The following is a 144179-nucleotide window of genomic DNA, read 5'->3' as shown; positions in this document are numbered from 1 at the left end:
ACCTGGCTGCTTTTGATTGTGTGCTGTCACCTTATTTTTGATCTCTGACATTTTAATCTGTTCATGATTCAGATCAGATTTTTAGTCAGCTTTATTTGATCATTTTCTTTAATAGATGCTAGATTTCATTTGTAGGCAATGATATATATTGCTAAATGAATTTGGCTAAAAATAAGTGGAAAGCAGAAACACTTTAACTGGACACATGGGGGCAGTATTTCAGTAGTTCATTAGAAGATGGATGCAAAATGTTTAAAAAGGCCTGATAATACATAAATCTCAGACTAGGAATTTAAAATAGATCCCTTTATTTAACAGGGTTAAAATAAACCAATGACCTTCCAAAGAGCCTTTGGAAGGGAAGCAGAACCACAGCATAACCGATCCTCCATCCTCCATCACTTCATATCCAGCTGGATATTTAAAAACATGTCATGGGAAATCAATTGATATTTTAGTTTAATCTTTTCAAATTAGATCTGGTAAATATAATTGGGAAAGATACTTGCTTTATTTTTCTAACGTATAACTAGTTATTTGGTGGGAATTATTGGTGATGTCAAGATGACACTTTTTGCTAAAGATGGAATTTATTTACCATCTCCCTAACAGTGTGTATTCATGGGTGCTTTTCATATTTATAGTTACTTTAAGTTATTTCTCTAACTGTAGGAAGAAACACGAAGGGCCAATTTCTTAATCTTTCAGAACAAGGTTAGGCTGAATGGATTGTTTTTTGTCTGTCCCCTTTGAAAGCTGACATGAGCCTCAGTGTCACGCCGTATTCAAACCCAAGAGAAACAGGAAGTCATGAATTTTAAATTTTAACCAAGTGGTAAATAATTTGGATTTATTTAGCCCTTTTCAATCCATTCAAAGATCCAAAAGAACATTTAATTTAGTTAATTAAACATACTTTTAGTATCATCTATTTATTTAAAGTTTTTTTTTTTTATTTCTAACAATAAAATAAACCATGCAAGTAATCATTTATATCCAGAGAGCATTGGAAAAAAAAATCCAAATAAGTAAATTTTTCTTAAATTAAGTGCATTTCTTGAATTGAGGAGGGAAGTGAGATACTTTGCCAATGGAACAAGATCATTTACATTTAAAATAAGAAAAAACAATTGCCTTGTCTTATTTCAAGTGCACATTATCTAATTATCTTATTTTAAGAGTAAAAATGCTTATTACATTGGCAGATAATCTTATTCACCTACTCAAATTAAGGGTAAATACACTTAATTTAAGACATTTTTACTTATTTCTAGATTGTTTTTGCAGTGAGGATGCTATTTTTTTTTACTATTTCTTTAGCTTGTAACCTTGGTCAATCAGTGTGCCAATGTCTGCAGAGAATCCAACGACTCTTGCTCTGCACCAGTGTCATATATATACCTGATTACATCAACAGAAATAATTAAAGGTCAATGAACAGCAGCCAGTAAGAACAAATGACCCCCTTTCAGGTTAAGAATGACCTCCATTCCACTGCAGCCCTGATTTTAGGGTCAAGGTGTCAGCGAAGCTTGAACTAAAGCTGATCTTTAGTTATATCACAGAGGAACATATATCATGAATCCTTTATTTGCGTAATTACCTTAGAGCCGACTGTGATTCCTGAGTGGATGGAGCTTTAATAACAGATTTTTAGAGGAAGATAATATGCATGTAGAGTGGAAGTCCTGTATTTTAGCAACCATGTTGCTTTTCCTAATTTTATGCCTCCTCAGGGCGGAGTTTATTCAAATTCCATAGCGGCGCATGTAAGAATGACAAAGACACTACCATCCTTTGCTTTAATAAACATTAGCAAAACAAAACTGCCATTCTGTGAAAGGTCCAACTGTCAAAAAGAAAGAAACATATGAGGAAAACAAGGTGAGGATCAGAATAAACAGAGTTTTTAACATGATAAAAGCACATAAATTAGGTTAACAGTCGCAAAAATAACAACACATCTATTCAGCTGTCCCCCAACGTAACTTTTTGTCTCATTTTAAATCTTTACATTGAGACCGAAAAGCAGAAGTATGCAGATAAATATGAAATATTAAATCCCGATTTCTACTTATTGTTTACAAATTTATCAGTTATTACAAACATTTACCAGTGCTGGCAACAATGATAAACATATGAAGGATAAAATAAACAAAATGTATTTATTTTTATATATATATATATATATAATAGAGAATAAAAAAAAAAACATAAAAATTGTACCTATTGTATTTGGTTTCCTGAATTTGGGATTGAAAAAAAACACATTAACATCATACAATATATCAATATATATCATATAATAAGGCTAAAATATAAGTAAAGTTGAAAGCTAATAAAAAAGAATAATATACCTATAACCTATTATCAAGTCAAGTTTTCTTGGAAATTTGTGTTTATTTTCAAAACCAAACAGTTATTTCTTAATGCCTTATCCAGCTATAATGTTCTGAAGAACGCACAGAGGCAATTCCTCAAATTTTGGAACCTCTGTGAATGATAAACATCTGCTTGGCTATAATAATTTGTTTAAATCACAGAGTTCTATCAAAACAAATGACACATATATGACTTAAACATGATAGAGAACAAACTGTCATGTGGTTTTATAAAGCAGAATTATGGGAAACAGCAATCTCCCCTACTGTATTTGCAGCACTCTTCATATTTACTGGCAACTCTAGTGACATTGTTCACAAAGCCTTAAACAAATCTAGCTCATGATAGGCTACAATAGCAGCGTCTCACATAAACATTTTTTTAGTTTGATAAAATTTATTCTATGGTAAGAATTACTTACAGGATTAAAGAGGCCATGATATTCATATAATCAGAAAATATATATTTCTATTATTTCTATTTTACTTTCTTTTTTTATTTTGATAGTTTGCATGCATTTTAAATGAGTAATCAGAGATCAATTTTCTTTGCCATTCTTCAAAATAGGAAAAGACAAGAGTATAAGCCATTAAAAAGGCAGGAGATGGCTGAAGAAAGCAGCTACACTCTGAGAAAAACAAAAACAAAAAACTAAAACAATTAGAAAAGTTACACATCTTGCTGGATTAAGGTCCGAGTTAGTCTTTTCACCAAGGATAATGTTTTTGCAAACATATTAATTAGGGATACCAATAACTGTAGAGGCCGTTGTTTTCATGCATTAATGCACATTATGCATATAACCATCCAATGCTTTTGCACTACATAATCCTATTATGTTTAGCACATTACATTGTCTTGCTTCTGAAATGTACTATATAAATAGACTTGCCTTTTGCATCCACTTCCCTATCATTGGGGTGCCCCCACTATTTTCACTGATTACTAATTTCACAGCCTTGCCTTTTGCTCACCTAAATGTGTACTCAAGTTCTGTTTTTTCTCTAATCTTCATAATTAAGCCCTCTGAGATGCTATGGATAAATTACAGACTTGGTCAGTAAGAAATGTAAAGAGCTGCTCCCTGTCTTCTGCTCTTTGGGTCTTTCTTATGTTGGATGTTAATTAGATTTTATTTTTCTATAGATTTTTATAGAACCCATAAATGTTTATCCTTCTGAGTGACATTATGACTTGCTTTGCCTGTGTGGATGTGCAGCCTTGCTCGGGTGTTAGTGGTTGGCTTTTTTCAGATGACAGGTGCAAACTGGGTGACTGGAGCTGGTGCTGGGACTGAAGCTCTGCTGAACCTCCTCCCTTTGCTTCACCGGCTCTTTGAACTTCACTTCCTCTCTCCTTTTTTCCACTTCCTCTGTGTCTCTGACCTTCCTGACCTCTTGTCGAGGCGACGACCTGACGTCCCTCCCCTTCTCTCCCACCAGAGCCTTGGAGGGCACGCGCAGGTGTTTGGGGGAAGCTGGACCCTGAATGTGGACCCTCTTGACGTGGTCCACAGGATACGTTTTCTCCTGGGGCTCACTAGAGTTCTTGCGAGCTCCAGTTTTGCCAGCAGTATGCTTCCTGGGAGGGTTAGAAAGGGGCTTGTAAGCTTCCAGCTTGCGCTTATGGCTCATGGCGTACGCACAGCAAATGATGAAGACCAAAACAATAAGAAGAGAGGTGACAACAATGATGATGAGAAGGTTCTCCTGCAGGAAATCCACCACTCGGCTCAGAACAAAGTCTTTGAGGCGGATCATGGTGGTGGTGATGGTGTTGCTGAAGCTGGGAGACTGAGTGGCTGCAGTGACATGAATGGGCGCTCTGGTGGAGAAGGAGGTTGGGAAAATGAGCTCTGGCTCTGCTTCATCGCCACTGCCGTCCATAGATAAGTTGTAGAACAAAGGACTGCAGAGACACAGACTGGAGCAAAGCCAGAGGACAGTCACACAGGAAACAGGAAAAGCAGAGAGGAACTTCATGATGGACCGCTGGTCCTAAAACAACAGCAAGAGCAGGTATTTAAACAAAAAAACATACAACAGTAGGGAATCCCTGTAAAATCAGTTAATTGACTTAATTGAGGAAGCTCTTTAGACAAAAATATTAGCTGTTAGCATAAATTTGTATAGAGGTGAGTAAACAATACATTTCTACTGAATGGATAAATTCATTATAATTTTGAAACATAAAAAAGTTAAATAAAGAGAACAAAAAAAGCATGAACAATCTAAATGAACCTAACAAAAACTATATTACTCATTATAGATATCTAAAATGAAACATAGGAAAAACGAAATAGAAATAACTATCTAAAAAGAAAGAGGAGAAAACAATGGTTATTAAAATGCTCCTTCATTTTAAACTAATCCCATGCATGCACAGTGATATATGTTCAGCAGCTCTGGCCCTGCTAAAGGATATAGCAAATAGAACTAATAATTAAAGAGAGTATGTTTTTCTAGAGCGCAAGTTTAGATTACCCAAGGGAATAACTATGGAGCTATGCTTGGAGCTGATCCGAGCATTTCACAGAGAAACCAGGAGGTGGGAACCTTCAGGGTGTTTATGCTACTTTGCATAATTAGTTAGAGGTGGGAAAGGGTTTAAAGTTTGGTGTCACCTGAGCCAAACTTTAAAGAAATTTGAATGGATGAAAGAATATTGGGCAAAATCCTTACTTACAGTTTCATTTATTCAAAGTATTTTTTTTTTCTTTCTGTTAGCCACACTTATTGATAAAGCTGCACACTCTTTTATGCATTGGTGCCCCTGGTCCCTTTTTCTGAATCTATTTGCTTCTTTTCACAATAGGATGTACTCTGGATCAAAGTTATTTCTCCAATCTCTCTCCTAAAATAGCCATATAATAGACGATTGTTCTTCATGCTAGGTCTGGTTTTGAGTTCTTTTCTATATAAAAAAAAAGTGATTGTTCCTCTACACTGTCAAACTTGCTTGCTCTGGATGAATGATTGCTACTGAGTCAACCAATCAATGCAGTTAGCTGGGCTTACATACATAGACAATATAAATCCAAATTTTTTGAAAGATCACCTGAATTATACTGTGTTACATTATAGTTTGGAGGGAATTGTAATTAAGGTGTAGTTATCTGACTATACTGGTGACTGTATTGGGCCGTTAAAAGGGAGTTTTCCTTTCCACTGTCGCTACAAGCATGCTTGGTGTGAGGGATTGCTTTCAAGTCAATGAGTCGATGGAATCAGCTGGTTTTCCTTAGATAGAAAACTTGGCACTATATAAATAAACTGAATAGAATTGTATTGAACAAAAATGGATTCTGTGTAACAACTAAGTATATTTTAAGATAGGTTGGGAAATCGATATTTTATAAATAAATCTAATCTAATTTAACTCAACTAAACTGAATAAACAATAACTTATTTGTGCTAGAACATTTGTTTTTACATCAGTTAAACTGTATTAACTGAAGTATTATCCATTAAAATACTCAAAACCAGAAAATGACCCACGTCTTTGTGATTGACTGCTTTATGACAGCAGTTTCTAAACAGAAATGTCCTTTACCTCCCCTAAATTGCACAAGGATTTAGCTTGATAGAAGTAATCTGTACTTTTTCAGAAAAATAGACAAAGGAAATGTGGACAGAAGAAGTATTTTTTTTTAAAAAAGATGGTGTAATCTTTAATAAACAACATGAAATGATTTTGAAGTAAAAAATAAAGAGAGAAAATATAGACAAACAATTGTGTAAGATATTAACTAAAGTAATTATGAAGCATTGGTTCCTGGACTAAACAGCTTTTAGCTGCTGTTTTCCGATCAACACACCTGCAAATAGTTTTTCTTGTTTGAGATGTTTTGATGAGATATTTCTTTGTGTTCGAATGCAGCTGTTTGCAAAGCATCCAAAGTACTGGTTGGGAAAACTCTACCCTCATCTCAGTCCTGGTTTGTCTGTGTTTTCTGCCTCTCCCTGCTTTGCACCAGTTCTATTTCAGCAGACTCTAGAGTAGCCATTACTTATCTGGGGTGGAGACAGGGAGTTTGGCCTTATAATTTGTAAAGTACAGGGAGGCCACCCATCCACCACACCAAAGTCAGGAGGGAGCCATATTCCAGTGGGAGCACAGAGGCGTGGGAGACCTGTGGCTATGGTCTCTATATTTACTCTGGTCACCAGCTGGTGTACACCCACCCAGAGGAGCTCAGACCTGAGGAAGATATTTTTGTTTCCAGGAAAGCCTGCAACTGTGAACATATCAACTGACTGAATAAACTCTTCGGCCAAATGTTTCTTCTCAGTTTTCACTGAAACATCTCTTCCCCGCAAAAAAAGGCTCCAGCTAATGAGTCTGCTATTATATAAGCTCTGATTTACTCTTAATACAGAGTATAACTAGAAGGTGCAAAGCTATAAAACAAGCCTCTAATCAGCATCATGCTGCAGTGAAGCTGCTGCAGCTTTGACTGTTCCTACAGAGTGTGGACCCTCCACTTCTTGTGTGGTCAAACATGCAGTGTATATTCCTGCTGGATCACATTGTGGGCTGTGTATTCATCCTTGAATGCACAGCTATACAGGGCCGCTCTTCCCCTCACATCCAGTAATTACTGCTAAAATTACATTTCTAAAATATCTCTGTGCGGCTGAGATTGCCACTAAGTCACTATGTAAGAGTCGAACATGTGGAAGTCAAATTTGGCACTGTTGCTCTTTAGAGCAATGCTCCAGTTTCTCAGCTTTTGTTTCAATGTGTTTCCATTGTCACATTACAACTTAATATTTTTATTCAACCCCTTTTACCTAAACCTAAATATGACGCAATGCAACAGAGTCCTAATACAGAAACCAGTAGATAGAGTTCATCTTTGTGTAAGTAAACCAGCGGTCAACAACTTGTGTGCTACATCAATATGGCGTTTAAGGATGAGTTGGGAGAAGGCAGCCATTTAGAAAAGATAAAAAGTTTGCTTCAACCTACTTTGGGAACACAGTAGAGAAGGGGCTGTGGATAAAATGAAATCAGTATTTTACTTTTTAGCCTACATGAGAAACTGGAACTGATCACAGACACTAGCAATCAGCTAGAACAGAGCAGTCTACCATGAAACACTGTGGCATCTTCATGTTGAGGTGTTGGAACAGTCCAGTCAGTTATTGTGTGTTAAATGAACAGGACATTTGAAATGCTGTCCAGAGGCTCTCTATGGCTGATGTGACTGAGCATGAGCTATTTGCAAAGAGGAATATGCAAAAGTTCAACGCTCAAAACTGGTTGTGACAAATCCCAAAGATGTTCACTGATAATTGCAGAGAAAGGAGCTTCTATAGTATAGGAACAGAGGGGGCAGACAAATGCATGCCACACTTTTCTATTAGTATTTGATGAAAACAATAAACAAATAAAAACTTTGGGAATTTTTCTTTTTGCTTTGTGTTTGTTAATCACATCAAATTCCAATGCTTGTTGCTGTGAGGTGAAAAATTGTGAAAAACAAGAAGTTGTGAATACTTTGTTGAGAAAACCTAAATACCAGGGTCTTACTAGGATTTGAGAAAGATTTAGGGTCAAATATTTTTTAGAAAGTTAGTTATGCGTTGAAACAGGTAATAAACCATCACAAAATGCAATTCGTTCGGTAACCTTATTACAGATACACATGCGCCTGAAAAACAAAAAAAATACTCCTGAAAGAATCCTGTATAATCACATATAGTAGGTTAGATTTTATTGGAATAAAAACACATTATATTTTATGTAAATTTTGGTATCTGGACCAAACAAATACTCAGAATCACAGTTATGTTGCATAAGGTATTAGATGTGTCTCCTTGAAGGATAAAAAGGATGGCTCGTATAAAAAAATAAGCAAACACGTCAGCATGAACACAGTCTACATGTATGGTCAAATAATACAGTTAACAGGTGTAAAAATAATTAAAATCATGGTGAAAATATTTCCTTAAAATTGATGGTTGTTATAATAACAATCAACTGTGAATAGCTTATAAACTGAGAAGGTTTATGGTGCAACATATTTCATTTTAATGACATATTTTCATGAAATATTCCTTATTCCTGATTCCCCTTCCTGATGCAATCAGAATGCTACACTACCACAGAGGGAAACAGTATAACTTAATTACCCCTGATTAAAAGTATGCATTTAACATTAAAAATTAAATTATCTTAACTTTATTTTGACTTTTAAATCCCTAGTGGTGAGTTGATTTTAGGGTGAAGGGGTGTTAAATACCTCAGTTGTCTTTTTCCTTCATCTGCCCTCTTTCCTTATTTTGCTGTTAACAATGCTCTTCTATCTGCTTTTAGGAACTACAGTCAGCTTTTCACAACTGCTCATGGATAATTATTGAAATTTCCATTAAATGTCAAATGAGCCAAAAATGATTCCATCAATCAATCAGCATCCAGGATGTTGTTATAAATTATGGTGGCAAAAAAAAAAAAAAAAAAATTAGTTTAAAGTCTGCAGATAATTGTCCCAAATTTTAAAGTGAAACTTGTTGAGCTTATAGGCCGCCCTTTCTCAAAGACATGCAAACCTGTTCCTGTAGCTCAGCCCCTTTAAACTCATTACAGTAATATGGTTAAAAAAATCAAAGCTAATGCTGAAGATTTATTCAAAAATACATGTGAGCTATGTGAGCTGCTTTACTAAATGATAACAAACTTAGTTACAGAATAAAATTATAAAAAACAACAAAAATAATATATATTTTTATGACAACATGGGGGACACTATCAATTATGGTTGAAAAGATTGAACAAATATGAAAAACACAAGACAGGAGCTACTTTACAGCCACACATGATCAGAACAATCAGTTTTGCAAGGTCTTTTCTGCAGAGTCCTGTGGTTGACTTTAGTTTTTTTTTCCATGTGTTATATAAGGTTTATTGAAAATTTCAAGGTGGGGACTTAAAATGTTCTGCAATACTGAAATGACCAACGATTCAAAGAGCTGCTTTTATAAAACACATCTTACTGAGTTATTTTTCTAAGATCTCTCTAGGTATTCCTGTTTCAACACCTTTACATTACACTGGGCAAAAAGAAGGGAGACAGATGTTCAGCCAGTTGTGTTATAGAAAACACAAGTTCAGCCGCTATTCAAAATAACATTTTACTAAATGCATCAAAGCTACATGTGTAAACTAATTTTATATCAGGTTGAAAAGAAAAACGAAAAAATTTGTCGTACATCTTGGCTTTTTCTGATATGTTCAATTGTTAATGTAATGGATTTAACAGATGAAAAACAATGTTGTTCCAAGCTCAAATATATTTCCATCAAACAGCTGACAGATCCGTCCTCTATAGTAAAACAGAGTGAAAACATCTGCTTTTTCAGTTTAGATTTTTTACTAGATTAAAATCTGTCCAGGCCCTACAGTATATGCTCTACTCTTCCTAAAGAAATGCTTACTTTGTGATAAGATTATTATCATCCAAATAACATTTAAGCACCCCAAAGAAAACTTATAACGGATAAGATGAAAAACCTTTCCAACAAGAATATGTCCACCTTTTGATTCTTTGTGACAATATAAAATAGATTTCCTTTTCTTTCCTTCTGTTCATATAATACATTGGGAAACAACATTTCTATATTGTTACATGCCAAACTCTGCTGATTTATTTTCTTAAAGTTTTAAACCATTGCTTCTACTAATAGGGAACTTTTGTTATTTTTTCTTTTATTAAATATAAAGACAGGTGCAACGTCTTTTAAGCTCTGTGGAATATTTAGAAAATCCACAGTATAGTTGAAGGACATTGTTTCTATCAGATGGTTTTAACAAGCAGTTCTAAATGTTTTATAATTCATAATTGTTATAAAAATGTTTTTAAAATCAGTAAGTCAAAAAGCAACAGTTACAAAAACGCCTCAATTAAAAAAAACCTAAGGAGTGTTTAAAACATTCTTTAAAAATACTGTCATAACGTCACCAATGCAGAGACTGAGCGTCTCATAAGGACAGATGTTGATCGATTAAATATTTTTAGAAAACAAAATTGTGAACAGAAAATGTGTAAATCATATTAAGAAAAATAGATAAAAAGCTATTTTATTGCTATTTTTCTCTTTCCATAACACCATGCAGATGACAGGCTCTTAACACTAAAATAGTTAATGTTTTATAAAAATTTTCCTGAAATTTCATGAGTTTAGTTTTATTTTGACCCAAAAAAAGCAAGAAAAGGCAAATATCAGATCAAAAAAGAACTGTCTGTTAAAGGAAAAATGAATAAATGTTAAATTCATACTTACAGAAGGTCTGTTCCTTGAGCGGTCTGATGGGCAAGCAGATGCAGAGCAGGACTGAGACTAAAGAGAAAAAAAGAAGAGACAGAGCAACTAGAAGGAGAGAGTGAGGATAATTTACTCCTCCCTGCAAAGTTAAACTTAGATTTTTTGTTCAGCTCTAAAATGTTTCTTTGGATCTAATTGATGCCCAGCCTTCTATCCTCAGGGTCTCCTCCCTCCTTCTCAGCTTTCCATCCTCAGCCTCTATTTAACTTTATTCAGGAGCCATTTTGGATCTTTGACTTTTAAAAAAAAAAAGATGTCTCTATTAAATGTGGTTATTGTTTATATTAGCTGGACAAATAATCATCTTAAATGGAAATATTTTAAATTAGGAGTTTATTTCTGCATATTATAAAGGCTTTTTGCAACCCAAAGTTAATGTAGTAATATAACAAAAGGTGCGCAGATCTCATGTTTTAGCGGGAATAGTTATTTCGGGGTTTGTTGGGGTGAGTCTGACCAAACACTACCTGCCTCCCACCAAGTCCTTTCTAATTAAGACTGTGGCGATTACAGCCCATCTCTGAAAGACGGCACATGGGGGGGGGGGAACACCAGTTTCCTCCCAAAAACACACAACTGAGTAAACATATACATTTTTTTGGTGTCCTTATCTCTGAGGGTGGATTTTTTATTTCTTTTATTTACAATTTTTGGTCACATGGCAAACCATTGATAATTTTAAACAATATATCTTTAACAAAAGGTGTCAAGGTGTTGGAAGTAGCTACTTTAGGTCAATTCTACGTAGGAAACCATCTTTCTTTCTTTTTTTTTTTTTATAGTGTCCTGTCTGGCAATGTGGCAATAAGAATAATTGTCTTGATGCCAAAAAAGAGCCCAACAGATTTTTCTTTCAAAAGTGGAGCAGTAGTGCTATTGCCATAGTGTTCTGTTTGATTTATGCGTGTAAATAGCTTTATTATAAATCATGCAGGGAGTATTACAGATTATTTGGACACTGCAATGTAAGTAGAACAGGAAAGGAATAACAGAAAAAAGGAGAAGATTAAAGAAAGAGGAGCTAAAAGGGAGATAAGAAAAAAAAAATCTTCTGTCTGCTTCATCACCTGCAAAGAGATGTAAAAAGAAAAGAAGAAGAAGAAGGAAGGAATGCTTTCATTGGATGAAAAGAAGCTGGGTGTGATTGGCTGATGGTATGGTTCATTTACATACATTGCTGAAGTTGCGAGCGCAGAGAGTCGAGCGAGCGGAGAAACAGCCGAGCGCACAGCTGGTGTTGAGCGTGGAGAGAGAGCAGTTCTATTTCATCCCTACTGACCGCCAGAGGGCGGTGCTGAAAGCACTGAATGTTCCCTTCGGGCATGCGCAGTTCAAGTAATTATACCAACAGAGTCACACCTGTGACACTGGATGACCACTCAGAAGCTATATAGCCTGGTGTCATCCTTTGCTCTGCTCCTTTTTTCTTCTCGCAAGCGGTTCGCTAACTTCCCCGTTGTCTGAAGCCCCTGTCTCTTGACCGGAGTTGCGGTTATTCTCCGCCCTCCCAGGGCTGCAACGGGTCGATTCTGAGGATTACGGAAGGTAAGTGAGTTGTTTGCTGGTGATGGTAGCGTCCGCGCCCCCTCTCCCGGCTCACGACTTTAGCTTTTTACCTACAGCTTCGTGCTGTTTTGTTTCGAACTGGTGACGGCAGCGTTTTCGCCCCTACTCCCAGTGTGAATAACTTCACTGCCGAAGTTATATACGGCTAACGTAGTTAGCTTCTTTAGTTTGTTGGTGTTATACCTGGTGACGGCAGCGGTTTTCGCCCCCTCTCCCAGTATATTCCCTACTTTTGCATCCTTTTTTTCACCGGTCTGCGCTGCTATAATTACTGACGGCCGCGGTTTTCACCCCCTCTCCCAACCAAGTGTGGTCTACTTCGTTTGCCGAAGTTGGAGACGGCTAACGTTGTTAGCCTTTTTTGGTTTGTTTGCAGCCTTCTTCATCGGTCTGCTTAGTTATAAATGGTGACGGCAGCGTTTTCGCCCCCTCTCCCAATATCAACCTTTTTTGCAGCCTTTTCGTTGGTCTGGTCTCTTAATTGGTGACGGCAGCGTTTATCGCTCCTACTCCCAACTTAAGTTGCCATACAGCTAACGTTGTTAGCTTTTTTTGTTTATTGCTTTTATACCTGGCGACGGTAGCGGTTCTCGCCCCCTCTCACAGTATCGGCCGCTTTGTGTCCGCAGCCTCTCTTGTTTTATCCGCTATAATTGGTGACGGCAGCGTTGTTCGCTCCTACTCCCAACTTAAGTTTCCATACAGCTAACGTTGTTAGCTTTTTTGGTTTATTGGTTTTATACCTGGTGACGGTAGCGGTTCTCGCCCCCTCTCCCAGTATCGGCTGCCTTGTGCTCGCAGCCTCTTTCGTTTCTCTGCTGTAATTGGTGACGGCTGCGTTTGCGCCCCCTCTCCCGATTTTCGATAACTTTCTGTTCTTTAAGCCTTGTCGGCCTTCGACATGGATGGCTCTCACAGCTGCGTGGGTTGTGGGGCTGTCCTGCAGGCAGAGGATGGCCACGACCTGTGCCCTACCTGCCTTGGACATGAGCACCTTTTGGAGGCGCTGTCTGAGAACCCCTGTATGAACTGCAGCTTTATGCCCCATGCAGTGAGGGTGGCCCGGTTGGCCCAGTTGTGCCCCCAGGAGGGCTCGGACCTTCCGCCCTCTGGGCAGGTGGTTCCCCCCAAGCGTTCTAAGCGCCGTGGTGGGACCACAGCATCTGTGCCCCTCCCCCGGAGGAAGCGGGCCAAACCTGACCAGGGCCTGTCCACAAGGGTGGAGCAGTTGTCAGCAGAGCTGGCAGAGATGAAGTCCTTGTTGCAGACACGGCAATCTGATCCCTCGCTCCCAGTGGTTGGGCTCTCTTCCCCACCAATGCCCGAGCTGGTTGTAGAGGATGACGTTATCTCTCTGGCTGCTTCCGCTTCTCATTTTAGAGATGAGGAGGAGGCAGGGTCCTCTCAAGCCTCTGAGGCTGGTTCATTTTCATCTCAGAGTGCGGTTGGAGAGGCCGGTGACGGTTCCATGCGGGAAGTCATGTCTATGGCCCTGAAGCAGCTGCAGCTGGAACTCCCACAAGGAGAGGCATCCAGCTCCGGCAGTGCTTTTTTCAGACGTGGAAGGGCTCCTACTCCTTTTTCTGTACCTCCATCAGAGGAGTACTTGAAGTAGTTACACGCCTGTTGGCGGGAACCGAGAGCACTGTCGCGTCTCTCATCGGATGGTCGTGTATTAGCTGCCATGCATGAGTCGGTGAAGGCCGGCCTGGACCGTATGCCAGCAATTGAACCAGCTGTTGCTTCACTGATTGTGTCACCAGATGAAGCCCTGCGTCCTGAAGTCCGGTGCCTGCGGACTCAATGTCGGGTTACAGATGACCTCCTCTGTAAGGCGTACAATGCAGGAGCGCGTGCTGGCCGCCTTGGCAATTCTCTGGCGCACCTCATGTTTGCCCTGTCTGCATCTGTTCAGGACACTGGTGGTGCAAGTGCGGCAGTTGGTTATAGTGACGCAGCGCTGCAGGCCTTCGCGCTGATGACCAGAGAGCTTGGACGGGTCATGTCTTTCCTTGTCCAAGCTCGTAGACAGGTCTGGCTGGCACAGTCTCCTCTGACTGAAGCATGCCGTAGGACCCTCAGGGGTGTCCCGGTTGTACCAGGGGAGCTGTTTGGATCAGCTGCCTTGGAGGCGCTGGAACGGACTGCTCAAGCACGTCAGACTAGCCAGCAGCTTTCTGGCCTTCGCAGGAGCATACCTGCCTTTCCCCAGCGTTCGGGCCGCCCTGCCACTACCCCCAGCGTTCAGCCACGACCTCAGACTGGTTGCAGACCTGTTGGTTCCTATCCCCATGATGTGCGGCAGAGACCGAGGAGGGCCTTTCGTGAGCCAGTCTGCCGCCCTGTTAGACAGACCCGGGCCTCAAATCCTGGACGCCCTCCCCCCAGAGCCCCCAGGGGCCGTGGGGATAGAAGATGATGCCACCGGGCCAGCCGTCGGACACTTTTCCCATCAGCAGCTGAATTTCTGGGCTGCTCATGCCATAGATCCATGGGTGGTTGCCAGCTTAACCAATGGCTACAGGCTCCAGTTCTGACGGCGGCCCCCCCTCTCACACCGGGTCAAGATGACTGTCATCACAAACCCGGTGAAATCTCAGGCACTAGACCAGGAGCTTTCCCGCCTCCTGGGCAAGGGGGCAATCGAGTCTGTAAATCCTCTGCGGCAACCCAGAGGCTACTACTCCACAGACTTCCTTGTGGCCAAGAAGACCGGCGGTTTTCGCCCCATTTTAGATCTAAGGGGACTGAATCGGTACCTGAAGGTCCTTCCCTTCCACATGCTCACCATAACAGAGGTCCTTCAGACCATTGTGGCGGGAGATTGGTTTACATCAGTAGATCTGACAGACGCCTACTTTCACGTGCCTATTGCGGCAGAACATCGCTGTTTTCTCAGGTTCGCCTATCGGGGGCGCCATTGGCAATTCCGGGTGCTCCCATTCGGGCTCTCCCTTTCCCCGAGGGTGTTTACTCGATGCGTGAAAGCAGCCCTCTCTCCTCTACAGGCCTCCGGAGTCAGGATTCTGCCATACCTGGACGATTGGCTTCTTTGTGCTCCCTCTCAGGTAGCTGCCTCTCGGGATACGTCCCAGCTTCTACTTCATGTGTCACTGTTAGGCCTCAAAGTCAACTTGGCAAAGAGTTGTCTTGTTCCATCTCAGACAACCACCTTTCTTGGGATGCATCTGGACTCTGCTACCATGATGGCCCGTCCATCTGTTCACAGGGTGGACGACATACTCCAGCTTGTCCGTCGATTCAGACTGGGCAGGGAGTTTCCCTACATCATCTTCCTGCGAATGCTGGGCAAACTGACATCAGTCACTCGTGTCGTGCCCTTAGGGCTGCTCCTTCTGCGTCCTTTGCAGCGATGGCTCAACAGCTTTCGCCTAGACGCCAGGTTGCACAGGCATCGCAAGCTAATGGTGACCAGGAGCTGCCTCCATGCCCTAGCTCCTTGGCGAGACGGGACCCTTTTGTCCAGTGGTGTTCCAATGGGGCTAGTAGTGTGTCGAAGGGAGGTGGTCACCACGGATGCCAGCCTCATGGGCTGGGGTGCCGTGTGGCAACACAGAGCTGTTCGGGGTCTCTGGGACCCAAGGGAGCGCACCGAACACATAAATGTGCTGGAGCTGCGGGCTGTGCACATGGCCCTCAGGTGCCTTCTGCCCCACCTAGAGGGAAGGCACGTGCTGATTCGGACAGACAACATCTCTGTTGTTTATCATATAAACCACCAAGGTGGCACCAGGTCAGCACATCTCTTGAAGGTGTCGAGGGATCTCCTGGAATGGGCGTTTCTCCGTCTGTGTACCCTGCGCGCAGCGTATCTGCCAGGACGGCAGAACCAGGTTGCGGACTCTCTATCCCGCCAGGCACCTGCTCCGGGAGAGTGGTCTCTTCACCGCGACGTAGTGCGCATAATCTGGAACCTCTTTGGGCAGGCAGAGGTAGATCTGTTCGCCACAGAGGAGTCGACCCATTGCCCCCTATGGTATTCCCTAACCGGGATGGCGGGCGCACTGGGCCAGGATGCATTGGCTCATCCATGGACGCAGGTTCTCCTGTATGCCTTTCCATCCCTTTCACTGATTTGGCCGACTCTACTGAGGGTTCTCCAGCAGGGCCACAGAGTGTTGCTGGTAGCTCCGTTCTGGCCAGCGCGGCCGTGGTTCCCGCTGCTTTGGAGTCTGTGTCACGGTACTCCATGGCGTCTTCCAGCATGGAGGGATCTGCTGTCTCAGTTGGGGGGACAGATATGGCACCCCAACCCTCAACGTCTCCAGCTGTGGGCATGGCCCCTGGGAGGCTGACTGGGTGTTCAGACACCGTGAGACACACCGTATTGAGTGCTAGGGCTTCCTCCACTCGGCTGCAGTATGCTAACAGATGGCGCCTCTTTTCTCAGTGGTGCTCTGCCCACAATGAGAACCCAGTTTCCTGCTCGGTGCCCACTATTTTGGAGTTCCTCCAGTCTCTCCTTGATAAGGGCCGCTCTCCTTCGACCCTTAAAGTGTATGTTGCAGCAATTTCATGTCGAACTGTTGACAACCGTACAGTGGGGCGCCATGAACTGGTTTCACTTTTTCTGCGTGGTGCTCGTAGGTTGTGCCAGCAGCCAGCCCCACGAGCCCCAGATTGGGATCTGCCGTTGGTTCTCACAGCTCTGTGCCACCCTCCATTCGAGCCTTTGGCACAAGCAGAACTCAAGTGGCTTTCCTGCAAGACTGCTTTCCTGATGGCTATCGTCTCAGCTAAGAGGGTTAGCGAGCTACATGCTCTTTCTGTCAGCCCTAGGTGTATCAGGTGGAATCCAGATGGCTCTGGTGTTACCCTGTGGCCTAATACTGCGTTTGTGCCTAAGGTGTTGTCTCCTTTTCACCGTAACCAGCCATTGCGGCTGGCTCGGTTTCAGCCTCAATCTGGTACAACTGAGAATGAGTCTGAGTTGTTGTGCCCAGTAAGAGCGTTTGAGGCATACATTGCAGCCACCGCCAATCTGAGACGCTCGGACCAGCTTTTCCTATGCTATGGGGGTCCAAGGTTAGGCTGTCCTCTTTCTAAACAGCATCTGTCCCATTGGATTGTGAGTGTCATCTGCCACGCCTACGCTGCAGGTCACTGCTCCCTGCCAGTCGGTGTGAGAGCACATTCCACCAGGAGCGTCACCGCTTCCTGGGCTGCTTTGAGAGGGGTTCCGCTGGAAGCTATATGTGCTGCTGCTTCATGGGCTTCCCCAACCACCTTCACCAGGTTCTACAGTGTCAATGTGGCTGCCCCTCATCCCCTGGGTCAGGTCCTTTTACAAGGTTCTGCTGGGCCTCCTCTGTGAGGTATGTGCTCAGGATTCCTTGTGACATCGTTGGCATTAGTCATTCAGTGCTTTCAGCACCGCCCTCTGGCGGTCAGTAGGGATGAAATAGAACGAAAGTTACGTATGTAACTACGGTTCTATGAATCCCGGATGACCGCCAGAGCTTCTCTGTCACTCAGGATCCTTGCTTTTGCAAGAAGATTCTGTAGGAGCAGAGCAAAGGATGACACCAGGCTATATAGCTTCTGAGTGGTCATCCGGTGTCACAGGTGTGACTCTGTTGGTATAATTACTCGAACTGCGCATGCCCGAAGGGAACATTCAGTGCTTTCAGCACCGCCCTCTGGCGGTCATCCGGGATTCATAGAACCGTAGTTACATACGTAACTTTCGGTCGGGCGAGCGCGAGCAGAGACGGATTCGAGCACGCGCAGAGTTGAAACTGAGCCCGAGAACAGTGTGTTGAGAGGGTTTTTCAGAGTTGAGCGCGCGCCAGACCGGTTTTGCGCGCGCGCGTGTTGTCTCACTGCACGCTCAGATTGGTTCCTGCGCGCTCAAACCGATGGCACAAATATCTCTCCATAAAAGAACAGCAAAACCAACGGATATAGTATAAGAGATACAATAAATTAACACCTTGGTACTATCGCTGAAGTATAAGTAGTACTATTTAATCTGACATGTATACTGTGGTAGCTGAAGATAAGAATATGGGCTTTCTGTATGGAAGTGAATCTCTAAGTACCTGGAACCAAGCACCTGTAGTTGTTTGTGAGAGAGCACTTGTGCATGTTAAGTTTCCAAAGAAAAAATGCTCAATAGTGGTTGTGGAGAGCCGAAGAGGCGCCCCCTCCCAGAGCACCGAGGCCAGCACCGGTGGACTCAAAGCCTCAGACACCCAGACGGACCCCAATCTCGGTCCTCTCAACTTCGGAAATAATTTTTATAATTACGCATTGAATTGGTCGATATGGACCATATAGTTGATTGAAGTATAATATTCTCGCCTCAAATGATCATAAAACCCACTTTTATTAACCCATTTAGGCCGGGAAAGCATTACCGCATTTCTACCATTCAAGCCGGGGGCGCTGTTGCGTAATTCTACCATTGACGCCGGGAGAGCATATAAGTCAAGCAAGAAGAAAGAAGTTTTTTTAAAGCAAACATGGAGGAGTTTGACAGAGAAGAGTTGTCGGAAGGCAGTGATTTTGAGGAGTGTGTCGGCTTTGATGACGGTATAGATGAAAATGATGACTTTGAACGCGCTGAACCAATCGAACTACCACCACAATGCACGGAGTGTTTTCAACCGCACACCTGGAGTGAAAGTTGATCTGCCTGCAGACGCCACACCGCTGCAGGCATTTGAGCATATTTTTAATGAAGAACTTTGGATGCATCTTGTTACCGAGACGAATAGGTACAGTGACCAAACAAACCAAACTCCAACAAGAGCAAAGATGGCAAAGTGGTCACCCGTGACTGTGACGGAGATGAAGACATTTATTGGGCTGTGTATGGGCATGGGACTTCTTGTGTTGCCAGTACGAAGAGATTATTGGCGACAGAGTAAACCTCTCCTCAGGACGCAGTTCCCCCAAAATATGTCCCGGGACAGATTTGTGGCCATCTGGAGGTAAGTTGTATGCAATTTATAACACAGACATATGCATTATTATGCATAATAATACTGTTAGTAAGTAATCATCAGATAGTTATTTATGTAATGTTTGTTTTTTATTTTAAAAACGTTTTATATTGCACATTCTCAATGAAGACATGATCACATATGGAAAAAATAAAAGGTTGAATTTTTTTTTTTTTTGATTACTGCTTTTCACTTTTTTTTTTTTTGGAAGAATTTCAAAGATAAAATATATTTTGAGTTCTATCTGCTACAGAAGCTGAGATATCAATAATTTACTAGGCGTTGACACAGTTGCTGAATTTACAGAAAAACTTCAGGTTTTAGGGGTATTTTTTAAAATCGGCCATAGGTTTTTAAGGTGTTTTTTCCAGGCGTTTTAGGCCTAAATGGGTTAAACAACAGCAACAGAAAAGATAACTTTTAAATTTCAATGGAGCACTCTATTGAAAGCTGCTGCTGCCACAGTGCATGCTACTGTTCAATAGTTGTTGCCATCTTCCTTGTTGTGCTTTCTCCAGCGTCGCACAGCTTTGTCGTCACGCCCTCAAAACCCTGCCCGCTTTGCGTCCAAAAATTCAAAATACATCTCTGCGTTGTGATTGGCCCGCCAGTTCTAGAGCCTGGGGCATTGATCGAGGTTAGACCAATTTGCAGGCAAAAATGATTTAGGCCACTGGCGGGTGGTTTACTAGGCTAGGATGACCCAATAAGTGAACCTCAAATCTGGATGGGGGCAGGGGAGCGGTGTCACCACCACTCTAACCCATCTAGTTCCTGCGTTGGGCCTGGCCCCCGACCCCGACCAGACAACCCCCAGCAAAAGCTGCCCCCCAGGGACAGGGCCCACATGTCCCGCATAGGCCACCCGACCAGAGCCTTTGTAGTTCTCTCCATCCAGCCTGCCCGTCTCTGCTGAAGAAAACTAAAATCATGATTCTGCTCTATTCGTTTCCAAAAGATGATGCGGTGTTCAAAGTGATGATCAATGTTGTTTTGTTTTTTTTAACCACACTCTCATACATATGCCTCAAAAAGATAAATTAAGTTTTCAACCTACCAGAACGACTTACAATACTATTTTTTTGCTTCCATCAAAATTTATAGCAAACTAAATAGTAAGGTTAACCAGAACATCCTGATACCTGAATGCCCCTCCACTGACCATCGACTTGTTATGGCCTCAGGTCAGTCCTTTAAAGTACCTTAGTATAAATAAATCAGAGAGAAGGAGTATCATCAATTGAAAACTCAAGAAAACATGTCAGTAAAGGTGAAATGAAGGAAGGAAAGGAGGAACATTTATAGTATTAAAAATATAGCAGGAGAAATGAGAACTGGAAGGAACAGAAAGGATGAAAAAGAAATACCAGGATTTGGAATTACAGGACCTAATTCTGAACTTTCTATTTACAAAAGAGTATTACAAGGAATTAGATAACTGCTGGGAAGAGGAAACAATAGAATATGTTGAGTGTCTGAAACATGGCAATGACAGAGGATTCATTAGAATACAATTTGAAAGTAAACTGCAAATAAGCCTATGGAGAAAAAAGTTTGCAGATTCATATGTAAAATACCCCCAAAATTAATAGAATTTAATTATTTAATAGCTTATATACAAATATATACTGATGGCAAATCAAACCTCCATTAACAACAAATGGGGGAGGTAATGCAAGCTTTTATGCAAACCCCCAATAACTAGGGGATAAAGAAGAGGAGGCCCATGAGGAGAGGATACAGAAAAGTGCAGTCGTTTTGCTTTAGGATTATCTGCAAATTACATACAAACCTTATCTCCTTTGTGATTAATAACTTGAATATCTAAGTTGTAGAGTAACAATTGCCAATGACTGAAAAACAAATGTATTCTTTGTTGAAATGTTCACTGGTTTTCTGCAAACTGTTTGACTGTTTGCTGAAATGTATTTTCTGCAAACAGTGAAATGTGTCATACATATGTCTCATATACACTACTCAAAAATTAAAGGAACACTTTAATCAGAATATAGCATCAAGTTAATTAAACTTCTGGGATATTGATTTGGTCAGGTGAGTAGCAGAGTGGGTTGTTAATCAGTTTTAGCTGCTTTGGTGTTAATGAAATTAACAGGTGCACTAGGGGGGCAACAACGAGACGACCATCAAAACAGTAATGGTTTTACAAGTGGAGGCCACTGACATTTTGTCCCCTCCTCATCCTTTCTGACTCTTTTTCACCAGTTTTGCATTTGGTTAGGGTCACTGTCACTACTGTTAGCAGGAGGCGCTGCCCGGACCCTACAGAGGTTGCACAGGCAGTCCAACTCGTCCAGGATGGCACATCAATACGTGCCATTGCCAGAAGGTTTGCTGTGACTCCCAGCAAAATCTCAAGAGCATGGAGGAGATTCCAGGAGATAGGCAGTTACTCCAGGAGAGCTGGACAGGGCCGTAGAAATTCTACAACCCATCAGCAGGACCGGTATCTGCTCCTTTGTGCAAGGAGGAGCACTGCCAGAGCCCTACAAAGTGACCTCCAGCAGGTCACTGGTGTGAATGTCTCTGACCAAACAATCAGAAACAGACTTCACAAGGTTGGCCTGAGGGCCCGACGTCCTCTAGTGGGCCCTGCACTCACTGCCCGGCACCGTATAGCTTGACTGGCATTTGCCACAGAACACTGGAATTGGCAGTTCGCCAATTCGTTCGCAACTCGTTCGCAACTGGTGCCCTGTGCTTTTCACAGATGAGAGCAGGGTCACCCTGAGCATATGTGAAGGACGTGAAAGGGGTGCTGGAGAAGCCTCGGAAAACGTTAGGCTGACTGTAACATCATTCAGTATGACTGGTTTGGTGGACGGTCAATGATGGTCTGGGGAGGCATTTCAATGGAGGGACACACCGACCTATACAGGCGAGACAACGGCATCCTATGCTGGTGCAGTGTGTCCTGGGTTCCTCCTGGTGCACAACAATGCCCTCCCTCATGTGGCGAGAGTATGCAGGCAGTTCCTGGAGGATGAAGGAATTGATACCATTGATTGGCCCCCATGCTCGCCTGACCTAAATCCAATAGAATACATCTGGGGCATTATGTTTCGATTCTTCTGACGCCTACAGGTTGCACCTCAGACTGTCCAGGAGCTCAGTGATGCCCTGGTCCAGATCTGGGAGTATATACCCCAGGACCCCATCCGTCATCTCATTAGGAGCATGCCACGACATTGTGAGGCATGCATACACGCACGTTGGGGCAATACAAGTGACTGAATACCATTTTGAGATGCAATGAAGTTTCAGCAAAATGGACTAGCCTGCCGCATAATTTTTTCACTACTTTTTGGGCTGTCTTTAAATTCAGCCCTCTGTAGGTTGACAATTTTCATTTCCATCAAATGATGTGGCATCCTTTTGTTCCTAACACATCACCCAGTCCATATCAGCATAAATAAACATTATTTTTTGCCCCATTGAGATCTGATGTATTTTCAAAGTGTTCCTTTAATTTTTTTGAGCAGTGTATATAACGAAGTTTAAAATGACACATTGTGATTTCTGGATTATTTTTTTTAGATCATGTCAAAGTGGACATGCATCTGCGATGACAATTTCAGGCCCTCCATCAGTTCTAAGTAGGTGAACTTGCAAAATAGTGTTTTCAAATACTTATTTTCAATCAATGTATGTGTATATATCTATAAATGTGTAATTTTGTGTTCTGCATAGTTTGCATGTTCTCTGTATGGAAAATGCAAACTATGCATTTTCAACCAGTTCAGGTTTTATATATAAGAGCTTTAGACTTTCTCTACATTTAATTAAATTTTGTTCTTCATAACTCTCTTCCAGTAGGCTGTTGTCCTACTTTGACATGTATCATCCATGTACATGTCTGTCGCATAATGACGTCCATAAGGCTAAACACTGTCTGGATTCAGCACAACAGTCCTCAGCACCTTTCCTTGACCCTGGATAGTCTTCTTACTGATGACCCTGTAAAACCTTAAAGGATAGAAACTTGGAGCGATAATTTGAATTATACTGAATCAGCCCATGTGTAGATGAATTGTCCCCCTGGTGGATAATAGCTGTAATAAAATGTCCAGCAAGAAATGCAAGCCTTGTCCCACTGAGCTAATTCCACTAAAATATAAACAGCAGTCAAAAATACATGATTCAAAAACAATGACAAGGCTCATTTTAAAAATTCTTTATTAATTTTCTTATAATCAATGTCCAATATTTGAAGCAAGGATTATGAACAAAAAGAAGCTGAGCAGACCTCACCAAGGCTTTAATCCTGGTTGGTTCTTGTCTGATCTAGTTTCTCGATTCTCGTATGCAATGGAGGTTCTGCTTTTTTGATATGGTGGTATGGCAAGGTACAAGGGACACAAACAGGGGGGGGGGAGACGTTTAAAACCCATCACCCATACAAACACCCTCTTCAGCACATCCAGAAAAAAACAAATAAAACCCCAAATGATTCCTGATCATATTTACACTTATTTTCCTAATCCCCAATTACAAACATACACCTATCTTCCAGCGCCACTTCCACCTATAGTGTCCCTTTAAATTGCTGTTAGATACTAAAGTTCTTGTGCCAACCATGTAATTAAATCTACAGGGTGGCAGCCTCATTAGATATCCTGTTAATGCACAACACTCTGCTCAAAGTGCACCTTGATGGCCACTGACTTCTAAGGCCATGTTACAGCCGGTAAATTCTTGGCTTGAAATCAGTTTAAAAAGCGATTTTTATACCCGTACCAAGAATAAAAATGTCAGCATGTCAGTGGCTCAATGCTTGGATTAGACAGAGCGATAATGCTGCCTGGTGTAAGCGTCAGAATGACTGGCAGGACTTCATGTAGTCATCCAGCTTGGTGACAAACAGCACTTTAGGAACAGGGTGTGAGTATAAAGTATAGCACCTAAAAGTGGCTTTAAATCCAGGCACCTTTACAAACCCTCCATTCGCTACACATCCTCCAGCACACTTTCAGGGTTCCTCTATGGCACTTTCAGGTCTGTACAGTGTTGACTAACGAAGGCAAACAACAGACTGAACCATTAATTCATCTCGACTTCCCACAGGGAAACAAATCTAAAACCTCAAGGGGGAAAAAAAAGATAGAGCTTCTGTTGGAGCACAACAACAACTCCAGTGAGACAACCCAATGGTTCTGGAATCTGGAACAACTGCACTGATTTAGAAAGTCTCAGGATCTAAAAGTGGAAGTGCTGAGAGGGATACAAGCACAGCTGGAACAAGAAACGGGATAAAAAAAAAATGGAAGTGGTGTCTGAACGGTTCTGTTTTCCTTAATCTTAGGCAGGTCTTGAACCATCGTTATAGCTTGAACTGATAAAGCAGAAATATTCAAACTGACACTAAGGAGCTCAAAGACACGAGGCATGTGCTTTTTCTCAGGCTTATAACTTCCATCATCAACAGCTTCTTTCATAATATACAGCTTTATCATAAGAGGCTCTAAAATAATCAAATCAGTGTGTTATTTGATGGCATTTCATCTGTACTGAACACACAGATTTGGGTTTACGGATAAACAAAAAAAGAGAGGAAAATACCACCCCCCCTCCACGAAAAAAACCCAAAAATTACTAAAACCAACTACACATGGGTTTAGCAAGACCATTTACAACAAACTCTGACTTTGGAAGCTCAGATTCCTGCGGGGAAAAAACCAATGATGGAAATAAAAATGCTCAGGTTGTTCTTCCCATGTGAGGCACAATGCAAAAACTGAGCGGCCAGCATCAGAGTCCCTACAGCAGACTGATTACAGAGAGAGGAAGCTGGAGGGTTTTTCTTGGTCCTTTCATGAAAAGCCAATAAGATCAGTGGAATGTCATTTTCTGCAATAATTTCAGAGAGCGTGTTCAGGTATCAAAGGGAAAAGGTATGCATCTCCACAAATAGTTTTTTGTGCCGAGTTAAGAAAAAGCACAAGGAAGGAATGGATTCGTTCAGGTTCAACTAATAAAAACCTTTGTGATTTGGAAGATTGTCTAGAGATTGTTCAGTGTTAATGGGAAAACTGGAATGTATTTTCTTTTAACACACCTGACATGTCTGTCATGGTTTTTACTGAGGTTACTTTACCTGTAGTTTTTTATAGAAGTGAAATGATTAAATTCTCCTCTTTATATAAACAGTCTACCTCACCAAGCTTCACTGTTTGTGTTTGAAACAGTCTCACAGAAAAACAAAACAAAAATACTGTTCAGGAGGTGTAAACAATTTAAATTTGGCAATATTTTTGCTTTGTGACGTGCTAAGATGAAACACTGGCACCTACTTAAACATGTATAGACATTAGAGAAAACTGGAACTGTTTTGGTCAGTCAGAAATTGGACGAATTAAGACCTTTTTTTAATATAGCTAGGTGAAATAAAAGACTGACAGAATAAAAGGAATGTTCTTTGATGCCAAAAAACAAAAGTACTTTCTGCTAAATTAACCAATTCCTTCTTATTCCACCTGTGTTTAACTGAGGGTTGGGATTTTGTAAAGAAAACGTTCATCTGGAATGTTGCTGGGGATTGTTGGTTGCCAGGACTCAGACCAAACGCTGTCAGAAACAGACGATTGTTGTTCCCGCTTACCCCTCAGCTAAAGGAATGTCCTGGATTGTAATGGTATTGGGGAGTGGGCTGGGGGGGGGGGGGGATAAAGGGTCCTTAAATGGCAACTTTGGACATCTGTTCTTCAAGTTTGATGATTCGCTTCTCCTGACAGCTGATCAGGTCCTTGAGGGATTTGATTTCTTTCAAGATCTCCTCCATCTTTGCTTCAGATTTCTGTGAAGGATGAGAGACAGGTGAGACACTTAGCATCTGTTTAATTGAAAACAGTGACATAATAGACCTACTGACAGTTTATCATTTTTTTTTGGCTGAAAACAATTCCAACTTCCCTAGGAGTCTTTTATGAAAATTTGATTTTATTTTCTAAGGATTAGATCATGTAAATGACATAAGTTCTATGATAGATGTAGTAGTTTTGTATGTAATCTGTGTTAGACGTTCATTTAATTTGTAGTAGGTGGCCCCAGACCTGTAGATGCTCTTAAGTGCATTTATAGAAGAGAAAGAGCTGGAGAGGAAAATGTCTAGTTCCAATACTGCATTTGTAATGGTCAGAGTTATACCATACACAATAATACATTAAAGTACAGTAATGGTATATTAGAGCAGTTTAAACTGGCTTGGGTTTCAATAACGTGGAACCCACTGCCAGGGTATCACTTCACTTTTAACCCTAGTCCAGATTGTCTTTTATTCAGCTGAATTTCTGTAGACAATCATAGTGTAGGGCGGACAATTCAACTTCAAGAATCCGATTTGCATCTCATTCTTAAAAAAGATGCCCTAATATAATGAAATTAATTCATCAAGTGTATGTGGACATGCTACAATCAGCGGATCTTTAATGTGAACAATACCAGAGCATTGAACATGATGGCAAAATGCAGCAATTAGATAAACCTTAGTAAAAGATCCGCATTGTTTAAAGCTACAGTGTGTAATAATGTCAGGGATTTACTGACAAACTTTAAATATCACAGATAAATATGTTATTTATTATCATATATGAACTGAAAGTCTGAGTGCTGCTCTCTGTGCTCTCTCATACTCTATGCGCTGCTTAAGAAATAGCCTTTTATAATTACAAAGGAGCGTGTTGTGTTTGTATGGAAACATATCTTTACATGGCAGCACAAAGCTGACAAACTAGTGACTGTATATACATTACACACGAATGGGACTATGGCAAGTTAGGCCTTTATAGAATATTTATCCTACACAGAGTAATAAAACACCATTTATAAAATCCTCTATCTAAACCACTTTTCCTGTGCTTGGTACATGGTTGTTTTGGTCAGAGTGTCCAAAACAGGGGGACGAATCCCCTGGACAGCAGAGGTAAGGTGAGCAATGTGAGCTCAGACAGCAGCAGTGGAAAATGATTGCGAGAACAAACAGCTTGATTTCCCGCGCAAAAACATTCCTAATGCTGATAACCCTAACCGGGATGAAGCGGGCAGTTGAGCCAGATTTATTGTGAGGCTGATAAAAGTTGTTATACAATACTTACAATTGATGGAGTTGAAGAAGCAGACTTGTTGGCAGGGCTGGAGTTCTCCGCGTTCTTGTTGATCTTGCTGTCCAGAATGTTCTTCTTGACCACTTTGAACTCTCGGTTCTTGCCAGGGACATAGCCGTTCTTTAGGGATATGAGGATTGGGTCTCCATTCTTCCCCTCGAACCATTCCTCTGCCTCCAGGGCAGGGTCTGGTCCTGCTGTGTCTGGGTACAAGTCGTCCTGGAACAGGTCCGACTAACAAGGAACGAAAAATATATAAAAAAAAAAAACACTTTCTTTAACAAGACCAGCAAAAAAAGAAATCGGGGGGTCGGTGGTTGACTGCATTGGGTAATAAGACTGTTTTCTCAGTCATCACCTAGGTTGTGACTCACCTTTCTTGGTACAGTCATTACAATAGGCTCACACTTTCTTTCATGCAGTTTATAGAACCTAAAAACACACAAAGATCATTTGGTTTACTCATAGTGTGGTGCATTACATTAAAAAACAGAACGTTAAATTATGTCCATTAATATGACTTTACTGCCTCCTAGTGGTCAAATGCTTACCTTGCAATTTCACACTTATTGACATCAAGGCCTCTCTTGGGCATGTAGCCCATACCCCTCTGAGGCTCCTTGGTGACAAAGGTGTTGAGGAAGTGAACGTATGGAGCCTCATCTGTGATCTCAAAGTAACGAATGCTGCTGTCCCCCTGCAGAGAAAAAAGCCGAGTGTTTAATTCTGCAAAAAAGTTTCAAACGATGTCCGGCTTTTTTGGCAGAAAAGAAAAATCACCTTCCCACAGAGGTAAACAACATTGGTGTCTGGATCATAGAAGGGCAGCAGTACTCCATTGCTCGTGTCCATCTCATTGACAGTCATTGGCTCCTCCATGTTTTGCTGCAGGAATGGAAGAGAGAAAAAAAAAATCAAATCAGGGCTTCACAGAAAATGTTATAGGTTTTTTTGAGTGCAGAGTCACATCTAAGACCAATAGATGTGACAATGTATGTAACAAAGAGAGTAAAAGTAATAGTAAATGACCTAGTGGGGAGAAGTCAGCACATCTGAATCGACTCACCGTGTTCCAGAGAGCCAGCTGTCTCTCACTCATGCGGCTGAAGCCGGTGGTGAGGATATTGCCATCAGACAGGAAAATGGCTCTCATGGGTCGAGCACCCTCATGCGCCTTCTCCTTCTCCTGTGAAGCATGAATCAGAGGCTCATGATCTTCAGCACCTCTCATGAGTTTGCTTTGATATCTGCCACATGTTCAGAGCGAGCTCCAGAGAAAAGTTTTTTACACACATTTATATTTTTTTAATCCCTTCTTTCCAGACTTAAATGTCAGGGACGCTTGCTTGCTCTCTTGACTATAACTCGATAAAAAAAATGTATTTTCTTACCATTGTTTTAGCATCAACTCAAAGACGCAGAAATGCAAAAGTTGTAATACAGAAGATTAAGCAGTAGAGCAAATGAAGCAACACGATATGAATTTTTCGAAAGCCAGATGATAATAGAATGGAAACATTTTCTCTTTGTTATTTGTTTAAGCTTGGTCAGAATTATAAATCGCTGCATTTAAAATTAAACCAGTCAAAGACTGTACTCAAGGAAACTTATGACTTATTTTTGAACAATAGATTTAAAGATTTAACAGCTAAATAGTGACATTTAAAATGGAACAAACTGTACAATGAAGACAAGCAGTGTGAGAATGTGCTGCATGTGCAGTAAATTTGAGTTTCCATGTCCTTTTACGACTTGTTTGTCATGTGTTTTTACTTCCCAAAATGTATTTATTTGTTCTTGCTCAACATCCTCTTGTTTGCTAGGATCAGACATCTTGTTTAAACATAATTGTGCAGGAAAAAAATGATCTATTCTTCATCATAGTCTTTAAAAACCACCCAATTGTATTGCAGCCAAACTAAGACTAATTTCAAACTAATTCAGTGTACAAAAACAAAAATCTGTTGGGAAAAACATATTTGAAAAGGCCTTACGGCAACAATGGTCTCCTTGCGGGGATCAATGACACGGATTGCCTTATCCTTGCAGGAGGTACAGATAAGGCTACCATTGCGGTTCCAGCTAACATTATAAATGACATCAGGATGCATGTCCTCCAAGGAGATCATAGCTTCTCCTGTGCCCACATTCCAGATGATTATCTGGTTGTCACAACCTGGAGAGAGACGAAATCCATTAGACAACATATACTGTTGATTTATTGTGTCAGCATTGTTATTCAATTTGAACTCAACATTGATTGAACCTTTAAAGATCTACGGGAAAGCCAGGGCTCTTACCGGCACTAAGAAGGACGTTACGTGCTGTTGGATGCCACGTGATGATTCCCACACGCTTTGAGTGGCCTTCCAGAACCACCACTGGTTCAGACATCGATGACACAAGGCCATTCTCAGGAATCTGCCATACCTACACAGGACAAGCATATGTATGACTAAGTAGAGAAACACACCTACCAGGAATCATACCATTTAAATATGTCTTTAACTATAAGCTTCATCAAAAAGGAAAGTTTTAAGCCTACCCTTAAAAGTAGACAGGGTGTCTGCCTCACAGACATAAACCTAACATGTTAGAGTGGCACAGGTTATCCTGAGCTATCTCTATAGTTATGTTGCTTTATGCTTAGATTTCTGGAGGACATAGGGGCCCTAATTCATCATTCTGTCTCCATTCTTCCACTCTGCAGAATCTGTTAGTTTAATCTCTAACATTATGCTCTCTCTGCCTTTTCTCATAGTAGTTTCACCTCATCTGTTCCTGTTTGGCTTTGGCAACACCCTGGAGAGACATATCATCTGCCATCAACAACTTTTTTTATAGATGTTGGAGATCAGCCTGTTTTTTCCAGTGTAGCCCTGTTTCTCTGACTGTGACTAGCTGGATATGCTCTGTTCATCCTCTGACATTGGAGTTGGCACAGAGCTCGTCTGCCTGGCTGTGTGTTTCCTGGATGAGACCGCCTTTTATAGTTGCTGTTTGTATCCCTGCTTCTGTCTCCTTGAACCCCAGTCGGCCTCGGCAGATGGCCACTCACACCGAGCCTGGTTCTGCTGGAGGTTTCTTTCTGTTGAAAAGGGAGTTTTTCTTCTCCACTGTGGCTACAAGCATGCCTAGTGTGAGGAATGGTATCCGAGTCAATGCAATCAACTGGTTATCCTTAGAAAACTTTGAATCAATTTGACTGTATGATCTGGAGAACGGTAAAGTGCCTTGAGATGACATGTGGTGTCAATTGGCACTAGGGGTGGAACGGTTCACAAAATCCACGGTTCGGTTCGATTCACGGTTTCGTGGTCACGGTTTCCGGTTCGATTCAGTATATGTTGATTGTTACACCGAAATCTCATAAAAATTGATGAAATTAATGAAAAAATCCCCACAAAAATAATAGATTGTAATTATTTTAAATGATCCGCGGAAACCCTGGATCATATCCGTATGTTTTGCTGCTTTGAATTTAATCATCTCGCGCATGCTCTCTACCATCTCCAAGGGACTCAGAGCGGAGCGGACGGAAGCCACAGTGGGGGCTGTAGGCTTTGCTTTGAGCAGCCGGTCTGGAGTGCAGCGGGGCGGAGCGGGTGTTACTGACGGAGTATGAGGGATTTCGGGGTTAGCATGACATGTTGGTCATGTTGCTGTTAGAATAAAACGTGTTGCACAATGCTTGCACACTGTTGCTCTTTTATCCACAACTTTCTTTCCGCCGTCATCATAGGTCACTCTAAATGCAAAGCGGTCCCATACAGCAGACCTATAAAGTTCTGCTGGCGCGTCTTCCAACTCCTGTTCTTTCCCACTCGCCAATCCGACACAATTCTCCACAAAAACTGATTTTTTTCCCTGCTACATCCGGCTAAGCTGCTTCGCTTGTTCTTCTTCTTGGTGGTTGGCTTTGGTCGCAGTACCGCCACCTTCTGCTCTGGAGTGTAATCGCTTCCCCTATGAGAAAAAGGAGCAGCGCATGAACCGAACGAAACACACACGAACCGAACCAAGACAGTTGAACCGAACGGTTCGGACGGTTTTCATAAATCGTCCCATCCCTAATTGGCCTCATATAAATAAACAAAATTGAATTTAATGTCCAATATTTATGTATTACAAAACTAACGAGACATCTGCCTTTAAACATATATGAACTGTAACAAGATCCTATCAGTAACAGATGTCCCTTTCACTTAACATTTGCAGCCATTGCAGCATAGAGTCTTCTGTGAAGGCTTTGCTCATCACTTAGGGACGCATTTTCAAGTTAAAAGACCAATGTGGGACCACAAGCCCTGGCTCAGTCTCTGCTCCGGGTCGTCAAACAGGGGTTTAATGGGTTCCTTGACATCAAACCTACTGATTATTATGACCCCATCTTTGTGCAGTAATGTACAGTCATGTTGAAATAGGAATTTGCCCTTCAAAAACAGCTGTAGCATTAAGGGTTCCTTTAACCGATTCTAACTTCTGGAAAAAATAAAACACCCTTCCTCATTATAACTTTACACTCTGCTAGACGCAGTCAAGCAATTACTGTTGAGTTTAAATCGATGTTGGTTAACAAAGTAGTATTACAATGAATTCAACTTAATAACCAGGCTCCTCCAGAGAGACGTCTTTCTGGCTCATTAGTAAAGTTTACTCTCTTGCATCCAACACTAAAACTCTCACTTGAGGTGAAGTTTGGTGCAACTGCTGCGCCACTGAAAAGCATACCAAAGAACTGCTTTAAACTGATGAACAGATGTAGTCTTGCTGGTGACTCTGAACACTGTCTGCCTCTGTATCTGTATCTGCATCTGCATCCTTTGCTTTGTTGACCCCTAACTCCTTGGCCTAGTCACTGTAGCACCCACTACATACTGCTTTGTTAAGAGCAAGAAAATGTCACGAACTTTGCTCTTGAGAACCTGTTCTTTAAAAGACGTTTGTAGGCATAGTCTGCAGGGTATCTGTGTTTAATTTCATAGACTTGGGACCAAAGTTCAGATGAGAGGCTCAATAATTCCAGCTTACTATGTGGTTAGTGGCTGTAAATGATTATCAGGAACCTGAAGGGGGCAGCAATGACCAAGTTATTCCATTTAGGATATTAACTCAGTCAGATTATAGAGAAGTGCAGCAACATAGCAACAAATACTAAATACTTAGTCATGGACCAAACAAGAAAAGCAAAAAAACAAGTTTGAAACCACCTGTGCAGTGACAGCAACAGATTAAAGTGGAGAATCCTGAATTGGTATTAAAGTAAAACCCTCTTGGATTATTCAGATAAAGCAAGAACAAAATTCAAATTTCTTTAACTTTACAGCCAAATCATTCCAACTTTACATATTCTTTGGTAAGCAGGAATAAGTTAAAGGGTTATGACACAGAGTCAAGCAAGAACACCAATAACTGGTTCTTATTTATTCTACTCCACAAAAAACAAAAATAAATAAATAAAATATATAAAATTAGGAGTCAAAAATCAATCCCTAGTGTAATAACAAGAACCATGTTTTTATTTTGATTTTTTTTTTTTAACTCCGCAGCGTTAGAAGCTAATTTCTGCCATTGGGGAAAACTAATCCCTGTATTTCATATCCCAAATAAGGCCATGCTGAGAAAAAAAGGAACGACAAAAAAAACAAAAACAAAAAACAAAGTCAGTGACCTCAGCTGCAAAGGCAGCTAAATCATTCCCCTGCTCTGATTCCTATAACACATATTTGAGTCTAATCTAATCCAGAGGGTGAGGCCTGCACCCATTTTCAAAGTTAGAACACCCAGGGCTCTTTCAATAAAACCCATATAGTCTTTTTTTTTTTATTATAAACCAGGCTTGGAGCCATAAAATGCTCTCAAAATTAAACCGAGTGGTTTCAGGTACAAAAGGGAAGCTGGACCTTACCATCACTGTGCAGTCCTCGGAGCCGCTTGCAATTACTTGGTCATTGTGGGGGCACCATTCGATGTCTAACACAGGGCCTGTGTGACCACATACTGTTGGGTAGGATTTGTCAATGCGTCCCGACTGTAAAGATAAAGATAAACAGAATAATAAGATTAGTCTTAGTCAGGTCAGTGTTTTGAAACAGAACAGTTGTGGCCTAATCCTAAATCCCACCTACAAAGAGTAGCACTATAAACAAAGCTGGATTCTTCCCACACAAATGCATCGGATGAGAGGTGTGAGCAAGGAAGCATGAAATAAGGAAAAAAGGAATAAAAAAAAAAAGAAAAAAAAAATTCTTTGTTGGTCATGCTAAAAAAAAAAAAAACTAAAAAAAAAAAACCCGAGTTTCTGGAGCCAAAATGAACAAATTAAATTCAGTGCTAACATCTAAACCATTGTAATTAATGAAAGTTAGCCATGACGTCAGGCTGGCTACAATCAGGATGGACACCCTAAATCAAGTAGTGAACAACCCCCTTTACATAATCTACTTATGCAACTTGGAAGAGGCTATGTGCTTCAGAGATGTGCAAATGCAAACAAAACCTTTTACCCAAATCTTTAAGAGAAACAAAGGGCTCCAAAATGAGCACTCCAACTGCTAAGCTAGCTTAGCTCATCTCTGCATTGATGTCCAAGACATCCTGGTCTGACTTCCTGGACCACCACAGGACCAGATGATGTTACTGAGCAGCAGGCCTATTTAAAGCCTAACAGCCTAATACAAGTGCTGGTCATAAAATTAGAATATCATGAAAAAGTAGATTGATTTCAGTAATTCCATTTAAAAAGTGAAACTTGTATATTATATTCATACATTACATACAAACTCATATATTTCAGATGTTTATTTTGTTTAATTTTGATGATTACAAATGACAACAAATGAAAATCTCAAATTCATCATATCAGAAAATTAGAATATTACTGAAGACCAATAAAAACAAAGGATTTATAGAAATGTTGGCCAACTGAAAAGTATGAACATGAAAAGTATGAGCATGTACAGCACTCAGTATTTAGTTGGGCCTCCTTTGGCCTGTATTACTGCAGCAATGCGGCGTGGCATGGAGTCGATCAGTCTGTGGCACTGCTCAGGTGTTATGATAGCCCAGGTTGCTCTAATAGTGGCTTTTAGCTCTTCTGAATTGTTGGGTCTGGTGTATTGCATCTTCTTCTTCACAATACCCCATAGATTTTCTATGGGGTTAAGGTCAGGAGAGTTTGCTGGCCAATTAAGAACAGGGATACCATGGTCCTTCAACCAGGTACTGGTAGCTTTGGCACTGTGTGCAGGTGCCAAGTCCTGTTGGAAAATGAAATCTGCATCTCCAAAAAGTTGGTCAGCTGCAGGAAGCATGAAGTGCTCTAAAACTTCCTGGTATGTGGCTGCGTTGACCCTGGACCTCAGAAAACACAATGGACCAACACCAGCAGATGACATGGCACCCCAAACCATCACTGACTGTGGAAACTTTACACTGGACTTCAAGCAACGTGGATGAAGTGCCTCTCTTCTTTTCCTCCAGACTCTGGGACCTTGATTTCCAAAGGAAATGCAAAATTTACTTTCATCAGAGAACATGACTTTGGACCACTCACCAGCAGTCCAGTCCTGTTTCTCTTTAGCCCAGGCAAGACGCTTCTGACGCTGTCTGTGGTTCAAGAGTGGCTTGACACAAGGAATGCGACAGCAGAAACCCATGTCTTTCATACGTCTGTGTGTGGTGGTTCTTGAAGCACTCACTCCAGCTGCAGTCCACTCTTTGTGAATCTCCCCCACATTTTTGAATGGGTTTTGTTTCACAATCCTCTCCAGGGTGCGGTTATCTCTCTTGCTTGTACACTTTTTTCGACCACATCTTTTCCTTCCCTTCGCCTCTCTATTAATGTGCTTGGACACTGAGCTCTGTGAACAGCCAGCCTCTTTAGCGATGACCTTTTGTGTCTTGCCCTCCTTGTGCAAGGTGTCGATGGTCGTCTTTTGGACAACTGTCAAGTCAGCAGTCTTCCCCATGATTGTGTAGCCTATAGAACTAGACTGAAAGACCATTTAAAGGCTTTTGCAGGTGGTTTGAGTTAATTAGCTGATTAGAGTGTGGCACCAGGGGCCATCAATTTTGAACCTTTTCACAATATTCTAATTTTCTGATATGATGAATTTGAGATTTTCATTTGTTGTCATTTGTAATCATCAAAATTAAACAAAATAAACATCTGAAATATATGAGTTTGTATGTAATGTATGAATATAATATACAAGTTTCACTTTTTAAATGGAATTACTGAAATCAATCTACTTTTTCATGATATTCTAATTTTATGACCAGCACCTGTAGAAGAAACAGTCTCACTCAGCCTGCAGCTACTTCATCATCATACCGAGAATAAATGCAGGAATAACTAAAGAACAGCTATAAAACAGCACAATTTCAACAACAAAAAAGTAGGAACACTTTTTATACCAAAAAAGTTTGAATGCTGCATGATTGAACAGCAACTTAGCAGGCATACTGTGGTCCCAAAGGCAGTGCACTGGGTGGACACTATCAACAAAAGTCAAGACAACAATTTAATTTATAGTCTCAAAGTTCAGATCCTTTACTGGACGAAAATCCTCATACCATTAGCCAAACAGAAAAATAAATACTCAGTAGTAGTTTTCTTCTTCTCACTCATGGTACTGCAAGTAATATTTTGCGAACAAGTGCCAACTGTGTTTATACAAGTGCTTTACAAATTTTAGGGAAAAGGTATGCTCACCCTTTTATTTACCACTACTGTACCTGTCAGGTTGTGTCATTTTATTTTAAAACAATATAGTCACCAAAGCTGATTTAAGAAGTATTTTACCATTGTTTTTTTTTTTTATAAAAAGAAAAGACTGAAACTATAACCTAAATAGTATATTCAAACTTTTGTAGTTGTTATGTCTGATCCAACAGTCCTTATAAAAGCTAAAGGTATGCAATTTATTACACAAAGAAGCAATTACTTGCATGTCAAATTTTCTACAGAATCAATCTTGGCATATCTAAAAATCAAAACACTGTAGAAAGCTACATGAGTAAGAACTGAAAATGGCTTCATACCTACTCTGCATACAATTAAAAACTCAATAAAAAGAAAAGAAAGAGAAACAAATTAATGCCCTCACCTTTTTTTTGCCATAAAACAGACTGTCTAAAGGTTATGTTTTCTTGTAATACTGAGACTTAAAGTTTGGTCTGGTAAGCAGGCTTGTTAATTGCTTCCAGCTTCTGTAAAGAAGTCGTCAAGTCAGTGTATTAAATTCAATTTATAACAATTTGAATAATTCTAGGAATAAAAGCTTGCATTTCTTTATACATATTTTTTACAATCTGAAAATTACCTAAGTCTATAAATGGTAATGCTTTTTATTTTAAGAATAATACATTTGTTTGACCTGTGTAACTGGAATTACAAATTACTCTCATGGCTCATTTCTGAAGTATGAATAGTGGTTGTATCGTACATTTAAAAGCATTACCCCTAACCTCTACATATTAATACATGTATGACAGAATCAGTGAACAGTAGAACAAATGGAGTGATTTATATTTTTCCTAAGAAAGAAATACTCCTTGAAAATTTGGTATATTAATATAGAATTTAAAATGTATTATATACTGTAGTTATAGTTAATTATTCAGGACAAGCTTGGTGGTTTGCATTACTTTTCTTCATGAATCCAGGTCATTTTGCTTTATAATCCCAGGCAGGCACTGATTAGATTGTTTTTTTTTTTGTTTTTTTTACCCAACAGTAAATGACAAACATGTCAGAGCTATAAACATATAGTCCTCTGGCAGACATGCATTTCCTCTCTTGGATAGTTTGTGGAAATATATTAGTCACTGGGGAAAAGAAAAACAAAACAAAAAAAACTATAGGATCATGAACATAACGACTCACACCCTGAAAGATATGACGGCACTGTTGATAGGAATTTATGATCCACCATTCAGAATCCGATAGCAAGAATGTCCAATTCATGAAAACAAATGTGTCCTTACACGTAGCAGTCCATTGGAAATTCCTTCTTTAACAAATAAAAACAAAGACATGTCAAACTCTGTGTATATTAGACACATTAGACGCCAACATCCTGAACAGCTTCCAATGCATGCCTGTAGTTCGTTTCCTGAAGGCAACTGGAGCAGGATGCAAAGCAGGAAGGAAACCGACTTAATACCAGGTGTAGCAACAGAGCCACGTAAACAAGTCTGAGTAAAGAGATTAGAGAGTGAATCAAACAGATCACCAGTTAAAAATGATTAAAGTCATGAAACTGCAAAACACTAATAAAATGATTTGAAAGTGGATCAGGTTGATTCTAGTTAAACTTCCCTTTCAGAGGTAACAGTCCAACCAGTTCTAACATGTAAAAATATTTCAATGATAACATGTACTGTACACACGTTTACTCACCCTTTATGTAGCCAAATATTTTTGGAACAGAACGTGCAGTTTAAATAAAGCCATCCAGGCACAATAAATTAAACCTCTACAACATAAAAGCACTAAAGATTACAGATTAGTCAAAAAAAAAGAAAAAAAAAGAAAAAAAATTTATTTTATCCATATTATGCTCAGGACCACCATTATCCAGTCCATTCTTTTAGAAACAAAAATTTATGAAAACAGTATAAATATATCTTTTAGTCAGATGTTTACAATTTTCATCGTAGTGGGACAAAACAGCAACATCTTCCTTACCTTTCGTGCCTTGCCCTAAAGCAGTTGACATGTGTATGACATGACAACAACATGTCAATAAGGGCACCCTTTTGGAGGAATCTTTGCTGCGATCAGGCTTTCTACCAAAACAAATTTGCTGTCAACTCAGAAACCTCACCAGCAGATTCATATTTTAGGCAATTCAAATCGCAACAGAAAACACGGCTGAACAATTTTTCACAAATATTAAATGTACATTATTTTCCCCAACATATACTGCAAATGTATATTCATTCTAAAATATTCTTTGTATTAGATGTTTCATTTTAGGGTTTCATTGTTTTCTTGACCTTGAAAGCTTGTTTGTCCACAGTCCTTCCTCTCTGGACTTAAATGTTAAAGCTGTGGGGGAAAAGTGTTTACTTCTACTCCAATTCATAAGCCTGCATGCATGCATTACCTTTTGTCAAATTGCAATTATATTGAAAATGCAATCAACTGCAAACCCCTAACAGAAACTAAATCATGTTTACGGTTATAAATTTAAAATAAAATATGGTCAAGGTTATTTTGGTCGTGGCAGGGACTTTGAATCTGACAAAGGCCAGTACAATTTTCCCATTTATGGATTAAAGCTTAGGTTTTGTAGTTTTTTAATAATCTACAAAAAAAAGGCACAGTTATTAAGTTATTGCTAAATTATGATTTTAATAAAACAAGATTAATAAAAACACCAGCAACCAGTGTTCACACTGCAGGTATTAATGCTCATTTTCAAATCGTTGTCAGATCCAACTTTTTTGTGAGTTCACATGACTGTCTCAAATTGTCCCTAAAGAGTCCTGCATGCGCAGAAAAATAAAAACAAGTCACATCAAACGACGCTCAGAGCAACAGTGACCGGCGTTCACAGAAGAAAAACAACATGACATGTCAGAAGTCAGTGTGTGTTGGTGGATTTCAAAGTTCTTATGCAGTGGAAGTAGCTGGATGACAGTAGATTATGAAAAAAAAAGGAGACTGAGGATAAAGAAAGCTTAACGTTTAATTAAGGCTTTTGGAGGAGTAGTGGCAGCAACATCTCCAAAGAGAACTGTGCAGGTGCAGCATCATAGGCAGCTGACAGGTTAGGGTATGCTCCCTCAAGTTTTTTTTTTGCATCGTTGTATCCTCCCAAATACTTACTAATTACAAATTTTTTCCCCTTCATTGTATACTTTTCATACTGTTCTCCGTGTTTGTTGTAATCGTTTTTGCACTGTCAGTACAGAGGGATGTCATCCTCATACTAATTCCGATATGGGTCACTTGGCTGTTGAGACCGCAGTCAGATTCCAAAAGATCTGACCTGTAATCGCTACCAGGTGTGATATGGCTGAAAGATTTATCATGGTATAAAGCCTTTTATATCACTCGATATCAAGACTTACTGTTTAGTATTTTGTTTACTTATTTAAAATAAGGAAATATCCATAATTTATAGACTTTAACCTTTGAAGGAAAAAAAAAAAAAAAGAGACCAAGAAGAGACCAAAGAGACTTGCTTGGATTGCCCTAGAGAGGCTGAGAGGCTAAATCCCATACACTGCTAAAATCCCCCAGAATACCATGTGGTTCTTAATGGGAGTTCATTGGAAATATTGAACAGTTTAATACGACATATTTTTCATAGATACAGATCGGGTGTCTATTGCACTGTATAATGATTTATTGCTGAGCCCATTATGCGAAGTAAACTGCTTAAATTGTAACCATAACCATATCAAAGTTCTCTATTTTGGGTATCTGGGGACCGTTTTAAAAATCACCTTTTAGGAGCCACAAAATAGGTAAGAAGGTATAAAGAACACTGTGCTGGGTAATACATTCTGTGCACAATTTGTTCCATGTGGGATGTCTAAAATGACGATCTAGTGGCAATCAGAGCATGAATTCCCATGGGAACTAATTCGATCTTATTTGCTGAGAACTCAACATCTATTTAATGCTTCTGAATGCATCACTTCTTCCCCTTTCTCTTCCCTGTCCATATGGAAAATCCAGGAGCATACAGACTGTTTACTTGGGTGGTAGAGGAAGCATGGTAAAACATTAAGTTTTGTGAAGCTTTCAGTGTCAGATTTCGAATTAAAAGACATACCATGTGTTTGATAGGAGCAAAGCTTTAGATAGAGCCGATAAAGAAGTTAAATAAACTTAATTTTTAGGAAAGGGGATTATTGGTCACTTCCATCATAACTGCTCAGTCTTACAGTATAGTCTGGTAGCTAATCTGACAAATGGATTATACATTTTATTTCTACCATTTCTTCAAAGGGTTTCTGATCCACCATTCAATGGTTAGAATATGGATAAAAATAATTACCCATATTGAGAAACGTTACAAGGATAGATGACCTAAGGTTTGGTAGGGCTGGAGGAAAGTGGATACACCCCCTAGCTCTAATTTCAAGCCCTAAATGTTGCTGTTAGTAGGACAGGAGTTCATCATGGACGCCCATAAGAGAACTGTAGCCTGCCAGGCTGACAGCACCAGATCTTGGGAGAGAAGACATCATCTGGCCTCTGTCTGTGCCGGAGGTAGGATAAAACAGCTGTAGGGCTAAATTAGAATAGCTTTTTAAAAAAGCCACCTAAAAACCTTTTAAAATCATTCCAATGTCATCTTTAAACTACTTTGTCAACATTTTCTTCAGTAAAAAAAAATGCATGGCACTTTGGTATTCTATTCTATGGTCTTATAATTTGCATATTTATTACACTAGAAATTGTCAGCAACACAGGATTTTGAGATTTCAGGTTCAATGGTTGATTGTATTTTTGAAATAAGGTTTGTATTGTCTCTTAGGGGTGGCACGCATCTTATGTATATGCATACGTAAATATTCAGTTGTTTACATACCAGAACATCAACTCACAGCAAAGGGTGTCACAATACCTAGGGAAGGTTATGAATCCCAGTCGTGGCTTCAATTCCAGGGTGTGTGGGTAGTAGTTAGTTGCTAGTAGTAGCGAGTAAGGGCTAGTGGTGGATGTAGGGTATGCTTTGGGATTGGGCCAATGTCTTTGACAGTTATCTGTCGTAGGATTAAATCTGTTAATGGAATAGTCTGTATTTAGACTTCTTACAATGGTCCATGTGTTAAACACTAAAATGGTGTTTATCATATTCTACCGAAAGCATAAGTGGCAGTGCACTGCTCGCTGAGGGATTGGGCCAAGTGTTTATAAAAACTTATGTCATTTACAATTTGGTGTTCTTTTTCCATTCTATAAATGCATTATTGTTGACGAGGAGCCCTGGGGTTCTCTATAACCATTACTCTGCCTTATTTGGATTAAAGTGTTACAGTCCAGGGATCTACAACCTGTGGCTCTGGACACTCTTCCTTTTTGCAAAAAGATGAAGAGCCAGCTGATTTATATGCAAATGCAGGTTAGTCGGCTTGTTAGGATTCTCTGCATTGACAAGTTGTGTTGAATTTTCAAATAAATTGACTCTAAAGATAATGAATATATTGTTTGATCTATAGGAGGGATGTATATTTTCTTAAACACAATTTAACAGGTGGCTAGGGTATCTGTGTTAGATGCCTCCTGCTCACCTCGGGAGGTGTTCCAGGTGTGTCCTATTGGGAGGAGGTCTCGTAGAAGGCCGAGGACAAGCTGGAGGGACTACGTCTCTGAGCTGGCCTGGTGTCGGCTTGTGGCCGCCCAGAGCAGCTGTAGGAGGTGTGTGTGGATCGGGAAGTCTGGGCATCTCTGCTTAGGCTGCTGCCTCTGCGACCCAGCCCCGGAGAAAGTGGAGGGAGGGAGGGATGGATGTGCAAATTAATACCCTGGCTAATCCCAACCCCCCAAAAAAGAAGCTCTTTACAACAATGCTAAAACTGGCCCCACTTGGATAAAGACAGGTGAGCTAACAGGTGATATTTTTTTTTTAGTGCCAATGTGATTTCTTAAAACTACAAGCAAAGAAACAAACGCACATATACCACCTTCACCACCACCAAGACACACAAATACAACCACCTACCTCATACACACAAGTCAAGCAGCTGAAAACCTAAAATGTTCATGACTAAACTACACTTCCTTTGAGAGGAATGTCTGAGGCCTCAAAACAACCAGTTGCATAGCAACATGTATGGCTGCAGAAAATCACTGAATCACAAGGCAGTGGATACAAAGCACAGTGCTGAAAAACACAGAGGGGAAAACATGTACAATATTCCCTCAAGGCAAGAAAGGACATTCTTTTCATTCAAATAAGAGGGCTGCACACTTCCTTTCCTTGCAGTTGAACATGTGATTCATGCACACAAAACACAGATGGTCTTCATGCATATTGTCCAGCACTGCTTACAGCTTAATGGAAATTTCCAACTTTACAAGCTTTTGTGTGCATGGTTAATGAAAACAGCTGACACAGTGACAACAGTAATGTCATTAAACTAGGGGGCTTGTTTCTTTTTTATAATTTATGATCTGGTCTACTGTGAAATAAATACATATAATACAGATTTCAATGAACTAGGTCTACACACAGAAAACAAACACATATCCCTGAGCACAATAAAACCCTGTTAAGCTGGTCACATTTGCCCAGATATAACAGGCTCTCTTATTTGTTATTTTATGAACCAAGAGTGATAGTCTAACCAATAAGGGAGCTGGTTACATCTGAAGAGCAACTGTGATTGATTTAACTGGTTTTCAGTGCTCAGGGACCAGAAGTTTCACTGAAAAGGTAAACTGAGCAGGTAAAGCAAAAAGAAAATGTAATTTCAAGGATTTGAAAATGAAAATGGAATCATGAATTCTTAAATGTGTGATTAGGAAACTTATTTAAAATCAGAACTATAAATTCCGTTTTTAAAATCTTCATTTAGAGATTAAATACATTTAAAAATTTCAGGATTTAATAATGAATAAATGCAATTTACATTTCAATTTACATTTTGTGTAATTAGAAAATCCTTTAAATTGGATGTTAAATTGCATGATTTAAACGTTACATTTAAAATGACTGTTTTTTCTTTTTCAGTCACTCTCTAGGGGTTGCTCTTACTTTAATACTGTGCCCCAGCAGGGACAGAGCTGCACCAAACGTGCTCCTGTTGGACTGAAACAAATTTGAAGTGCTATCAATTTGAAAAGAAAATGGTGAAGATGAAGGAGCTAGTTGTAATTTGAGTATATAGTGCCTATGTTCTATAAATCATATGTCAAGGCAAGTCAGAATCAGCTCTACCCATATCAACTCAAAGTTTTAGACTTTCAGGAATTCCAGAAAAGGCTAAAGACTTCAAATGTTTAAGAGTTAAAGCTACCAAGTATTCTATAAATATTTTATTTTTGCATTCACTGTTGCCCTTTTGTGAAAATATTCAGATTCTTCTGGCCACGTGATTTCTCTGCATCTCAACAGTTACCTATATGGATAACTGCAACCTGAAAACCAAAACAACTTTCATTACGAAAGATGAAATTCATTCAAGCAAAATGTAAACCACTCATAGATTTAGATTAAAAGTAAGAGCTTAATATTACCAATATCTTTCTTCTGATTGGAACCAACAACATTTCACAGTCAGAAACTTGACTCAATCTGAATCTGTGGAGGCCTACAATCTGAGAGACTCTGAGCTCATTGAGGAGAGTTTAAGCATGACAATACACGTCTACACGTGAAAAGCTGGTCAGCAAATCTATGAAGGATTTAATCCTTGGAAGGTCTTAAACAGATAAACAAACAATGCAAGTCATATTCAACACTTTCTACGTCGCCGATAAGGTTTGATTTCCTATGGGGAGAAGTCCATCACATTCTTATAAAGAATGAGCTTTTTAGTTGAATATAATTACCCTCAGTATTTAATCTACCAGAGATATGAATCATTTTTGGCTGAACTGTAACAATTCCCATGCCCTGTAAGTACTGAGGTCAGCAGCCAGTTCACACATGTTAAATCTTTAATGAGGCTCAGAAGGGGTCATTAGGTTTCTGCAGTACTATTGATCAAAAATCTCAGAACAGATTTTGTACATCCAAAGAAAAGGTATCTTTACAAATGTCAAATCAATTGACCTTTGCCCCCATACGTGAACAACCCTTTTTATTTTTGCTTTAGAAAAAGAAATGTTTGTTGTAAAAAAAAAAAAAAAAAAAAAGATGTGCAAAATTAGTCCACAATACTATAAATACTGGGGTGCATATAAAGTGCAGTTTACCTGTGAAAGTGGGAAGCCAAATGAGGAGAGTAATATGCAATCCAGATTCCCTTTAAATCAGTGTTTTTTTCCTAATTAATCAGATTTACAAATCATACTGCATCAATCTTTAGGGAAATAATACAGCTTAAATTACAAAGTACATAAAACTTTACAAATTAACAAGACAGATCACATTTACATTACTATTTGAATATGGGTTGTGAATACACTAAATTACTTTCTGACAGAAAGCACATCTAACTTCAACCCAATTCTATCATCTTGATGAGTCTCCCATTATGGCCCATCCCGCAAATCAGAAGAGTACCGACGCTGCATGAAGCAGCCAATGGCAGAGCATAAGGAAATGGTCTTGGAAGCCTGTCAGCCTGGGAGCAGTGAATGACCATATATGGTAAAATCTGCAGTCAGCAGGAATGGGCGGCAAAGGCGGCAGCAAGGGAGCAATACAGAGGTCTTTAAACACAAACTGACCATAGTGTTGTGAAAGACCTGGGAAATAATGTAAATCCAAAAGTTTTATGCACAGAAAGAATGAAGCTTTGTTAGGACTTAAGGTGGTGTGAAAGAGCATAAATATTGTGTCACCGTGCAAACAACCTGGGATTACGAAATGCTAAGACTGAGGAGAGGATGAATGGATCCTTGAGGGACTGAATCCAAATCAAATATACTGTACATTTGATCAAGCTCTTGGATATCAGTGGGCACACAGCTTTTTTCAGCAAAAAGAAACAGTTCAAAAGTTTCCAATTAACGTATAAATCACTGTCAATTTTTTTTTTTTCCACAGACTTCAGAGAATTAACAATAATCTCCCTATAGTCCTGCATTACAGAGAGAAAGAGAGAGAAGGAGAGATCACCAGATACTTGCTAGTTGCCATCACTCCCACAATTCCCTTCATATGGAAATCAGGGAATAAATTAGCTGGTGTTAAGCTAGGAATGAGAAACACAGATTCAAAGTATGAGGGACAGGAAAGAAATCTGTTTAGGTAGACATCTGATCCCATACTCTATATATCCTTGGGTTCTGACAGGATGAAATTGCAATAATCATGACTGTGCTGAGGCAGGGGAGTCTGCTGCTTTAACCCACATTCTAGGGAATCAGACAAAGAGCTCCCCCCCATCACAAAATGAAGCCTAGACTTCAAGTTGGCTTGAAAACCTGCAAGAGCCTCTAAATTATTGATGACGATCTCAAATTTTTAATAAAAAGATTTATGAGAACACAGGGAACTAGAGAGACATTTCTGCAAACTCCTATTGTTAGATCACTATAACAATGACTAGCATAATTGTGAGGGGGGAAAGGGCATGACCATACTTCTCCTTGCAAATTAAACCCCCAGCCCCTCCTCCCAATACTAAAATGCAGTAATGACAAAGGGCTTCAGTGGGAGTAAGTGAAGGACAAAGGCCCAAAGCAGCTGGCTGCCCACAGAGACGTACAGCTACACGGCACAAGCAGATGGGCAAAGAGAACAGATGTATCCCTGGATCAGAGATGGGACCAGGGTTAGAGGATTGCAGCAGTGTAAGGACTAAAATAAAATGAAACCCAAATTACTCAAACTTCCTTTAGCAAAGGTTAATCCCATGCATCCAACAGTTGCAATCAATATCTCCAAAATAAATCCAAAGCCTTTGGCCGTAAAAAGTTACTTACATCAAAAATATAATTTTGTTAAAATAAGATTAGATTCCTTGGTCTACAGACGTACGTCTACAGACGTACACCATATGTTATATCATAACTGATAGATGTATTTAACAATAATACTAACAATAACTTTTGAAATTTACTGATCCCACATTGGAGACTGTGGTGATCAAACCGGGTACTTGCAACCTTCTTAGAGCACAAGTGCACTGCTCTAACCCACTAGGCCACTACTCCCCCATTTGCAGTTGTACACAAGACAGAATAATAATGTCCACAAAATAAAGAAGAGAAATGCCGGCCTGACTATAGTTAAGCAGGTTTCCACAAGCAGACTAAATCCGGGTTGATCAGTAAGTTTTCAAAAAGCAATGTTCCAGAATTGTGCCGCTGTGTTTACTTGGACAAGGCAGTCAACTGGAGAAGCAATTGAGAGTCTGTCTACAAGAAGAGGCAGAACAGACTGTGCTCCTTAATGAAGTTTAGGAACCTCAGTGTTTGGGGTAAATGACTTATGCTGCGTGCCAACCAGGCGCATTCTGGGCATCAAAGCGTCTGGTTTACATGCAAAGTCTATGGGGCGCAGCGTCAAGGAGTCCAGCGGCACTTGAGAGCAGCGCATTTCGGGTGTTCTGGCGTCGGACTGTCCGAGCATCCGAATGAAGTGAATTGAACGAGTGAATTGAACTTTCTGGATGCAGGAGCGTCAACCAATCAGAAAAACTGATCCATGAGTTTTTTTGCGGGAGATAGACACTAAAAAAAATTTTTATGAACTATGGCGGAAAAAAAGTTTATACATACCAAAATTAAGAAAAAAATTTTAAACCTGCAGACAAAAAAAATATATGTATGTTCTGGTACTTAGTTTTTACTACGAACCTTACAAACTATTTATATTCACTTCCAGTCGCTACTAACGGCAGCGGGAAATGACCAACAAGCTGCCTCTCAGCGGTGTGCTGGAGGTCTGGTGCACAGAAAAAGAACTGCATATTTTAGAAGTAACTGAATGCACAGGTGAAGTTTGGAGGTGGACTTCATAGCTTGAAAATGTGTTAAAACAATTTTTCTAATAAATAAAGCCAAGCTGTTCTCTAGCTTCTAGCTAAAGAACAGAACAGATAAATAACTAGAGTGCCCAGCATCCAGAGCATCGAAGCGTCAAAGCAGCTTGAGCACAGTTTGAACTGGCATATGACCCAGCGCCCATATTTCTGCATTTGCGCTTATTTGTTGCCCATTACGCCTTTGGTGTGAACACTGCACTAAAGCTCAACAAGCTGACTGAGAAGGCTTCTCTTTTGCAGAAACTTTTCTAGAACCTCTGGAGATGATTAAGTAAAGAAGAATCCTTCACAAAATGAACATTTTGAACGTGAGCATCTTCAAAAAATTGTTAAACGATAGACTGTCTCCAGATTCGTCAGATTGGGTGAAAGAGGGGCTGCTGCAAAAGATAGGCTTGACTACAGCTATTAAACGAAAACGGCTCATTAAAATAAATAACATTTTTAAAAAGACCAAGTTCCAAGTATTTATTTTCCTCAGGATCAATCAAGTTATTTTGAATTTTAATTAATTTTAATAATAAAAATTGAAAGTTTATGAGGGGAAAAAATAAAGTATGACAAAAAATAAATAAATAAAATTGCATAGCCAACCAGAAAAAGAGCAGCATTTAGACATTTGTGAAGCAAAGCATCATGAAGGAAACAAAAGACATGGACCCTGAATGGAATCACAGCTGAAATAGCAACTACACAGAGATATATCCAGAAGAAGGCAAGTACCATAAGTTGAAACCACTCTAGGACCAGAGATAAAACCAGAGGAGACTTTACTGGGGTTAAAGAGCAAAGACTGAGTCATGCTTGGCAATCTGCTTTGAAAGTGAGCTGCTCACGACTGCAGCATCTATACTCATTGCGGCCTTTCTCCCCCATTCTCGCTGGCCTGGGGTGGCGTGTAGACCACAAAAGGCAACCTGACAAGAGCACAGGAGGAACTAGACAACTCAGCCGTTTGGTTTTTACAAAACCTCTCCATGCCCTCCAAGCGCGACAGTCACTTCTTTGCACAAGCTTTTCAACAATCTGTAGATAGTGAGCTTATTTATGGGCCAAGTCATAGGATGTCTCTGGATTTTTGCATCTGTGAACCCTCGCCTGTAGGAGGTGTTACACTCTCACCCTGTTTCCACCTGGATCTGTCTTTGTAATGACAAAGTATCCTAGGTGCTTAGTGTGGAAATTCTGTCCGCACAGATGCTGTGCGGCGGGGTGTGGAAATTACGCTTAATGTGTATGCAGACCTAATGTACGTATTCAGCATAAACCAAGCCTAAAGGGGTCATAGAATGCAAAAAAAAGTTTACATTGGCATAGATGAATAACGATAGTTCAGTGGGTGAAATGGACGTACAGAGAAGTTCAAACCCCATGGACACCTCCTTTCTCTGCAAATCTCACAATTCTGAAGTTCCATTATAAAACAGGCGAATCCAAACGAAGAACCAAATTGACATCAATTCTGGGATGTTGCCTTATTTGGTTTTCGCCTGTACTTTTGTCACACCCCAATAGTGACATAAAGACCAGCGCACTGTTTCATGGCCCAAGAACATGAATAAAGACGCGACACACCAGTTTTGCTTTTTAGCTTACAGTTGGGTTTACTTCTACAAGAATTAAAAACCACTGAGTTTCTTTATTGAAAATGAGCCTGAACCACGGGCAGAAATGCAGTTTTCCAGGCTGCATGGAGAAAGGGGAAACTTTTCAGTCTTCTCAAGGATATGAGACTCGACATTGTGTATCAGAAGATCCCTGCAAAGCTTAATGCTCAGCTGTTCATTTGCTCTGATGGGCCGGTGACTGGACCGGACCGGACAACGCATCCGAACCGAGCCATCAGCTCCGTGGCTGCTCCAGAGCGAACAAACCTGACCTAATAACTGTATGCTTCCCCCGCCTCCCTTACCGTGCTTCCTTCCACCTGCCCAGTAAGGCAGGAAGCAGGGGCCACGGCTACAGTCACCGGGTCAGGTTCAATCACTCCCTCCCTAGCCCGCCGGAGTTCCCGGACCAGCCCGGCTGATGGCTCGGTTCTACTGCACTGTAGTCGACCAAAATCCCGCATGATTTTGAAAATCCTACCGGACTTTTTTTTTTTTTTTTTACGGTATAAAACTAGGACATGTCTTGGAGAGAAAAAAAAGAGGATGTCTGGTCACCCTACCATATCAACAATTTGATGTTTCAGTGAGTGAGTGCTTGTTGCTATGATGACTCTTTGCTCAGCAGCTTCGCTCTTTGTAAACCAACCAATCAGAGCACAGCTCATCTAAATATTCATGAGCATACCATAAAAAGGAAGGAAACCTGTCGTTTCATTCTAGGGCTTTAAACCAGTCTTGCATTAGGGCTCATAGAACAACAAATATGCCATTTTCAGCCAAACCAGTGTTACACACCCTATTCAGAGACCTTAAGGACCAGCACCAAATACCATATATAATCATTTTATGACCAATTTAAAAGAACTGGCATGTTACCTGATGGTCCAAAGTTCTCTTTACATGTAGGGCAGTCCACACTGCCAAAAGTATCAAAATCAGTTTTAATGACCATCACTGTTCTTGTCTGGTCAGCAATAATAAACGTCAGACTCTATGGGGTACGAGAGACACTAGACCAACTATTAAAGCAATCTGGATTTCCTTAAAATGTCAGCAGATAGAAGTTGATCTCTTGCCATGCTGCATTGATGTTGTAATTCATGTAAATGAGCTCCACCCAAGCACAGCAAATACTGTACAGTGTATGAATATGCTCCAGAGGGAGCAAAAGACAGTACCCTCACAGAAAATCTTTATCATAAAGACAACATCTGACAAAACCACAGTAGTCATTGTAATACTTGTCAGTCAGGGGAGCAGTTACAGGTGTGAAGAAATAGGAAGAGCAGCAGGGAGAAATCATGGAGCCTAGGAGTGAGAAAAGAGGCTTTTTGGGTAACAATGACCACACAAAGTCTGAAGAAACAAAACATGTTGGTGTAAAAAACAAATAGAAGCTTCTGAAACATAGCCTGAGACACACAAACCTTGCAGCTGCTCGCCTACAGTAGCAGCCATTCAAAATAGCCCTTCCCAGTCAAACGCCAGCCGAATGGCAGCCCACTTCCCTGCAACTCCCAGCAAAATCCCCTCCAACTTCCAGCCACTTAGGTGACTTCCTCCTTCTTCTGGATGTTTATATATCTTTTTAATCTGACTCCACCATTTCACTACATTGCAGGGTCTGACCAGGAGATTGGTCGCTTCTCTTTAGATGTTAATGTCCACAAATCATGACAAAATGTTTTAGTACAAAGATTGTTATTTAAAAAGGAATCTTAGGGGACCAGCCAAGCGCCAATCAAGGAAAGTAGGGGAATTGAAAATGCAGTCCACCAATTATATGCCACCTTCTTAAGCTGACCAGGCAGAAACAAAAAGCATCTTTGGAGGTACTTTTCAAATGAGACAGAGTGTATGATGCCTTTATGCCAGCTGCACTAATGCTACAAGCTAAAGCTACCAGGCTGGTCTGCAGCATAGCCCACGTGCACAAAAGTGCAGATGGGACTACCTTTCAATCAATGATACCTGTATAATCAAGTAGCCATGTGCTCACTGGCCGACACATTTCAAAAACCTACTTCGAGTCAAACAATGCCTTCAAATAAGCAGCAGGTATGCCTCATCCCAATATGCAGATGCTGCCAGGTGAGATTTCACATAGAAAACTAAACACAAAATTAACAATTGTAATACCTGAAACTGAGTGGTTTCGATCTTTAATTAGCAAATGTAGGACTAAAACAAAATTATTTCTCTCAACATTTAATGGTTTTTGCAGTTTTTCCCTCATTTTGTGCTCTGCCGACTTGCTCGTACTTTTTTCATGGCGTCTCTCATACAAAGATCCTATAGTCGTCGCTCACCAGTGAAATAGCAAACTCACAGGCAAATGAAAGCATAGAGTCGCACACTTAGGATAGGCAAGCATAACAAAATAAAATAATTGCTGGAGGGAATCATAGGTAGAGACTTCTATTTAAGACATTATTTTTATTAGTGTTATCTTATGTCTACCATTTTGCCAAGAAGGAAAATTACATATGTATATTACATATGACTTATTTTCCCCTGAGGGTTGATTCTTCATTATTAATTAATATTAAGTTTTAATATTATCATATTGTACATAATTTTGTTTGCGCCCAAAATTGAAAAGAAAAAAAAAATCTTTGCCTTAACAAAAAAATCTATAGAATAAAATCTATATGGAGTTGCTTTTGCTAGACAATTTACTTAAATTTGGATGTTTTACTTAAATTTATTTTATTCAATTTGTGCTTTAGCAGAATGCATTCCACAGAGTTCGGCTTTATAGTACTAATCTACTGGACTGCAGTCTAGTCATGTCGTTTGAAGGAACAGTCTTGTTCCACTTTTGAGAGCTGCATTTTCTGCTGACGCTAAACAGATATTACCAGATGGACTTACCTTTGCCCAAAAATCCCTTTCAGAAATACACAATAAAGACTGAAAATGGTGCAAAAAAAGAAATAAAATACACAAATTAGTTCCTAAACCCTCTTCTGTAATCAAATTTTAAAACCGGTTTAGTTGCTGTACGCTGCAAACTGTAAGGTCATAAAACACTGACACACTTCTAAAAAGATGGTCTTCCCTTTTAGCTCCAGTTTCTCAATGAGCAGGGTGTTGAAATTAGTTGAATACGACATCTGAAGGACTAGTCTTTCCAGTCCATCAACCTAAATGCACGGCAATCTAAAAATTTTATAAAAATGTCAGCGCTTGATTTTAACCTATAGGCTGGGGGGTTTACTCTGAGGTAGACATTAGCAAAAGCAAAGTTTGTCATCTGCCTGCACCTATGCTTTATTTTTCCTTGGCATGCTGAGGGCAACTAACACAAAGACAGATCAAGAAAGAAGGGAAGGGAAACGTGAAAGCACTGAGCCCACATCTAGCAGTAGCATGGATTGAATGAGGTGCTGAGAGGTGTAAGCTGTGTGATGACAGCCCTGAGGATCTAGTCCCCATGCCAAAACCTTCTCGTATGACATGGCAGTGTAGCACTGTATACTAATTACAGACTTGGGATAGATCTGTCCACAAGTTGCAGTGCTCATGTCACTCACTGTGTTTGGACATGCCACACTGAGTGACTGCCACTGGTGAAAAGAAACTAAAGAAAGAAAGAGGCTAAACAGTTAGCCACAATCAACTATAATGACATCCAAGAGCTTTATTAAATAGAAAAAAGGCCTGTTCAGATTTAATTTAATCTCTGCTGCACATTAATGAATCCTAACATGACAGCACATTTAAGGACAAAGGGCAAGTGCAGACTCAGTTACTTTGTTTACATCAAGACCTTCTTTAAAGGCAGTCTTGCCCAACAAAAGTCTAAATCGTAGGAGTGGTTCCTTATATGGAGAAAAGAATCAGGACGGTGTTAACTCCAGAGCTTTGAAATAGCTTCAGGTTTACACATAAGGGTGTGTCGGGCAGCCTAGAGGTAAACATTAATCCCAGACTACACCGACAGGATACATGAGCAGCACTGCTTGTAAGAGGTGGTGCTTTTCACAAATGACTGTTTTCTAAAACATTAAATTCGCCCCAAAACAACGGTGTGTCCAACCTAATCTGAAAATGATAAATAATAGTAATCCACCATTACAGCAGTCATTGGACAGGCCAATAAAATTTTAAACATGGATACTAAACATGAGTAAGACACTGGCCAAAATAATAAATGATTAGTTCATAGAGACCCAAATGGCTTTAACCTAGCCTGATAAACCAGATTAAATGTGTATTTTAGTCTGACCCGGATGAATGAGACATCAAAGATTGTTGATGAGAAAGACCCGTTGTCTTTCAAACCATGTCTGTGCCTATTGGCCAACGCTCTGACCAATGAGTGCAACTGACTGACATAGTAAGCGCAACAGAAAGCTGGTGGGGGAGTGTAAACAAACAGCATGTGATGTGAGCATTGGATAACTTGTTGAGATCATGGAGTTGGACTATTGTTGTCGTTGGTGCAAAAAAAAAAAAAGACATGCCAGTAGCCGGTGTACTACACCACTGTACACGACTTTTCTGAAGTTCAAATCAACCGTTGTCAGTTGCAGAAAGATTACAGAAAGTTGGAGTGACCGTTTTGATTACACCGAAATCCAATCAAGTCTGTCGAGCTTGTACAATGGTGTTAAGTAGACGTGAAAGAGATCCGCCAATTTATTGGAGGTGGATTGAAAACAAGGTTGAAGCAGGTGCCCCCACAGAATGAACAGCTGCTGAAAAGAGAGCTCGGGAGCCTACTCCCTAGTAAACAGAGAGACTTGAAGAAGCCCCGCCACAACACAAAAAAGCCAAGGATATCTCTCGCTCTTCCACAGATTATAGCCGAGATACGTTGTTGCCATCTTCCTTGTTGTGCTTTCTCCAGCGTCAAGCAGCTTTGTCGTCACGCCTTCAAAACCCTGTCCACTTTGCATCCAAAAAAAAAAAAAAAATCAAAACTTATGTGTGCGTTGTGATTGGCCCGCCAGTTCTAGGGCCTGGGGCACTGTTTGAGGACAGACCCATTCGCAGGCAAAAAATTATTTTGGCTAAATTTAACCCTCACCACCAAAGCCATTTTAATGTTAGAAGAGTGTTAGATAATACTTCTGTCTTTGTGTTCGTATTTCTCAGAAATTATATTTGCCAGAAACGATATTTCCTTGCACAATATGCTGATATTCTTCTTGTACCAGAACTGGCTGTCTGTATCCACAATCTAATTCAACAGATTGAGGTATTCAGACAGCTTTCAGGTTATAAGCTGCTAAGAGGAGGGCTCTGCAGAGGTTGGTTAAAGCTGTACATACCACCAGAGGAGGAGCCTTCCCTCCACCTCGGACCTCAACACATCAAGATGCAGGGTCAGGCCACTCCGCATCAAAAAGGACTCCACCCATCCTGCATGCAGGCTGTTCAAGCCACTCTCCTCAGACAGACAGATGAGGAGCATCCAGAGCAAGACCAACAGGCTAATAAGCAGTTTTCACTTACAGCTGTTAAAACTGCTAACCACTTAATTTGGCTTCATTCACTAATCGCTCTGTTCTTAAATATTAAGCTTATTGAGCAGGGACCCCAATCCAAGGTTTGTACCACAAACATGAATATGAGATGATATGACAACAGAAAAACATCTGTGACTTTCCAAATCAGATGTGGCATTACTGGCCCGCCCACCTGCTTGGGTAGGCATTGAAAGAGCTTCAGTAGAAATGGAAATGTGCCAATTCATTTGTTAGGCAGAAGTCAAACTACAAATCCATAGAAAAATTGTCCATTCCTTAAACATACAACTGCCTGAAAACTCTTTAATATACACAATCACTGTCATATTGGACTCTAATAATTGGTAATAAATAATTTACAGCAGGAAAATCTGATGGAATTTCCAAATATTTGTGAGCAAAGGACTTCAGAAAAGGGGAAGATCTATATTCCGATAACTTTTTAATGACATTTGAAGAACTCTAAAGTCTGGCATTTCTAAAAGGTGCTTTAATTATATGAGGCTAAGACAATTTAATTCAATAAAAAAAAAAAATAAAATAAATCATTTATGTGTGTTCTCTGTCTGTTATACCATGAAAATCTAGTGATAAAAAAAATTGGGAAAATAAGAATCTGTGTTTTAAAATGCAATGAAAATCCAGATCTTTCCTTTGAAAAAGTTAATTTCTTCCAATGCTGCATTTACAATTAACACAAACACATTTGGTATACATAGAAAAAAAAAAAAAAAAACTACCTTATGAAGAGGGAGAACAAGAAAAGCTCCGCCACCGCTGGCCTCGATAATTATGGCAACAAACTTGGGGTTGACTGCACAGAAGGAGCTGTCCCATGTGACCCTTGAGACCCGAATGTCATCGTAACATTGGTCATTCTTCACCGCCTGGCCAAAGACATGACGGAATTTGCTCTGTCGTACAACTCGTCTCATATCTGCAAAGAGGGAGGACAATTTCATAAGCACAACCTGAAAAACTAATATTCGCTTTCCTGACAAGTAAAAATGAAGTAATAAATTCTGAAAAGTAGCAGCTGTGTTGTGTTTTAGGCAGGATTGGGGTATTTGCAAGATTAGTGAGATGAGACGTTTCACCCTCAAACCTCAGTAAAGATTTTTAGCACAGGCTGAGAATATCAATATCAAAACTTTATATTCTGTTGTGAAAGTTTTTAACTACTCCTGCTTGCTTTTCCCGCAACAAGTCATTACTTTTGATGGCTTAAAGCAAACTAATATTGTGTAAATATTACCAAAAGCACAAGACACAAATTTATAGATTAAAAAAACTCCCATTTCAGTATTTCACAGCTTTGATATGGTTTTTAAAAATGTATTTTACTGCTCATGTATTTCATGGGGTCAAGTACCAAGTATCTAAACTCTTAGAGCATTTATCAGTGGAACAGGACAGAGAGGGCCACTTCCAGGGAGTGATATGACATACCTAACCCAAACAAAAAAAAGACTTTGTGGCTGGTTCAGGAAAATCCTTAGCCTTAAACAACAATCTGCTGGAAGACAAGAGAGCTGTGGAAAACATGGTCATTCAAAAGGCTCAAGTCCCACAGCTCTCGCTACAATAACAGAGCACATCCAAAGATAATGGAAAGTTGGCAGACATCAGATTATAAAGGGAAAAAACAAAAAAAAAAAAAAACAAAAAAAAACACAGGTCCAACATCACCACCACGTTTTTTTTCTTCTTCATTATTATATGTTGATACTCTCTATACACACAATTCCAGTCTAAGTCATGACGAGCAAAACAATCCACAGGATGTGGGACATGCTTTGCAAGTATCCCCCCCCACCATGTGTGGACAAGAAGAAAAAGTGTAAAGAGAAGGAAAAAAATATTAAGAATGTGACTGAAGCTTTTGTGGCTCATTTTTCTGACAGAAAACATGGATTGCAACACAAGAAGCAAGTTGAGTCTGCTGGAAGGTGGGAGTGGCCAAACCGCTAACTCTCCCATAAAACAGAGTAAAGTCGTGTGGGATGGTAATTAAGTAAAAGCATGGGGTGAGGCTTATTTTCTTACGCTAATATTTACTTATACAATGATATATCCATTGTAGTAGGGTTTTTTTTAAACACAAACTGCAAGATTAGCAACAAAACCAGCCAGGAATATATCAAAACAGGTCAAAATCAATCGTTTTAAATTCCTTTTATTGTCAATACACCTTTTCTCTGATGTTTATAAACTTTATTGACACCTGTGTTGAAAGTGCAGTCTGACCGTCATCCATGTTCTGTATATGTACATAACGCAGTTCCTAGGAGGGCACGCCATTCTGCTCCATGAAGGTCAGACAGTTTCAGGAAATAACCTTGACCCAGGGACATTTATGCCTGGAGAAAACATGTTGGTGCCTGCATTACACCAAGTAGATGTGATGGTACAACTGCCTTCAGATCAGATTAAGGTGTGAATTCCTGTGTGAACAGGATAAACAGCTAGGCTTAAGAAAGGCCCAAAAAATGAACATCTATGGAGAAGAAAGGTTCCATAAAGTAATTCATTCGATTGATATTTCTCTCTGGACGCGATGTATATACGTCCAAATTTCGGAGGTTTTTAAAAAGCTCCAGATAAACTTACCTGCTTACTACTCAACTAAACCAGAGCCAGTGAGACTGGAAAAACTTGTCCTCAGTTTCCATAGTGGGTTGCTATATAGAGTTCTACAGCTTGCAAGCAAAACACTTAATACATACAACTTCAGCAGATGTGCAATCCAAAGGAACAAAATACTCCAGTAAAGTAAACCACCAGACCGACCAGAGGTCAAAATAGGTTAGAATATTGTTTTAGCCGGAAGAACAGGGTATAACTATCTGGCTTCCTACTTTTACCAAGACACGACTTTTTTGGCAGATTTTTTTTTTTTTTAAGAATTACCGAGACAGACAAATTTTATCTTCCATGCTTATGTATAGAGCTTATATAGAACATCAACAAGGCTGTTTTATATTAGCAGACTGAACACCATCACAAGTAGAACAAAATATCTATTGCCCTTTTTGATTATTTTGTTGTACTCCTGGCCTTTATTCACCTTTCAGGTTGGAAAGGGGCATTAAAAGGCATTAAAGGTCCTTAAACATTTCTCAAAGCACAAGCTATCTAGTGTTTTAAGTTGGCCTAATAGTACATGTAAAATGATGTGCTTTTACTTCAGTCTCTACTTTACTACCGTATTTTCACGACTATAAGGCGCACTTAAACGTCTTTTTTTTCCCTCAAAATGTGCGGTGCGCCCTATGGTGCGGTGCGCCCTATGGTGCGGTGCGCCTTATGTGTGTTGTAACTGCGACTTTTGAGACCACCTCATTGAGGAGATGATGAAAGAGTGGCTGAATGTAAGGAGACCAGGTGTTTTTTTTTTTCACTCATCACCATCGCTGTTAATATGTAACTCCATGCGTGCCCATCTCACAGCTGATGTGAAAAACATGGGGAAACAGATTAAGGCTGTGCTCGCTGTTCAACCGCGCGACATCGGTGTGAACCGGACCCAGCAGGTGCAGCAGAAGCAGCGAGTTTACATGCAAAGTCAATGGTTGACGCGCGTAAAGGCGCAGCAAAAGGTCCTGCAGCGCGTTTTGAGCTGCAGGTGCAGCGCGTCGGGAGCGTTTAAGCATCTGACGCACCGCCAACGCGCTGCTGCTGCTCGAGATGGAAAAATTGAAGTTTTGCTGCTGGACGCGCTGCATCAACCAATCAGAGACGCTGATCTGGGAGCTGACAGCGAGACAGACACAGCGCTCTGATGACATGATATTAACGCAAATGAAAAAGGCTGGATGGATGAGGAGATGATGAAAGGCAGGTGTATGTGAGGAGACCAGGTGCTTTTTTCCACGCATCACCATCGCTGCGTGCCCATCTCACAGCCGATGTGAAAAAAAAAGGTGAATCAAATGAACACTGTGCTCGCCGTTATCCCGGGGGGTCTGACAAAGGAACTTCAACCGCTCGACATCGGTGTGAAGCGGCCTTTCAAAGTAAGGCTGCGAGCGGCGTGGGAGCGGTGGATGACAGACGGAGACCACAGTTTCAGGATAAGTGGAAGGCAGCGCCGGGCAAGTTACGCCACCGTTTGCGGATGGATTGTAGATGCTTGGACTAAAGTGTCTGCTGGCTCTGTTGTTCAAGCTTTCGCAAAAGCCTGCATTATTTCTGAGGAGCCGCGCTGCACGGAAAGTGACTGACAGGGAAGAATGGGAAACTGGCATGTCTGATTTAGCGCAGCTGTTTAATTCAGAAACAGAGGATGAGGACTTTGATGGGTTTGATTAATACTTTGTAATAAATACATGAATAAAGCACAATCATACTCAGTTTTGCTCCCGCTCTATTTTTCTACCTGAAAACTTAATTCAACAGCAGCCTCTGGGCGGGTCTCCTCCTCTTCACCGCAGCGGCTGGCAGGTGTTTTTTCATCTAAATAATCTAAATCTTGCAGCTATATTTGCTGTGATCAGTGGGAATAAAGTAGTTTTAATATGTTTTTAAGTGAGAAAGGCCACCTGAAAACTTAATTGCAGTCAGTTCATCCAGATTATCTATTTCTGTCGGAGGCGCTCAGACCCCCACATACCAGCGGTGCACCGACAGCAGAAATCCCTTCAACAGCAGCCTCACCGCGGCGGCTGGCAGGTGTTTTTCATCTAAATAATTTACAGTGCAGGCACCATGATACCGGCAATAAAAGCGAACATATTCCGTCGGCAGGTTTCAGGATTTTAAGTTAATTTAGGAGTAATCACAGCGCTGTGTCATCTGCGATGTGTCTGTCTCATGGCCAGCTCGCAGGTTTGATTAATACTTTGTAATAAATACATGAATAAAGCACAGTCATACTCAGTTTTGGGCCCGCTGTATTTTTAAAATACGCAGTAGAGCTATTTAAACGTAGTAGAGGACATGTACCTGTATATAAAAAATGCGCCCTATAGTCCGGTGCGCTTATGTGTGTGTTAAATACAGAAATGGGACACATAAATGAGACTGCGCCTTTTAGTACGGTGCGCCTTATGGTCGTGAAAATACGGTAGTTTGGGTCTACATAGTCCATTCTATTGTGGTACTGTACATACCTACTATAAATCCTTTCCCTGCTTTAATATGATTTAATTAGACTTGACTGTCAACTGTTTTGTTATTGACAGTGTACTCATGGAAATAGGACACAGAAATATTAGTGATGAGGTGAAATTAAATCCCTGTGAATCAGCCATACAAATCCCGATTACTAAAAAACTAGTAAGGGTTATTCAGAAATATTATATAGTAATAGATGGAGCTGGACAATACAGTCACCACTTTTATCTAAGCCTGGAAGTTAACTGCATTTGCAATAAAATAATTTACCAAAATGCAATTTTCAAATAGCAGAGAAACTCAATTTTGGCCACATTTTATTAAACAACCGTAATTCAATTAAAAAACACATCACTGTCTTACTCTAGGCCTTTAGGTGGCCAGAATACAGTTAAAGTGGGTTTACCACAGGGCTTGACTAATACAGGTTTTTAAAGACTGATGCCGTTCATTTTGACATCAGTATTTTCTGGACCAATTTTGAAGCTTATATTTTCCCTCATTTACATGATAAAAAATGTTCCACAAGTCTTTATGATAATCTTGATTGAATAAAATCATATTGCCAGCCTTAGGTGATTCGTGTGGAAAAGTATTTGTGCTGAACTTCACCATATTATAAATCAAGAAGTTGGTTGGCAGGGCACAATCTTTCCACACTCTTCCACGTTCTCGTTTTAAAATTTAAAAAATAACATTAGGAAAAACAACCACAGAAAAGTTTATATTTTTGAAGGTTATTAGCCATTTGCTTCCCCTTGCACCAGCACCAGCAAATACGTGCGTGCATTCACTGATTTATTAGTGCATTCATGCTTTGAAATCACATGAAGTCCATGCATTGCCACTCCTTCAATACCTTTGTTAATCCTTCCTTTAACTTGTTAAAGCTAGGGTTGGTAATCTTGTAGAGCTAAAAAGATATGAAAGTGACATCCTCTCATTTAAAGATTTCCCCACAAACCTGAAAGCAAATCTCACAGCAGAACTCGGCAAAGCAGAGGGGGGCCGACTCAGCCTTTTCTGTCAATACATTATGATCTTCAACCTAATCACTTCATGACTCATTCCCCTGTAAATAAACTATTATTATTGTAGCTTTCAAGGTAGCATGCTAGGTTAGCAATACCAACCATGTGAGTTTTAGCATGTAATTTTCAGCAATACTAACCTCACAAGTTTTGCAAAAAGGTGTTGTGAAAGTTTTCGGCAATGGTCAAACCTGATGAGCGTGCACGCGGAGGAGGGGGGACAGAGATGAAGGCATGCGATTGTTTTTTTCCATTCAGATTGAAGAGCAGGGATTAGTCAGTTTTTAGAGGCTTGCAGCTCTCGTCTGATTTTTTTCATTCCTTTCACGGAATACATGATGTATTGAATACTGTCAGGATGGAAGGACCATTTCATTCAATAAAAAGTGTTTCTGAACAGTGTTACCAACCCCAACTTTTATGAATGTTTCTTTTGTGTTTAAACTGAGACTTGTATATGTCATCATTGTGTCATTTTTATCAAGTAAAATGAAAAAAGAAAAAAAAAACAATCTACTAATCACTCTTAGGTATATTATTACATATTAGCCGTATGTAATAACAAAACAAAAAAAAATAGCCAAACTAAATCAGATCTCTTCAAAGTTGTACTCTGGTATAATGCTATGTTATATGGTTCCCATTAAAGCCTGTTTTTATATGCAAGTAAATGGAGAATGTTAATTGCGCTGGTGCCCCTTTTTAGATAAATTTAAATGGAAAAGAAGGAGGTATAATTTCTATGGTAGAACAAGACAGATTTAAACCAAAGTTGTTGGTTTTGTTTTAGAAAGGGTGGCAGAATATCATCCCAGTAACATTTCCAACCATGTAGCCAAGAATCATTTTACTAAAAAGAAATAAATGAAACACCAACCCACCTCAACACTGAAAAGCCTCAAATAGGGCTGGGCGATATAGAAAAATAGCTTATCGATAAAAAAAAATGCATATTGATCGATATCGATAATTATTGAAAAGATTTGAAACCATATTTTATGTGCAGCTCTGCCTGGACTTTTTATGATATTGCTAAATGATTTAATTTTAATAAAGAACACAAACACAGACTTCGAATTAAATATTTATTTAACCAACTTTTTTAACCATAACAGAATTGTTTACAAAAAAAATAACTTAAGAGACCTGAGTTATGTTATTAAATACTGACAAAGAATAAACTAAAGTGACCAGAAAAGTGACCAAAATAAATATAACAAATAGCAAATACCAAACAGAATTTGCTCTTCTAATGAAAACGTCTGATCGTAATATGCATGTCTGTTTAATCTAAATTAAAGTTCAAAAGGACAACTACAGCGACAGAAGGCATTTTCAGTTTTCTTTTCATATGCACTTATCACATGTACTTTTAGGTCAGCAACTAGCACTTCAGTTTTCCACTGAAAGGTCCCATCATCCAAACTTTTAGCTGGCATGGCTTGCTTTCACAGAGATTTTTAGACAGGGCCAGACAGTGTCATCCAGATGCACCTGATAGTTTTAGGGGTAGCGTTGCTTTAGGACTGCTCTGATTGAGAAAAAAAAGGAAGAAGAAAGTACATCTCATTGAGTTACTACATGGGTGTTCTAATCTAGCTGTGCACCTACACTCATTTATTACGGTACTACAGGTAGACTCATGATGGATAAACTAATTCATGTTATCTTTGTTTTTCCCCCTTCTGTTCCTTTAACTCAAACGTGATGCTCTTACCTTAGATACTCTCTTCTTGCTTCTGGTATTCTTTTAGTTTCACAACCTTTTTTGACTTGTGTCAAAGCTGAAAGTGCACACAAGCATAACAAAAAAGTACTTTTTGTTTAATAAAAGCTTGTTTATTTTTTTCAAACGGGTCCTCACAAAACAAAACTGATCCCAGGGTAAAATATTTTAATGTACCCCTTGCACCGCACTCACAGAAAACTAGGGGTACGAGTACCCCCGTTTGGGAATCACTTCTCTAGGACAGGAAGGGGTTTAGATAGTCAGAGAGTCCTCCGTGGTCTGATTAAACCAGACCAAAAAGGGTAAGGTTACTGGATTGGTTCACACTGGCGGGATATGCTACATAAACCAGATTCAAGCATGGTTAAGTGTTCAGAGGGTTTCTATGAAAGCAGCCCGTAGCTATTCCTGTTCAAAATTACAGCTGGAAAGCAATGAATGGTATGTCTGTTAAGCAATGAGCAGCAGGCTAGCAACCCATGCAGATAATCTGACTACTTAGCCAAAACCAACTTGTTATGCTTGTGTTACTCTATAAAAAGTAGAACTGGTAAGAATATTCTACATCATGTACATTTTGAGTTTTATATCATTGCTATGATACCAACACTACAAAGTGCTTACGTAACTGCTTAGCTAGATAGTTCCGAATTTTTAGAAAAGAAAAACTTTTGTCATTAAGTCTATTTTTTTATTTTTCATTTAAAATGATGGCTGCACAGCAGGGCTTCTGGACAACAAACACCCTACCCAAATATTCACTTCTAAAAATCATAGCTATAATAATTTTAAGTCTGCTTTAGTCAGACATCAACTTAAGGCTTTACTGCTGACAATTCTAAGTGCTTTAATATCGTCATTGACAAACAGGTTAGAAATGCATTCGTAGACAACCTTTGGCACATTGAAATGTAGAAAGTTCCTAAATGCCACCGGTTTAAGAAAGGTTACTAAAAATATGGGCAGACCTTAACTTGCCGAGTGAGGCTCAATAAAAATGAGGATGTACAGGTGCTGGTCATAAAATTAGAATATCATGAAAAAGTTGATTGATTTCAGTAATTCCATTTAAAAAGTGAAACTTGTATATTATATTCATACATTACATACAAACTCATATATTTCAGATGTTTATTTTGTTTAATTTTGATGATTACAAATGACAACAAATGAAAATCTCAAATTCATCATATCAGAAAATTAGAATATTGTGAAAAGGTTCAAAATTGATGGCCCCTGGTGCCACACTCTAATCAGCTAATTAACTCAAACCACCTGCAAAAGCCTTTAAATGGTCTTTCAGTCTAGTTCTATAGGCTACACAATCATGGGGAAGACTGCTGACTTGACAGTTGTCCAAAAGACGACCATCGACACCTTGCACAAGGAGGGCAAGACACAAAAGGTCATCGCTAAAGAGGCTGGCTGTTCACAGAGCTCAGTGTCCAAGCACATTAATAGAGAGGCGAAGGGAAGGAAAAGATGTGGTCGAAAAAAGTGTACAAGCAAGAGAGATAACCGCACCCTGGAGAGGATTGTGAAACAAAACCCATTCAAAAATGTGGGGGAGATTCACAAAGAGTGGACTGCAGCTGGAGTGAGTGCTTCAAGAACCACCACACACAGACGTATGAAAGACATGGGTTTCTGCTGTCGCATTCCTTGTGTCAAGCCACTCTTGAACCACAGACAGCGTCAGAAGCGTCTTGCCTGGGCTAAAGAGAAACAGGACTGGACTGCTGGTGAGTGGTCCAAAGTCATGTTCTCTGATGAAAGTAAATTTTGCATTTCCTTTGGAAATCAAGGTCCCAGAGTCTGGAGGAAAAGAAGAGAGGCACTTCATCCACGTTGCTTGAAGTCCAGTGTAAAGTTTCCACAGTCAGTGATGGTTTGGGGTGCCATGTCATCTGCTGGTGTTGGCCCATTGTGTTTTCTGAGGTCCAGGGTCAACGCAGCTACATACCAGGAAGTTTTAGAGCACTTCATGCTTCCTGCAGCTGACCAACTTTTTGGAGATGCAGATTTCATTTTCCAACAGGACTTGGCACCTGCACACAGTGCCAAAGCTACCAGTACCTGGTTGAAGGACCATGGTATCCCTGTTCTTAATTGGCCAGCAAACTCTCCTGACCTTAACCCCATAGAAAATCTATGGGGTATTGTGAAGAAGAAGATGCAATACACCAGACCCAACAATTCAGAAGAGCTAAAAGCCACTATTAGAGCAACCTGGGCTATCATAACACCTGAGCAGTGCCACAGACTGATCGACTCCATGCCACGCCGCATTGCTGCAGTAATACAGGCCAAAGGAGGCCCAACTAAATACTGAGTGCTGTACATGCTCATACTTTTCATGTTCATACTTTTCAGTTGGCCAACATTTCTATAAATCCTTTGTTTTTATTGGTCTTCAGTAATATTCTAATTTTCTGATATGATGAATTTGAGATTTTCATTTGTTGTCATTTGTAATCATCAAAATTAAACAAAATAAACATCTGAAATATATGAGTTTGTATGTAATGTATGAATATAATATACAAGTTTCACTTTTTAAATGGAATTACTGAAATCAATCTACTTTTTCATGATATTCTAATTTTATGACCAGCACCTGTACATAGTTTGAACTGACCTAATAACCTGAAGGAGATTTGTGGGTCACTGTTGCCCAAGCCTGTGAGTTACATCCTGCCGATGTCATTGCACTACGGCACAAATCTGGAATTTGGGTCCCTTCTGTGTTAGTTTTTCACTGTCATCCTATATTATATTCTTTCATCAAAAAAGCCTACAGGGGGATGGGAATGGCTCTAGCCCCATCTGTTGCTGGGTTACAGGCAGGTTAAACATCGGACAGGTTGCCAGTTCCTCATACTTCAACTAATATTTACAAACACAAAATTTTAGCCCTTGGTATTTTTAACTTCTTGTTCCTGCACAGGAAAAACAGAGCCCTCATGTTCAGACATAAAAACATACACCAGATGAGGTCTGGGGGTTAAGTGTGAAACTGGCCACGCTTCAAGCTGCCCTCCCGCTTAACCACCCTCCCCTTCCTAAATTCAACTTTCTGCACTGTGAGACTTAAAACTAAATCTTAAACTTCTTATCCTGCTTAAGTCCCTAATTAGCAGGGATCACTTTATAGTAATACAAAACTAATCAAAACGAGCTAAGTTCTTGTTTCTTTGCCCTCTATAGCTTGTGCAGATGTGTCAAGTTGCAACTATATAAAAAGCCACGTCAGAACATCTGCCTGCTTACAGCTCAGATCCTAAAAACAAGCATCGAGTACAAAACAGTTGCCTGCTCTTCCTGATCAGCCACCCCTCCAACCCCCCCTTCCCTCGCCCAATAAATCATCCACAAAGCAGCGCCCAGTATCAACACATGTCAGTGGTTTTGGTTGGAAAGAACAATGCAAAAATGACTCTGCACCTGCCTGAACAGATATACTATAAAAGGTTTGGGGATAACAGATGATTCACCCTTTCACAAAGCAGAACTATAATGTGACAGATACTGACAAAACATGTACATACCTACAGTATACTTTTCCCTCTATTCTATTTACCAGGAAATGCATCTTATTTACAACGATGCCCTGGAAAATAACACAACAGTGAGGACAGCATTGAATGCAAACCAAACCGAGTATTATAAAGCAAAGGTTGCTAAATACTAAATAAAACTAAAGCTGGTCTAATGACATATTCAACAGTGCAATAAAAGAAAAAAAATAAATGGTAGCGTGTTGAACCGTTTTGTATTTGAATTTGAAGACCACCGATGTATGTCTAGCTTCTCTTTACACGCCTAGTGTCAAATAAAGGCCAATAGTGCCATAAATCTAAAAAAACAACAACAAAATTTGTTTCTTTGTATGTAGCCACTTTTAACAGGGCTGAAAATTATTTGAAAAAAAAAACAAACAAAAAAACAGGACAGGAAAATTAGGATTGAATGCAACAAAGATATCAACCACAATCCCTTTCGCCTAATATGAAATCTTCAAACCTCTATAAGATGTTTGCCACTAAGATTTAGATCTGAGGTATTAACATCAAGCACAGCAATATAAATATTACCATATTCCAAATATTGAATTTAAGCAGTCCTTTGCTATATACTTATTGGAGACGATACTGTGAATGGATATAGCTTGTAGCTCTTCTTTTTAGTTAAGCAACTAATTTAACACAAACTTTTAATTAACTGTGTAACAACAACAAAAATAAAACAACATAAAATCTTGATGTCTGACAAGGAAAAAACATTCCTTGTTTTAACAGAAAACAATGTGTGCACCAAGCATTGTGTTACTTTCCTTCCAACTTACTTTCCATCATTTCTATTTTAAAAAAAATAACATTTCATCTTGACTGGTTTTCCTCCGTTAAAGGTCCTTTACAAACATGTAACAGAGATAAAATCTTGAACATGACTGGATGCCTACTAAGGTATGCCATACACCTCTTAAGAATGTTATCTGTGCCAAAGAGACAAAGCAGTTTTCCCCCCAGAGAACATGTTCTAGCAGAAGGATGTTTTGTTGTTTTAAACATAAAAACATTTATCACATATATGATGCATCAGTATCATATTAACAATTTTTACATGTGATATAAAGTCCTCTACAGGCCTTACAACAGTCCATGGGACTGAATCATCCATTACACCTTCAGCTTGGTTTTCCTTCACTTCCTGACCCACTTCCTCAGTCCACCAAGCCATAGGAAGACAGGCTGCACACTTCTAAAGGCCTTGTGCTGCAATACACAGCTGTACTACTTTTGACCCCCGGCTGCTCTCCCAATCAGCCTTTGCCTCATTGGAAACTCACAGCCACTTTAAAAGAAAGGGGTTAGACTAAAACTGGTGGGATCTAGTAGCATTTTCCTATGGTAATGACACCAATCAAACTATCCTACAGTCAGGATAAAAGAAACATGTGAAACACTATAGCTGGAGGAGTTAAGGAGAACACCATGATAGCCTACGCTTTTCTTTCATTATCAATTTCTAAAAACTTCAAAGACAGAGAGGATTCCAAACCATACCCTTATGCAAAACAAAAGTCAGACTGGTTTCTCTTTAAACCCAGAGAGTATTAGGTCATTACAGGTGCTGAATTTAAGGATACATTTTGAGATTATGTGAAACTGAACTAGAGACTAAAATAGATCAATAATCTAAAAACAGCAGACTCCCATTAGCTCCAAGTAGAAAGAACAGTTCCAGTTACTCATTTTTAACAGTTTGATCCATTGAAATATGAACTGAAATAGTTTTAGATTCTACCACCTATTACATTTTCCTGACTTTAGAAGTTCATCACCAGTCTTTGAATGACTACGTCAGATTTTAAGTGCCACGGTATGCAAAACTAACTTAAATGCAAATGTTACACCATAAACTTAGCTTGTTTTGGCCATCTGGTATCGTCGAAATCAACTTGTTGTTTTTTCTGCTCTTTGGTTGCAACGATTGGGCTTTTCCCATATATAACTATGGTTAGCTGAACTCCCTTCCGCCTGAATAATCAGGAATTCACTGAGACGCAAACAAGACATTTCCCTTGTCTGTCCTGAGTGAGCAGGATTAAGACAGGCCGACCCCAAAGTGATTTCACACGTTTTATTTCTCCACGTGTTATAACTAAAAGAAGCGAAGAGGACAGGATGGTTATCTGCAGCTGGTGACAGCCGTGAAGTCAGAGACCAATTCAGATATTTTATTAAATTAAAAAGCTGCGTTAACGGGTCTCGTTTGAGACATTTTACTGAGGATATCTGATTTCATCCTAACGGTCTGTAGCTAACAAGAGGGTTAACCACTGCATATTTTGTATGTAGGAGCTATTGTTCAGTTTAGGAGAGAAAGCCAGGGGCCAGGGCGCGGTTGGACTGACTGCACCTCGGTCTGTGTGTGGATGTATCGTTCCGGAGATAAGTTTTCCTGCCGCACCACGGTTAGCCTACCCCACCCCGCTCAATAACGTACAACACCACATATAACCTTCATTTCTTATCAAAGTAACCGTGAAATTGCTATTAAACCCATAATGTATTTGCGCACTGGTGAGAAATTTGTTAGAGATATTGGTTTATAGCCGTTTTATAATCCGCCGCTAGCTAAAAATCATTTCTATCCCGATTCATTTTAGCTAGCGCGTGCACTTTCCTGTTTGGAGTGCTGTGGTTAGATGGAGGAAAGGAAAGCACTAATTCTCATATAAAACACAAGTATTCACACAAAAAGACCAACACAACGTGTGTTACTAACCTTCTTAAGGGGAAATAAAAGTATTCCTGAAAGGGAAATAAGAAAACACGGCCAAACACGATTCCCAGTTTATTCCTCCCTCTAGCCGGAGCCGCCGCTGACACAACAAGCAGTTTTCTGCTCTTTCGCCTCTCTGTCGCAGACCACGCCCATACATGTCCTTATAAGGACTCAGCCTTAAAATTGTTCATTTTGACTGACAGTCCCATCAACCAATCAGTGAGGCCATTAATGAAAGGATCAACGTTCATGCTTCCCTTTTTCTCCTCTGTCGTTATGGGAATTCCGACTCTTTTCAGGGATCCAAATTATTTTTGCTTAGCTTGTCAAGAAGAACTGATTTCTTTTTGGCACCTCGACGTCTCCTCCCTATTTTTCAACACAAGCTTCTATGACTAACCTAGATATTAATTTATGTTCTAGTTATGTCTTCACTCATATTAGCATGGGTGCATATATACTTATGTAAAATAACTATGCATTGCAAATGTTTTTGTGCCAACATTTTTGTATGCAGTACAATATTTCTGTATTCAGTGCTTTATAAATAGTATTGACTTGATCAAATAGGATTCGTCGTCATATAAAAAAACCTAGATGCGAATATACAAATCAACAAACGTATTAAGAAATGAACTGGTAGTAAATTTGAGTTGGCACATTCTGCTGACTCGGTTCGACCGATACATCGCTGGTTACTTCAGGATGAGCTTGTCTTCCAGTTCAAGGCAAAGCTGTTTAGCAAAACCAATGAAACTCACTTTTAATACATTTAGTATCTTATAGAACAGCATGTCATGGTCATTTTTTTGTCTTATTAACCTACTGTTTTGTTGTAAATGTATCTTGATAAAAATCTTATCCTCTAAGAAAAACTTTCCGCGAACTTTCTTTGGTGACATCACAAACTCTATAAGGGAGTGCTCTTTTAGTTTTCTTTGTTAAGTGTTTTTAAAGTTGTTTTTTCTAGAGTAATTGAAGAATGCTTATATTTCATTAACCTGGTAAAAAACCTAGTTAAATTATTGAGTTTATTTTCGTCTCTAAATATGACATATGTAAAATTATAACCAAAACTAAAAATGTATAGACAGATTTACCGTTTTAATCATTAAACAAAATTTAAAAACTGCTTTTTAAACTTCTTTAGAAAGCCATTTCCATTCAGTTCAAGTGTTCCCCAGAAGATGGCGCTATTCTGCAAATTCAGAGTAAAGTTGTCTCCCTATAGCAGTTCCAACATCTGTTTTCTATACCTTTTTCTTAGGTGGGAAAGGTGATGTATATATTTTATTCAATGTTCTGGATGTTCTAACTCCAGGTAAGAAATAGTTTTTTCAAAGCACAAGAGCAAACTAATCTCTGAATGACAAAATTATTCAATATGTATATTTTGGAGTGATCTAATAGAGTCTGAATTAAAATTCAGCTGAGACACTTGAAAAGTTTGTATGTGTTTTTTAAAACCTCTGCATCATCACTGTTTTATTTTCTCTTGAAAAGCCTGATTTATACACACAGACACGTAATAAACAGAAAATGCTTAGGTATCACAGATTAAACAACTAAATTGTCGAATTGAAATTATTATTTTTTCGCTGCTCAGAAGACTAGTTTCAAAAGATAAGATTTTTCTGACAAATATTTAATGTTTTAGGCTTAACAGGGTTAATTGGGAAATCATAACTAGACGAGAGAGATGTAATCAGGTAAATACTTTTTCACAGCTGCATAAGGTTTTTACCACATTGTTTATGGTTATGCATTGGTCCAAAGCAACTTAAAAAGTAGACACAATTTTACAGTTATCATCAATATGACAGTATGTTGTCTGGAGGAAAAATCCCTATTCAGAGTCAGTGGGGACAGCAAAGAGAGAGGGGGAAGTGCAGAAAGAGTAGTAGAGGGGTACAGAGGTATGGGTAAGAGTTAGGAAGAGATGCTCTTTGAAGAGGTTGGTCTTTAAGAGTGTCCTAAAGAAAGACAGGGATGCTGCTGTTCTTGCATGGAAGCCCTTACCTCTCCTCACTGATGGTTTCCTCTCGACTGCCTTGTCTGGGGATCTCTGAGCCGAATCAAAAGCTGCCTTCATCTGGGCCACCTTCACAGATTGCGCCTGTTCCTCAGCAGGCTTAATCTCTGCTGGTTTGGGTCGGTCATGGTGCTGCAGCTTTTCATGCAACTGAATTGTCTCCTTGATAAGGTCAGAAACAGGCCTGGGTTTCGGAGAGCTCTGAGACTTGTCTCTCATGGAGACAATGTCTTTCTCACTATAAGGTTCCACATTAGGTCCCTCCGCATGAGCATTTTCAGAATTAGGACTCTGAGGATCCGGCTGTGTGCAGGATGAGACCCTGCTGCTTTCTTGTATGAAAACCAACCCAACTGCTCCTAAAGGTGCATCAGGGTGAACAGGTGGTGAGACAGTTTCTTTGGGGTCCTCTTTTTCCTCCGCCCTACCAACTGATGGAGAATCTGCTCCACCAGAGCCAGATGTTTTGTTATTGATTTCACTCTTTACCGATGAAGGATGTCCAACAATATTAGAGTCGGTCTCCTCATTAAGACTCTGCGAGGAGTTGGTAATTTGCCCACTACTATCTTTTGGTGTGGACTCAGTCAAGGAAGGTTTAGATTCCTCCACTATCGCATCAGGCAGCTCACATGATGCTGTCTTGTGTGAAACAGCTGATTGTTGTGAGCCAAATGCAGACATTTCCTCTGAGGGGCCTATGTTTGACCCTATCTCTCCATCTGCTTTCACTGATTCCTCTGTTGAATTATTTTTCTTAACCCTTAAGTAATGTGATTCAGTTTGTGAGCTCTCACACGTAGAATTACCGCTGGCTTCAGGCTGCAAACAAACCAAATATGAGGTATTTTGGACAATCTCGTTTCTCATCTCAATGTGGGAGTCCTTTGATGCAGAATTTGTTTCAGGTTGTTTGCTTAAAGAGCTTTTTGTGTCTAGCACAGGCTGGTAGTTCTGGTCGCTCAGTGCTGCTGCTGATGTGTTATTAAGAACCTTATCAGCATCCCGACCTTCTGTTGTGTTGGTATAAACCTCTTTTATTTTAGCAAGGGATGGGGTTGCCTCTGTTTTGTTTCTCTTCAGCAGCTTCTCTAGAATAGAGCTTGGCTCAGTATCCAACACCCCGTTTGGTCCTGATTCTGATGCTTTGTTTGTTTCTGCCATATCAGGGTGTGAAGGCTGCGTCTCCTGCTCACATACATCAGTCCACTTTGGCCCTGGTGAGGTGTACTCTAAAGCATATTTAAGTGATACTTCCTTTTCATTGATCTCTGTTTTCTCTTTTGGGGTCACCTCTTCAATGGTATCACACATGTGTAATAAAGACTCTTTCTGGAGACTGTTTTCCAAAGGATGTAGGGGCTGAGCTGGAGGCGGTTCCTTCCTCTCAGTTAAGAAGCTGCCTGTTCCCATGCAGAGCTTAGTATCCTCATTTCCAGTTTCATCCACTATAATTTCATTCAGGTCCTGAACAAACAGCGACTCACATCCTGTATGAGTTCCATGGGTGCAGGTCTTCAGCATCACAGAGTCTTGCTTAGAGTTTTCCAAAGTGCATGCCTCCTCTGAGTTTACATCTTTGGGTGGGGAAATTTCCTCTGCCTGATGCTCCATCCTGGTTTTTGTAGATGCTTGAAGCTGTTCCACAGTTTTCCTTTTGTTTTTGTTAACCTTGGATGTTCTTTGGGTTGTTTTAAGCCGGTCTGTTCCTAAGGTACTCTCTGGGTTCTTCTCAGTTTCATGTGGAGACAGAGGAACAGTCCAGCCTCCTCCTCCATGCTCACCTCCGCCCTCCTTTTCTGCAGCCCCTCCCTGTCTCACCTCCCTTGCAGGGTACTGGCTCTCACACAGCCGATTATCCCTCTCAATGGAAGTTATTGTTGGTTCATAGCTTGGGCTCTCATTTAGATGATAACATTGTGGGTCATCCGACTGTTTCTCATCTTCTTCTTCTTCATCGCATAAACGTTCTCCCTCTTTGATCTCACCTGAATGAGTATCTAAACCTAAAGAGTTATGGCATAATTTAGTTTCTTCCAGCTGCTCATGAGGAACCTGCTCTCCACTTTCAGTTTTGTCCTGGTTCTGTCCCATGTCAGTCTGCAGAGAAGGACATTAAAGTTACCACCACAAAACAGAGACACTAAGTCATATTCTGGAACGCTGAGTGTTGGGAAGCAATGTGAATCAAAGCCCTTCTCTATATTCTAAGACTATTCTCATTAGTAATAGCTGCTCAATATTTACAAGCAGAAAACCACAAGGTAAACCACACTCTGACACCTGCAGAGCCTTTCGTTTAACCAAACTGTTGGCTTCCAGTTCTTAGGACAGATTTTTGATGGTTTGAATTCAGAGCTTGATCTGATATTGGCAGATGGCAGAAATGGCAGACGTTTTCTCCCTTTGTTATGATCTTTGGGATTTTGGCTTTAAGTGGATTTTCTGCTTTGATTTAGACTTTTTTAGGTCAATTATTAAATTCTTATTGATTATCTTTGCTTATCTTATTCTCCGTTACATGTTTGGGATCTCTCTTACCTTTATTTGCTGGGTTTCATTTATTACAGGGTTTCCTTTTTACATCTTCCAGTGTGTTTCTTGTCAAATCTGGTCATTATTTTGAATAAAATGTCTCAATGCTATTTATATGCAGATCCTAAACAGGAATACAAGACTATGTCTTTTTATTTGAAAAATTAAAACTATATATATGTATATAATATCTGTTCTGCTTTCCTCATAGTCTGTCCGTGCATTGCACAAGGTGTACCTTACCATTTGTCCATTGATAGCTATAGATTGTCACCAGTCATCCCTAGGAGTCTGCAAACATTACGTGGGTACAAAACAAAGATTAATTATTTGTTTAACTCTATTTGTTGTTAAGTAATTCAAGGTTGGATACATAAAATGGATTATTCTTTTCACCTAAATCTTGGCAGCTTCAGTCCACATTTGACCCAGTGGTAGGTTTGCAAGATTTGTCAGATATTTCCCTAAATTAGTTTTTCATCGATTATTTGCATGTCTGATCAATAGAATGTTGGCAGAAGATGTTGCCTTATTCTACTGCTAACTTTACTCTGGAAATGCGGTTGGATTTTAAGTTTTTCATTCTGCCCACAATAAGTTGCTTCCTCAGTATTTTCTTTAATGAAATCCAAACTGACTTTTATAATTAACATAATATGGGGTGTTTGAAGAAACAGGGACTCATTCAGGGTGGCAAGAACCACAACTGTTCACGTCTTCAAATCATGAATCTTTAGTATTTGTCAACATGTGACTTGTAGAACTGACTCGATGCCCCTCATTGCTTTTTCCTAGCATAATATTCATCATAATGACATATAAAATATCTCTTTGGGTGCAGCCAAAACATTCCACTCACAAATCTGGGTATATTTATTTTATTCATGGTCATAAAACTGTGATAATTGTTACCGTGCTCAGTAGGATCTTCTTGCAGACAAAAAACTTTTCCATGAGATTGTCTAATTGCTAAATGGATTTGCACTAACAAATCTGCAGCAGTAAGCAGAGCAAATGGTGCAGCACAATGAACAATGATTAGTCTGGAGCATGAGTCTGTTTCCTGGCCGTGTCCTTATGCCCTGTCCGTGTGAAAACATATGACTGATTGTTGTCTTCTCATCTCACAGACCGACTTAGCAGGCTACATAGCACAAACACCCTAAAGACAGAATAAAGGGGGGCTTCGGTAGAACAAGGAAGGTATCATTGTATTGTTTTCCTTAAAATCATGTTGACGTTGATGTCAGTATGTAGAGGAATTTACTTTTAAAGATAATTTTCCAGCCTCTGCATCTTGGTGGGAACTCCTTCCCTTTAGCAAATTCTTTCCCTCCAACAACTGGTTCATTATTTTATCTTAAACTCCCTGAACTGGTCATTTGATCACCATGTGCTCTGCTGCTCTAACTTATTCAGAGATCATCACAAGAGAACTGCAAATTTCTCACAGACTGAAGTTTTTTCGTTTGTAGACAACATAGCTTTTTTTGCTCGACCTGCCATGAAAAGACCACACCAACAAAAATGTGGTTTAAGCAAAGTTAATGAAAACTCAGTGCTCCTGTAATAAGGTGAATATAACATTGATCACTGCAGCTGATACTTACCAGTAAGGATTCCTTGGCCAAGTCTCTCCCACCTCGCTCAGGACTGACACAGTGCTCTTTGTTGGTCGTTTGGTGATGATCAGTCCTCCCTCAAATGGCACAAGCAATGGGAGCCTTATATTACATCCATGTGATGTCACTGCACATTTGACTAACACAATCAGGAAATCTTGGACTCGCAGTTTAACTTGCAACCATCTGAAGAAACCTTTTAGAAAATTATTTAACTTAATCTTCATCTCCATGAAGACTAGGATACAGATTATACAAAGACGTACTCAGTGAAGTGAACTTGTGATTTGTATTCCTATATGTATCTTTGCGCTTTTACATATGCATCAGTTTAATCGATAAAAAAAAAAAAAAATTGAACTGATAAAAAATAAAAGAAGACGATAAACAAATGAGCCAAAATGATATTGAATTGATTCCTACTGAGCTTCCCCTGGTAAAGATGAACCTCACCATAGTACCGCACCAATATGGTATACAGGATGATTCAGATAATCATTTAAAGAGCGACCCATTAGATGCTTTTAAAGCTGGTTTAATACTCTGACTTACTGAACTTCCCTGTAACTATATACCTGACCTATTTCCTTGGTGTTCAATGTGCTGTTTATTATCTCATAAACCTCTAAGGCCTCAACAGATAGCCATATTTTACTGTATTTTACTCATAAATGTAAATACTCAATGTCTAAATATGAATTGAATGTGCTGTATTTTATTGCTAGGATTCAGGTAAAGGGGGAAGATGTGGATGTCACATGTTTTAAATTTCTGTTGCAAGAAAAATGTTTAAAACCATGTATGGACTTCCTTTCATTTCAGTTAGGTGATAATTCATTTTGGAGGAAAAGAAAAACACGTTTAAAGTTCCTGGTGTTTGAACAAGGGCTGTTTGTTGCCATAGTTGAACACCAGGTTACAAAAGGTGCCAAAGTTTAAAGAAAGCATGATAAAACCCTCAGAAAGCCCAGGGATATACGGAGTGTAATGTAGTGCGATGTAAAACCTGAAAAAAACCTACAGCACAAAAATGTATTGTGTTGTATTATGTTTGGATTTGGGTATTATACCTGCCAAAGGTTCTTTTACTATTTTAAGTATACTTTTTCTTTAATCTCATAGGATTTACAAATCTTTTGAAATTAGTTTTAGGTTAGTTTTGTTTCCTTTTCTCAATGTTTCTTTCTACTTTACGTACTGGAGTTTAGAACATGTGCTTCTCATCTTACATTTTTTTGGTATGTTTCACAGTTTTCCCCCTTACTAGGTATGTTTGCTTGTCAGATGTGGTATAGTATAAAAGCGTTATCTCCTTTAGGGCCTTAGCCGTCATTACTGTTGTAACCAGCCTGGGTATGTCCAGTAGGTTGGAACATCATCTGAAAAACAGCTCAGAGCCTTTCAATTGTTTCTTGCTGTCTCTATAGTAATGACCAAAACAGGATACACTGTCGGATAATAAAACAAAAGAGCAACAGCAGCAGCCAAGAATCCACCGACAGAAGAAGAGGGACTAGACCACACCCATCGGCTGCACTGTTTTTTCCTAGACAGAGTGCTTGGTATTTTCACTGGTCAGTGTTTCTGTGCTTGTTTAAGTGGTCACTTTTAACCCCACTTATAACCAAACTAACCAAATAAACAATGTTAGTGTTAAGATGATTGTTCATTCAAAGCAGACTTCTTGGCACACTTGAACAACTGACACCTTTCCGCTATAATCCACACACCTTGTCTGTTTTCCACATTGCAACACCAGTCAAATATTAACACATCTATCAAGTACTGTCTTAGGAAAAATGTATATGGGTGTTCACAAAAAAAAAAAAACAGCAGTAAACATCATCTCTACCTTTTTAACATTACACAGAGAACTGCTCATTTCCAGTCATATAGACCCAGGATGCTCAGTAGCATTTAACTTAAGTAATCCCTGATGTCATGAAGAAAGTAATGGAAAGTCAAATGTTATGTAACCTGGCTGTTAGAAAATGGTTCCCCTGCCAAAACACACACAAGGGCACCATGATGTAATTCATACCACAATATGGACTCCATACTTTTTTTTTAAATCATGATGAAATACTTTAGAGGGTTTTGTTGGGTTTTTAATTCTCACCAACAAAAAAAAAAAAAAACTTAAAGTGAAAGGAGACATGGTTTTCTTTTAAATAAAAACCTGAAAACTCTAATGTGCATTTGTAGACAGATAAAATACAATTAATTGCAAGCAAATGATTTAGAAGACAAATTTGTAAACAAAGTCTGCCTGTGTGTAACTCGATATAAAATCCTCAGTTATATAGAGAGCTGCATGGAATTTTATAACAACTTAAAGTTACAGAACAATATGGCAAACAAATTTACCTTAATTGGTCCCCAACCTTGGTCCTCTGGGATCCCCGTCCTGTTTGTTTTAGGCTTCTCCTTGTTGTATCACAGCAGAAATGAATGGAGTATTTTTCTTTATGAAGATTTTGTCATGTTGGTTTGTATTTTTTTTTTTTCAACCCACATGCAGCATCAAATGGAAAACCAGTGAGTTTTAAGTGTTTATTTACAAAAAGCAACATGAATCTCAAAGCGGAGAAATGCAGGAGATCAGTTGAGCTTTCTGGTTGTTCTGAGGGGAGAAAGCAGACTAATCAGGAAGGAGTTGGTTGATGACAAATGATGACTGCTTTGCTTGTTTGAGAGATGAAGGAGAGGTAGCATGGATCTGTAGGGGTTTGATTCAGTGGGCTTTGCAGACTGTATCCCAGAGGTCCATGAGTGAGATCGAAGAACGTTGGTACTTGCAACAGAGGAGAGAAATTACCCCTCGCCTTCTTATACATGCGCTAGTCATCTTGATTGAGAAATGTTCTCAGGTGTGCAGCAACACAGGTCGGCTCAGCCACCAGCAAAGTTCTTCTCTCTGACAGGAAGCTCACTCCAGAAAAAAACCCCAAAGACCCTAATAGATTTAATTTTTGGAAAATCAAGATTTTTTTTCCACAATTTGACCCACTGGGCTTCCATAGCTCAGGGTGACACCAGTTTATCACTACTTGTTCTTAGATGTGTACTGATAAACTGTCTCAATGTGATACCACCTTCTGCAAACATTTAGTGTTGTATTTTCTTTTTTGTTGTTGTGAAGTGTTATTCTTTTTTTCCCAGTAATAAAATGTGTTACCTTTAATTTAAGATACCTGGCAGAGGGGATGATTGAAATAAAAGCTAGTTTTCGAAAGCAGTGTTTACCATTTGAACTTTCATTATGAAATTTAAGTAAGAAGATAAACAAATGGTTAATTGGATTTAAGGGAAAACCCCTTGGAGAGATTCAATTTTTAAGCCCTATTGGCCATATAAAACAGTGTTTCCCTAGACTATTGTATTTCTAAAAGAAATAAAAGTATAAACAATGCAGGACTACATTAAATGTCACCTTTTTTACTAAGCACGCCAAAAAAGTTTTCTATACATTAGAAGTTTAGATGAACAGATGATTTATTTGCAGAATTTAAAGAAGGGAACTCAGAGTACTCCAAGTAAATTATGTAAAAGAGGATTTTATTTCCATAACACATACAGAACATCATTTTCTCACCAACATAAAAAGTGCATTATGCATTCAAACTACAGCAATGTACAGTACAAAAATTACTGCATAATTAAAATATAAAAAGAAAAAGGTTACAAAACTGTGAAGTAACCTGTTGTGAACTTTGTCACAAAAGCTTTAAAACTCACTGATGATATGAGCATAAAAGCTTAACAGCTAAGAGCCCTGTGACTCCTCAGATTCTCATGAACTACTCTGAAAGGTGCAAAGAGACAGCATTTCAGTATGTACGCAATTAACATTATGGTTCACATATTTCTTACAGTCTCAAATTTATGAGGAGGCCAAAGAAAACTTAAGTCTCCCATATTTTAAAAAGCAACAAATGAGCTTGAAAATATTGGCAGCACTTGAACTGAATTCGCGCCAAAGAACGCTTACAGGTAGTGTTTACACTGTATTTTCTTTTTTATAAGTCAGAAATGTTTACACAGATGTAAGACTTGACTTACACACTTCGCCATTTTTATTTTGATCTCAAGCCATGCTGCATTGTTCCCTGTCACTACCCTCCCCCAAAATATTTTACCATGTAGGAAATGTTGAGGCTAATGACATTACTGTAATGTTATTTTGGAAGATAGTTTGCCAGACTCGACTCCATGAAAAAAAGCAGTGCAAAAGGAACAACAAACTCAGAAAAATATTATGTTCTGATTGTTGAAAACAGCAAGTATCCCTCTGGTTTACCCATCTCATTCATTCACTTAGAGTTGTCTGTAACCACACTTTACTAAAGGAAACTCAATTAAAGGTAATATTCAGAATTATATTGATATGTTACCTGTAGCGGATAACTCTCTTGGTGTCTTAATTTAGCACAAATCTTGAGTAGTTGTTTCTGAAGGCTGGAGCTAAAGATTAGCCAATTCAATTTCAGGAAAATTAAAACAGTTTATCCAAAAACTATCACATATACCTTTTAATCAATTTCTCAAATGCATTGGGTGGTAAACACCACAGCAGCCAAATTTATTTGGTAGGAAGTGGAGATAGGAAGCAGCACGACACCAATGATCATCCTGTATGGAAAAAAAAAACACTGAGAACGGGACTTGAAAGTTTCCGCTCAGGATAACTGCCTGATTACCTCAAAATTATTGAATTGCTTGGTTTTAATACCACTTCTGTTGTCACTGAATAAAACTGTTTTGCATGTTGTTTTCAGTACCTATTTGACAGGGGAGATTTATGGTGGTGCAACGCCACATTTCTCAAGTTCCTTAAAATAATCAATGGCTCTCTGAACGTCTGTCCTAACCCCTACATAAAGCAATATATAGGGGTTACTCCATTTATGAGTGTCTGAATAGTGGATGAAAAAATAGTGGAATCAAAATTTCCCACAATGCACCTTGAAAAGTACAGTGCATCCATGGTCACTAGATGAGCAGATAAATCCCAGAATGCTTTGGAATAGCTCTCCTCAAAAAGCACCCTGGGATTGATTTTGGGGACGAGATAGAAAGAAGATGGCGGAGGCACCGTACGGGGAGCAGGAGCGAAAAGTAGTGATCGTCCGTCCCGACGGTCAGTTAACTGATTTCACCATAAAGTCTGCTATATATTCATTATAGTGACTGGGGTATTAGAGCGGGCGTTCGGACACAGCCAAGGTGTCATTGGTATTGTAAGACAACAAGAAAGGAACAAAGCTTCTGTAAGCTTTCATGGGTTTAAATTTAAGACCTTATGAGAGTAATATTGTTATTTTAAAATGAGCTATTATAATAAAGTACTGAAAACTTGGGAAAAATAAAGTGTACACTCACACCAAGTCCTTTGATCTACTTGTTTGTTCGCTTTTAAGTTGTACTTTTTGTAAATGAAATATAATCTATCAACAAAGCCACTCTTGTGATGATTGCTGCTCCTAATGGACAGAAATGACTAGGGCACGACATTGCATAGAACTGGAAATGCCTTCCTGCAGCATCTGTTTTGCATATCCGTGCTGTTATCACAGCTGCAAAATCACTGTGAATGTAGAGAGCAGCTCATTCATTTATATTTTTAGACATTTTATTTTGGAGCCACATTGGAAAAGGCTGCCTGCAAACCAAAGGAGAGCAGCAGAATGCTGGTAATAGTGTTGCTGATCAACAAATGCCAGATCAGGTGTGGTTTTGATACTAGTTATATCTAAAGAGAAGTATGCTTTCTTTAGTCGGGATGGAACGAGGTCGATTTGAATTTAGACTAGAAGACAAGTTGAAAAGGTGCATCTCTGTCCAGTTGTTTGGACCAAAGGGAAAATTAACTCTGGTTCACCTAAAGCAGATTGGCAGGTGGGAATACAAAAAAAAGTATGATTAAGCCTAAGACAACATGACTGTTTAAGCCTGTGGAGAACTCCTGTTCAAAGAATGACCAAATAATAAATATTTGCATAAACTTCTACATAATTATGGTGATTGGGGTGGTTTCTGGACAGCAGAAAGTCAAACTGTATGAGAACGTGGATATAGTGTAGATTCTGTCATCTAGACAATAGTACATTCCAAACAGGTTAAGAAAACTAAAGAATTGAACTTAATTCTTGTGCTTGAAGTTGTTTTTTGTTTCATCTGAAGCTCTTTTTTAACTCAAAACTATCAGGTGAGTGAAGGAAGCCATCAGGGTCAAAAGGGAAATAGTCTTAGGAGGGCGTCTCTGATTTCATCTTTCAAAAACATGCAGTTCAGCATAAAAATTAAAACCAATCGGTTTCACATGAATCCACTTCTTGCATGTCATCAAAACATCTTTTAGTTAGCCAGACCGACAACGGCACCAACTGCAGCCTATTGTTATGGGAGTTTAACGGAGTGTTGAGTTTGTTCATGTAAGCCTGAACTTTAGAGTAATACATTTCTACTGTAAAGCTCCCAAAAATTGGAAGTCGGAAAATCAGGGCGACTGGAATATATATATATATATATATATATATATATATATATATATATATATATATATATATATATATATATATATATACATACCACAGCAGTTAAACTTTCCTACTCTATATGTTTGTAGTAGTTCTTTATTATGTATGTCGCATTAATTCAATTGTTCTCTTACTACTTATTGATGTTCATTAAACAATAAGCGTTAGTGATGTTTATATGTGCAGAATGATGTGCAGAACAATTTTTTCATTGCTATGGTTTTAACAGTAACCCTAAAGTCTATAAACGAGGGTCCACAAGAGGGAAGCTGGGACGTATTTTCCCCGGAAGGAATATGTCACATTGACTCCCAATTTCCTGTTCAGAGATTAATGAAACAAACCATGAATGGTACTTCTAAAAAGGTAAAAAGCTTCAAACGTCCATTAGCTTAGAACCTGGAAAGCTCAGAGAAAACAAAATGTCTTTATAAATAACTGAAGTCCTTTTGTTTTTTAACCTTTTTTTTACCTGTGAAGGGAGCAAAATCATTAGGTTTATGGTAGAGAGGCTTTCCTTTAAATAACTCCAATGTCAATACCAAATTTCAAATACCTCTGCAGGTATTATGAAAACATGCTAAAAGCTACTATTTCAGGGATTTGTTTGCTGTAAAGCCACATTTGGTTCTTAGCTCTTCCCTCTTTCATTTACTATCAGAATCAAACTTTCCAGTAGAGAGAAAGGAAAATGGCTGTAACTGTGCTAAATCAAGACTCCAAGAGCTTCATCGTACCTATTAGGAGTAAAACATTAACTGTTTATAACCCTATTACAGAGCCTTACTTTAAAACTCCTGAGTCAAATCTTGGCCTGTTTTTTATTTTTTTTCAGGATGAATGCTTACTGAAAGCAAAATGAGGTAATTCATAAAAAAAAATCTTGGATAAACAACTTTGCTTTCACCTAACCAAACCCTACGTTTCTGTGAAGCTCTTTGATAAATTCAAGTTCTTCGATGAGGATGCAGGCTACAACTTCGTAGCTGCCAGGTAAAGGTAAAGTATGAGCCGCTGGAAACCAGGTTAAAGGTTACAGAGCTCTGTACCGCCCCAGCATGCAGTATGTCTCACAGATCTGAGCCTCAGGTCTTTTGGCTAAGGCACTTATTTGTCTGTGTTTCAGAGTTAGAGGTGATCTGATGGCTTAACAGGTTTGTCAGATACAGCAGTATGAGTTTGATCACCGGGAAAAGCAGAGGAAGAAACATTGTGGCCTCCTTGTGTAAGAGTTGGCATTGTTTTCTTGTGTTTTCATTTGCTCAGTTTCGACTTGTCTCCAGAATGGGTGCAACCCTCTCCAGCCCCACAGTGTGACAGAAGGGAAGGTGAGTTGATCATACATGTACAGTATGTGAGTTCATCGTGATTTGTCAGCTCTTAGGCTCGTCTGGGAGTGCTTTCCCAGGAGTATGCAGGTCCTTGCAGGGTCTGGACAATGATGAGGTGGTCGGGGAGTCCCACTCCTGGCCTTGGTCCGGCTCAGGGGACAGAGAGAAGAGCAGCAGTGTCCCTGCATCTGAAGAACAGGTGGAACAAAGGTCATCGCAGGAGAGATTGAGGCTGCCCAACTTGGCTAGCGAGTTGGACCGCTTCAGCCTCGAGGGCACGGTTAGACCCGCCAGCCGCATTCGGGTTTCAATCTCCTGTGCCCTTTGACGCACCAGGCCAGGTTTTCCACAGACGCTGCGCAGACTGTCACTACTGGAGCTACGTGTCAGAGTGGAGCCATGTGGTGAGGAGGTGGGCGTGAGCATCCCTGAGCCCACTACCCCCAACAAGGCTTCATTGGTCAGTGGCACTACCAGTGGCTCTAACCGCACTTGGCATGGGGTTGAAGTTTTAGCAAAATCCCCTCTAAAGCTGGAGGAATCCTCCCTTTCCTGACTTTGAGAGGAGCAACTCTTAGACTTCTGGCATTCCTGGAAGGACATTCCTGTAAGTCTCTCAAGCCTCTCCGCTCGGCGCCGGACCAGCCCCGAACGATGCAGCTGCATAAGGCTCTCCTGCTGTTGGCCAAGATGACAAGCCACTGCAGGTGTCTCATCCTCAAAATCTGCTTTCATCAACTCGGGGAGAACATCTGAGGCAGACTGGATGTCTGGAAGCTTGGTCTTTATATGGATCCTATCCTCAGTCTCCTCTTTCTGCAGTGAGCTGATGCATGGCTGTTCATCTATGGAGAGCAGGGCCTTGGCAGAGGCTGCACAGTTGGCACAGTCACATGTGGGAACACAGGGGCTAAGCAGTCCTGGTGAGGATGAGAGGCCTTCACAGGATGTTTGAGAACGAAGCAATGAAGCACTTTGGACTTCGGACGGAGGGCGGGGATTAAGGCAAAGCTCAGATGAAGAAAAGGAATGCTCTTTCTTGTAAGACTCAGACAGTATTGAAGCATCTCTGTGAAGAAGGAAGGAGGAAGCTTCGTCCTACATAAAGACACATTAAAAAATGTTAGATAACTCGTCACATAAAGGAATCCTCTTAATGAATTATAAAATCACCCTAAGTTTAATATATTACAGATCTATTACATATAAAGTGATATATTTCAAATGTTTATTTTTGGCAGTAGTGATGTTTACAGCCTCTGAAACCAAAGGTTACATTTCTTATGAAATTAGAGCAACACTGTCAAAGAATTTCTATAAAATCCTTAATTTTAAGATGAAATTATTTTTTCCAAACTCAAGCCTAGCAAGCTTTTTGAGATCTTGCCTCATTTTTAACAGTTCGAGAGCAAAAAATAGATTTTCCAAATTAAGAATTGTGAAAAACATTGAGTATCCCCTAAAAAGTTTCTAATTGACAAACCTTTATACCATTATATAGTTTGAAGAAATTCCTCCTTTCCCAATAATGACGGATTATTGCATCATAGTTATTAAGATAATCTAAGGCAGGGGTGTCAAACTAATTTTCACGTTGGGTCACTTTATAATTTTTAAGCATTTTTAAAGGGCTGGTTGCATCTGTTGAAAATTAAACCTTTAATCTAGGGAAGCATGACATACTGGCATTAACGGTATCTGTGGAGGTTTTTTAATTTTTTACTATTTTGATATTGTTCTGTTGCCCATTTCTGTTACAGCGTCCAAAGGTTAGGAAACTACATAATGCAACATTAATATCAGATATAGTTAAGGACCCAGATTTACATATTCCTACTTTAATTTAATCATTTTATTTTGAAAAACAACACACTTCTCTAGTTTTACTCCATTTATTTAGCAGTTGTAGCCACTTTGTGCTTTTTAAAATATATGCCTCTATTTAATGACAGACATGCCTTTTTTGGCTCTTGAGGGCCAAATAAATGGCCCTGGTGGTCCAGATTCAGCCCGCGGGTCTTAAGTTTTACACGTTTTAAGATGAGAAAAAAAAATCTGTGAAATCAAAGTTATTATTTATCTATAGTTTGTTTTATGTAGCCTAAAAAGTAGTTTTCCAGACTCCTGAAAACGGTGTAGGAAACCATGATGTCACGATGTGTTCAATACTTTAGTTTTGGGTTTGATTCTTTGTAGCCTAGCTCCCCCCAAACTTCAAAATGTGCTTCGCATGAAGATCCTTTTGAGGATGAAATGATCCCATGTCACCTTCTTACCTTTTTCTACCACAGTTTTTTCTTCCACTTAACTTCCTGTTAATATGTTTGAATGTCTCACTCTAACCTTTTGTATATATATATCTTTTGTGAATTATTGACTGTGTTAAGGACATCTGTCAATTCAGCAATCTTCCTCACGAATATAAAAAACATAAAATGATGTTATTGTTTGATAAAACATTCTAATTCTTATTTTCAGACAAACATAATTTTAGTTTTTTATAAACTGTAAGAAATAGTCATCAAAATGAATGGAAACAAATGGCTGAAAAAGGCCTTCTGTGCAATATAGAAGGGAATATGGAATATGTCTTTATGTTTAAATGGAATTAATGGAACTAGAACCTTTTTTAATAAAATATATTAATATTGTAATTCACAGAGACAGACCTGAACAATAGCTGACATTTATATGTTTTCACAATGTGACTTAAAAAAAAAATCTCTCAAACTTACATTGTCGTTTTGTCGAAGGCTGAAATGGTTGTTGTTGTTTGAATTTTCATTGAGCGAGGCCAGATCCATCCCAATCCCTTCTGCATCCCCCTCAACCTCTTCATCATGTGTCTCAGCGCCGCCTCCTTTGTCATCCGGCTGCATTAACACCTCCATCTCTGCCTCCTCCTTTTGCACATCCTCCTCATCCTCCTCCTTCACAGTGTTGAACTCCAACCTAAGCCGCAGCTCCTCCAGGGGTTCGGGCCCCCGGCTGCAGGTCTGTGCGGAGGTGCCCTCAGCCACGGGTCCAAAGTGAGCGAGCGGGAGGCCATCCCGTCCATCAAAAGCCTCGTCGTCCAGTAGAGCATCTCTTTCTACGTCTTCTATCTCTATGAAGACTTTTTCCATACCAAGAAGAGGAGGCCCGCGCACAGGAGTTGATGGTTCGCTGTCCAGAGCTGAGTCCGAGAGCCGGCGGAAGTAGTAGTTGTTGTAGGCAGGGTCGATGTCCAGGGCAACTGTCCTGCATGGCGAGTGTCCCACTGCGCCTTTGACAGATGACACCTCCTCACAGCAGGGAGACATCCCTGGTTCTGCAGTAGGATCCCCTCCATCCTCCCCTCCACAGCACTGCGCCATTCCCTGCTGACCCTCTGCCATCTCACAGTCTGCATCCGGGTGCCACAGTTTGTTGTGCCGCTGTTTGCTGGAAGCAGAGAAGAACATTAGGAACACAAAGAGGACAAGTTAAAAAAAAGTCTATAAGTATTGAATGGTGACAATTCTTCACAGACAGGGGGAAATAAAAGTACCTGGCGTCTAAAATACCCTCATACTCTGCCAACTGCCTCATGAAACCGGCATTAGGTCGTGTGATGTTCCTCTTCTGCTTCACAAAGTCATACGCCCTCTCCAGAGACCAGCCGTATTCCTTCATGGCATAAGCAATGACGGTGGAGGCAGAGCGACTGACGCCCATCTTGCAGTGGACGAGACACTTTGAGTCGTTCTTTCTATTGGGTAAAAATGACACATGTATCTGTGTGATAAAACTAGCCTTTTCACTTACACGTACAAATGGAGGATTTTCACAAATTTCTGAAAAGACCCGCCCTCTCCACGCGTTTAATAGGAATGCCTATTAAATGTGTGTGAGAGCATGCAGAAGCCTATTACTCCTCATGCACACTCTGTTTAAAAGTATACATACAAGCTTAGTTTAAAAAAGAAGATTAGCAATTTTTCCACCATGTTAGACTCATCAACGGTAAGTGAAAATGGGGATGAGCATGTAGGATGGCTTTACTTTAACATATCACCAGAATGAATAACAATTAGGGGGACCACTTATTTTGATGATCCACCCGGAAAAAGAACATCCTCCACTATACCTTTAATTGTTCAAAATTACTATATAAAAATTAGGAAGAAATGAAAAGAGTGGATAAAATAAAACAAGACTCAGAGCTACTAACAAAAAAGAAAAACAACTACTGCACTGCTTTTTATTTTCTGAGTTTTTAAAACTTAAATATTAAGTATTACACACTTTTTTCAAACATGAAGAAAAAACATTAGGCAAAACATCTTCATGTAGATATGTAGACCTGTATGCAACAAAATGTGACACATGGAGTATTCTGACACTCAACAGGAATCAAACCTATTTTCTAGGTAGCAGAGCTTGTTCTCTGAATAGACAGCATGGGTTTAGCCTTTGGTCTAGAACAGAGGCAGGTCCTCCAGTGTCACTGTCCTGCAGTTTTTGCATGCATCCTTTCTTCAACACACCTCAAGCAAATAAATGGTAATAGCCAGGCCTCTGCTAAACTTACCAACATGCCAAGGAGGTAATTTGGCCTTTTTTTCTGGTGTGTTGGAGCAGGGGTGAATGCAAAAGCTGCAGGACTGTGGCACACAAAGACCGACATTGCCTACCCCTGATATATTCAGTTCTCTTTATCTATAAAGTGCCAATTCACATCATGTCATCTCAAGGCACTCTAAAGAGACAATGCTGTGAAATTGAGTAAGAAAACCAGTTGATTGCTTCTAATCACTGGCGTGCAGCGACAACCTCTGCCTGAATTTGTCGTTGACTATTCAGTAATCCCTCACACCATGCAAGCACGTAATGACAGTAGAGAGGAAAACTCCCTTTTAACGGGAAGAAACCTCCAGAAGAACCAGGCTGAGTGTGAGCGGCCATCTGCCGAGGCTGACTGGCCTCTACAAAAACCTTTGCACAAATCAACATCAGGGCTGGGTATTTTAGCCAAAGTCCTGAATCAGTTAATAAATTAATTAATTTCAATTCGATCTGTTTTTACAATAATGAAAGTGGTTCAATTGTGTTTAAATAAGATACTCATGTATTTAATTTTTTCCTGTCACGTTAAACACAAAGTGCAAACTTGTAAATCAGACAGTTGGAACTAGAGATGTAAACAAAACTGTCTCAAAAGTGCAAACTTGTTTGTGAAAAGTGAGAAAGTGAAGCCTGACTCGAGCGAGCAGACGTGACACAGCGGGGACACAGCAGACATGCATGAGCTGCATTATCTTCACTGCAAAAACAATATGTGCAGCGTTGTCGGTAACAACTACAGGGTGTTTGCTGGTCAGCCCCCATTTGTTATTGTCTTACATCACCCTATTGGCTAAATTTGCAGCTGTCTGGCTTGAAGTAATCTTGAGTGCATCTTTCCTGCTCATTTGAATGTGAACGTTACACGCGTCACTATAAATTTAATCGATCTCATTCCCTAGACATCGATTTTAAAAAACTGCAAAGGAATCGATTCAAAATCGATTAAATCGATTTTTTACCCAGCCCTAATCAACATTTGGAAGAACATGGCGACAGATCTAAAGAGTGTCTGGTAAAAGAATTGACTGGGTATTTTGTTTGATATTTATCAGGTATAGCCAGTGTCTGGAAAAAATACACAAAACTGAAATGAAAACACAAATATACATTTTAAAACATAAATGTACATTTTCATCATTGAATTCGGACATCCGCAAACATAGGAAGTGGATCATTTAAGAAACACAAGAAAAGTTCTACTAAAACAAACAAAATGCTGTGAACCATAGAGAACTCACTTTGCTTTCATGATGAAGTTATACGTGTCGTTCCAGTGAGCCAGCAGATCCGTGGCCTCTTCGTCGTAGACCCGGATATTGTGATAACAGAAAGTCCCTGGGAAGAAGTTGTCTATCTCCCTGGTAACGTTAAGGATATAGCCCACCCTGGAGAGAAACACAACGGGAACTTATCGCCAACATTCTTTCTCCCTCAAATCATAATGAAAATATGTGTTGTGTGAGGTTATCTTAGTTCTACTAGAATCTTAAATAAATCACCCTGTCTCCTGCAGCTCCTCAAAATTAGACGCATTCCATTCAGATCCCTAAAAGCAAATGAGAGAAAGCACTGTTTAGTCTCAGTGTGTTTAGCTTGGTTTAGGGATGTTCTGATCCTTAAAATCATTATTTCATTAAGAACATAAATTAAGTAGAAAAATGTCTTCGGAATGTTAAGGAAATTGATCAAGGCTGGCTGACATTTTTGTACGACTGTAGAAGAGTTTAAAGCTTCCCACCAGGTAGACATGGTCAAAAATGAGAGTGGCTTTGTCCATCTGGCCGAGGATCAGCAGCATCTCATTGTCAATGAACTCCTTGTACTCTTTTAAGTTGCAGTTCATGTGCTGCTCCAACTCTGTTCGGATCTGAAAATAAAAATTAAAAAAAAAAATATGCCTTTATTACTCCACCAATGGATTTGTAATATATATTCCTATTCAGCCTAGGGTGCAGAAAAGGGCTCTGACACCATTTCAAAATTTAATTTCAACTGTAGAAAGATGTGGATGTGTCTCAGAGAACTAGACTTTCACATGAATCTGCTTTCAAACAAAACAGGCAGAAAAAATTTCATTAGGCAGAAGATTTATCCATTGCTTTAATATCATCCCTGAATTACAATATGGAAGGGAGACTTAAACTGAGCAGCATAAAACAAAATTTTAAAAGCCACAACTATGGCATGGTAAAATCCTATCACTTATTCCCAGAATCACAGAATATTTTTGCTTAGATTTTTGTTTTTTATCTGTTGAGTTGAAAATATATGGCTGTAGGATGTTTAGTCACCTGTAATCAAAAAAACAAAACTCTGCAAAAACAACAAAGATACCACAGCTAAGTCAGTTAACAAAAAACTAAAATAATGTGCCCTTTTTTGTACAAAATTAAAATAAAATTATACTGGAATGTCATTTGTGACACATTTCAAACCGTTTAGATAGAAGCTTTGAAAGAAAGATGAAATAAAAAACAAGTTTACAAGGCTAAAATGCCTGAAATGTCTGGCAGTGAAAGAGGAACAGAGAAATACACCATCTTTTTAATAGCCTATTCAAAAGTCAGAATGATGTTACTTTTGCTCCTTAAGACCGAAAATGGTCTGATTTAAGAAATGGAGTTAAAAACATCTTCTGGGTGCCAGCCGCTGAACCCACCTAGAGGCAACTGACTCTTGACCTCAGTATTTTTTGAGTGCTGCGTACGGCCCTGGTTATGTGTCTCAGATCTCGACATGCTGCTGTTTCAAAATTGACTTAAGTCTTACCCAAAAGTAATAGCAAAAGTTCCTGTTTTTAATTTACAGAAATGGAGTTATACTCCTAAAGAGAATATAGGTGGATCTTAATCAATCAATTTTAGTAGCGTAGCCGGGTGTAGCAGAAAAAAATCAGTTGTTGTGGAGAATTGTGTGGGTATGGCGAGTGGGAAAGAACAGGAGTTGGAAGACGCGCCAGCAGCACTTTATAGGTCTGCTGTATGGGACCACTTTGCATTTAGAGTGACCTACGATGACGGCGGAAAGAAAGTTGTGGATAAAAACAGTGTGCAAGCATTGTGCAACACGTTTGGTTTATGCTTACAGCAACATGACCAACATGTCAGGCTAACAATCAACATATTCCGAAACGAAAACCGTGACCACGAAACCGTGAACCGAACCGAGGATTTTGTGAACCGTTCCACCCCTAATATATATATAATAAAATGTAAATTGATTCAATTTAAAATACCTTATTGATCCCAAAGAGAAATTAAAAGTGCTCATAACTCGTTTTTTTATTTCTAAAAGAGCTATTGTAGACTTTAGATAGAGACGATCTCCTGTAGCTGTCTGTAACCTCCTAAATATGAACATTTAAGAGGTCACAGATTCACAAACTGTGTTTTTGAGAATCTGTAAATAGTTTAAAAGAAACAGTTTGACCCATTTTATCAGTACTTTGAGCCACAAAGGGAAACATTCAGTAGAACAGTATTTTCTTCCAGTGCTCAAAAAATTATATCAGGAGCCTCTTGGAGTGCGATCTCATTGCACTCCCATGATTTATGTTTTTACCTGTTTGCAGGTGACGTTCTCTAGGTCCTGGGATGTCATTATGCTTCTAAGTTTGGATTTGATAAGGCACTCTGTCCTTTCCCTCTCCGAAGGTCTAGAAATAACACAGCATCATAAAAACCTTAACCAATACACAAAGAAATTAAGTTGTTTAAATGAGACTATTTTGTCATGATTTTGTTCTAATAATAATTGTTTCACTAAGAGGTGAAAAGATTTAACTTACTTGTCAACAAACATGATGGGTGAGTCTGGGCGCGTGGTTTCTAAGTCCTTCATGGCGTTCCACTCATTGATGCAGCTCTGCTCGGAAGCAATGCAGCTCTCATAGTATCCCATCCAGGTGAGGGCCATGCACCCAGGGAAGTAGTTAAACCTTCGTGATACCTCACACGCTTTGTGCAGCACCTGCAATGCTGACCTAAATTTTTTTTGATCCCACAGTTAAAGATAGGTAAAATAGAGCCATTTTAAGATATTTGTGACAAACATTTAAATAATCTGGGTTCTCAAATCTGCTTTGTAACAAACTGATGCAGATACGTTTTCCTGCCAGCAGATGGCCCAGTCATTAACTATTCATCACTACAGTGACTGGTAGTCAGGGGAATTGCTGTGCTATTCCGTCACAAGTTAACAGCAGTAGAGAGCCACAGTGACTCAACAAGTTTATTAGTACTCACCACATAGCCTGCACTGACACGGGCTTGAAGACATGAGTCCGACCTGCTGTGTTTACAGTGAAGCCCCTGAGGAGTAGACAAAACAGATGGGGAACCGAATGAGTGGGGGGAAAAGATGCCGTTTCGGTGAGAATCAAACTCGTCTGAAGTGTCAGGGAATGGATGCGGGGATTGTCAAAGAGCTGAAAAAAAAAAACAGTGCTACAGCTGTGCTCCCTGCACTTTCTGACAGACTGGGGGACTGAGGGCTGAAATAGCTCACCCATCTCCATCCAGATGGATCTTGGTATCGCTCCAAAGAGGTAGCACCATGCCGATTGAACAGCTTTTACTGGCACAGAAAAAAGTGAAAGGATTTTAGGAACATAGACAAAGGAGTCAAAGAATTAAACAAATTATTTCTGTGAAGGAAAAAAAAATTCTACAATCAAATTCTTCTACCTGTGATTGTTGAAAATACACTTAAATTGGCCTTTTCCATGCAGTTCAGTATGTATTACGGTAGTTACTACAAACTTTCCATTAAACATAGTTATTTTGTTTGTTCTTTTTAAGTGAAATAAAAAAAATGCCTTTTGTGACTAAAACTTCTGTCTTTTTTTGGATACTTGATTGTGAAAAAATAACCGTGCATTTCTTTATCTGAATGTTTCACAATAAAACAATCCCATGTTGCTAACATAATCACATAATCCTATAGGAACACTAAAAGTTTTCAAATGTATTTAATCTGAGTAACTTCACATTATTGAGAAGTCTCAAAGCAATATAATGGATTTAATTATCATAAGTGGGTAAGTAAAATTTAAAACAAAATAAAACATGCAATTTGTTGGAAGAATAACCCACCCAGAGCAGAAATTAAGCCCAAATTTTGATTCTTTAAGATGAAAAACTTTCTTTGTCTCTAAACACCCTCTATCTATAACCTGTTTTAGTGCTGTAGTTTTAGCTTCACCATTTATGTAAAATGTCTCCATAAAGCATGCTTTGCTGTCCAAATATTAAATTTTGTTTATCAAAACAGTATTCAAGGTAATTAGTTATCAAAATTATACACATATAATTTTATGATCATATCTATATGCCTACATGTTAAAACCTTATTTAATTGCAACGTGATAGGCATTGAGTTGAGAGTTTTTCGCTTTTTTTCCATTCACAATTGATTTATAATGTTTTTTTCTTTATTTAAAAGGTTTTTTTATTGAGAGATGTTAATTTACTAGAAGTGTCTCTCTTTGTATTTATTAAAATGGAAAAAACAATCAATACATTTACCATTACTAAAATATAGATGCAAGAGGTTCCACTTGAAAACCACAGGTTGAACTTAATCCCCTAATCTAAGAAAGTCCAGCTAAGCTGTAAAATAGTCCAGTTTTTATTGCTAAATAATGATTTAATGTACATTTCTCTTTGAGTGTTTATAGCACAAAATTATCAGAAGTAGGCAGTTTTTGTTTTACTAACAGACTGGTAAAGATGTCTGCGATGTGTTAATAGAAAATGGTCTTTATCCTCACCATGATTGAAATATGTTGATCACTTTTTTTCAGTCAGTAATTACAGATTTCTTTTTCCTACGAGTTGTGATAAACAGTATAAATAAGATCTGATTTTTATTCAATTCCAAAAAGTGTAAATAATGTGGGCTAACGTGTTATTAACATGGATAAACGTGTGATTTATAGTTTTGATGCATCAAGGAAATATTTGTCAGTTTTAATTTATGAGCCAGAGAAAAAACTCTGAAAGTCTAAAATTCCCCAAACATTCTTCAACAGTTTGACTCTAAATTACATTTTATGTACATATATATATATAAAAGTGATCAAAATGGAATTCCAAACTTTTCCTGATCTTGTATGACTACCGTAAATTCTCTAATATTGGCCTGTATTCCATTAGCGGCCGGGACTCTAACATTGGCCGGTCTCGCTGTCAGAGGAGGTAAATAATGGCCGGTCTCTAATACAGGCCGGGGCTATAAACGTTTTTTCTGGGCATACCTCAACATTATACTTGTGGTAGTAACATACAAGTACCACAGCCCTGCGCAGCTGTACGACAGGCCCTGACTGCTGCCCGTCTGCGCGAGGAAGAGAACAGACACGCAGCAGAACATGAGGAGGGGCGCGAGTGATGAGGAGATTAAAGGGAGAGATGAAGAGGAGGAGGAAACTGAGGAGGAGGATTAAACAGAATTGGAGGATTTTTTTTTCTTTTTTACTTCAAACCAAGCGAGACATGGTAACTGTACTTTTTCAATAAATGAACCTAGTGTTTTAAAGGTTCAAATAGACACAAAATCTCATTTTTATTCATTCCACTGGTAGTCTGTTTTTCTCAAATAGCAATAGAGGCCTGTCTCTAATTCTGGCCTCTTTCCAATAAAGGCCTGGACCGCGATGCACTTGAGTGAAATAAAGGCCCGGGCCTATATTAGAGGATTTACGGTATATAAAAACTATGTTAACATTAAACTGGCTATCATAGTACCAGTCTTTGTTGTTGAAGTCGATTCCCAAAAGAATGTTCTCTTCTGTGTCCTGCCGGCCGCTAGTATACACCACCACCATGTACCGAACACGATCCGACCACGCACTCTCCAGACGCACTGCCTGCAAAGGGAATGACCATGTCACATTAAAATGCTTCCTGTTTTATAGAAAAGTTATATACGTATATTTTCATGTCTGTTATGTGAAAAGAGATAGAAGATTGAAAACAACAATGACAATTTTGGCCAACTATTGTGATAAAGGGTTGAAAAAAGTGGAACTTTAAATTGCAGTATGTTTGAAAAAGCATTGCTGATTGATATATAAATATAGAATAAATTCTATCAATAATATTAGAATTAAGTTGACACATCTTGCAAGGCATCAAACAGGAATTACTATGAGCAATAAAGCCTCCAAGTGCACTTTGATTAGCTAGTGTCACCAGCTTCATTTAGCAGGGATTTGGATTTATGCTTCTGATGTCTCTTACCAGTTTGATTCTGTCCTCTGAGCGGAGAAGGTTTATCATCACCTGCAGGTGTTGCGGTAGGTCACCTGTTTAAGAAGGGAGAGGGTTGTTGGAGTCAATCATCATAAATCAGCATCATCCAAGTGTTCATCTCCTGCCTCATTAAGTATCAACTGAAAGTGACAGCTGTTCAAAAACAGTTCAGTCAATTTCATCACACCATTTCAAATGGGACAATATTTAGCAAACAATGGTGCCACGTCTTTGAAGAACCATTCTTCCTTTATTTTTCATTTATTCCTCCTCCCTTGGCAGCTGGATAACAAAATAGGAGGAATCTACAGCAACACAAGTAGCGGATGGCTGTGATCCAAAAAAGATAAACTTATTTCCCAGCAGGTAAAAAGGTCTTGTGATTCTCTAGACGCACAACAATTATATATATTTTTTTATTTTAACTTAAGGACTGAATTCAAACAGCCTGATGCAGTCAGCTCCCCAGGAGACCTTTCTATTATCTTACTGCAGACTGTACAACTAAGACCAAAACAAATAACAACAAAAACAAAAAACAAGGATATGCATTGAATATTTTTATTAATGGAATCTGTAGTTTTGGCAATCTAAGCCTGATTATAAACAAGCAATATCTGGCGATTCAATTATTTACCTTTTTTTAAATTATGGGAGCTCTATTCAGTTTAAGTTTTCCTATTGATGCTAAAGTGGAAACGTTTGACAAAGATAGGAATGACTTTCACATACTTTGTTTACCAGATATGATAAATACAACCCAAGAAACGACAGTGGTAGTGTTGCACTATTTAAAGGTACACTATGCAACCGGTGTTGATTTTCCAGCGAGACTCCCCCCAGAGGGCGAAAGTAAAAGTGCACTGTCGTAAATATGCTCAGCTGTTCTCCTGGTTTCTCCGTCAAGCCAGGGGCGGTTGTTTTGAGCTTAGCAGACAGGCGAACGCAACGAATGACTAATGCTGCGTTCACACCGCAGCTGGCGCGACAGAAGCAGCGAGTTTACATGCAAAGTCAATGGTTGACGCGCGTCAAGGCGCAGCAAAAGGTCCTGCGGCGCGTTTTGAGCAGCAGGCCCAGCGCGTCTGAGCAGCTGAAGCAGGGAGACAGACACAGCGCTGATGATCAGAGGCTATGATCTCTCCTCTTAAACAGTTTATTGACGCCTAAATTAACTTAAAATGCAGAAATCTGCCGGCAGAATATGCAGTTTGGATTATTTAGATCAAAAACACCTACCAGCTGCCGCGGTGAACCGCGAGGACGTGACCTGGCCAGAGGCTGCTGATGAAGGGGTTCCTTCTGTCGGCGCACCGCTGGTATGTGGGGGTCTGAGCGGCTCCGACAGAAAAAATATTGAAGGCAGGATAATAATCTGAATGAACTGACGGCACTGATTACGTTTTCAGGTGTATTTTCTCATTTAAACATATAATAAAACTACTTTATTCCAAATGATCACAGCAAATATAGCTGCAAGGCAGAGAAAGGATAGTGAAGCTCCGCCCAACGCGCGTCAGACACACTTTTGCACCACACAGCCAGAGCAGCAAAGCTGCTTCAGCTGCGCGTCAGAACTAACTGGTTCAAGCAGCAAAAATGAAGCAGCAGACACGATTTTGCTGCTTTTGCTGCGTGAACGTAGCATAACTGCACAAGGATCGCCACTGTGCTAGCAACGAGAATGCTTTTAACTGGGGGGTGTAGCAGTTCTCGGCCGTAAAGCAAGACTGACTCTCACGAGACTTCTGAGCCTGTGGGTGCGGGTCAGTGCTCCTGCAATTGCAAGTGCAGTATTTCCCCCACAGACCACCAGGGCGGCCGAGAATACCTTTGTTCAACCTGAAATTAATCATTTAATCATCCATAACGTTATGGAACACATTAATTAACTGAAAAATGTTGCATAGTGTGCCTTTAAGAACAGGAAAATCTATAGGTAAACCTATAGTTCTACCTAAATACAACAACACCTGAGAACTGACACAGCTAATTCCCATGGCCAAAGTCCCACAGTAGGTCTGACAGATATGTGAGCTAGTTTACAAAGTAAAGACAGATAAAGCTGCCAGGCTCAGCCACAGGTTGCCAAATGACTTGGCAGCAGATGTGTTGTTGGCTCATGGTGAATTCCCACCATGTATGTGTGCTGGCAGGCCCACTTTGTACTTTTAAAGGAGCGGCCGTGGCTGCACAAAGAAAACTTTAACGATACCGGACAATCAATCTGACTTCAGTTAACACAATAAAAAAGCATACATGTCACTTCACATAAGGTTTATAACCTTAAAAATGTGTCCTACCTCTGCAAAGTTAAAGGAAAACTAAAACCCTTGCTTTACACTTTGTGTGAATTGTTTGGTATATCTATTAAACATGGTAACAGTTGTGTACCCAGTGGAGTCTGTATGAACAGAAAAGCACACGTGAGTTTCCACAAATGGTCAGGCCCTCCTTAAATCGTCCACAGAGGTTCTGCTAACAGGGCTACCATACGCTGGATTTAAGCTCTAATCTGCCTAAGCTATGGGTCTGGAACACGCTTATCAACGACGCACCCTGCAACCTTCTCGCCCCAGCTCTGAACATCTGCTGCAGCGTCGGGGAATGCAGCAGCTGAACCTCTTCTACACCCAGACTACAGAGCATAAAGATGAATGATCAACCTAGAACCGTGTTTAACTCTCACCTGCATGTTTGTGAGGAGGATGTGCTTTCTGGCTCTGCTGACTGCTTCCTTGCTGCAAGAAGAGAGCGGCACCCTTCACCATGAAGAAGCTCTCACTCAGACTGCAAACAAACAGGAGGAAGGAATCTTATAACCATCATTTTGAATCAGGTTTGCGTGCTTAAATCTAATGTGCACAATGAGCACGTAAATGAAATAATGAGGACAGTACAGATCAAAAGTAAAACTCTTAGTTTTAACAGGATTGTTTTGTTCAGTTCGATGGAGCCAAAGAGACAATCGTAAATCACGGCTGTCTGCTCCTTGCCAATTCACTCAACAGCTCAGAGGAGTAGCCAAGCTGCCACGTTACAGAGGCAGACCTCAGGATTGACGCTTTGGACTGAGAGCTTATCTATCTTCTGGTGGCTACATGGGCTTTACACAATTCCCCTATTCAACTTGTTGGTCTTTTTTTGGCTGAGGCTAATGCTAAGATCTAAATATTGACCTCAAGTACAGTTCTTTCAAAATAAACAAAAACAAGTTTTCTAACTTAAAAATTTTTTTTTTTTTTAAACCCTCAGAAAAAAACAAACAAAAAAAGCATCCAATTCATTCAAGAAGCTCCAATAAAATGATGAGATGTTTCCTTCAGGCTGAGTTCAATCGTTCCAATTAAGCGAAACAGGATCCGTAAATCTACCTGACAGTGGGGTGGAACACATGCACCATGTATTCAACGTGTGCCAGGACATCATTAGAAGAGTACAGAACTGATGATAGACAAAATCAAAACAGATCCTTACATGTGCTAAAGGCAAGCCTGTCTGTAAATACTACTGCCATGACATCACTGTTTTCAGATTGAGGAAACGGACAGTTAAAAATCTGCCACAACCCAAAGATGAACACTGTGAAAGTCTATTTATTTCGTTGACTGAATTAAATTAATTCCACGTTGAATTTATTGTATATACAGGTGCTGGAAATAAAATTAGAATATCATGAAAAAGTAGATTGATTTCAGTAATTCCATTTAAAAAGTGAAACTTGTATATTATATTCATACATTAAATACAAACTCATATATTTCAGATGTTTATTTTGTTTAATTTTGATGATTACAAATGACAACAAATGAAAATCTCAAATTCATCATATCAGAAAATTAGAATATTACTGAAGACCAATAAAAACAAAGGATTTATAGAAATGTTGGCCAACTGAAAAGTATGAACATGAAAAGTATGAGCATGTACAGCACTCAGTATTTAGTTGGGCCTCCTTTGGCCTGTATTACTGCAGCAATGCGGCGTGGCATGGAGTCGATCAGTCTGTGGCACTGCTCAGGTGTTATGATAGCCCAGGTTGCTCTAATAGTGGCTTTTAGCTCTTCTGAATTGTTGGGTCTTGTGTATTGCATCTTCTTCTTCACAATACCCCATAGATTTTCTATGGGGTTAAGGTCAGGAGAGTTTGCTGGCCAATTAAGAACAGGGATACCATGGTCCTTCAACCAGGTACTGGTAGCTTTGGCACTGTGTGCAGGTGCCAAGTCCTGTTGGAAAATGAAATCTGCATCTCCAAAAAGTTGGTCAGCTGCAGGAAGCATGAAGTGCTCTAAAACTTCCTGGTATGTGGCTGCGTTGACCCTGGACCTCAGAAAACACAATGGACCAACACCAGCAGATGACATGGCACCCCAAACCATCACTGACTGTGGAAACTTTACACTGGACTTCAAGCAACGTGGATGAAGTGCCTCTCTTCTTTTCCTCCAGACTCTGGGACCTTGATTTCCAAAGGAAATGCAAAATTTATTTTCATCAGAGAACATGACTTTGGACCACTCACCAGCAGTCCAGTCCTGTTTCTCTTTAGCCCAGGCAAGACGCTTCTGACGCTGTCTGTGGTTCAAGAGTGGCTTGACACAAGGAATGCGACAGCAGAAACCCATGTCTTTCTCCCCCACATTTTTGAAGGGGTTTTGTTTCACAATCCTCTCCAGGGTGCGGTTATCTCTCTTGCTTGTACACTTTTTTCGACCACATCTTTTCCTTCCCTTCGCCTCTCTATTAATGTGCTTGGACACTGAGCTCTGTGAACAGCCAGCCTCTTTAGCGATGACCTTTTGTGTCTTGCCCTCCTTGTGCAAGGTGTCGATGGTCGTCTTTTGGACAACTGTCAAGTCAGCAGTCTTCCCCATGATTGTGTAGCCTATAGAACTAGACTGAAAGACCATTTAAAGGCTTTTGCAGGTGGTTTGAGTTAATTAGCTGATTAGAGTGTGGCACCAGGGGCCATCAATTTTGAACCTTTTCACAATATTCTAATTTTCTGATATGATGAATTTGAGATTTTCATTTGTTGTCATTTGTAATCATCAAAATTAAACAAAATAAACATCTGAAATATATGAGTTTGTATGTAATGTATGAATATAATATACAAGTTTCACTTTTTAAATGGAATTACTGAAATCAATCTACTTTTTCATGATATTCTAATTTTATGACCAGCACCTGTATATTGAAGGTAGACTTAAGAATCTCAATATTACAAATGATACTGGAATGACAATTCCCACTGGTTTCCTTAGCTCTTCTTTCTTTTCCATCATCATGATGTCTTCAGCACTCTCCATGCATTTTAACATCTACAGATGTTAAAACAGAGTTATGGTAAAGCACTTGAAACATAAGACCAAATATTATTATTTTTTTTTTTTACAAATTTGACAGTGGATGAATGAGTAATTAGAGATTTGTTTTATTGAGGTTCATAATAATAATCTCTATTTATAGAGCACCAATTCACAACAAATATTAATAAAAGCCACTTCATAAAACAAAATGGGAATCCAATTCTGAGGGTAGCCAAACACTATTTGTTTTATCTGAATTGATCTTATAGATAAAATTATTTTTATGTTATCTAAAAGACCAATTCAGATCAGTTCATCCCAACTCAGTTTAAGTACAGAGATCAAGTAATCCAACTTGGTAGAAAGTTTTTTTTTTTCTTCTTTAAATTGAGCAAACCCAGCAGATTGCATCAAGATTGAATGGGACTGAAAATATTATGACTTACTGAAAACGTCTCCAAGAAAAATCTGACTAAACTTCCTGTCTTTTTGGTCAGACAATCACACCCCACATGCAGCTAAAATGCCTGAACCAAACAGAATATTATGTGGGAACAATGGCTTTCATTATGTGACCCTCACAGTAAATTCTGACCACCTCCAGTGCTGCAGAAAATAAAACGACTGTGCACGGGGGTGGACAATTTTCAACAAGAGCTTTTGTGTCATTTTTAGAACATTTATGGTCTTACTTTGGTCTGTGTTTAAGATTTATAATAGAAGGGCTAATTGAAAAAAGCGGAACAAAACCGGAGTAGCTGCCTTGTCAAGAACAGAGATCTAATAGAAATTAATGATGACAGATATTTATATTTTTAAGAGTGCAAAATTGTAAAACCTGTTTTTTTGTTGTAAAAATAGAGCTGTCTAACTACAGATATCAAAACTAAACAGCGTAGTTCCTCTTGTTCCCTTCGACATCCTGCTATCAGCTTCTTCTAAAATGCTAGGGCTAAAAACTATCATCCAAATTCGGCAAAACTCTAACAGCTATAAAAAAAAAATATTCAAGCCACAATAATCAAACTGTGCCCCTGCAACAGTTCAAGTTCGGTTTGTTAAGGTGAGGTCCACAAGGAGACCTGCATTTAAATAAACAACATTTTTAAACACTCACATGCGGTTTATCTCATTTTGGGTCAACACGGCATTCTCCACAAAATAAGGTAGCATCTTCATCACAGCCTCCTGAAAGGGCTCTACGACCAGATGCATCCTGTCCACCGAAGTATCACCACGATCTGCCTGGTACCAAGCTAACTCCTCTTCATCCGCATCCAGAAACAGTTGGAGGAAAGAAAGGGGTGATTAAAGCTTCGGGTCGGTCCCAGTGGTTTTGAGTGACAGACTGACAGACAGTCTGAACTCATTTGGGCTGCTCAGTGGAGCAGTGCCGTCTGTTTAGAGGCCCCTCCCTCTGATTGCCTCTTCCTCCTCCCCTCATCTCAGCGTCTCCGTTTGTGAGTCAGGCTCCTTGCCTGTAGGGACACACTGCAGCCTCCACCCGCTGCCTCAGGCACACATGGCCCGTCTCCTTAGGTCCCTCAGTGAGCCTTGTCTCTCTCACTATCTTTTTGTAGTGTAAAGAAGTCTGTAAGCAAGAATCTAGAAGTAAAGCATAACTCAGAGGGTGGGTCTCTCTTTTCATTAGTGTAATCTTAACTCTGTTCTTTCCTTAAACTTCAGGTCAGCCTTTTTAAGGTAAAGAAAAGTTTCCTGTTCAGGAAGTGCAAAAATATCAAATTTTCCAGAAAAAAAAAGCAGAACTTCCTATTTATGCCTTACGTTACAGTGCATAAAAAGAAAAATCTATTGGTTTTTCCAGAAAACATCCAATAAATCAGATGTCTGGTAATTGATCATGAAAGCCAGGGCAGCGCTTGAGCAAAAGTCAAGCAAAAAGTGGAACAACAGCTGAGAAGAGCTGGAATTCTCCCAAAAGCCCTAAATCTCATTATGGACGAGCTTATATAGAAAAGGATTATCTCTTTTCTTTAAGTGGCTGGTGCTAGCTGTCACTCACTCACATGTACTGCCGTCAAACACGCTATCTGAGATTATTAGAGATTATGGCAGGTTAAGGGTCCTATGTCCTATACATCACCTAGATGTAAGAGAGATCTCCTAAAGGTGAAAAGGTTTTAAAAACTAGATTTATTTGTGTAAATAGAGGACTGGGTATCACAAGATAAAGCTTCAACAAACACTTAGATAGTATAAACTGTCAGTTTAGTCTATTTGAGGCATCCTAAAGTTTTATGCATCTTGTCTATGTGCATGGAGAAAACCTCCCCTTAAACTAATCTCCAGTTTCAGAAGAATACAGTATGGATGACAAATAATTTCTGTAATATCATAAGGACTGCTGCTCTGTAGGCATCCAGATGGTTCTAGATAAGGAAAAAAAAAACAGGACCAGATATCCTCTAAGCCACTACCTTGAGTTGCTGGGTGAACATGTGAGACAGCTGCTCTGAATTACTCTTTAAAGCAGCCATTCAGAAGCTGTTTTCAGGCTGGTTTGGTCATGTTTCACAGAGCAGCAACACAAGGAGGGAGGAAAAAAAAAACTCTCTGGAGGCTCTCCATTGCATAACCCCGGCATTTTTTCACCAACACTTCTCTCAGAAAACAAAAGGAGAGGTGCAAGGGAGAAAAACTGTGTCAGGTTTCGATGGGCCTGAGCAAGAAACAAATGACTTCATGATTTTACCGGGGGAAAATACAAGACAAAAAAAAAAAGACAAATACGTGATCCCTCTGCAGCAGTTTGTTAACCTGTCTTTAACCTGTGCTGGTTCACTGAACCATAAATCTAGGAAGGAGAATGGATGATATTAGAAGTACAGCCACCAGGTTTTACAGTCAATACCTAATTCTGGTTTTATCAAGTGAGGTTATAACCTGTCGAATCAAATATTGTTCAATTCTGTTACCTTAATACACTGACCAGAGGTTGGACCTAGCTCACATATTGGATGAGTTTGAAATCAACTAGATGAAATCATAAAAACACTTTGGACTTAATTCAGACTTAATCATTATGATTTGAAAACACTGGCCATTTTGCCAGAAACAACAACTCTGATTTATTTCTTAAATAAATACCTAGAATGACTCATTTTCTGACAATTTAAAAGACAATAAAAGTTTCAAATTAATTCGATACCCTTAACATCTATTGAAATTGTAAAAAGGTAGCAGAAGAAAAAACATTGAGCAGTGTTGGGCTAAATACCTGTAATTGTTTGACTTGTTTACATAACTTTACAGGCAGGAGAAAAGCAAAAATAAGTATCAATCAGCCAATTCACTAAAAAAGGTCTCACAGTATAAATATAAAAAACAACTGCTAATGTTGATGTTAACAAAGGAATTGTAGAATAATTGTCTTTGGAAAGATCGGTTCAAAAGTGAGTTATGTGAAAATAAGAACAGAGGCTATGTTTTCAATCAAATAGAGCAAAGACCCTCGTGCCCACATAGCATTGAGATGGAAGCATAAAGGTGGAGTTTTACCATGCTCCTGAGGGTACTTGAGGAAAATATTAGACAACCTTGTAAAAGACTTAAAGCTGAAGAAGAAACAGCTGCAACGTGATGAGATTATAATTAACCAAGGATAGTAACTAATGCTTAGGTAACATCTGTTAATCAGCTAATGATTAACCAATGATACTGCCACCTGTAGCTCTGCTCGTTCTCGTAGCTCATGCTCGTACTTAAAGGTTTAAGGGAGGATTTTTGCAAATTTTTGAAAAGACCCTTCCTCTCCCCTTTAAAAAAAATGGGAAATGCACAACCCTGTGCCTCATCTCGAGAGGGAATGCCTATTAAACGTGAGAGCCAATTTCTCGTGCACGCTCTATTTAAAAGTTTATTTGTCTGTTTGCATCGCTCATGCAAGCCTACTTTCCAAAAGAAGATTTGCAATTTTTTCCACTATGTCAGACTCACCACCGGTGTTTTGCAGAGAAATACCTGCCTGCAGAGAATTACCTCCCCTCTTACACACTGATGAGGAAACGGATCGAAATACTAACGAAAAGGGAACTTTCAAACATATTCTTTATGTTTTCATATATAATTATGCATGGATGTCCTAAAATTGGGAGTTTTGGTGGACAGATAAATGCCAAGAAACTCCTGCCTGCCAAGAATTTCCTCCCCTGTCAAGGTAGCATGCATAGCCCTAAACTGTCGCACATTGATGAGAAAACAGATTGAAATATGAACAAAAAGGTAACTTTTAAACATATTCTTAATATTTTGTCAGAAATTATACAAAATTGTGTTGATAGCAAAAGCGGAAAATGCCATCCACTGAGCAGAGAATATATTCAATTGGACACTGACTGTAGCACACTGATTAAAACGCGCCTCCATACATACAATGCATAAGAAATAGGAAAACATAACGAATATGTTAAAAAGTTCCCTTATCATTTATATTGCAATCCGTTTTCTATTCGGTGTGCGAGAGGAGAGGTATTTCTCGGCATAACACCTGTAAATGAAAATAGGGATGAGCGTGTAGGACGGCCTTACATAAACATATCACAAGAACGATTGACTATTAGGAGGACCACTTATTTTGATGATCCACCTGGAACAAAAACCTCCACTGTACCTTTTGTGCTTTTTTTTCACCTTACCTGTTGCCATTGGTTTTTGAGTTGAGCTGGATGCCAGTCCCTTTTGAGTATCCACAAAATCCATCTTGAATATAATGCTTCAATTGTTTGCTAGGTCGAACCAATTTAACCAGTGTATTCTCATTAGGAGTTCATATGAAATCGTACGAAAAGTTATGCACCGTAATTTCGTACGTTTTGGACGTTTTATTCGTCGTATGCGCATGCGCATCTGACGCACCATTCACCAATATAGAATATAAATTACAATTAGCCCTAACCCTGACCCTAACCCTAAGATATAGAACAGCAATCAACGTAGTTAGAGACAAGAATATGTGATGATTGCACTGTTTTTCCCAGTTTTACGTCCGTCCGCGGATCTGCTTTTTTTTTTCTGTCTGCCAGCGCATGCGCACTGATGTGGTTTTTTGAGGAAAAACATCCAAAACGTACGAAATAGTGTGCATAACTTTTCATACGATTTCATACGAACTGATAATGAGAATATGTTGATTTAACATGGGCATGCATGAAGTCACATCCGCCGAACTTCCAACCCAAGGCAAATTCAGGAAAATAAGCTACAGACTTATAGATGCATTGGTGCTTAACTACTGAGGAGTCACTCTGCTCATCAAATTATATTTTAGTCATAAATGATCAAATAAAAATACTATTTCAGAGATATTTTTCAGTTAAAACCTACATAATTTTTCCTTACTTTTTTTTTGTTTTTAAACAACAAAACAAAAAACATAAAATAAAAAACAGAAACCCAGGAATGAAAAGCCCTATTTAAATATGACCAAAAGATTTTTCTTTCTCTGTTTTTATTAAAAACATTTCTTAGGATAACTAGGTTAAACGAGCTACGTAAGGTAGAGGAAAAAGGATTTAAACTCAAATAGTTTTTACTGTATTGTACTGTAATTTAGCTTGAAATATAAGCTCGCTTAAAATGTAACATTTATGCACTGGGTCTCCAGACTTGTAGGTTTAGACTTGGTTGAAAGACTTTGTTATGACATATAAAAATAAAGACTTGGTCCCACCACCATTAAAGACAATAACACACAAAATCATACTGGTCTATTACTTAATTAATAAGCAAATAATTTCACTTAAGTTTATTGGCCTGAAAATCATCAATCAGAACTGATAAACTTAACCTGGATAATTTTTCTGCCTTATATATGAATCTTTGGTAAAGTAACTCAATGTTAAAAGTAAGATGCTGCCCTTACCCTGAAACTAAAGTACCGCCACAATTTCTTCAGTTTACAAGCCAGTTAAATGAAATCATTGTTTGGTTCCTTTCCAAAGACACCTGCATGATGTTTATGTTGGCTCCCATCACCTTTCTTGGCTCTTCATCATCATTAAGTTCAGCCAGCAAGCACAAACATTCCCAATTGGCAGAACTTCAGCTGTCCGTCAACAGATGCTACCTCTCAACGTGTACATCAGATAAGCACACCCTGATAAATGTGTCTATAAAGTTAACAACAACTCCATACTTCTATGCTATAACCATGCATTTAGCAGGTTTATTACTCACTGTGGTTTACTAAGCCCTCAAAAAATGGAAGAAATCTAGAGGCAGGCCAGGACTCGCATTATGTATAGATCATGCATTACCAGAGGACATTCCATGGGCTGTTGCATAACCAAAAACAAACAGAGCAGCTTGTATGATGTAGCCTCCCTCAGTTCACAATTCTTCTGAGGTAAAGTTGGCAGGATTAAAAGTTTGTAGAAATGTAGTGCTCACAAAAGGACAACCCATGTTCACAAGAGGAAAAAGGAAAATGAGTGACATTTAAACTCCCACCTAGTTATCTTCTTGTCAAGTAGGATTTTGGGCTGACGTGTGGTGTTAAATAAGCTTTTGTTCTGATTAGATCTGAACTGAAATTAAATCCCAGTGTTTGCTCCATAGAAGTTGTGTTACAGCGCTGTCCAATGAAGCTTGATGGAACTTGCTTTGCATATTTATATCAAGTATTTACAACATAATAAGCTGATTATTTTGTTTTGAAGCCTATATCTGTTAGGACTTCTCCATGTTGGAAAATATAAGAATCAGAATTTATTGTAGTCTACAAACATATTAAAACCTTCTGCTTTATATTTTACCCCCAAACTGGGATAATGGGATTAAGACTAGCTGGGTAGTTTTATTAAAAGATTGAATCAAAATAGTATATCTGTTTGCTGAGTTTGAGAAAAGAAAATAACTTTACTACCAGATCACAGATAAATAACAATATTACAATAGGTGGGCTGTGTTAATGACCACTTACTAAAATATGAGCTTGGTCTTTTTAAATAATACTAGCCTTTTGCAATTTTCTGTCTAAGACTTCTATGGGATGTGTCTATCAGATCTTCTATTATGTAAACAAACTATTGTTTGAATGCTGTTAGAATTTTATACTTAGTTTTTACATTTGATGAGAAAAACTAAGTTTTTACATTTGCAGCAAAATCCAACTCAGTCGTTGACTGAAAAAGTAAAAAATTATACGCTTTTTCTCTCATCTCAGCCAACAATAGATAACACACGTGGTCTAATCAAAGAAGAAAAAAGAAAATTTGAACAAAGGCAAACAAACAGACACATCAGTTAATATATTCCTTCAGGTTAAGTAACGTGAACGTTATAGCTGGCTATTAAAAAGGAAACTTCTTTGCCAACCAGACAGACAAACAGGTGTTGTAACGCATTTGCTCTAATTTTCTCGATGCCAGCGAGTCTGCCGCCACTCAAGATTTTATGGCATGAGTCAAATACAGATGCAGATAGTCTGTAAATAACACCTGCCTTATACATTTGAGAGGCTTTGTTTGGCAACATGCAGCAGAGGGTATAGCTGCAGTTTAAAGTCAACTTACCTCTGATTCACTCGCCGCTCATCTTCACTCCCAAAGTCCTGCAGATAAGAGAAGAAGAAATTATATTTCAATGGAAATACTTAGATCACAAAACACGCACTAAACATTTAGAGGACCTGTTTTTCTCCTGTTTTATGTTCTGGCTTTTTGAACACACCAGAGTAAAGGGCCACCAGCAAGCATCAGTGGATTTTTCCCACTGGCCGAAAAAAACAGTTTAAACCCGGGAACAATCGGCTCAAACGCCTCGTCAAGCAACCCGCGTTAAAATCGCCTCGGCTCTGATCAGCATGCTGTGGGAACACCAGAGTTGGGCTGACCCGCTAAATTACACCATTGAACACAACGAACGGGCGCCAACACACCGCGCCAGTCGCTTCTGCTCTAACAAACCGAAACAACTCTTAACATTTGTTAAACATGGTGCAGCACTGGAAAGAGGGATTCGTAAAGCTAATAGAGTGAAACAATAACGCACACTTACTAATCCTTGGCTTACTTACATGTTGCTCTCCATTGTTTACTTTAGTGATTTATGTCGCACTGGTAACATTACCAATGCTAACCCAGCATGATGGTGCAGGCATATGGACCCATGTTTGAAAAAACATGTGTAAACCCGCCATTTTCAGTGGGAAAGAGGCTGAGAAGAGAAAAAAATCCCTTTCAAAGTTCCTTCACATTCTACATTTAAAAGCTCGAGACTTCGCAGGACCCAGATTACTTAAAATCATTTTCATTGTATTTTTTTCATTTGAATTCTGAAAACATTTATGTTAAACAAAAAGTTGCACTTTTGACTCAATCTTCGTCTTAACTTAATTCTTCTACCCTTGTCTAATCTGTTAATACCAGTGGCGATATTGAAACAATCTTATTATATGATTTCACAATTGCGAACTTATAAGGATGTTTGCTTTTACAAGTGGTAACAGTAAAACTTGTCCTATTTGAACATATTTAATGACAATGTTCTTAGTTTCTTTCATCATACTAGAATGGGAAGAACAATTGCATCAGGAGAAATGCAGTTTTATGAACAAGGATGAACTTGAGTTATGTCCTGACTGCTTTTAAACTTGAACCTGCAGGCGAATTCCAGTGCAGACAGGCAAAAAGCACTGTTTTTTTTCTTAACTTTAGCACCGATAACTAAAAGACTTTCTGACTTTTATTGAAACCTATTCTATATTACTAAAGGGGTTTTCATATAAAAAAAATTAAGATTATTTGAATAAAACAATAACATTCTTCTTATTTATAAGAGGCACATAACATTTAGTTTAAACAAATCCAGCAAATCACACAAAAATACAGTAAAATGTTTTATTTGGGTTCATATGTGATATGGTAAAACTGCCTCTACTTCCTCACCCCATCATGCAAGCATCCACTAGGTGATTGTTTACACAAGCGATTTTTCCTTTCACTCCAGCACAGCCCTGTTACTCCAAACCCCCCCACCCCCCAACAGATGACATCATGGCTGCGGCAGATTTCACTCAGCATTTTTTGTCAGATCTGAGCAGAAAATTTAAAGCAGTAACAAGGTGCACAGAAAACACAAAACTAATCCAATGAAGCAATGCGTCTATTGTTAAAAAGCAATTAAGATGACACAGGTGAGTGCTGCGAAAGCTTGATTATGCATCAGAAATCTCCTAAATGTTTGATTTTTGGGGGGCAAGACCATAATTTCGCATCAAAATAAAAGAACAAATGCAAAAATGTGGTCATAATTAAAGCTTAAAAAATGCAGAATGATGCCTTACCTTGAATGTGTTAAATGTAAAACAAGGTGAGCTCATATGTTTACAAATAGTAAGCAGCGCCCCCACCTGGCTATTATCATCTGTACTGGGACATAGTAAAGGAACAATATTGGGATAAATAACTGTTTGGAATAAACTTTAACTTATCCCCAATTATTAGTGACCATAACAACAAACTCAAAAAAATATATATATATATATATTAAAAAAATACAGATATTTCTGTAGCGTTATGTAGATTACTAAAAAATATTTTTATTCTTGAAAGAATGTGTGTGGATCACATGTTTCTCTTATTTTAAATGACCAATAGGTCATCAAGCTATCAACAGACACATTTCCAGGGCATTCATGTTTTTTTTATTTGAAATTAATATATATGTGTGAAAATTTAACGTCAAAACATAATTTAAAAGTTTGAATTGGGATATTTTTGACAGTTTTGTCTTAAAAAAAGATCATAAAGCAAATACTTAAAACAAAAAACAAAAAATGGCCTGTTATTTTATTAGAAAAATATACAACCTATAAGAAAAAACAGATTAAATGACTCAACATGTCATAAACAGCTAACATTGAGGTTAGCTACATCTTCATTCATATCGTATTATAGTACAATTAAGCATATTTTAAATCGCAGCTGCATTTCAATACTTGAATTAATATTTACCAGTCAGCCTATTGACATTGAGATATTTTACATGTTATTGTTATTTTTCTAATAGAAGCAGGGAGTTCATACCATCGCTAACATCCTAGCATAACGTGATGGAGCCTAGCATAACACGATAACCAACGGTGCTAATTTAGCTTCAATCAGCGGCCCTTCCTCTGTCAACATCCCCCTCATCCTCACTGCTTCCCAGCTTAACTATCACACCGGCGCATCGCTTTGGTTGCCCCCCTCCGAGGGCCGAGACTGACCTCCCCTGCGGTCGTCGTTGCTGTGCTTGCGGTGGACGCGGCGCTCGGGGTCGGAGACCGCTGCAGTGTTACCAACGCCATGGCTGGAGACCGTGGATGCTGCACTTCATATGCTGCACCGACACCGGGGGGCGGCCGCTGTGGCCTGGGGAGCTGCAGCTAGCTGCCGGGGCTAACGGTGAGTGGAGCGGGGAGGGAGACAGAGGGATCCTGCAGGATGGGGCTCAATGGTGTGTGCGTGTGCGCGTGCGTGTGTGTGAGGGTGGGTGTTACAGAGCAGGAAGAGAATTTTACTGTAGCAAAAAGTTCTATATCACACATTTAGTCCAACATACCCAAATTACAGAGTAAAAGATACATTCTGTATATTTTTACAGAAGGTACAATTGCAATGAACTGTATCCTTTGACTCAAGGCATTTTTATCTTTCCTGCTGCTGTAACAACTGCATTTACATATTTCATACTTTTTATTGCATTTTTATGGTAACATTCATGATATGTAAAATAAATGCAATTTAGTTTTCCTTTTAACTGTCATTGTGTTTTCTCCCACATCACTGAAAGCAATATAATAATTCAACTTTTACTGTCAAGGTCTTGGTTCTGTTGCATTTTCAGTTTTACTTTGCTCCATGTTTTCTAGTTTTATTGATTTAATTCCTATTTTGTTGTGTTTTCTGGATATATTTGAGTTCTTAGGTTTTTATTTGTTGCCCTCTGTTACCCTCATGTGTTGGTCCCCTTTTCCCGAGCTCCTTTCTAGACTCCTCTCCTCACACCTGCTCCCAATCGACTCGTTAGTCCTCTCTTTTTTTCCGTCTATCATAGATACTCTCCTTGTGCACTTCCTCAGTGCTGGTACCTTGTCTTACCTCGTCTGTTCTCGCCTTTCCCTGACTCCACCTGCTCTTTCCCCCTGATGTCTCCATGCTTCTGGTTAAGTTTTACATTTTAATTTGGATTTTGGATTCCTGCCTCTGTTACCTGTGTTGGTTTATTAAAAAGTGCAAAAACTCACTTCTGTCTCTCAGCCTCTGCATTTGGGTCCTCAAACCTCAACTAAACCCTGACATATACATTTTGTTCTTGTTTTTGATTTACCATTACCACCTTGTACTATGCATCCCCTCCACAATTAATGTTATTTTACCATCTTCACTATTTTAACTGTTTTTGCTGAATGCATGAATTTTTTCTTTTGCCATTTATTGCCAATCAAAAGGAGTGGAAATGGGAATGTATTTAAAAAAAAAAAACTGTAATACATACAGGCTTAAGCTTGTGTTATTTGCATCAAAGTTGTTCAAATGTAAAAACAATGTTCTAATGTAATGAAGACTTGTGGCGAATGCTTGATTTGCATTTGTATGGCTCACATCAACTTTCTTTAAATGTGAAAGCCTACCCTAGACCTGAGGAGAGGTCATTTTTGGTAGTATAAGGTGCCAACATAAAACTGTGTGCAGCTGCAACATTGAAGTTATGCTGCATTTTAACATGCCAAATACTGCTGATAATTGTGCTTTTCCTAATGTGAGTATTGATTATATTGTAGTCATATCACTCCCTTCTAAACAGTAGTTTTGCTTATAGCATTGATTGATGCTATAAGGTTGATGCTGCCGCTTGCACTCTTGGTGCTTATCAGAGCCAATGGAGCATTTACAGGCCCGTTGCAAAAAGGCAGGAAAACTTTCAAGACTCTTTCAGCTCCATATAAAAATACCACAAAAAACAAGGATTCCTAATTTGATTATTATTTTTTTATTCAAAAACACACCAAAAAGAAAACAAAGTCTTGATTCTACTAACCCTCTTACTATGGGATAGAGGTTTAAGGTGGAATCTAAAACCAGAAAGAAACTACAACTCTGCTTTGACAATCATAATTATGAACAACATGGCAACAACTCACATCTTAATGAAATGTGTAAACTACAAATAATATCTGCTCTGTGTTCTTCAAAATTGTGGAATGTCACTCCAATCTGTAAAGCAGTGGTGTCCAAATTCAGTCCCCAGGAGCTGGTATCTTGCATGTTTTAGTTATTTTCCCTGGGGGTAGTTACACATTTTTCAGCGTATCAAAGTTCTACACATGCCTTTGACCCAGGTGTTATTAGAAAGAGAGATAACTGAAACATCCAGGATGCCTGTTCCTAAAGATGAACTTTGAACCTTGTGAGAAACATAGTGTGGACAATTGTATTTCCAGAAAGAAAAACAGTAAAAGCAGATTTCAAAGCTAAACTGAGCCACTAGGAACAAGTAACAACTAGCCTCTTGTGGAGTAGAAAGTACAATATGACTTTGAAACATAGTGGAGAGAAAGGTATAAATGTAAAAATCATTTTCTTTCTCTGAACTTGTTTTCCAGTAGGTAAATCTAAGCTAATGCTACAATATTATTTTTTTTTGTTTGTTTCCATTTAAACTACTTTCAGTATCGTTTTGTTTTGTTTTGAATGTGCAAACTTTCTTAGCTCAAAGATAATAATTTAACTGTTCTATAAAGTATATTAATTGTTGTTAGTTCCTTTCTACATATTGTATCTTTGTGTATCATACGCCATCTCTGGTCTAACGACGGGACCTGAACGCAGCACTTCACACTTGAACGGCTCCCAGCTCCGCCCACCACAATGTGACAGATGGAGCCTTGAACGCAGCACACCACACTTGAAAAGCTCCAAGCTCCGCCCACCTCAATGTGACAGATGGAGGCGTAGAAATGGTGTTCAGTCAATGATTAGAAGTTAACACTGAGCAGTAGTAACTCGAGCTTAAGGTAAGATATATAAATATATATATACTGGGGTTTTTTTTCAATGTTTTTGGTATTCTTAAATAGATTGATCGTGATTTTTTTTCGCATCCTGCGGCTATTTTTAATTCCTTTTAATAAATATACAGCGCGTCCAACCCCCGTTATATAAAACTAAGCATGTGGGCTGCTCAAAGTTCGCAAAGCTGCAGAACATGACCTGATTATTTGTGCTTGCTTTTCCCATGCAATTCAGTTTTTGTGTCAGAAAACCCGTCACTCTGTTTTTCTTCTGTGCATTTGATTTCGTTCATGCATTGAACCTAAAGACAGTTTCAAGTCGGTCTAAACATGTCTTTTTTTTATTTATTTATTCCACACATGTTTTGTGGGCTATTATTAACCTGCTTTATGGTGTTTTTCTGCACAAAGAAGTAGGCCATTAAAAGTTCGTCTGCCCTGTTTTAGAGCAAAGATGCGGGTGGCAGTGGTTGGAGCTGGAGTCATTGGTCTGTCAACAGCTCAGAGCATCTATGAGCAGTACCACTCCACTGTTAGCCCACTGATCATTGAAGTCTATGCAGACTGCTTTACCCCTCTGACCACCAGTGATGGAGCTGCTGGCTTCTGGCAGCCTTACCTCTATGATAAGGGCAACATTCAGGAGACGTGAGTGCAACCTTTCTTTTATTGTCAATTCATATTTTTTCCTTATCTCTAAAAGTGACAATCAATACAATGTCCTGTCTGTTTCTCTCATTAGAAAATGGAATAAGGAAACGTTTGACTATCTGCTAAATTGGCTCAGCTCACCTGAGGCTGTAAAAATGGGTATATTCCTCCAATCAGGCTACAACCTCTGCACTGAACCTCTTCCAGTGAGTACTGCTTTGATCTTGCAAAATGCACTGTAAGCATAACCTTAGAGATAAGAGCTGGACTCGGTAACCTATTTTAAGTATAAAGATCAAAGTTAACCTCCTAAAGATTAATTATAGAATTATCCCAGACAGGTTCATTATAAGTCATAGATAAAGTCCAATGTTTTTGTTTTTTTCGGCTGCACTGAAGAAGAGCTTTGTTCGGATGAACAATGGATGGTTGCCAACAGTAGTTGGGAAACACCAATAGAGAGGCCTCAAGAAGGGTTGGGGTTACATACGGTTGAGTTAGTTTTCTATGCACTGGTGTAAGGTGATTTTTGTTATTCATTCTCTAAGTAAGTCTGTTTTGGATTGCAGGAACCCTCGTTTAAGGACATCGTCCTGGGCTTTAGACAGCTCACAGAGCGAGAGCTGCGAATGTTTCCTGGATACAAGTGAGTTCCTGCAGAAATGACCCAAAATATATATATATATTACAGTCAAGCAGCCTTCAGTATCTTTGATAATGTTTCCAGTACAGCAGTAAATATTAAAACCCAATCCACATTCTCCAATGACACACATAAAGTATCAGGGAAGTGAATTATTTTTCTCAAAAGGTGATACTAGATATAATTTCCTCTCAGCACATCATCTGTGTTTCAAGTTTTGGATATCTTTCTAACTAGTGGATGACCATTAAAATACTTTATTTCTTCAGGTATGGCTGGTTCAACACAGCTCTCATGGTGGAAGGTAAAACATACTTACCATGGCTGACCAACTGGTAAGTAAAAACCTTTACATACTTTTTCTCATTCTGGCTTTAATATTCTAAATAATTGCTTCATACTATGTTTTATTGTGTAACAACAAAACAACAGAAATTATATAGAGTGATACGTTATTTAAAATTAGAATACAACCTGGTATCCTAATGACTTTTTTTGTTTCAAATATACTTGTATATTTATCTTTTTTGAAAAGATTTTTACGCTACATATTTTAACAGTTTGTTTGCAATGTATTGAACTCACTTAGAGATACAATGCATGATAACATTATTCATAATCCTTTATTATTTTATTTAATTCATAATAACCATATATATCCGGTATATAGATTTGTTTGGCTGTAATAGAGCAACTCAAAATAGTGAATAATTGGTGTGGACAGAAAAAGGTGCAGGGTTTTTATTTATCTTCCAAATGGAAAATCTGGAAATTACTGTTAGCAATTGTATTTAGCTGCCTAAAGTCAATAGTCTCTGTGACAGTACCCAAATGTAGACTGAAGCTGAAGTGGTTTCTTGAATATTTAATTAACCAAAAAGTTCAACAGAGGCAAAAATCTAAAACATAAATCCACAAAAATAAAAATATACTGAAGACCAGGAATACTCACAACAAGGGGGCAAAGAAATTATGACAAACCAGCAAAGAGTGACTGAACAGGAGGAGAATAAATGGGAGTGCCCTGTATTTAGATCTATCCATCTTCTCATCTCTTTTTTTCCTGTTAAAAAAATCTACTCCCTCGACATGATACAGCAACTAGTGCCATGACTCTGCTCGTATGTCATCATAGTGGCAGTGTCACCGATGACTTCCTTCTTTTCACTCTTTATAGAGACACATTCTCCCTGAGGGTGGGAACTCCTCATTACCATAAACTTTGTCCTCGTCTACATATTAGGTGTTCTTTGGATGCTAACCACAGATCTCTATTTATTCACTGGATTGCTGATAGGCGGTTGGTAGTACAGTACACAGGGCTGTGAAGTCACCAGCCACCATATTGGTACTCCCTAGTTAGACCAGTCAGAATATAAAAAATATGTGCGCTACAGGATCAAACAACCATTATGTTCTCATTTTCAGGGGGTCTTAAGACTTTAAAAGTTAAAATAAAGTCATAACTTTGACACACACTTGGTGTTACATAGCATGAGTAGATTGCTGTATGTTATGGTAAAAAAATAGGCACATCACTTTGCATAATGCATGAAGTCTATAAATCATGTAATATAACTTACTATACAAATCCATCACAAGAATACTGTAGTCAGATATTAAGAATATTGCACACATGCACACACACACACCCCATCTGATGATGTGCCAAAGGTGCTAAATGGATGTTGTACATGTAATAAACATGTATTGTTATGGTTTTTACATTACATTAGAGGCATTTTTATGGTGTGACTCCATGAGAGTGGGGAGTACCAAGCTGGAAGTGGATTACCTCATTTTTTTTCAGCCAGTCAGCAATCCAGTGATTGAATAGAGATCAGTGATGTTAACAAATTCCTTTGTATAGCATGTCTCAAGGCTTGGTACCATGGTGGTGCGGCTTCTATTTAAAGATATTTGAAATGTTTTTGCAGGTTAAAAGAAAGGGGTGTTCAATTCTATCACAGAAAAATAAAGTCCTTTGAAGAGGTTAGTGGAAGGTTTTTTTTCTTTTTTAAGTTTTATTTTTCTAAAGCCATCTCAAAATGATGCATTTTCCTCTTCTGTTCTACAAATATGTTACCGTCTGACAAATCTTTACCATTTATTGCCCATGACTTTTATTTTCAGCTTTCTGATCTTGGGGCGGATGTTATAGTAAACTGCACAGGGGTGAGATCTGGGGAGCTGCAGCCAGACCCAGACCTTAGACCAGGACGTGGCCAGATAGTTAAGGTGAGCTTAGGAGGCCTTAAAGAGCATGTAGAGACATTACAAAATAAACTATTTTTAACATGTTCATCTGGTTCCAGGTGGATGCCCCATGGCTGAAGCACTGGATCATCACCCACAGTACTAAAACTGGAGTGTACAATTCACCATATATCATCCCAGGGTATTTTCAGTAACACAGCAGATAAGCACAGAACTGTCTAATCACACTGACCTTACGCTTGCACCAATGTTTGTACTGATTAACTTTTAAACTGATATCATGCCTCAGATGTTTTTCAGTGGGCAGTTTTACCTCATGCTTTTCTGGAAGTGTCAATGTGTAGCTGCAGACCTTGTTTGGGCTAGTTTGGGATGGTTGTGCCATGAGGTCAGATAGTCAGACCTGTTTTTATTCACTAACAGACCCTATGTGTCTGCAGGAGCCGTCTTGTGACTGTAGGAGGAGTTTTCCAGCTGGGAAACTGGAGTGAGCAGAACAACTCCACCGACCATAAGAACATCTGGGAAAATGCATGTCAGCTTGAGCCGAGTCTCAAGGTGAGATGACGTCAAAAGGCAGAGAAAAGCCACTTTTCCTCTGCTGAAGTTAATAATTCATAATGAGCCTTCTGGGGTGCAGAAGAGATTTTGTGTCTTGCCCTAAAACACTTTAAATATGCAGAAGATAAAACAAAAACTGACATTATTACATCAAAATGGCAAAATACATTAAAAAATGACTGAAATACTGCATTGCCAAAGTATTACCATTCCTGAAACTTACTCATATTACAACACTGTCAGCATATCTTTTTCTGACTGAACAAAGCTCATAATTTTACATTAAAAAACATTAAAATTATTCTTCTGTTTGGAATTTCATATACCATTCTAACGCCATTAGAAACTCAAAAACAGCTGTCAAACTCTACAATCGTCTTCACAACTTAAGGTATATCTCTGGCCTAGCACACCTGAATTAAAGAATTAGGTTGAAAGCAGGACTCTGTTGGTCTTAATAACATATTGAGGAAATAATCTCGCCATTTTACTCAAGCTTGTTGGACCGGTATCCCCACACCATGATCCTGCCACCACCATGTTTCACACAGTGTTCAGGGTGATGTACAGTGTTAGCTTGGCCACTGTAGAAGATGAGACAAAAGCATGCTTTTTTAATTTAAGCAATGGGTTTCATTTAGTCGTTGTCAACTAAGGTGACGGGTTTTGTCTTTGGCTTATTTCTGTGTGGTTCTCCTCAGCATGCCAGGATTGTAGAGGACTGGGCCGGCCTCAGACCTGTTCGCAGCAAAGTTCGACTGGAGCGTGAGACTATTCAGTCTGGTGCTTCCCCAATCGAGGTAAACCCAAGCAGAAAATAGTGAACATTTTGCTCCTCAGTTGCCAAAACAAACAGTAGTGAACTCTTCCAGGTGATACACAACTACGGCCATGGTGGTTTTGGGCTTACCATTCACAGAGGCTGTGCTGAAGAGGCAGCAAGGCTGTTTGGCCAGATCGTGGAACAGAAGGGCAAACGTCCAAAAGCTCGGCTGTAGTGTTGAGGTCAGCAGCAGCAGCAATCACAGTTTTTTACACCAGTACTCCTGGTGCTTTCAACAAACCTAACATGTCTTTTTTCTTTGTCTGAGCACTACTGACACCAATGTAACCCAAGATGCCTTAGATTAATATTAAGTTTGAATGATTTACCTGAGCAATGAAAATATGTCAATGATTTATGTCTATGTAAATTTAGTTTGTAGTAAATGCATTGATTCTAACTGATGATGTAGCTTTATTCATTTTTATAAATAATAAAAAAACATGACTCCATAAGTTGTTGTTGTTTTTTTTAAGTTTATTTACTGTAGTATCATACACATTTACATCCATCATATTAACACTTAATGCTGCACAATATCTCAAACACTGGTGAGTTAGAGTCTTCTTGGTGGACCTGTGCGTGGTAGTATCATGTCTGTTTGGAATGACCTAGTCTCTATCTAATTTTTCATTACAAACAAAATCAAAGATCACAAACAAACTAGGCTTTTATTTAATTCTTTAACATAAGTTACACAGAAAACTTAACATCCAGTAGAGTCACAGCTGGGGTCTATTGAAATATAGTGTTAACATCTGAGTCATTTGAGGATTCATCAGTACATGAGTGCAAACATCATTTTTTGAGAAAAAAAAATAAAGCTGGTCTATTTTTGATGATCAAGTGAATACAGAGGTTAAATGTTTATTTGTCTTTAAGAACAAACTAAAATATGTTACTAATTCACGTCATTTCTAAAAAACCTTCTAAACAGCTAAAACTTTCTCCACGCGAGAAGATGCAATTACATTTAACGGGATTCATGACTTCTGTTTGGCCTAAAAAAATAACTCAATATGTGAGTGAAACTTTAACAGAATCATCTGGACTTTATCTTCACTTGTTATTAACAAACCTTTTCCCTGTTAGAGCACATTTCAGGGTTAGAAATACTAAACATGTTTGAGATAATGTTTGAGATAGTTGAAATAGCAGCATTATGGAGTGGCAGTGTTCTACTATACCTTGCAATAGTATTCACACCTCTTGAATGTTTTCACATAATAACACAAACTTTAAAGTGTTTTATTTTAGAATCTATGTCATTGACCATAACAAAGGTATCACATAATTTTAGAGATCAAGATAATGAATGAGAGGTTTCACCGGCCAGATGCTCCACATCTTTTAGTAATGATAATAAATTAAACTGTGTGGTGCATTTGTTTTTAACGCCTTTTACCAACAAATGCTTAGATAAAATCCAGTGGAATAAACTGCTTCTACAAGTCCTCTAGTGAATAGTAATTACTGAAATTAATTCTAAATGTAAAACCAACTGTTTTTGGAAAGCTATGGAGGTTACTAAAAAAACAACATCAGGAAACCAAAGAACTATACGGGACAGGTCAGAATAAAGTATAGAGAGGTGTAAAGCAGGGTTGAGTTAAAAATAAAATAAGATCCTAAACTTTGAACACCTAACAAAGGGCTGATCAGTTCCAATAATTTCTAATGGAAAGAGTGTGACACAGCAGCAAGAACACTGAGGCATAGCCTCAGTGTTCTTGCAGCGAGCCCAACAACAGCGAGCCCAACAACAGCCATGTCTCCTTCCGCGGCGGAGGGCTCGCTGTCTGAATGACGGCGCGCACTGATACGAACAGAGAGAAAATAGGACCAATTGATAACGACGTGTGACTTTTTCCACTACAATGTTTTTGGGATGCGAAAATATCACTCTTTTGGACACATAATGTTTTGGGAAGAGAAAAGTTTTATTTCGCTGTTCCTAAAAACCTGCAGGACTACTTTCGGCTTGACCAAAACTGGACGATAACTCTGCTCACAGGACGCTGCCAGGGGTAAGTCAGTGTGATTGCATGCCGCTGGTGATCGGGATGCCATACAGATTCATGTCAAAAATACCGAACTATCCCTTTAATGATTATGAGAAGAAAAAAAAAATTTCGTGCCCAAAATTATTTATACAATTCTCAGTAATCTTCAATGGTGATTTAACTTATGGGATGATTTCCTTTGGCTTTAGATAGCCTCTTTGTCATAACCCTAACAGATTTGTGTCAAACGTTGATCAGCCTGGACTCTGTCCGAAGTAAACTAAAATTTTCTCACAGAAGAAATAGCTTGGTTCTTCAATAAGTAAAACTGAACTAAAGTCTGAAAAATAATGGCACTTTTGGAAAACTCTGCAGACTCTCACTCTATGTGCTGTAATGTAGAAATATTACCACAGTATCATGCTGAAGAACCCTCAACTCCCAGTGACAGCTTCAGGAAATCTTTGTTAGAAATAAAACAAACACCATTATGTTTAGACCTTCTAAATTCATGATTTTAGCCTTTTATGTGTGGTATTTGCATTACCAACAAGAAAAGGCTGAATAAGAGCCACAAATTACAGTAAGGAGTTCTCATGTTTGAGAGAAACTCTCTATTTCTGTGCTCCAAAATTATCTATATATTTATCATAATAATGGGACTGTTCAATAAAATAAATTAGTTTTACCTAAACGGTTTTTTTTTTTTCATACATTAAAGTGCATATCAGCAGGCAGCCTATACGTACATGAGATGATCAGATTTCCTTACTAAAAATACTGAGAAGATGTTATGTTAAATATGCTTTGTCTACTACAGAAGCAGCGTTTTAAAAAGGTTCAAAAGTTGAATATGTTCATTTAAGGCTCTTATAAGAAGGTGGATGCATGAAGATACATTTGAAAACTTTCTTATTTTCATCATCCTCTCCTGAAATCTTGTACATTAGGTCTCTCTCACTCACTCCGTGTGTACGTAGTTTTACAATGGAAACCCTGTGACACCAGTGATGTTTAAAGACCTTTCATGACATGATGAGAAAATAAATGGTACTGCCTGGCTCTTAGGGGTAACATACAAGAAGGGCAGAAAGATGGTGTTGTTTTCTCCTTTCTTCTCATCTTGTCTTGTTGCTGCACTTGCCTTCTGTTTGTACCTTAGCAAACACGTTCTCAACCCTGGGAGCTTGAGTTGGAGTGTGGGATTTCTTCAGCTTTGTGGCCTACCATCTCCTGTCCCCACTCACGATGGCTGGACTCCTGCAGCCCCCGGCCTGTGGTTTCAATGGGCAGAGCACAGGAGGCAACAGCAGCAAACAGGCAGCAGCAGCAGTACACAGAGAGAGCCAGGTACACTGAGGACTCTAGCATCACCTGTAGGATGAAGGCCCAGATCAAACACAATGAATACACTTATACAAACAAGGTCCTTTAAATTCTTAGCACTATTTAATCTAGGTGTTACCTGTGCAACAAAAGGAGTGATGAGAGCGCCAACTCTAGCCATTCCACTGCTTGTTCCCAGACCCAAAGCTCTGGTTGCTGTTGGATAAACCTGCAGAAAAAAACAGAAAGAAATTCATCATCTCCTGGTTTAATCTCTCCACTTTCTCTGCTCTTAACAAATTAAAAATCATACTCTATATATATTACCTCCGGAGTGTAAACATAAGCTGCCTGGAAGCCTCCAGCAATAAACGCCCTGGCTACGAATATTAGCACTGTCATGGACACTCTGTAAAGGACAAACAAGTTTCAGAAGACGTAGATAAACAAGAATCTGCAAATCATTAAATATAGAGGCGATAATTTACCTCCCAACACATCCATACAGGGGAATGATGCACAGGGAGAAGACGAGGAAACACAATGCCATGGTCATTCTCCGTCCCAGTCGATCAATAGCCCACAGTGTAACCAGCAGTCCTAAGCAAAAGGAAAAAATAAAATAAACTCGGCTTGTTGTCTTCTCCTAAAATGACTATCTTTATGCATTTGCTTGTTTTCTTTAAATTAGAAAAAAAAAAAAAACACAATAAAATGAGAATAGGTTTCTTTATGCACAAAGTGAAACTTTCTAAGAATTTACAAATAAAAACAACAAATACTGTTTCTGAAGGAGTTAGAATATCACATAAGACCACCAGAAAATGATTTTAATCACAGCAATGTTATGTCATTACCATGACCTGACAGCTGCTCCATTATTGATAGGAAGACTCATTAGACAATTGCTAAGTAAGCTGATGGTTCACAGAGTGCTGTATTTAAGCACAGTAATGGAAAGTCTAGTGGAAAGAAATAGTGCAGCAGAAAAAGTAGCACAGGCAACAGAGATAATCACAGACTTGAGAGGATTGAACAGTAAAGCCCTTTTGAGATTTTGATAGAAATGCTAAAGGGGGGATATGAGGCAGGTCTCAACTCTGAAGAGCCATCACAGACAGACACTGCAGGACTTGGGCAGCAACAGGGTGTATGGAGAAACGCTGAATTTAAGCAACTTGATGTCCAATTGAATTATTTCTGAAAAGGAAGCCTCAATCATATGCATTTAATATTTTAGATGGGTTTTCTTTTTTGATACTAATGTTAGAAGTATCAAAATCACATTTTATTCATCTAATTCGAAATTCTACTATTCTAAAAAAATGTATTTATTGTTAATTTTATCTCTAGCACACAGATAATATACTTTATGAAAATGACACAACAAATATATCACTCTGTATCTAATAAATCAATATTTAAATTTCACATTTGAAATTAATTACTAGTAAACCATTATCTTGTGGCAAAAAAATAATAATAATAAATATTTGATAATGGAATTACTTTAAAAAAAATCATCCATTTGAAACTAAAATAAAAATGCTGTCTGTATTTCATAATACAATCGTAAATTAAAATCGTAAATGAAGCATCAGATGAGAATGAGGGCCAGTTGCTCTGTCTACTTTTGATATTAGTTATCTTAACATCTTACAAGTAAAATCATATAGTATTGCGCTGCACACCTACATATTATTAACAAGAAAAAAACAAACATATTTAATGTATTTACCTGGGAATTCAGATAATGTTGTCCACAGTAGATCTTTGTAGTCATCAGAATTTAAATATTTACACTCCAAGCTGCATCGCAGCTCCTTTTTACCACCTTTGGCCACTAGAGGAAGACATTAAACAGTTCTTTTGTTAGATATTCTCAATCAAATGTCTATCATGCTTTTTGCATAAATCATGTTGTTTCTGGTTGTAGAAGAAGCTTCCTTTGACTCACTTCCACATGCGCCTCCCTCTTGAAACAACTCTGTGGTGAGGAGCACCAGTCCGTAGTAAGAGAAGGCGTTTGCAAACCTGCACTGACAAAGAAGCAACTTGAAATCAGGCTAAGACATTGCCTTGCAATTTTTTCATATGCTTTGATCTTTTCCACATCTATTATATCACAGCAGTGTTGTCCAAACATTTAGGGCCAAAATGGTAGCTGAGAGGCTCCACCAGCCACAAAAAAAATATCAATATACAATGCGAAAAACACATTTTAACATAGAATTTTGTATTTTCACATAATCACAATAAACCAGAGATAGAGTATTTTGATGAAAGTAAAAGTTGGGCTATTGTCTCAACAAGATTAACTTATGGTTAAAGTCTTGCATCAAATATATGTGCTAAAACTTGCCAACTGCCTCAGCTGGTTGGTAAGATTTGTGCCGTTATTAATTTGGAGTCAAGGACCTTTCTAAAGTCATTCAGAAGGTCACATATAGCCTCCCCAGCCACACTTTGGACACTACTGTCCTTAAAACCAATAATTTTTGGTGTGCAATATAATTTTCTCCTGCCAGCTTAATTTTTATACTTCCTAATCAAATCATCTGTGACCTGTTCATGCCGACACTCATTTAATTCTTAAACAATCCATCTGTGTGTTATTGTATCTCAGTATTAATCTTTATACTGGAAGGAACTCTTTTGAATGAAAAATTGTTTCAGAAAAAAAATACTGAGGTGTATGCTGCCCTCCCAGCAGAACAGTTACCTGAGCCTGAGTTACTTTGCATGGCAGACTGGGCAAAGAAATATTTTCAACTTGTGTAAAACCACTGGAAACAAAATATATACAGCTGCTACTGCAGTTAAAAGTTGTTTGACAAATACTTCTACTTGGGGGGCTAAATACAAATGCACACCGCAATGTTTAGATTTACATGTATAAAAAGTAAAGCCATGTATTTTACACTTCACAATTCTTAACTACTTTGGGTCGGTCCATGACATACAATTGTAATGAATTACACTGAAATGCATGTGACAAAACAAGCTTGTGGTACTATTATTCTTTAGAAAATACAGATTAAAGATGGCCACTAAAATTGCAGAGGATTGAAAAAATCCCGAGACAGACGTTTGGGTGCTTTATTATTTGTCTTGTTTACCAAATAAACCAGAGTAGAATTGTAGTCCAGCGAAGTTGTGATGAGAATAAGTCTCTAATCTTTCCCCGGTCTTCCTAATTTGAAAGAACAGATACGTAAGAATAGATAAATGATTGCATGATACATGTAGTATATTGCAGGTGAGACAATAGTTATTAATAGTCCTATAACAGAGTACATGCAGACTGCGCTCTACCTGTCTTGCAGCAATAAGTTTTCCCAGAGGCATGGGGACACCGTTTTCTGTTGCTATTCGTTTCAGAGTAGCAAGAGCCTTTTCCTGGTTCCCCGTCAGCACATCATAACGAGCACTCTCTGGAAGCCACTGTAAACACATGCACATCAGCATTAAAGGTGTAAATGCATACACTACCATACTCTACAGCCTAAAACTGTTGCACTCACATAGCACAGAAAGGCAAAGATGAAGAGAGGGATGGTGGAAAGGCCCAGCAGCCAGCGCCAGCCCAGAGTGGGCATCACCAGGATTGCTAACAGAACTTCAAAAACTGTGCCAATTGCCCAAAAGATCTGGAAAAAAAACAGGATGGAAAAGTACTACAGGGGAAAAATACACTTGTTAATGTGTTAGTGTGGAGCAACTCATACCTCAATCAGCAGGATACATGTAGCTCTGGATCTCATGGGAAGAAACTCGGCATACAGGGTCACCCTTGGAGGAATAAGGAACTTTGGTGTTAAAACCAACTCAGTTCATTAGGTTCATTGTTGTCTTTAGAGCTGTGATGGAGGGATACTTACGACTGTGGTGCTCCTCCTATACCAAAGCCCACTAATGCACGCAGGAACAGGATCCACCCGTAAATGGGTGCAAATGCACTCATGAGGCCGTAGAACATGGTCCAAAGTACGCTCAGTGTTAAGCCCTGTTGGTGGGTATGATCAGCACTTACATTTCACATACACTTATCTTATTCACAGCTAGTATTTTTACACATTTAGAGCCCTGCAAAATATTCATACCCTGAGAGTTTTTCTATTAAAAAAAACTTCAGCTTATCTTACTGAGATTATTTTATTAGACCATGAAAATGGGTCCATAATTCTTACATGGAGGAAAAATCAAACCTGTATGGTTTGTTAAACCTTTACAAAAACAAAATGTCGAAAGCATTGCAAGGCATTGATATACAGCCTACGTTGAGTAAGTGCTTTTTAGATACATCTAACTCAGCAATTACAGCTGAAGGTCTTTTGGAGCAAGTCTCTGCTGGTCTACCCAATCCAGAGACATCTTGATTTCCTTTTTTTTTTCAAGCTAGATAATTCAAAAATACTGCTTTAGGTTGTATGATTAAATAAAGTCCCAGTAAAATACATTAAAGATTGTGGTTGTGACAAAGGAAACTTCAGAGATTGAAATTTTGCATGGCCCTCATAAACCAAATGGTTAAGAAGACTTCCTGTGGAACTCACCATCTTTCTGCCGTATCTATCAGATATGTTTCCCCAAAGAGAAGAGCTAATCATCATTCCAATGAACACTGCCTGCATCAGTTGTGGAAAAAAGAATAGAATTAGAATTAAGTATAAGCAGGTATATGATTATGTTTATGCATTCAGCACACACTATCCACAGGGACATACAAAGTAGAAACAATTTTACAGGTATATGAAGTGGTTCAATTTAGTGGTCCTGAGGAACTAAAGTTCCTTTATCTAAGGGATGGAATAATTATAATCAAGACATTGAATATTATCATGATCCAAGTTTTTAATGTGGGTTTGAGTTAAAGCTTTCTTTATAATTCAGGTTTCTCTTTTCATTGGCCTGTCTCAGTTTCTGCTGTTTACCATTAAATTTTTTTCAGATTTCCACAAAAGTCCTTTTTTTAGCTTCCCATTTCACTACTTGCCTCAGGTTACCTATCAGCTTACCTATTGCTGTTTTTCCTTCATATATATGCTGATTGGGTTTAATAGCTGTTAGTCCGATTTTCTGTCCATTTTTGTTTTGTTACCTTAACCTGCTTTATCTGTGTTCAGTTGAAGCCTAGAAGCTCCCTGAGTTCCTACATTTGGGTCTTTCCCCCCCAATACAACCATTCATATGACAGCATTGCCATTTATTGTGACTCCTGGTTTGATTTAAAATCAATCCAAATAAAACTTATAGCTTTACACAATTCATTTTCCAGCATATTCACAAAACACTCCATAAAGGATCACTTTATAAACTGTAGGAAGCTCTTACCGATGTCAGTAGTGCCACCTCAAGGCTTGGTAGCCTCCATTCACAGTGGAGCTGTGGAGCTAAGATGCTGAGAATCATCATCTCCATGGCATCAGCCATCTGCACAAACAAAAAGCCCAGATACACTCTTTAAATTAGTGTTGGAATAGACAACATTAAATGTCTGTTGAGCCTACATTGAATTTGTGCCATTCTCACCCAGGACAGTCCAGTGAGAATAGAGAGCTTCCACTGAAATGTGCCAAAGCCAATCGCCTCCACTGCATCTTCTACCATGAACGTGTCTGTAAAATGGTGAACTTAAGTAATTTGTGTAAAGTATTATCTAACTTAAAGAGGAAATGGTAGTGGGCAGAAGCAATGCACTACTGTTATTTACCATCGGTTGGATTTGCAAACTCTCGTGGCACTGGAGCTCCTTCTGCAAGTGCCACAGATTCCAGATCAACAGGCGCTGCTGTTGTGACACCCTGCTCTCTGCTCTCCACATCTTCCTCGGAACGTGTGCTCTCACCTGTGCGACGGAAGCGAACAACACTGCAAAATAAAAAAAAAAGAAAGGCAAAAAGCAACATGAATTATTTTGGTGGAAAAAAAAGAAAGAAAAACTATAGCCTAAATGAACAGCTTAGGTATAGTCATTTTTGTAAAGCTATTCCTGTGGTTAGTGCTTATGCTGTGAGGCCATGTGACAGGAGTCAATTTGTTTCAAAGGTTTACAATATGTACAATTTTTGTTTAAAAGACAGTTGGTTTGTCTCTTTTTTTATTTCGATTTTATCTATCACCTATTGGATGATTGATGTCTTTTACCTTCATTGAGGATGACAAACAAGCTCCTAATTCAACACTTCTTTACCTTTCTATTTAAGCCAGGGCCAGAAATCCACCAATTTTAGATGTTGAGATTATACATGGTTTAAAAGTTAAGTTACAGTACCAATATGCCACAGTGATAACACTGGTGCACTGAAATACATTTTATAAACATGCAAAAGCATTCTTATTTAATTTGATCAAAAATACATGAAAATACTTTTCTTTCTTACAGATGGAGTTAATTTATGATTTTTTTGCAGCATTTTATATTTTACCCAGATAATTCACTCAGTCTAAGTCTAGTTGCTGAGCCAAACACTAACTGTAGAAAGATGAGTTACCAGAGTATGCATAAGTATGGAGTAGAAATGATAATGCAACCTCCTCTTCCGGTTTTTGTATCAACAATATCTTTGTAGAGCTGTGTGCTATAAACTTTGTGCTGTGACTGTAAACACTTCAATTGTTTGCTACTATTGTTACTGAAAGGAAGTAATAAACAGTGTTTAGCAATAACAGTACGGTTGTTTAGGGCAGTTTTTAGGGATAACACATCTCTTGTAAAAACAACTGAGATCTATGTTTGGTGGAAGATCAGATAGCAAAGATAAGAGTTAAGAAACTGGTAGCCTAATTTTTTTTACTGTAAATCTGCTAACTGGTTGCACAGTGTTAAAATGGATAAATCCCACCAAGGCTTGTATATGCTGTGGACTTTCTCCCAAAACCCATTGTAAGAGAGGTTAGATATCCAGAGAGGGTATAACCTATAATCTTCTCCCACATGCACAAAATTGGTAGTTGCACTTAGAACGAATGCAATCAGCATGTGATGACTCAACCACAGTAATTAAAGAACATGACCTCCATGTTATTTGAAACATCAAGGTTGCATTTAAGTGTGCCAAAGGAATAAACATGACAATATCTAATTATTTGTGTTCCTTACTAAAGATATATGCCAGAAGGTGCTTTTCTTGGAAATATACATAGTAACACATTATATTAAGATTAGATATTTTCAGTTGCTTAGGAAAAACGATGCCACCATTTTAAAAGTCTACTCTTGAGTTTAATTGATTTACATTCACTAAGGTTTACATCAACAATGTTTCTCTGAGTCATGACTTTAAACTGATCGCTCTGCAAACTGAATTGTGGTATTAATTATACAAAACATAAAATTTGTAAATGTATAAATCAATAAAATGTTGTTTATCTTTCTGAATCTAACACTGCCTGTCTGTAAGGTAGGTGTAGGTATAAATCAGTGCTGTGTTCGAGGACTGTCAGGCTATTTGTGGTGAGCTAATGAAATAAACACGAAGCAGTCAGAAAGCAACGAGTCCGGCAGTCACGGTTAAAATTAGCTGATAAAAAAGCAAACAAAAAACAAACAAACAGCAGCATCAGTACACGAACTGTAATCTACTCACGGAAGCTGTCTCAGCTGAAAAAGGTCATCCTCCATTTTTGTATTTTTTATCCGATACTCCGTTTGGCCTCATCGCAGTTTACATTATCGCGAACGGTCGGCGATTTCAGCACCAAGGAGAGCGACTCTGTCTGCGCGTCTGCCGACAGCCAATCAGAGGGCGCGCTTGGCTGGGCTTGGGTGGATCCACATGACTGCTGATCGGGGGCGGGGGAGTCCGCAACCTACACAACCCGAAGCAGAGACAGAGGAGACAGCTGTCCAGATAAATACAGAAGTTGACAGTGACCGTCCTTTACTTTTGAGTTTTAAAAAAAACGAAGCGAAAAAAATTATTTACCAAGAAAAGGTATTTAGAATATGAACCAAATCACAGATTTAGACTGATGACTAAAACAGTGTATAAATATCCACAAATTTCCTTCCCCCACCTCTACAATGAACCAAGTAGTGCATTTTTGTGACTTGCAAGAACAAATTTTATTTATTTTCTTTTTTGCTTTCAAAAATCTGAAAAAGTCTCAGATACATTTTCATTTATTCTTCAGGCAGTATACCACCATGCACCAAAGTTCCAGAGACAGGTGTTTATAGGTAGTACTTTTGAGTTTTAAAAGAACAAAGCGAAAAAAATAATTTACCAAGAAAAGGTATTTAGAATATGAATCAAATCACAGATTTAGACTGATGACTAAAACAGTGTATAAAGATCCACAAATTTCCTTACCCCACCTATACATTGAACCAAATATTGCATTATTGTGACTTGCAAGAACAAATATTATTTATTTTCTTTTTTTGCTGTCAAAAATCTGAAAAAGTCTGAGCTACATTTTCATTTATTCTTCAGGCAGCATACCACCATGCACCAAAGTTCCAGGTGTTTATATTTATGATTTGTTAGCATTATACATCTAGAAGCTCCAATTTTTCCCCACTCCTCTTTGGCCAGCATTTCACAATAAGTGTTACATAGATTGTGCTTTTAGTGTTGAGAGGAGTTGTGAGGGTGAAGTTACCTATCAAAAAGATAATTTTTTATTTGTAAAAGAAAAACAAATAGAAAAGAATCTAATTTATAAACGTAAAGAAGTATTTGTTATTTATAAACTATTTAATAAATAAAATCTGGTTATCTAATTCAAGATTATTTTTTCCACAATGGGTATAGTAACTCTTCCCTCTTTTGTGTTTGTATGGCAGTTGGGGCATAAAAACCCAGCTTTTAGGGCATCACTGCCACCTCCTAGATGGAGTATGGACCACTGACTTTTATACCAACACTTTATTCTCCTCAATATTCGTGTTGTTTTAAAAAAAAAAATCAAACAAAATCCCATTAGGATCTTTGTAGTAATTTCTTCATATCTAACCAGGTTGTCTTCAAAAATTCCTACAAAGATGTAAAACTAATTCTTCTTATATAAAGGCCTTCTACACTCTGGGAACACATATTCTATAGTTTACAATGTCCCACACCACTCATAAAATCTTTCGTTTTATCTTTGCCAATTATGTTAACTGTCCTATCTAATTTAGTATGACCAAATCTCATTCTATATATAATAGCCTCTTATTTCTTTTTCTATTACATTGTCTATATTTACCCATTTTTTTTATTTTTGGGATACCATAATAATATCTAGCCTTATCCTCTTTGTCCAGATGCTATTGCCATTTAACCTTAACATGCATTTTCTTGTTAGAGTCTTTCCCTATATGTCACAGAATTCATAATTGTTTGATTTCTATACTATTACTTTTGCAGCTGAGAATTAAGTGATATATATCTATGTTATTATCTAGTTCTGAGTTTGATTGAATCTCCTGAATACTTATTAATGCAATGCTTGAGCCTGAACGAATTAAAACATTATCTTTAATTTCCTCTACCGATTCCACTGCCATCATTATTGCTATTGATTTTCTTGTATACAGGATACTTTGTGATTTTTATTTCTCATATTTACATCAGGAATGATAAATGATGCACCCTCTCTAACATTTACCACTTTAGCTGCATCTGTATGAATCTTAATGTATTCTAAGTATTCATTTGTTTTATAAGTGTACACTTTTTTTTTTACAATCAATCTCCTTTGCTTTTTTTCCAAGAAGGAAAATGTCAGCTGAAAATGTCTGTCTATAGGTTCATAACAGAATAACAGAATATATAACAGCAGAGGATATCATAAAATTATCTATTCCTATATCCGTTATTTTATTTTTAAAGCTACAGTGTATAATAATTACAGGGATATACAGTCAGAAATTTAATATATTATACATAACTATGTTATTTATCATCATCTACGAGCTCAGCCTCTTAACCTTAATATTTGCGTTGCCTTAGAATTCGTTATTTATAATTACATAGGAGCGGGTCTCGCAGCCATGGAGGCAGACATCTTTGCGCTACGGCAGCGCAGAGCCAACAAACTAGCGTTTGCGAGATTTCCCTTTACGCTCGAAAGTAACTACGGCAAGTTGAGAGAGATGAACTGAGACGGTACTGAACAATAGATGGCAGTATTAAAATTATCTATGTAAACAAACCTCATCACTTGAGAAGGTAGGTGATGCGGACGTCGTGGAAGACATTTTGTCCCGTTACGCTCGCCGTACTGTGGGGGGGGGGGGGGGGAGAAGCGTGGGGGGGGGATTTTCATGTTGCTGCAGTCTGCAGTCTGACCGCTAGATGTCGCTAGAAATTACACACTGTAGCTGGAATGGGCGATGAAACTAAACCGGCATGCATTTTTTTTTATGTATTCATTATTTCACATAACAGATTTTTTTAAGAGGGGTTTTTATATTTATATTTGTATATTTTTTCAAAATTTTTTTTATTGTGAATCTACTGTAATGTATTATTGTTTTATAATGGAATTTTTATAGCAGGGTTTTAATGTGTGAATGCAATGTGACACATAATTTGTACTATGTAGTAGCCAGAGTCTGTACCCAAATCGAATTTCCTTTGGGGACAATAAAGTAAATCTTATCAACCCAAAACTATTAAGTTTTTATTTTTCAATTTTTTTTCTGACAAGGTTTGGGAAGAATTTCCGGAGGATTCATGTCGTTTCAAGTTGATCCTACTTTAACTTCTCTTTTAACATGAATTTAAATATGACCCAAGCTAGGCTTTTTTTTTTTTTTTTTTTTGCAGCGTTTGTTTTGTGCACTTCTCAGATACTCCGTAGGGAAACACGCTCTACCAAATATTGGTTCCACATGGACACTGGGATGTTGTGGTGTCGACTAGAGAACACGGATAAGCTTGTGGGGGAGTTTCTTGGCACAGGACCCACAGTCAGGTAAAATCTCCATGTGACAAACACCTACTAGTGTCCAGGGTCAGATCTTAGCAGGGCTGTAAGTATAGGTCAGTAGGCCGCCATCGTCCGTCTATGACCAACAGAGCGAACACGCAGTCTGATATAATAGTTGTAAGCCTAGTACCTTTGTGTTTTAGTTAATATTTAACTTATAGACTTTAATTTTGGGACAACATCCAAATGTTCTATATTTGTAAAGTCAACGTAGTTTTCGTAAGGGAGCCTGGCTTCGGCTTTTTTGGTAAGTTAGCCTGAATGCTAATGCTGTGTTTGTTTCACTAACTAGAAATACGACTTTAGCAATTAGGAATAATTTAAATCTGACTGAGTAGTTACAATATATCGCAGGGCAAGGATAGAAACCAGAGCTGACGTGATAAACTCGTGTTAAATTTGGTCGTATCTGATATCACTGATTAAAAAAAGTAAATACAGATTTAAATCAGGCCAAAATCACTTACATTTTGTGATCATAAACACAATTATTCTGTTTGTGAACTTTTTATGTTGTTCACTTTGGTATTAAAACTCTATTGTATGAATATTTGTATGATTGTATGATAACCTTGAGCACAAAACACCATGAAATAAAAACTAAGTATTTAATGTCTTTAATTTCCCTAAAAAAATTTCTAAAAGAATATTAAAGTTGGTAAAAGGTTAATATTAAATAGAAATCTTCTGAAGTTTGCAGTTATTTACAGGTTATGCTTATTGTGCATGTTATACCCTTGGGAGTATCATTGCAGTAATATGTGGTACACCTTTAGTTTCCACGTCTAATTACTGATGCTATTCATTTTTTTTCTAAAATCCAGAACATTATCTTTCTTGTAAGTTCTCCAAGTCCAGTCCTTGAAAGTTACTTTCCTGTAACATTCCAGAGCATCACTGCTTCAACAGCTGAGATAAACTATTGATTTTCCTTCTAGCATGCCATCAAATTTAGTAAAGACCTTGTAATGTGGCAATCATTTGATTCAGGTTCACTGAAGCAGAGATTTATCTAAAGCTGAAGGACTAGATTCGGAGACCCTTGTTTTAAAGACTGCTAGCTGTCATTCTGGTAGCTTTACTATGTCACCCTGTGCTTCATACAGCTGGGCTTGCTCTCTCTGGCACCCTACTGGACAGCCACTAAGCCACAGCATGTTGGTTGTGGTTTAGAATATGCTCCACTTGTACAAGTATTTCTATGCAGACAAATGGCTGATTTGAAATCTTTAGGTCTATAAATCCTTTACCAGGTAATTTTCTTTCGGAAGGCCTCACATTTCTCTTTGGATTGCACCATCTTGTTCATTCCCACTGCATTATGTCTTAACTTTAAACAGGATGAGACAAGAACCAGTTGTATAACCCTGGCCAAATGATCTAATGCATCTGTGTGTCATCTTCGACATTTGTAGTGATGCTAAATAGGGAGGTAATCAAATTTATTCCTTAGCTAATAGAATTCAAACATTGTTTTTATTATATTTGATTATGTTTTACACACTGTATGGCTTGAACTTTCTGTACCGTTAGATGTTTTGTTAATTGTCCATGTGCCTTGGGCGTGCAGGTGGGTCAGTGGTTAGTGCGCATGACCCATGTAAGTGTCCGACCTGGGTTTGAATCCGGCCCGTGGTCCTTTGCCAGATGTCTCTCCCCCTCTCTCATAGCCCCCTTTCCTGTCAGACTATTGTCAGAAAAATGAGCCATTAGTGCCGTAAAAACTCAAAAAAAGAAGAAAAGAATTGTCCATGTGCCTTTAAAGGTTAAAAGCACAGATGGTATACTCATTTTTTGACAACTTTTGGTTTAATAAGTTTCATCTTTTTAATGCCTCAGTTATAGGCACACATTGACTCTCTGCATTGCAGCAATATATTACTCCAGCTGAATGGACTTTCTTGTTGTAGAATTTAATGAAGCAGATGGTTAACCTTTCACTGGTTGGTGTAGAAGAAAGGAAGGGGATACATTTCGCAGTGTTCTCATTGCAATTTTCATTAACAATATTTCAACAGTGTCTCGTGTCCAATATAGTGTAATATGCTAAAATCCCATGAGAGGCAAAAGTCTGAAGTCTTGAATTAGAATTGCATTCTTCTTCTCCTGACTTTGTTGATTATTTCCTTACATGTTTTTAATATATGCTTCTTTTTTTCAGGAACAAGATGATAAAAAACTGGGGTGTTGTCGGCGGGATCGCTGCTGCAATTGCAGCTGGAGCATACGTCCTGTGGGGCCCGATAACTGAGAGGAAGAAGCGGAAGAGAGGTTAGAATATCTGGGGAAAACACTAAGTGGGGGGGACTAATTTGAACCTATTGTATTTTTTGGGAATATATTATTGAGAATAACTGCTGTGAACAAAACATTGCTATAATATTAACAATAATGAGGTCATCTGGTGATTACTGAGCATTTGCTGTCGTTTCCCTCTATTGTTTTAAATGCAGGGTTTTCATTTTGATTATGTATGGGATTAATAATCTGTTGCATCTAATTTCTTTGTTTTTTTTTTGACGGTGCTTTCACATTTCCAGTTATTAACAAGCAGTGATTCTTTTATCATCTCTCTGCTGCTCTGTGTTACATCAGCAGCTCCTTCTTGTCAGCTGATTGGGAGATTAGATTGGCTTTGGAAAGTTGGCTGACTTCCTCATCATTAAAGCATCTCTCCTGCCTGTTTTAATCATTGCAACTGCTTAGTATAAACCTCACATGTGTGACGAAAGTACCTTCCAAGAATCAGTTACAGTATTTGAGGAAAAAGTAAAAACCCCTTAAACCCCTGCCTGAAACTACTCTAACAGAGAGGATGTTTAATGTCCAGATCCTATTCAGACCAAAATGCTTTCTGGCAGGGATTTACCATGGCCCCTTTTTCCCCACAGGTATGGTCCCTGGTCTGTTGAACTTGGGCAACACCTGCTTCCTAAACTCTTTGCTTCAGGGTTTGGCAGCGTGTCCGTCTTTCATCAGATGGCTGGAGAAGTTTTCAGGTCTGCCCTCGATCCAGTCATGCAAAGACAACCAGCTGTCTTCAACACTGCTGCATCTGCTAAAAGGTAAGCACACAGTGTCACATCAGATAGGTAGAACATAAAAAAAAAAAAAACATATCAATGTTTTTTTCTGTTTTTAATCATGGCCTGTGCCCTAACAGCTCTGTCCAGTGAGGAGCCAGGAGACGAGGATGTTCTTGATGCAGGATGCCTTTTGGATGTTCTCAGACTGTACCGCTGGCAAATCAGCTCATTTGAGGAGCAGGTTGGACCATACTGCTGCATGTCTACACTGATCACCAGCTTGATTAATCAGTGGATGTTTAATAAGGCACCTAATCCCATTATCTCAGAGTGGAATGATTTTAATAACAGGTACCTTTAAGATGTCCTTTTGGCAGGGTGCACCTCACCGTGCACACTTTAGACATCGGGGGGCATCTCTAGTACCTCTGATTGAATTGACTCTTCTAGTTAAATTGTATGTTTTTTTATGCCACTACATGCTACTACATTTCATTACAATTAAAATATTTTCAGTAGGTTGGAAGTCAGTACTTTGGGAAGGCCATTTTCCCTGTTTATTGTCGTAAAAACTGAACTGGATTTCATGTGTTTGGGGTAATAACCCTGGCATAAAGTTGTATCCAAGTTTCTACCATCATGATCTGAGTTGTAGCATTCTTCATTTCTTCTGGTGATAAAATAGACTCTGAGCATGATGGTGCAACCATTATATTCAACAACTGGTTTCATCTTGATTCCTCTTCATGTTTATTTTTTGCCTTTTTGTTTAAATACTCTAATCCTTGTGTCGTCTTACTTAATCATCTTGGCAAAAGCCATTTGGCCAAAGTGGACTGCCGCAACTTTCAGTCCAGCTTGTCTCCACCTTAGAAACCAAAATTAAAGAAACTCTGCCAATTCTGAAAAAAGAGTGGCCTAATGTCACAAGATTATAATGTTTACTAAAACAATGTGGTCCATTTGCAAATTTGCAAAGTAAGATTTCTGTCAATATGATGAAGCTTTATCTGTAAATTTGAGTCCGTGTCGACAACTAAGGCAGAGTTTGGATCAGACTGAAAAAAATCATGAAATCAAACTTGTGCACAAACTCTTATTTTAAAATAGGATCTTAAAAAAATTTATTCCTAAATAAATGTATTATGTCTGATTAAAAACTGTTTTTTTACGTTCTGAGATTAGAAAGCATGTCAGAACGAAGGTTAAAATGAATATTATTGCTTTTAAAGGGCTAAGGTTGTGGAATGGTCTTTCCAAACTGTAATTTAATGTATGATTAAAATTTCAGTTTTTACCAAATGAAAACATGAAGTTTGAGATGATGTTAAATTCCTGTATAATTGTAAGAATGGAGTTTCAGTTACCGGTAAGTATTGATTGTTAGATGGTTTGGAAATTAGGGTTCGGCACAATAAGCTTGGTGTTAGGCAACACCTTTTTGGTACTTTTGTACCAAATTCACAAATGAATATAGCATCCGGTGTAAACTGCCCAATCTTAGTTTATTGTCCTCTATATTAATTGGATGTGGTTTCTCCCCTCTTAAGGATGCACATGAACTTTTTCATGTCCTCACATCTTCACTAGAGGAGGAGAGAAACAGGCAACCCAAAGTCACACATCTGTTTGATATGCAGTCCCTTGAGGCAAGTTCTCTCCACACCCACTGCTGATCCCAAACTGCAAAATTTAAAACACAAATGTCTCTTTGCTTGCGCTTGTATTCCTACACCGTTCACAGATCCACATGCATACCTTGAGGTTTCCTGTTAAAAAGCCCTTACACTTACTTATTTTGTGTTTATTGTGTTTCTAGTCTCTTCCTGATGAAGATGCCAAAGCTTTTGCCTGCATAAGCAGAGGTATGTATAAAGATACAAGTCAAGAGGCCTTATTTAGAAAACCAGCACTGAATGTCTTTCATTTGTGTTTTACTTTTCCATAGCAGCTCCTCTTCATCCGATCCCGGGTCCCTGGAAATTCCAGCATCCCTTTCACGGTCGTCTAACGAGCAACATGTCGTGCAAGCGCTGTGAAATTCAGGTGAGTTTCTTTTAAACATATACAACAAAAGTTACTTTCCAGCTTTTGTTATTGTTTGAATAACACCTCAATGGTATCTGCTTTAATTTATAGAGTCCAGTACGATACGACTCATTTGAGAGCCTCTCTCTGTCCATCCCTCTTCCTCAGTGGGTAAGCTAAAAATGCCAGGGGTATCAAAGTTAGTCTTTATTTTATTGCACACTTTATTTTTAAGGCATTTTACTCTCTTTGAGCCTTTATCTATGTCAGGTTACAATCAAAGACCTGACAGCCTTATTGTAAAATGGAACGAAAGGGATATAAAAGTCTCTTTACATATCCAAATCTATTAGCCCAGTGCAGCCCGTTAACATCAGTCACTTTGACTCCATCTGTTACATAAAGGCTTCAGAGTTTTGTTAGAAAACATAAGTGAACAAAGAGGATAATGACGACTAATAACCGCGGCAGACAAATCAGCAATAAAGCTGTAGCGAAGTTTAAAGCAGCGATAAAACACAATTGCACACCTATCTGCTTTGACAGAGCAGATATGGAGAGCTTACGTTAGAAGCAGCTAAAGCCATGTAGTGGGTAAAGCAAACCTGTTAAAGAGGGCACTTTAGTTAGATAAGACCAAAATCAAACTTATTAGTCTTCATGCAAGATGCAGCATGTAGAGGAAACCCTCTACTTCACTACACCCTGAGCACAGCCTTCCCATGGTGTAACATGGAGGTGGCAGCATCATGCAGTGGGGACACCTCAGTAGTGAGCTAGTGGTTAGGTAGCTAGAGCTCAATGACACAAACCCTGTTAGAGCCGAGGGTATCAACCAACATCCCAAATAGCAATTTTTTTCCATGTTATTAATTAAGTTCCTCTAGAGCCGAAATACCTCTATGACCCCCTTTTCATCTAAAGAACACTGTCGTTTTTTAATAGCTGAATTTAAAAAAAACTTAAAACCATTTTCTTTATATTTACAAAAATATAGTCAGTTAATGTTTTTTTTAATGTTATACTTCTGAAAAAAAAGACAGAATTTGTAAACTAAAGAACATAAAAGCCTTGTATAAATAATATAAGGCCTCTTGTATTTAAAATAATTGTTCCCATGTCTTTTATTTTTTTGGGCTAAGTCACAATGTTCCATTACGGTACCGAGGCACATATTAGGGGCCGTAAAAGACCTTAGAAGACAGAAGAAAAAGGGCTCTAAGCTCCTAGCCAGACAGTTTAGATGAAAGCTTCCCATTCAGTCTGATGGAGCTCCAGCTTTTCTGCATCCGTTTGTTGAAACAAACCCCAAGGAAAATAGCTTCTACTCAAAGGGTCTGGACACTCCAGAGATTATTATTAACTACTTTTATAAAATCATTTATTCTTTTTTATTTTTCTTCACAATTATGGACAGTGTTGGGACTAACGCTTTACAAAGTAACAGCGGGTTTTTTTTCACTAACTAGTACGTTAACGCGTTAGTTTTTAAATTCAGTAACTCCGTTAACATTACTACATGATGCGTTACTGCGTTATTTTATAGTCTCGGGATCAGCTAGAGACTTAAAAGCTGCAGTGAAGTATTGTCTTCCTGTGTTAGAGAGAGAGAGACAGGAAGGAAACATGCTGAGGGCGTGTTTGTGTTTACCAACACTAGTCATCATGGCGGCTGCTGCAGAGCCCAAGTCGAGTTTCTTCACTTGGAGATATTCTCATTAATTTACTTTTGTTGAGAAAAAAGAAAGGAACATTTTGGTTAAATGTAATTTGTGCCTTGGATCAAAGATTCTATCTACAGCCCAAAACAGCAACTGTAATCTGTTGAAACACCTACAAAAGCAATATGCTGCGATGAAGCTAGAAGCTACCGGTGTCGTGCCAAGGTAGTTATCCCTGTGAAAATTTATATCCCCTCGTCGGGAGCGCGCACGGAGTAGGACGAACAACCAGAGTTAACTCCGCCTCAAATTTAAAAGGTTTTACGTGTATGAAAGTTGAGCTTTACTGTTTTATTCTTTACTTCACATGTTATAGCAGAATATCGCCAGTGATACTGATTTAAAACTAATAATAAAACACAAACGTTTGCTTGAAAGCTGGTCGCTGACAGCAGTGTCAACTCCTTCCTCTGAAAGCAAACAGATCCTTGTTCTTTTCCACATGTTCCTTAAAAAAAATCTCTCATTGTTTCACAGTGTCCAAATGTTCTCATCCCATTGAAAACTGTTGTAAACCATATACTTGTAATAAAAATGAAATAGAAAATGGACTGGATGTGTAATCATTAAAGACTATATGCAGAAGGAAATTATTTTTTCCTGTTTGAAATTTAGTACTTAAATCTATATTTGTGTTTATATTAACTTACAGTTTATCACTATTGTACTATCCCTAATAAACAGTTTGTGTTCTAACATCAGCCGTTTTATTTCATCCCATATTGCCAGAATTGGCAATATGGGATGAAATAAAACCTGCTGTAATCTGTTCCCCCTGTCTAAATCAGACAAAAAAGGTCCCAGCTTTTTCATTTTTGGCTTATAAGCATCTTTTATGATGACAATTTGTTCCTGAAACTTTGGAGGTGAATGACCTTTGCTTCTTAAAGTTACAAGGGGGGAACAAATTATAGCAGGCCACCTGCTTTAAAGGGCAATTTTGCAGGCAACTACCTACTATGTAGCATTGTCAGTTTGTTCTGCCCTGAAATAAATTGGCACTTTGAAACATATCTTTGTTGCTTGTATATAGAATTGCTTAGCAGAGTCATGATGCAAATGCATGTCAAGTTCTTCAACAGATGGTATTATTCTCCAGTGCAATAACATTTCTGAAGGCTATAAGGGCATAATGTGAACCTTTAAAAAAAAAAGTAACTAGTTACTTTTCACAGTAACGCATTACCTTATGGTGTAACTGAGTTAGTAACTAAGTTACTTTTGAAATGAAGTAACTGGTAACAGAAACTAGTTACTGCTTTTCAGTAACTAGCACAACACTGATTATGGATTAGCTTTTGTTGATCTATCACAAAGAAGTCCAATAAAAACCCTAAAGTTTGACATTAATGTGACGGAATGTGGAAAAGTTCTAGCTCTTAATGATTTTGAAAGGCACTGCAGCCTTTAACAGTAACAGTTTTTTTTCTATTCACATTTCTTCACAGGGTCGGCCTCTCTCTCTAGATCAGTGTTTGCAGCATTTTATTTCATCGGAAACAATCAAAGAGGTGGAGTGTGAAAACTGTACAAAGGTATGTCTGTTTTTGTAGCTGTAAAAAAACAAAAACCTTTTCCTCAGAAGATGCGAAGTGTCCTGATTGTCCCTTTATCTGTATTGTCTTTACTTTGTTCTTAAGATTCAACAAAGCACAACGAGAAACGGGCAAATTTTCGAAAGCCAGAGGACGACATTTGTCAAACAGCTGAAACTTGGAAAGGTACTAATTTATTTATTTAAAAAAAAGGCAAAAATAAGGAGAAAAAAACTGAAGAAAACTAGCCTGCATAAAACGTTTAATATTTTTATTAACTAAATATTTTTAGTTTAGTTATTTTTAGAGGAAATCAATGCAGCCCTTTTCTCCATATGCTCCTGTAGCTCCCTCAGTGCCTCTGTATCCATCTGCAAAGACTGACATGGTCCAGCGAAGGAACCCCCATCAAGCGGCAGGAGCATGTCCACTTCACAGAGTATCTATCAATGGATCGTTATAAACACAACTCCACACAGAGGAGTCAGCGGTTCACATTGGCCCATAAAGCCAAAAAGACAGAAAGTTTGGACACAGAAGAGTCCACAGAAAGGCTTAGAGCTAATGGGACAGGTGAGTTGGAATCGGCAGATCTTTTATTGCCATTTTCTTTTCTCCCTACAGACTGGACTTTTTTTTTTCTCTTTCAGATGCAGAACATCATAACAACAACAAACCTTTTTCTAATGGAACCTGTTCCTCCGTATTTCTTCTCTCCCCTGGTTTGAATCCACAGCGCGGCTTCACGTATGAATTCAGGTATATTTAGCAGCAGCCGTTCATAGAAGTGTTAAAACGAGGAGAAGGTTTGCTCAGACATCAAGAGGAAGCAGAACCTTTGAATGCAAACACATTTTTGTTTATAGGTCACTTTTAATGAAAAGATGTGTTCTTTTTTGTACCTTAGTGGGAAGATTTAGAAAAAAATACAGCACTCCCTATTGTGGAATCAAACTATGGTCCATCAAGCTTGTCGGATACTTTTTTTTTTTTTTATGAAGTCAGAAGTTGAAATAAAAAAAAAAATTAACAGTAATAAATGACCCAACAACTGCAGTTTGTATTTAAATGTTTTATTTTATGTAGTAAGCCCCACTAGTTTCCACATATAAAAAGCCATTACATCTGCAGTAGACTATTAAGTGTGATGTTTTTGGAGATGGTCGTAAAGAAAGTGGAGATATCATCCATTGCTGTCAGGTTGGACGTGCAGATAGTTTCATAGTGAAAGCAATGTGTGATGGTGTGTTTCCTTCAGCTCCACAGAGTATTTATTCAAGCTGACGGCAGTGTTGGTTCACCATGGTGACATGCACTCGGGACATTTTGTCACCTATCGTCGAAGCCCCGCCCCACCCTGCAGCACCTCGCCGTTCAGCTCTCAGTGGCTTTGGGTGTCAGACGATTCTGTGCGGAAAGCCAACCTGCAGGAGGTGCTGTCTTCCAACGCGTACATGCTCTTCTACGAAAGAGTGCGAAGGCCAAACCTCGATGGACGATCGGACGAGTGATTGGATGATCAGCCTGTTGGATGTCTGCCTTTTTGCATTAAATACTCAATTACCAGCTGGTAGTTTTCTGACTGTAGTTCTGCCTCAATGTCTCAGTGTTGTCTCTTTATGAACACTCACAGCAGGAGGCTGCTGAACCCAAAGATAAAGGACCCACAAGATTTCTCTCAAAAATCATCGGTCATTTACAGTAAGCTACTTTTCTTTAGCAAATTAAACAGTTTCATGTAACAGACGGTAAAAGTATCTGACAGTTCCCTATAATCGCACTGTTAGAGGCGAGTTTTTAAGGTTGGCTTTTTAATCATGCAGTGGTGTGAACATTAATGAAATATGGGCTCATAACTTCTTGGTAATATGTCCAAATTCCTTCATACTTCATATAAATAAGCTGTTGCATTTTATATAACTTTAGCTAGAAAGTCCCAGCTCCTACTAATGTAATCATTCCCAGCATTGGCTGTACATTGTCCTACTTTGAATGTTTCAGCTGATCTTCTACCATTTTGGATCATCTAAATACTCTAATTTGTAGACCTGCTGAACTAAGTAAGGATAAAGTGCCATATTGTTTGTTTTTTGTTTTATTATTTTTAAAAATTTATATCTTATAAAAATGACTTTTGCAGTAATTATTAGTACGATCTAACCCGGAAATATGACTGGCCCAAACTAACGTTCATAATCTACAGGTTCTGCAGACATTTAGTTGCTTTTGTTATCAAAACTGGATTCTAACTATCCTGAATGCTATTGTTTTTTTCTAAGATCCTCAGCAGTAAACAATTGCATTCCTATCAAGCTAGAAAAGTCTAAAGGTAAAAGTGTCTTCAGATGTTTGAACTGATATATTTTGATTTAAATGTAATTGTTTTCAATTGTAAAAAAAAATGGTAAAAAATGTACTTTTGTGTTTTAATAAAGTGAGATTACAATGTTTTCAGTACCTTGGAAATGTATAACATCAATAATATCCTTGTGATCGATTATGTTGCGTTTTCAGCCCAACTGCCATACCAAACCAGTGGTTCCCAAATATGGGAGCACACCCCTTACGGGGAACTCTGTAATGGCAGAGGGGGAAATTAAGTAGCTAAATAACTGATTTTGAGGTGAAAATTTAAATATATATTGAAAAGAAAACATTTATAGAGGGCAGTGTGGAATTCTATTCCTCATTCAAATAAGCATCACAGTTTTGTGTTATGAAAATAAATTATTTCATATCAGTATGATTTACTGAAGTTTACTTTTGGTTGTTTAATTTTTTGTTATAAAACAAAGGGGTGGCCAAACATGTAAAGTTTGGTAACCACTGGCCTTGCATGATTCAGAAGACTGCACTATCAGAAGGTCTAGAGGACTCAAAGGTTTGAGGGAAAAATGTGTTTTTTAAAGTAGACATTTTTTCATACTACAAAGTTTGAGTGTGAAATAAAGACTGGACCCTCAGTTCTGTTACAGTGGGCACTGGTTGGAAATGGACGGTTTCCTGTGTGATTCCTGAGTGAATCACAATGTATTTCCTGAGGCCAGTATTTTTTATTTTTTTTTCCAAAAAGAACTGCAATGTACCCGGACAACCACCAGGCAGCACTTGGGAGCTCTGCCGTGTTTGTGGGCCTGCAGTCAACTGAAAAGTTTATTGAGACCATTTGCATAAACAACCAAAATCTTATGATGATATGATGTTTTTGATTAAAATACAGTTAATTCATTAATTTAACATAGTGACTGCATTATCTTATTTCATACACCTCCGATCTTATCTGAGAACTGTTTATTTCTATTTATCTGCATCTCTATTATTTAATGAAAAATGATTATAATTAATCTTTTTGGCAAAACAAATAACTGAATCAACAAAGGTCCGTGGACCATCCGTCCATTCGATCGGTTGCGTGCTCATGGATCATTTCTAGGTTATAAAAACGTCCTCAGCGACTGAATGAATCGGTCTCATCAGGCCTCTTTGCTTTCATCAGCTCAGATCTTTCTGTCATTTTGTGTGCGTGTGTGGCATCTGCAATCCATTGGGAATCCCAGAGGGAGGGTAACCTGACAACAGCCAGATGCATGTCTCGCTCCGCCTAGCTTCACTCACATACATGTGAGTGGAGCTAGGCGGAGTGAGACATGCATCTGGCTGTTGTCAGGTTAGAGGGAGGGAGGGGGGTTCATGCAACGTCATTCAAATCTATGGACGTTTTAGTTCACGAACAAAGACGAGACGAAAATGACATATTATTTAATGGGTTTTTTTTCAAATCCTTTCTCCTCCGCCACACACCCACTTTCAAACCTGGAGCGGGCGGACACAGAGGCGAGGCGGCGACAGGTTAAAAGTAAAACATGCTTTGCCCGGAGCTCGGGAGAAAGAGGAGACATGATCTATGGACACATTTTCACTTCATTGAAGTGGAGAACAAAACCAAATGCTTGATTTTAGTGGAAGGGAAGGAATGTGGCCACATGATAGCTGGAAAAAACACAACAAACCTGAAGAGACACGTCGCAGTTCACCAGAAAGACAGGTGGTGATTGTTTATAATGTAACATTAAATCAACGGCTATAATGTCCCAATGATAAACTAACTAATGTTGGCTAACTTTCATAGCATTTAGTATCCAGGCTGGCTACATTACGTTAGCTTGTTAGCACGTAGCCACCGTAGCCACTAGTTTATAGAACTGAATGTGAAGTTAAATTTATGCTAACTTAGATATGTTATACTGGCCG

The 144179-nt window shown here is 38.9% G+C and overlaps 7 protein-coding genes across 9 annotated transcripts; 2 read left to right on the top strand and 5 right to left on the bottom strand.

The window, feature by feature from the left end:
* Positions 1–1788: 1788 nt before the first annotated feature.
* tmem119a (transmembrane protein 119a) lies at positions 1789–10815 on the bottom strand. Its single transcript, XM_038295578.1, has 2 exons — positions 10668–10815; positions 1789–4379 (listed from the first exon to the last, which is right to left on the bottom strand). The coding sequence occupies exon 2, from the start codon at positions 4362–4364 to the stop codon at positions 3615–3617; it is 750 nt and encodes a 249-aa protein (XP_038151506.1). The 5' UTR covers positions 4365–4379; positions 10668–10815; the 3' UTR covers positions 1789–3614.
* A 12605-nt stretch (positions 10816–23420) lies between these two features.
* On the bottom strand, positions 23421–68400 carry coro1ca (coronin, actin binding protein, 1Ca). The gene is made up of 11 exons (XM_038295472.1): positions 68243–68400; positions 54817–55013; positions 33269–33391; positions 29661–29790; positions 29355–29536; positions 28427–28546; positions 28141–28245; positions 27912–28057; positions 27735–27792; positions 27352–27594; positions 23421–26054 (listed from the first exon to the last, which is right to left on the bottom strand). The coding sequence occupies exons 2-11, from the start codon at positions 55009–55011 to the stop codon at positions 25935–25937; spliced, it is 1422 nt and encodes a 473-aa protein (XP_038151400.1). The 5' UTR covers positions 55012–55013; positions 68243–68400; the 3' UTR covers positions 23421–25934.
* Positions 68401–70088: 1688 nt separating this feature from the next.
* Positions 70089–74504, bottom strand: si:ch211-108c6.2 (uncharacterized protein LOC559375 homolog). Its single transcript, XM_038295568.1, has 2 exons — positions 74420–74504; positions 70089–72374 (listed from the first exon to the last, which is right to left on the bottom strand). Exon 2 carries the CDS (start codon positions 72366–72368, stop codon positions 70089–70091), a length of 2280 nt encoding a protein of 759 aa, XP_038151496.1. The 5' UTR covers positions 72369–72374; positions 74420–74504.
* A 6512-nt stretch (positions 74505–81016) lies between these two features.
* On the bottom strand, positions 81017–109905 carry ssh1a (slingshot protein phosphatase 1a). Of its 2 annotated transcripts, XM_038295456.1 has the most exons (15): positions 109685–109905; positions 106989–107026; positions 96831–96931; positions 94130–94194; positions 93635–93756; positions 91395–91463; positions 91133–91198; positions 90676–90870; positions 90450–90543; positions 88627–88755; positions 88388–88434; positions 88127–88273; positions 85831–86031; positions 85037–85724; positions 81017–83399 (listed from the first exon to the last, which is right to left on the bottom strand). In XM_038295456.1, exons 1-15 carry the CDS (start codon positions 109763–109765, stop codon positions 82344–82346), a joined length of 3099 nt encoding a protein of 1032 aa, XP_038151384.1. In that variant the 5' UTR covers positions 109766–109905; the 3' UTR covers positions 81017–82343. The 2 variants fall into 2 exon arrangements, with proteins under 2 accessions (XP_038151384.1, XP_038151385.1); XM_038295457.1 differs by lacking the exons at positions 106989–107026; positions 109685–109905 and adding an exon at positions 100574–100831.
* A 2377-nt stretch (positions 109906–112282) lies between these two features.
* LOC119790106 (D-amino-acid oxidase-like) lies at positions 112283–117821 on the top strand. Its single transcript, XM_038295458.1, has 11 exons — positions 112283–112474; positions 112919–113119; positions 113214–113328; positions 113692–113768; positions 114035–114100; positions 115703–115757; positions 115899–116003; positions 116081–116163; positions 116423–116540; positions 117245–117343; positions 117416–117821. Exons 2-11 carry the CDS (start codon positions 112926–112928, stop codon positions 117539–117541), a joined length of 1038 nt encoding a protein of 345 aa, XP_038151386.1. The 5' UTR covers positions 112283–112474; positions 112919–112925; the 3' UTR covers positions 117542–117821.
* A 2177-nt stretch (positions 117822–119998) lies between these two features.
* On the bottom strand, positions 119999–128454 carry svopa (SV2 related protein a). The gene is made up of 16 exons (XM_038295445.1): positions 128285–128454; positions 126409–126566; positions 126228–126313; positions 126030–126128; positions 125252–125323; positions 124577–124701; positions 124424–124487; positions 124220–124345; positions 124011–124139; positions 123815–123888; positions 122653–122729; positions 122434–122538; positions 121184–121295; positions 121023–121104; positions 120835–120924; positions 119999–120743 (listed from the first exon to the last, which is right to left on the bottom strand). Exons 1-16 carry the CDS (start codon positions 128317–128319, stop codon positions 120543–120545), a joined length of 1635 nt encoding a protein of 544 aa, XP_038151373.1. The 5' UTR covers positions 128320–128454; the 3' UTR covers positions 119999–120542.
* A 3008-nt stretch (positions 128455–131462) lies between these two features.
* Positions 131463–141494, top strand: usp30 (ubiquitin specific peptidase 30). 2 transcript variants are annotated; one of them, XM_038295580.1, is made up of 13 exons: positions 131463–131603; positions 133780–133889; positions 134510–134683; positions 134782–134885; positions 136195–136293; positions 136464–136509; positions 136596–136690; positions 136784–136843; positions 139842–139928; positions 140034–140114; positions 140276–140501; positions 140579–140687; positions 141187–141494. In XM_038295580.1, exons 1-13 carry the CDS (start codon positions 131521–131523, stop codon positions 141437–141439), a joined length of 1527 nt encoding a protein of 508 aa, XP_038151508.1. In that variant the 5' UTR covers positions 131463–131520; the 3' UTR covers positions 141440–141494. The 2 variants fall into 2 exon arrangements, with proteins under 2 accessions (XP_038151508.1, XP_038151507.1); XM_038295579.1 differs by having other exon boundaries at positions 136593–136690.
* Positions 141495–144179: the final 2685 nt, after the last annotated feature.

The sequence above is a fragment of the Cyprinodon tularosa genome, unplaced genomic scaffold (assembly GCF_016077235.1).
Source record: "Cyprinodon tularosa strain WSP-4 unplaced genomic scaffold, ASM1607723v1 ctg356, whole genome shotgun sequence".
NCBI lineage: Eukaryota > Metazoa > Chordata > Actinopteri > Cyprinodontiformes > Cyprinodontidae > Cyprinodon > Cyprinodon tularosa.
This window is presented reverse-complemented; position numbering and strand designations above follow the sequence as displayed.

Coding starts and splice junctions, on each gene's coding strand:
- tmem119a (XM_038295578.1), bottom strand. CDS start 4,364: ATGAAGTTCCTCTCTGCTTTTCCTGTTTCCTGTGTGACTGTCCTCTGG.
- coro1ca (XM_038295472.1), bottom strand. CDS start 55,011: ATGAGACGAGTTGTACGACAGAGCAAATTCCGTCATGTCTTTGGCCAG. Junction 27,793..27,911: donor AATAAGTGTGAAATTGCAAG/GTAAGCATTTGA, acceptor GTGTGTTTTTAG/GTTCTATAAACTGCATGAAA. Junction 26,055..27,351: donor CTTCTTCAACTCCATCAATT/GTAAGTATTGTA, acceptor CATCCTTCACAG/AAATCTGAAGCAAAGATGGA.
- si:ch211-108c6.2 (XM_038295568.1), bottom strand. CDS start 72,368: ATGGGACAGAACCAGGACAAAACTGAAAGTGGAGAGCAGGTTCCTCAT.
- ssh1a (XM_038295456.1), bottom strand. CDS start 109,765: ATGGCGTTGGTAACACTGCAGCGGTCTCCGACCCCGAGCGCCGCGTCC. Junction 90,544..90,675: donor CCCATCATGTTTGTTGACAA/GTAAGTTAAATC, acceptor TGTTATTTCTAG/ACCTTCGGAGAGGGAAAGGA. Junction 83,400..85,036: donor GCCTTCGACAAAACGACAAT/GTAAGTTTGAGA, acceptor GTCTTTATGTAG/GACGAAGCTTCCTCCTTCCT.
- LOC119790106 (XM_038295458.1), top strand. CDS start 112,926: ATGCGGGTGGCAGTGGTTGGAGCTGGAGTCATTGGTCTGTCAACAGCT. Junction 114,101..115,702: donor TTACCATGGCTGACCAACTG/GTAAGTAAAAAC, acceptor ATGTTTTTGCAG/GTTAAAAGAAAGGGGTGTTC. Junction 116,164..116,422: donor TCACCATATATCATCCCAGG/GTATTTTCAGTA, acceptor ATGTGTCTGCAG/GAGCCGTCTTGTGACTGTAG.
- svopa (XM_038295445.1), bottom strand. CDS start 128,319: ATGGAGGATGACCTTTTTCAGCTGAGACAGCTTCC. Junction 126,314..126,408: donor GTTTGCAAATCCAACCGATG/GTAAATAACAGT, acceptor ACCATTTTACAG/ACACGTTCATGGTAGAAGAT. Junction 122,730..123,814: donor ATTCTACTCTGGTTTATTTG/GTAAACAAGACA, acceptor TTGTCAGTGCAG/GTTTGCAAACGCCTTCTCTT.
- usp30 (XM_038295579.1), top strand. CDS start 131,521: ATGGACACTGGGATGTTGTGGTGTCGACTAGAGAACACGGATAAGCTT. Junction 136,510..136,592: donor TTTTGCCTGCATAAGCAGAG/GTATGTATAAAG, acceptor ACTTTTCCATAG/CAGCTCCTCTTCATCCGATC. Junction 140,502..140,578: donor GCTTAGAGCTAATGGGACAG/GTGAGTTGGAAT, acceptor TTTCTCTTTCAG/ATGCAGAACATCATAACAAC.